The sequence below is a fragment of the Acinonyx jubatus genome, chromosome E1, assembly GCF_027475565.1.
Source record: "Acinonyx jubatus isolate Ajub_Pintada_27869175 chromosome E1, VMU_Ajub_asm_v1.0, whole genome shotgun sequence".
NCBI lineage: Eukaryota > Metazoa > Chordata > Mammalia > Carnivora > Felidae > Acinonyx > Acinonyx jubatus.
This window is the reverse complement of record NC_069397.1, coordinates 10,238,896-10,369,455: the sequence shown is the minus strand read 5'-3', so window position 1 is coordinate 10,369,455 and position 130,560 is coordinate 10,238,896. Positions and strand designations below refer to the sequence as shown.

At 47.2% G+C, this 130,560-nt stretch overlaps 2 protein-coding genes, 1 long non-coding RNA gene and 1 pseudogene across 4 annotated transcripts; 2 read left to right on the top strand and 2 right to left on the bottom strand.

Annotated features, from left to right (window-relative positions):
* Window positions 1–12,197: 12,197 nt before the first annotated feature.
* On the bottom strand, window positions 12,198–23,231 carry LOC106981404 (regucalcin-like; annotated as a pseudogene).
* LOC106981405 (multidrug and toxin extrusion protein 1) lies at window positions 23,185–60,927 on the top strand. The gene is made up of 17 exons (XM_053211795.1): window positions 23,185–23,358; window positions 30,259–30,360; window positions 32,122–32,190; window positions 34,346–34,494; window positions 35,341–35,383; window positions 37,128–37,172; window positions 40,358–40,455; window positions 40,706–40,803; window positions 40,909–41,022; window positions 41,106–41,173; window positions 42,453–42,561; window positions 42,676–42,751; window positions 45,993–46,062; window positions 46,572–46,704; window positions 57,442–57,536; window positions 58,249–58,333; window positions 60,145–60,927. Exons 1-17 carry the CDS (start codon window positions 23,230–23,232, stop codon window positions 60,345–60,347), a joined length of 1,686 nt encoding a protein of 561 aa, XP_053067770.1. The 5' UTR covers window positions 23,185–23,229; the 3' UTR covers window positions 60,348–60,927.
* Window positions 43,036–62,350, bottom strand: LOC128313392 (uncharacterized). 2 transcript variants are annotated; one of them, XR_008294047.1, is made up of 3 exons: window positions 62,193–62,350; window positions 56,885–57,001; window positions 43,036–43,799 (listed from the first exon to the last, which is right to left on the bottom strand). It is a non-coding gene; the product is annotated as an uncharacterized LOC128313392 (long non-coding RNA). The 2 variants fall into 2 exon arrangements; XR_008294048.1 differs by having other exon boundaries at window positions 43,037–43,722.
* A 214-nt stretch (window positions 62,351–62,564) lies between these two features.
* Window positions 62,565–120,592, top strand: LOC106981406 (multidrug and toxin extrusion protein 2-like). Its single transcript, XM_053211794.1, is given in 18 exon segments — window positions 62,565–62,723; window positions 62,867–62,968; window positions 69,030–69,098; window positions 72,069–72,217; window positions 73,010–73,052; window positions 73,614–73,658; window positions 75,842–75,939; window positions 77,530–77,627; window positions 94,271–94,384; window positions 95,289–95,371; window positions 104,250–104,358; window positions 104,920–104,995; window positions 109,531–109,600; window positions 111,204–111,336; window positions 117,855–117,964; window positions 117,967–118,049; window positions 118,211–118,305; window positions 119,694–120,592. Coding segments are annotated over 18 exon segments (1,866 nt in total). The 3' UTR covers window positions 119,924–120,592.
* Window positions 120,593–130,560: the final 9,968 nt, after the last annotated feature.

Below are 130,560 nucleotides of genomic sequence, written 5' to 3'. Positions count from 1 at the left end.
GCCTCTCGTCCAGAAAGGGGGCCCTTGTCCCAAGGTCTGGTGCCTTCTGCAGGTGTCTCCTTGCGTGTCCTGACCGGCTCTTTCCGCCGCAAATGTTCCCCACGCTCAGAAGCTCGGTGGATCTGGCTATAGCCGTAAGGCCTGGGTATTCACCTCGATACGGTTTGTTAATAGTTACAAAGAAAACAAAAACAAAAGAGTGCTACCTGTCCACCAGTAAAGGGATGCATAGAGGAAAAAAAAAAGCAGTTGCCTAAATATTTCAACACATACTGTATATGTTAATGATACTATGTATCCTTATTAGAATGTGGATGGGAATTATTCACACCGACTGGAGGAGAGTGGTTACTTCTGGGGAATGAGGAGGTAGAAGGGATGGAGGACAGTCTTACTTTTCTTTCTTCTTTTTTCTTTTTTAACAAGCATACCCAAACGTTAACATTAATTAAATCTGGTTAGAGAGTACATGGAGTCTAATAGCAAACCTGGGTTTCGGTCGGAATTCACTCTGCCTGCAGAGACCCAAACGTGCAAGTCAAAACATTAGTTTATAATTTCCTGGGTTATTAGGACCCACAGCAAGCTGGCAGGGGTATATTCTCTCTGAAACAAATACATTCTCAAACCAGGCCTTCTACTTTTCGCACACGTAAAGTGCCAGTCCAAATACACTCGCATTTTATTTTAAATAAATCAAAAGAGAAGTCCTTCTGCATAAGAACCAGCAAAATCAGATCCACAGACTTCGGACATGGGGATTCTCAGATACAGAATGCACGATGGGTGGGTTTAATCTTTTGAAAACGAAAGGACTAGGGCGCCTGGGTGGCTCGGTTGGTTGAGTGTCCAACTCTTGATTTCAGTTCAGGTTATGATCCCAGGGTCGAGGGATTGAGACCCATGTTGGGCTCTGTGCTGAATGTGGAGCGTGCTTGAGGTTCAGTCTCTCTCGCTCTGCCCCTCTCCCGCACTAACATGCTCTCTCTCTAACATATAAATAAATAAACAAATAAGTAAAGTAAAAAAGTGGCCTAAAAAAATTAACAAGAGACAATAAAAACGACTTGGTATGTTTCAAATACCAAAAAAGAAAATTCCAGAAATGAAAGAGTGAATATTCGATTTTAGAAATACATGGGTGTGTTATCTAGCAGATTAGACAGAGCTAAAAAAATAAGAATGAAATAAAATATTTTGGCGGTTCAAAATACGTTTGTAAATCTTGACATTCCCTTCAAAAGGTGATGCCTAATTCTCTTCCCCTTGAGTATGGGCTGAACTTAATGCCCTTCATCTAACAAGTAGGAAAAAAGTAGACGTTACGGTGTGTGAGTTTGGGCACTTGGTCATAAAAGAACTGTGGTTTCTTGCCTCTCTCTGGATCCCTTGCTCTGGGAAAGCCAGTTGGCCAGTTGCCAGGTTGCAAGAACCCTCATGATGTGCTACAGAGAGGTTCACTTGATGAAGAGTTGAAGTCTCCAGCCAATAGCCTCATGAGTAATCCCCAGTCAAGTTCTCGATGAGTGCGCCCCAGCCAGCATTTCAAGTCTACTTTTACGCGAGAACCTGAATCAGAACCAAGCAGCTAAGCCACACTCGAATTTCTGACCCTCAGAAACTATGTGAGATAGGGGCGCCTGGGTGGCTCAGTCGATTGAGGGCCCGACTTCAGCTCAGGTCATGATCTCACAGCTTGTGGGTTCGGGCCCCGCATCAGGCTCTGTGCTGATGGCTCAGAGCCTGGAGCCTGCTTCAGATTCTGTGTCTCCCTCTCTCTCTGCCCCTCCCCTGCTCATGCTCTGTCTCTCTCTGTCTCAGAAATAAATTAAAACATTTAAAAAAATTAAAAAAAAAAAACTATGTGAGATAATAAATGTTAAGATGCCAAGTCTTGGGGTTAATTTCCCATATAGCAATGGATAACGACTACAAAGGCAGAATTAAAGAAATAACACCGAAGGCAAACAGAAAAAGATACAAAATATGGGGGGGGGGGAATAAAGTGATATTGAGGATAGAATGAAAATGTCTAATCTCAGCCTAAATGGAGTTCCCTGAGGGACATAAAGAGACAGTAGGGGAACGGTAGTATTTGGAGAGATGGTAGGTACTAACTTTTCAGAATTGATACGAGACATGAGTCCTCACTCTCAAGAAGCACTATGCCTCCTAAGCATGATAAGGAAAAAAATCCATGCCTGCAGACAAAATAAGGAAACTGCCCAATATCGAGAGGAAAGATTTTTTTAAAAACAACCAGGGGATTAAAAAAAACCAATTACTACAAGAAAAAAGCAAGAGCTGGACTGAAGCTGAATTCTTAGCAGCGACCATGAAAGCAGAAGTGCACTATTAATTCCAAAGCACTAACATAAAAACAATTGCCAGCCTAGAATTATGTGATTGGGAAGTTATCTTTCAAGAATAGAGACATTTTCGGGCACCTGGCTGGCCCTGTGGGTGAAGCCAACTCTTCATCTTGGGGTTGTAACCTCAAGCCCCACGTGGGGTAGAGAGATTACTTAGGGGCGCCTGGGTGGCTCAGTCGGTTAAGCATCATCGGCTCAGGTCATGATCTCTCAGTCCGTGAGTTCGAGCCCCGCATCGGGCTCTGCGCTGACAGCTCAGAGCCTGGCCTGTTTCCGATTCTGTGTCTCCCTCTCTCTGACCCTCCCCCATTCATGCTCTGTCTCTCTCTGTCTCAAAAATAAATAAACGTTTAAAAAAAATTAAAAATAAAATCTTACAAAAAAAAAAAAAAGAAGAAGAGAGACATTGTCAAGCAAATGAAAGCACCAGCATCCCTCCCCAAAGGACTCTCTGAAGGGGGTACTTCAGGGAGAAGGAAAGCAATCCCAGACACAAGGTCTGAGATGCAACAAGGACCCAGTGAGCAAAGGAAATGGTAAACACGTGGGTATAGCCAGCAAACCTTGACCGTGTGGAAACAATAAAAATAGCACAAGGAATAGAGTGCCTGGGTGGCTCAGTTGGTCAAGCAGCTGGGTTCAGCTCAGGTCATGATCTCGCTGGTTGTGAGTTCGAGCCCCACCTCGGGCTCACTGCTGTCAGCCTATCAGTGCACAGCCTGCTTCAGATCCTCTGTCCCTCTCTCTGCCCCTCCTTTGCTTGCACTCTCCTAAAAATAAATATTTTTTTAAAAATCAAAAATGTGTGGACTTGCAAAATAGAAGTACAATACTGGGCAAGAATAACATGCAAGCCAGAGTAAATTTAGTCTGGGAGTAAAGCCGTTAAAGTTTCTATTTTTTGAAAGGAAGGATGCTCATTAACCGGAAACCACGTTACATTAAAGTGTAGGGTAATCACTAAGAGAGTAGACGTAATTGATTATGCAGTCCAAAAAAATCAGCTAAAGATATCGAGATCTGAATAATAAGCAAGTTTGGTCAAAGGGATAGAGAGAGAACTCTGCATACAACAAATGGAGAACAATGTTCTTGAGTTCACATGAAACATTTCATATAAACGTGATCGCTTTCTCGACCATGAAGTCAATCTCAACAAACTCCAAAGCATAGGTATCATTCAAGTCACTTTCTCTGACCAAATTACAATGAATTTAGAAATCAACAAGGAAAAGCACACTAAAATGAGGATATTTAAAAACACTTGTGGGGTGTCTGGGTGGATCAGTCAGTTAACACCTGACTCTTGATTTTGGCTCAGGTCACGATTTCACGGTCCGTGAGTTCGAGCCCCGCATCGGGCTCTGTGCTGACAGCTTGGAGCCTGGAGCCTGCTTCAGATTCTGTGTCTCCCTCTCTCTCTTCCCCTTCCCTGCTTGAGCTCTGTCTCTCTCTCAACATAAATAAACTTAAAAGAAAACCACTTGTAAATTACGTCATAGAGCAAAGACAAAAACCAGACACTTAGGCAATCGGAAAAAAATTGGAGTTATGGACACTGCAAAGAAGGAGATAAAATGACCACTGTTTGCAGATGATATGATTGCATGACAGAAAACCTAAAGGCCTCAGCTGGGAAATTACGAAAGACAAAAAGAGAAGTCAGTAAGATAGTGAGGTGCAAAATTAATGTACGGAAACCAACAAAATCAACCAACGACCAGTTAGAAGGAATAAGGTGGAAAGGGTAGACATAGGAACCAAAACATTTCACATTCACTTTTATGTTGTTTAGATTTTTTTGGCCACAATATGAGTATATTATCTAGTCAAAAAAAAGTTCTTAGTATCGATGAATGGTATACTCCTTGAGGATACAGAAAGCGTGTGGACAGAAAGTTGATAAGGGCCTGGTGTTGGGCAGGCAGGACTCAATAAATAGCCTCACAGACTGAAGGACCCGGGTCAAGCAAAGAGCAGGTTTCTAGAACAAAATCTCTGACATCAATATCCAAGAGCTCTGGGATGGGATGCCCCTGGCGGTGGCTTGTATGGGGATGGTTGGAGCACACAGGGGTCCCCTGGAGGCCCCCCATGTGATTCCACGCGTGACTTCTGTATGTCGTGTGTATGACCCACTGTCCCGGACCTTGTCCTAACATGACTTCTCCCATGGCTGTCCCATTTACTATGTGCCCATTTATAGCCCACCTGTGAGTCTGACCCGGCATAGGACCCTCCAGGTGACTCCTCTGTGGACCCCATCAATGTGACCCTCGCCCTCTGGCTTCCAGCTGAGTTTGGCTGATGTGGAAGACCGACTGGAGGAAGACAGGAAGGAGTATGGACATAAGCAAAGACCAGCCAAACGAGAAAAGCCAAGGCCATTTATTCTGAACTTGCCATAGAAGGGAGTCAGCCACCAGCACCGTGCGTTGGCAGAGACCCAGAGGCGGGCGGGTGGTGGCCGGGAGAGCTTTGGCTGGGGAAGCTACCTAGAACTGGGGCATCCCGTGTGATTGGTCAGGGGTGAACATTTGCTTTTCCCTGGCTGGTCCTAAGTTGGAGGCAGGGACACAAATCAGGGAGGCTGTCTGTTGTTAATCAAGTCCTGGGCATTTGGGGCTATTTGCCATAGAGGTTATTGTTTGACTTACTGGATCGTTACCGGAGATAGCAGCCTGACTTTCTACAAGTCCCACTTACAGCAGGCTGTCTTCCCGGGCTGGTTACCGTCACGAGGGGTTGGTTTCCTGGGCGGGCTGCTGCAGATTGGGAGTTACAGTTCTACTGGGGTTTTTTGTTTTCGCTTTCTTAAGTAATCCCTGTGCCCGACATGGGGCTCGAACTCAGGACCCGGAGGTCAAGAGTTGCATGCTCTACCAACTGAGCCAGCCAGGTGCCCCTAGAGTTCTACTTTTATATATGGCCTGGCCTTGGTCCATTTGTATATTCAGTCTCTCAAAGGCCGTTTATCCCCCAGCTGCCTCCCTGCAGGGCCACTCCCACCTGTGGCCTCAGTGGAAGTTCACAGCCCCCACCAGGTGACCCTCTCTGTCCCAAATGCTGTTAAGCATTGCACCCCCCCCCCCCCCCCAGGTCTGCAGGCCCCAGGCTCAGACACCCTGGCAGGACTCTCCAGAGGACTCACGACTGCATCCCATCGTCCTTGGCTCCAGAGAGATGGAATATTCCTGGGGCAACAGAGTCTGCTCCTTCGGGAGACAGAGCACGAGTGGCCAAAGCTTTGAGAATTCAGCAGGGAGCCTGCATTCTGTTTCCTCCCCAAGCATCTGAACTTGATGCTTCCTCAAGAGGTGACCTCAGCCCAGGGACACGCTGCAAGGTGTGAAGAGGTCCCTACACCCTCATTCCCCTGAGCTGCCCTTAGTGGGGAGAACTCTAGAAGCTGAATGTCAGAAAGCAACAGAGCGACGTGTGCTTACTTCATCTCCACGGGGATACACAAAACTGACAGTGGCGAAGAACAGGGACAAAAGTGACGGCGACAAACCCGGCTATATTTTTGAGTGTCCTAAGCACATCACAGAACTAGAAGGTCTCACCTGTACCAAACAGAGTGGCAGACCCACGCACACTCACGCACAGGACTGGAAAGGAACGCGCTAAAACATTCGCAGTGATTGTCTCTGGGCGGCAAGATGACAGGTTTTTGTTTGGTCTTTGTGCCTGTGTTTCTCATTTTCCCACCATGCACTGTGGCAAGTGTACCAAATGGTGCTGGGGGGCGGGGCGGGGGGGGGGGGAAGCTTGGGTCTAAATCCTGGCTCGGTCTCTGATCAGTTGTATGACTTGAACAGTCTATTTCCCCGCTAATTGCCCAACACCCTCATCTGGAAAATGGGACCCATAACGGTTCCTACCTCGTAGGGGAAATGACAAGTTTCAGTGAGTGAATTTATGGAGAGTGCTTCAAACGGCGACTGGCACATAGTAAACACTATAGACAGTGGTGTTGGGTATTTATTTATATGAATATTATTATTACAACGTTATTACTATACCCAAGGCCAGAAATTCCTCATTAGATCGATTAGTAAAAGGAAAGGTCCCATAAGTTCAGCACTTGGACGCGAGAGCGTTCTGCTGCCTATCGGACCCTGTGATTTCGTGTTCTGTGTGCTGTGACCAGATCGTGCAAATCCTCACCCCTTGGGCCGCGGTGGCAACCGCAGGCAGCCTGGCTCTTGTCAGGGCCCCCAGGGCGGGAGATTTTCACCATCGCTGGGAACGCAGAGACCACAGAGACCGGCCGCCTTCTTAGGACATAGCTCACCAGCAGAGGGCGCAAGTGGCAAGCCCAAGGAAAAACCGGGCGGTGAACTTGGAACTTCTTTTTTCCCTCTAACGTGGGGAGTACTAAGCTTTTTTTGTTTGAGCACCCTTACATTTTTTTTTCTGGAAAGCGAGGTACCCCTTGCACATTTTCAGCTGGGCATCTAACGCTTTTATTATCATGTAAAGTCGTTGCAAGAGCGGGCATGTTATAAATAGTGCCGTGTTAAATTAAGCAGGTACATCATTTTTAAATATAGCCCGTGAAGTGTAAACACCGCTATGATTCGGTACTATGGTGCATTTTAAAAATGCAAGAACAGATTCTTGCTCACCAGTTAGAAATTTTGCACGTTTCCCCTCTTCTCTTTGCATTTCCATTCTTCTCCCTGCAGATGTAGGATAATGTGATATACTCTCGTGCTGAAAGTCTTTTATTTACGACCCTGTCATACTTCTCTCCACGAAAACGCAAATGTACGTTGAAAATGAAAACGGCTTAATTCCTGAGACCTTAGGGGTCTGGTTAATTTTTCTTGGGGATTAATTTATCACTATGATTCATATTAATGCGCAGCGCTGATGCAAACAACACAGATGTATTACAAGTTGTGTGTGTGTTTTAATGTTTATTTATTTTGAGATAGAGGACACCCAGGCGTGCTTGTGCACATGCGAGGTGGCGGGGGAGGGGGGGGGGTAGAGGAGAGGGCGCCCGCGTGGCTCCGTGGGTTAAGCAGCGTACTTGGGCTCAGGTCATGATCTCACAGTTCACAAGTTCGAGCCCCACATCGGGCTCTGTGCTGACAGCTCAGAGCCTGGAGCCTGCTTCAGATTCAGATTCTGTGTCTCCCTCTCTCTCTGCCCTTCCTCCGCTTGCACTCTGTCTCACCTCTCTCAAAGAAGTAAACAAATGTTTAAAAAAAAAAATTTTTTTTTTTTAAAGAAAGAGAGAGGGAGAGAGGATCCCAAGCAGGTTCCACACTGTCGGCGCAGAGCCAGATGTGGGGCTCGATCCCACAAACTGTGAGCTGAAATCAGGAGTCCACAGGCACCCCTGCATTACAAGTTCTGATAACAGAGCTTGCAATGGTCAGATTGCTTCTTTATCCGGCACTTCAGAAGCTGTTACACCCAACTGGTTGGCTCAGTCGGTTAAGCTGCTGACTTCAGCTCAGGTCATGATCTCACGGTTTGTGGGTTCAAGTCCCACATCGGGCTCTGCGCTGATGGCTCAGAGCCTGGAGCCTGCTTCGGGTTCTGTGTCTCCCTCTCTCTCTCTCCCCTCCCTGGGAGAGCTGGGCCAGAAATCACTGATCCAAGCCAACCCAGTGGAAGCCTCCAGACCAACTCACAGATGGCATCCAAGCAAAGGGGTGAAAAGAAATTTTCCCAAATGACTTCATTACTACACAGCTAGGATAGCAGCACAGAGAGCAGGTAGTATTTCTGTTTTATATGCTTTGTATTATTTTTAGTTGTTTATATTACATATTATAAGCATCACATGCCTCCATAGTCTATTTAATTGTCTCCCTTTTCTCACTGAGATACTTTGTAACTCTTCAAATTCCATGTTTAGCAAGTCCTATAAATAGAATTTGAAGGTGAGAAAAATGAAAATATTTGAAACACACCTAATTGTTTTTTTAATTTTGAAAAACAGGGATAGTTTTTGGTTGATTGAGGTTTGAGTCCTTTGCGTTTGGAAGGTCATGCATGATGTCTGGTCTCAGATGCTTTGAAATAGACAAAATGTGTGTGTCTTAGTGGAAAGAATAAGCTTTGAAGTTAGATGTATTATACTCAAATCCTAGTTTGGCCAATTGCTTTTACATTGGCCTCAGTTTTCTTACCTGTGAATGATAATAAGGAATAATAAGGTCTATATTGCGTTTTTGTGTGGTTGGGTTTTTTGGCGGGGGTTCTTTGTGGGTTTTTTTGTTTCTGTTTGTGTTTTTTTGTTGTTTTGGTTTTGTTTTTTTGGTTTGGTCTGGTTTGGGTGATATTGGACAATGCTCTTTTTATATTCTGATTAGTCTAAGGATCCTGACTTTCCAGCTCTCGCGCTAAATTCCCTAGGATCTTGGGCTAGTTCGTCACCCTCTGAGACCTAGTTATCCGGGGTGTTGAACGCAAGGATTTCAGTGGCTACTCATCACAACCCACCCGGCATTAGCACTCTCGGCACTTAGGTCTCTCCGACCTTGTTACCCCCTCGTGGTCCTCTGCAGCCCAGTCTTTTCGACAAGTCCAAATGCGGCCTCAGACCGGCCCCGGTCTGCACTTCGGGAAGATCCCCAGGTGACTGGCAGGCCCGTCGGCCCTAGCATCCTAGATTAAATAGATTTGAGGCATCTTAGAAAACAAAAGTACCGGAATCACTATAAATGTAGAAATTTCACAAACTCTTGGATCGAGGCTGCTCCTGACAACTTAGAGATGATAGCCGCCCTTTCTGAGCCCCCACGTCTGAAAGGTACGGAACTTGTGCGTTTATCGTGTTTTGTTCCTGGGGTCAAACAATGCGTTTGCTGGGTACTCCTGTCTCTTAATGATCTGGTATTAAATTATGACCTTTTATTTTCCCCGCTGTCCCTGGAGTCAGGCAGAAATCATTTGTAGTCCCCTTTCTGCCCCCTTAGTGGCCGCTTACCCTTGGACAAGTTACTTAGCCATCGAACCTAGATTACCCCGTCTAAGGAAACTCATAACCCCTCTAGGATTGCTGTGAGGATGACGAGGCTATGGATGAAAGCACTTAGCCGCGCTCTGGAATACGGCAGTGGCTAATGCTATTACAAAACAGAAAATGCCATCCTATCAACTTATGGGTAATGATGTGCCATTTTTACGGTGGTTGTATTAGTCAGCTCGGGCTACCATAACAAAATACCATAGACTGGGAGTCTTAAAACCAGAAATTTATTTTCTCTCAGTTCTGGATGCTGGAATCCCCAGATCTGGTGTCGGCTGACTCATCTCCTGGTAAGGACCCTCTTCGTGGCTTTTAGATGGTGGCCATCTTGCTATGTCCTCACACGGCCTTTCCTCTGATGCATGTGACCTTCTTATAAGGGCCCCAGTCAGATTAGGACCCCACCTTTAGGGGCGCCTGGGTGGCTCAGTTGGTTAAGCGTCCGGCTTCAGTCAGGTCACGATCTCACAGTCTGTGAGTTCGAGCCCCGCGTCGGGCTCTGTGCTGACGGCTCAGAGCCTGGAGCCTGCTTCAGGTTCTGTGCCTCCCTCTCTCTCTGCCCCTTCCCCGCTCATGCTCTGTCTCTCTCTGTCTCAAAAATAAATAAAAACATTAAAAAAAATAAAATAAAATAAAAAAAGGACCCTACCTTTATGAACTCATTTAACTTTAATTACTTCCTTTTCTTTAAAGAAAAAAATATTTATTTATTTTGAGAGAGAGAGAGTGGGGGAGGGGAAGAGAGAGAGGAAGAGAGAGAATCTCAAGCAGGCTCCATGCTGTCAGCACAGAACCCAACACAGGGCTAGATCTCACGAACCTGACTTGAGCCGAAATCCAGACTTGGACGCTTGAACGACTGAGCCACTGGGGCACCCCACTTTAACGACTTCCTAAGGGCCCTACCTCCAAATACAGTCACTAGAGCTTCAACCTGTGAATTTTGGTGGGGACAGAAAAGATATGCTTACCTCAGATTATTCCAGAGCTATCACGTGGCAAACAGAGAAGTCAGCAGAATTAGGACTGTGGTGTGTGATTTTATATCATGTCTCAGTATAGTGAAGAACCTCCCTCTTCTTCTTCTTCTTTTTCTAATGTCTACTTTTATTTTTGAGAGAGAGAAAATCAGTGTGTGAGCAGTGCAGGGGCAGAGAGAGAGGGAGATACAGAATCCGAAGCAGGCTGCAGGCTCTGAGCTGTCAGCACAGAGCCCAACTGTGGGGCTCGAACCCACGAACCACGAGATCATGACCTGAGCCCAGATGCTCAACCGACTGAGCCACCCAGGCGCCCCAGTACATTTGTGTTGTTTATAATTTTTTAACGTTTATTTATTTTTGAGAGAGAGAGAGAGAGAGAGCGAGTGAGCATGAGCAGAAGAGGATCAGACAGAGGGAGACACAGAATCCAAAGCAGACTCAGGCTCTGGGCTATCAGCAAAAGAGCCAGATGCAGGGCTCAAACCCGTGGACTGGGAGATCATGACCTGAGCCAAAGCCTGATGCTTAACCGACTGAGCCACCCAGGCACCTGAACACTTGTGTTGTTTAAACCACTAAGATTTGGCAACTGGTTACAGCAGCCCGGGAAACCGATACAAATCATGAGGTCCCCATCACTGAAGATGTTCAAGAAAGAAAAGAGAGGACCGTTTACCTTGATAGTCATAAAGGGTGCGCAGAGCATTCTAGATAATCTCTAAGGAGGAGAATGGCTCACAGTGGCCTCCTTCAATAGAGTTCACGCCGTGCTTTTACACACATTTTTCCCTTTGACCCTCTCAATAAGTTTATGGAAATAGACCCGCTCAGAATTAATTCTCATCGTTTAGTGCAAGAACATTAAAATTCAAGGTGAGGTGGCTGGTCTGTGGTCACACAGCCAGGAAATGGCAATGGCAAGGCTAGAACCCAGGTCTTCTGATTTACAGACTGGTGGCCCCTTCCCCTCGGCGATGTTGCCTCTTTCAGAGTCCAAAGGTCTCCTTTCGCGGGGAACTGAGTTAGCTTGGCTTAGGCTGTCCCAAACCAGAACCTAGGGTGTCTCCTTTTAGCCTCCAAATCCAGCCCCAGACCAGCTGTGCCCTGCACCCCCGGGGAGCCCTGAGTCGGAGCTCCTGGCCAGGTTGGGGGGCTTGAGCTCCTTTGTGGCTGAGCAAGGCGCGGCTCTATGAGTGACCAACGCCCTGAGCTCATGTGGCAGCAGCCGGCCCAGGTGTCAGCCTCTGGCCTTGCCTGGAGTTTGCTGGTCGTGGTCATAAGGGATTGTGGCCACACGTTTGTGCGATGGCCACCTGGGCCTAAAATCTCAGGGTGCTGCGTCAGGCCACGGTGAGCAGGGCAGGGAGGAATTACCCATCGAGGTATGTGTGGTTGCACCTGAGGGGGCAGTGCTCCCAGCCCAAGGTGGCAACAAGTAGTCCCCTGCTCTCTTGGACAGGAACACGGGCTTCCGCTGAGCACACGTGTCAAAGGTTTGCTGCGCGAACTCACAAATGGTGAGGTCAGACCCGAGCCGAAGTCAGACCCTCAACGGACTGAGCCACCCAGGCGCCCTCGGCTGTAGCCTTTTCTACATATCTTCAAAAGTTCCTCTAGTTCAGGGTGCCTGCGTGGCTCAGTTGGTTAAGCCTCCGACTTTGTTTCAGGTCACGATCTCATGGTTTGTGGGTTCGAGCCCCGTACCCTGCTCGCTGCTGTTAGCACAGAGCCTGCTTCAGATCTTCTGTCCCCCCCTTTTCTCTCTGCCTCTCCCCTGCTCTCTCAAAAAGAAACATTAAAAAAAAAAAAGAGAGAGAAAAATTTCCTCCAGTAAGAAAGAAAGCCTGCCTAGGGATAGGGAGGAGTTCCTCTGACCCCCCCAGGCCAGTTATCTTGAAAATCCCACCAGCTTCCGGCTGCTGCAATAGACCCTCGGGGTCCATTCCATCCCGGCACGGGTCGCCTACATTTCAGACTAGTCCCTCCTTCCGGAGCAGCAAGTTGTTTTATCAACAGGCCAACTTCAGGATTTGGAGTCTTTCCCCTGTCTCAGGATCTATGCGGATCACTCTTCCTCCAATGTTAACAGGCCACTCAGAGCTCCCTCTCAGCATCCATACACATCCCATCTGGAATTTGCTCTTCTTCTTCCAGCTTGTAAACGCTTCTGCGGTTGGAGATCTTTCCTGTCTGCAGGTCACAGTCAAAGGCATCCACGGAGGACAGGCTGCCAATGTGATAGAAGATTTTATGGTCCAGGGATCCATCCGATCCGTTGGAGATGTCCATGTGGCCAAGGACTTTCCCACGGTCAGGAAGGAGGGGCTACAGGGGCCCCTGGTGCCATCCAGAACTTCTGGGGCTGTTTCCTCAGCCACGGTGCCAGCTAAATCTCTCCCATCAGGATCCACCTTGCTCTTCTTGTCTTTACTGTGGTCAGGACAACTGCTGAGTGATCTTCCCAGTTCAAAGCACAGAACTTTGTTCCGACTGTGGCCATATAGCCCCCCGACTGGCGAAGGGCCACAGAGCTGACAGGACATCCACGATCACTTGCTGTGCTTGCTTGCTGAGCGAGTCCCACCAGCAAAACTCTTTTGCAGAAATCTCTACAAAGACCAGAGCGTTGGACGCCTCCTCCCACCCTGGAGATTGGTCGTACCGGCCGTACCCGGGCAAAACACACTTAATCTTTTTTTTTTTTTTTTTAATTTTTTTTACATTTATTTATTTTTGAGAAACAGAGTGAGATGAAGCGTGAGCGGGGGGAGGGGCAGAGAGAGAAGGAGACACAGAATCTGAAGCAGGTTCCAGGCTCCCAGCAAGCGGTCAGCACAGAGCCTGAGGCGGGGCTCGAACTCACGAACTGTGAGATCGTGACCTGATCCATCGATCAGGCTCCATCGACCGAGCCACCCAGGTGCCCCCAAAACGCACTTAATCTTAATGGAAGACATCGTCACGGGGGAGATCTTGGTGCTGGTGGCCCTCGGAGAGCTGGCTCAACCACAGTGCTTTTTAATGGATCGTTGCCCACACCTCTTTCTCCGCCACAGCCTGTACTCCATCCTGTTTCAAGGGGTGGCCCCCGGTTAGCCTGAATCAATCACCAACCCTGGTTCTCCAACCTACTGTGAAGGCCTTTTTGAAGATAGTATCGGGAAGGATGCTGGCTTTCCCACTGTAGGTGAGATGAGGTTCTACCATTTAAATTTTACTTTTAAGATGATAGGGTGGGGGCGCCTGGATGGCTCAGCTGGTCGAGAGTCTGACTCTTGATTTAAGATCAAAATCCACTTTCCCTTCTTCTGTAAGTGCTGAGACACAGGACCACCACCATGGCATAAAATACACTCAAAGCCTCTCGAAGCATCATAGATGCTTAAAACACAGTTTACCTACGTTCCAAAAACAGCACCCCAGTTAGCTAAAGAGCCTGTTCACCTTCACAAACCCCACAAGAAGACATTAAGGGGATATGGTGAAAAACACAAGGAACCTTGGAGTCAGGGGCATCAGAGTTTGTGAGAACTGGGGGCCAGTGACTCTGTGGGTGGTGGTTTCCTCATCAAGTGAAGCCAGTTTTGCTGAGCTGAGGACGCATGTGAATAAAGGGCCCAGCAGGGTCAGGAGAACTTGAAGGAAGATCTGCTCTCAGACAGATTCTCCTGAAACATCTAACTTCCAAGGACGAAGGCAAGATCGGCCATATAAGCAAGAAGAAGAAGAAAGCTGTCTGTATCAGATCCGTTAGACTGTTTTCCTCAGTGTGAGAGGCAGGGTCATCCAAACTGGACCAGGGATGGCTAGGGAGGAGCCCGCGGGAGGGAGGGCTCAGGCATATCCATCAGGGCTCCCAGATTCACGTTCCTGAGGGAAGCAAGGCTGGTACTTTGCTAACATGGCAAGTGCATCCGGGACATCTTGTAGGCAGGAGCAAATCAGAAACCAAACACTTGGATTCCCCAGATCAGGGAGACCTGAGTCCTCTAAGTTGTATACTTCCTGACCTAAAATCCTGCCCCTCGACTTTTGTCATGCCGACGTCTGAAGACGTGTCACCAACTTTATGGGTATGATTTTCATGTGAAATTTATTTATTCATTGACTTAGCGTCACGGACAGACTTGGTAACCTTGGAGATCTTGACTTCATTTGTTTCCTCTTTAAATACCTGTAGTGTTTCCTTATTTGACAATCCATCTCTGAAGTCTGACGCGGGAACAGTTCTGCAGTTTAATCTCCTTCTCTTGTCTGAAATGCATCAGTTTCCGGGCCACCTGGGTGGCTCCGCCGGTGAAGCGGCAGACTTTCGCCTCGGGACCGGGTATCGCAGTTTGTGAGTTTGAGCCCCGCCTCCGGCTTGGGATTCTCTCTCTCTCTCTCTCTCTCTCTCTGCCCCTCCCCCGCTTGTGTTTTTTTCTCTCTCGGTAAATAAATAGATAAACTTGAAAATGCGTCTGTTTCTGGGTCTTCTGGTCACCACTGAAACCCTGGGAGTGCTTACCACCAGACCCAAGAAAACTGCCCTTTGGAGCGTGGGGCGTCCCGATTGGGTGGGGGCCTGTGGTGCCCGCAGTGGAAGAATTCACCCAAAGCAGAACAAGAGAGATGGGAGTTTACTGAATACACTGCAAGAGAGCAGCAGCAGGACAGCAAAGGAGAGACCACCTGCCACAACGCGGTAGTGAGGGGCTATAGTTACAGGGTGGGGTGAGGGAGCATGGAAACATGGAATTTTCCCTTTTCGGTTAATCTTACCCACTGCCCAGTTGTGATTGGTCAGTGAGGGCCTGTGGCTGTTTCGAAGTGGGTCACTTAATGAGCCTGTTTGCGTTCAGCTCGGGGAGTCCCTACGGGCCCTTCTGCCTTGTTCAAGGTTCCGTTGCTCTAGCCTGTTGCTTCTACACGAAGAATGGCTGGTGCCAGCCCAGCCCAGCCCAGCAAGAATCTCATGAAGCAATAAAGCTTGGCTCTCACTGACCCTGTGTCTTATTTATTTAAAAAAATTTTTTTAGTGTTTATTTTTGAGACAGAGGGCGAGTGGGGGAGGGGCAGAGAGAGAGGGAGACACAGAATCCGAAGCAGGCTCCAGGCTCTGAGCTGTCAGCCCAGAACCTGACGCAGGGCTTGAACTCACGAACCACGAGATCATGACCTGAGCTGAAGTCAGAAGCTTAACCGACTGAGCTACCCAGGTGCCCCTGACCCCGTGTCTTCTATGTGTCTTCTGGCTCTGTTTCTGTCCCGGGTTATGTCTGATTCTTGGCCAAGTCTGGTTTGGGTCTGGTTCTGACCTGCATACAGCTACTTACGCCTCCATGGCAGGGAGTGGGGGAGATACACGGTCGGACCATTCGGAGAGCCTCGTCAGATGGGAGCCGACAGGAATTCGGATCTTTAGGTTATTTCTTCATTTATCTTGGGGATTCCGATACCTCCCGGGAAGCCCCGTTATGTTTTTGTGGGCACACACCAGCACGAGCTCAAATCACTTAAGAGAAAAAGTGGTTATTTTCCCTCCCTGGAATGGAGAGGAGCCCTATAGCAGCTGCAGCTCAACCAGCCGGTTAGTGTTGAGGTTCTGTGTTTTACTTCTTGACCTGTGAGTGAAGTGACTAAAACAGGTGGTTTGTTCTCTTTCTCTGTGTGTACGTTTATAAGAAGCATTCTGGGGGCGCCTGGGTGGCTCAGTCGGTTAAGCGGCCGACTTCGGTTCAGGTCATGATCTCGTGGTCCGTGAGTTCGAGCCCCGCGTCGGGCTCTGTGCTGACCGCTCAGAGCCTGGAGCCTGTTTCAGAGTCTGTGTCTCCCTCTCTCTCTGCCCCTCCCCCGTTCATGCTCTGTCTCTCTCTGTCTCAAAAATAAATAAATGTTAAAAAAAAAAAAAAAAGAAGCATTCTGCACCCAATTCCAATGTGTGTGTGTGTGTGTGTGTGTGTGTGTGTGTGTGTGTGTGTTGGGGGTGGTTCCCCACCCACCAAACAATTCTCGGACACTGGCAGGGTGTCCCTAATCCTCCAGTTCAAGTCAATTCCAATTCCAATTCCAATTCCAATTCCAATTCCAATACCATCCAATTCCCGTGACCCCTACCCTAAAAAATTAATTTGCTAGAGCAGCTCACAGAACTCAGAGAAACAGTTTACTTACTTAGATTACCGGTTTATTAGGGTGAAGGGATATAACTCAGGAACAGCCAGATGGAGGAGACACACAGGGCAAGGGGTGTGGGAAAGAGCGGGGAGCTTCCATGTTCTCCAAGAGCCACTGTCTCCGAATAGCCACCTGGTCACCGACCCAGCAGCTCTCTGAACCCCATCCCCTCTGGGGTCTTGATGGAGGCTTCATTAAATAGGCACGATTGATTAAATCATTAGCCATTGGCAGTCGAACTCGACCTCCAACCCCCTCTCCCCTCCTTGTAGGTTGGGGGTAAAACCAAAAGCCTCTAATCACATAGTTGGCTCAAGTGGCAAACAGCTCTCACCCTTAGGTGACGTCCAAAAGTCACCAAAAAAAGACTCCTCGATTTCTCCTATCACTTAGGGAATTCCAATGGTTTTAGGGGCTCTGGGCCAGAAACGGGATGAACACCAAACACAGTATACATTTCTTATTATAAAGCACAACATCGCAATTTAAAATTTTTTTTGAACATTTATTTATTTTTGAGACAGAGAGAGACAGAGCATGGGTGGGGGAGGGCAGAGAGAGAGGGAGACGCAGAATCCAAAGCAGGCTCCGAGCTGTCAGCACAGAGCCCGAAGCGGGGCTTGAACTCTCGGACCGCAAGATCACAACCTGAGCCGAAGTCGGATGCTTAACCGACTGAGCCACCCAGATGCCCCACAACATTGCAATTTTAAAAAAGCTTTTCCCTATCTTGTGAATGATGGTAACTTACCTTTCACAATGGTCTATTTATAATCTCTCTGTAGCTCATTCTCTCTCTCTCTCTCTCTCTCTCTCTCTCTCTCTCTCGGAGTCTTTCACATCTGCGACTCTTTTGGCTCTACTCTTTTCCAGTATTGGCTTCATCCCTGGGCCGGTGGCTGGACTTCTAGGCATCACGCGTAGATATAGCAACACTTGAAGGGGAAAACAAGGGCCTCTTCCTTCTATGACTCTTTCTTAGAGATAAGGAGATCTTTCCCGGAATTTCCATCAGGTTCTGTCATGTGTCACGGGTAGAACTGGGGTATGTGTCTCCATTCCGACACAGAGCCCTGACAAGGGAAATGACATTAGCAGGACTGGCTAAGATGAATCATTTGGAGTGAAAAGAATATTGGAAAATTAGCCACAACGACCACCGCAGTGTTCCCCATAATAAGAAGAACCAGAGTGGCTTTGGACTTTTCGTCTGTAACACACTATGCTAGAAGCAATGGGGTATCTCTAATGTGTGAACAGAAGACAAATAAGGTGGCATGCAAGGCTCCATAAAATATATATTGCATAGGGGCGCCTGGGTGGTGCAGTCGGTTAAGCGTCTGACTTCAGCCAGGTCACGATCTCGCGGTCCGTGGGTTCGAGCCCCGCGTCAGGCTCTGGGCTGATGGCTCAGAGCCTGGAGCCTGTTTCCGATTCTGTGTCTCCCTCTCTCTCTGCCCCTCCCCCGTTCATGCTCTGACTCATATTGCATAGCTTTTCTAAAAAGCGGCTACTTGAGAAATCACCCACTCTATAATGAAGAGTTCTTCAGAATAAAGAATACCGGAAAGCCAGGCACGTGCTGAGAACCCAGCGAGTATGAGTATGGTATGCAGAATAATGGCCCCCCAACGACGTCTATACTCTAACCCCCAGAACCTCTGAGCGTTCCCTTTTGCGTGGCAAAGGGACTTTGCAGATGTGATTCATTTAAGGATCGTGCATGCAAATATTATCAAGTAGGCCCAGTATAACCTCCAAGGTCCCTACAAGAGGAGAGCAAGCGGGTCAAGGTCAGAACAAGGAGATACGATGAAGCAGAGGTTAGAGCCATGGACTTCGAAGATGGAGGAAAGAGCCACGAGCCAAGGCAGCCTTTAGATGCTGGAAAAGGCGAGAAAATGGATTCCCCCCTCCCCCCAGAACCCCCAGCAGGATCGCAGCCCTGCTCACATCGTGATCTTATCCCCACAAAACCCATCGCAGACTTGTGACCTCGGTAAAATACTAACGTTTTTGAAAGACTCCAACTACCTCCATTTTGAGCTCAAACTTTCTGACTGATTTAAGTTCTTCTCTTCCGGCTTATCTCTTAGCTCGGGCAAAAGACCCTTCGGGCAAAGCATCCGGTGATGAAAACCGAAACTACCCCCTCGAGCGAGTGCTAAGTGACAGCCCTGAGCCAGTGAGACCCTGGGGGGAGGGTGGGGGCTGGCTCCAAGACACTGATGGACCCGATCATTACTGCCCACCCACCAGTACCCGCCAACCTTTGCCCCACACTTTCCTTGTGTAGCCCTGGAAGCTTTTTTCTGGCACTTTGGTGACGTCTTTGAGAAGCTACTTTGCTGTCTTCCTGGTGTTGGCTTCACGGAAGTAAATCCCTTTCTCGTGTCACCTCCACTCGTCTCTGCCTTTGGATTTTGTCAGTGGTGCGTGGCCGAACGGGGTCCGATTGTGACCCCCCTGGAGTCAGGTGCCCATCGCCCTTGGGCCCTGGCTACATTTTCTTGTTTCAAGCCAAGTAAATCTGTGGTCATGTGTTACAACCACAACCTATAAACGTTTATCATTGGCCAAAATCGATTCAAGAAGAGGTAGAAAATCTGAATAGACCAGCAGCCTCAGAAGAAACAGAAACTTTTCCCTTTTTTTCTTCTTATTTTCAAACTAAATATAGCTCCTAAAAAAAAAAAAAAATGGCATCAGCCAGTCTTCTAGATGAATGCCGTCAAACCTTCAAAGAACGGATAATTCTTTCTTCTTTTTTTAAGTTTATTTACACGTGTGGCGGAGGAGAGGGGAAGAGAGAGAGGGAGGCAGAGAATCCTGAGCAGGCTCCATGCTGTCAGCGCAGAGCCCGATGCGGGGCTTGAACTCGCAAACCGTGAAATCATGACCTGAGCCCAAACCAAGAGTCGGATGCTTAACTGACTGAGCCACTCAGGCGCCCCCAAAGAACAGGTAATTCTGATGATATTCTAATAATTACAAAGTGTAAAAACAGAAAGCTTCACAATTGATTCTACGAGGTTATAAATGGTGTGATAACTAACTTGGACAAAGGCAGGGAAAACATATACAAAAGAGTGCACAGATATAAAAATCCTGAATGAAACACTAGTAATAAATTCACCACCATAGACTACTGATACTATACCATAATCAAGGGGAATTTATTCCAGGAATCAGTGATGGTTACACATCAGGGAAGCTATGATGAACTTCACATTGAAATCCTCAAAGAAAAGAAAATGTGATTACTTCAGTGAACACTGGGGGGAAAAAAGCAGACAAAAGTAACTTCAATATGTGCCTTCTAAAAATCTCTTAGCGGGAGCCACAGAGGAACATAGTAATGACAATTTTCCAAACATCATCAGCAAAGTCAATACATTACTCATCTAGGGGGAATCAGACATGAATTGAAGTAGGGATATGATTGACCGGGAAGTCCCAGTATCTTAACGAGACACAATCTTTCTGAATAAATCTGCGGATATCATGGCATGTCAGTCAAGATCCTAGCACTGTCCAAGTCAAGCATGCTTTCCCACAACCATTCTTGAAGTAATCCTTTGCTTATGTATTGACTCCAACGGCCAAATAGGACTTTCTAGTGTAAGAGAAGGCCTATGGATGAGGTCCATGTCTTGGCTGACCACCGTTTCCTTGATCAAGTTATCTAGTCTTAACGTAACTGTGTGTTGTTTTAAACTATCAATTGGGGCGCCTGGGTGGCGCAGTCGGTTAAGCGTCCGACTTCAGCCAGGTCAAGATCTCGCCGTCCAGGAGTTCGAGCTGATGGCTCAGAGCCTGGAGCCTGTTTCCGATTCTGTGTCTCCCTCTCTCTCTGCCCCTCCCCCCGTTCATGCTGTCTCTCTCTGTCCCAAAAAAATAAACGTTGAAAAAAAAAATTTTAAACTAATTATCAATTGACAAGATCTACTTTTCTTCCCCATTACTTTCCTTTTTCAGAAAGGTATTCGTTTTGGGGGCCAGCTGGTTGGCTCAGTCGGTTAAGCATCTGACTCTTGATTTTGGCTCAGGTCACAATCTCACGGTTTGTGAGACAGAGCCCCACGTAGGGCTCTGGGCTGACAGTACTGAGCCTACTTGGGATTCTCTCTCTCTCCCTCTCTCTTCCCCTCCCCCCACCTCTCTCACACACAAAATAAATGAACATTAAAAAAGAAATAAAATAGGGGTGCCTGGGTGGCTCAGTTGGGTAGGCATCTGACTTCGGCTCTGGTCATGATCTCACGGTTCGTGGGTTCGAGCCCCGCGTCGGGCTCTGTGCTGACCGCTCAGAGCCTGGAGCCTGCTTCGGATTCTGTGTCTCCCTCTCTCTCTCTCTGCCCCTCCCCCACTCACGCTCTATCTGTCTGTCTGTCTCTCTCAAAAATAAACAATAAAAAAAATTAAAATTAAACAGTTAAAAAAAAGAATGAGTGGTGTCCTTATATAAACAGGGACACAGAGGTAGACGCCCAGGGAGAATGCCAAGTGGTGGTGGAGACAGAGATTGGGATTATGTGGCCACAAAAGAAGGAATATCACGGACTGCAGGCAGCCACCAGGAGCTAGGAGAGAAGCATGGAACAGATTCCCCCTCTGAGCCCCCAAGAGGGAACCAATCCTGCTAAGTCCTTGATTGGAGACATCCTGCCTCCAGAACTATGAAAGAATGACCTTCTGTGGTTTCAAGCCATCAAGGTTGTGGTAACTTGTCGCAGCAGCCATAGGGAACTCAGACAGGTGCATGCTATCCGTAAGATTTTGATAGTGACCTTGATCATCTGGTTGAGGGAGCGTTGCCAGTTTTCTCCACTTTAAAGTGACAAATCCCCCACCCCGCCCCCACTGTTGCAGACTGTGCCCTTTGGAAGGAAGTCACTGGGCACAGCCCCCTTAGGGAGTGAGAAATGATGCTTCCCATCACAAGGAGGCTTTGTTGCTGTTGTGAAAGCGATTTCTGCCTCCAGTATATTCATATATGGTATTACCAATGTAAAGGACTGGAATTATCTGTTGAAGAACTTGTCCGTAGCAACTTTGTTAAATCCCCTTATGAATTCTATTGGCTTTCTTTCCCGTTTGCTTAATTTGGATCGTGTGTAATTGTAACTGCAATTGTAATGCTTTGGCCTCTCTCTCTCTCTCTCTCTCTCTATATATATATATAAATCTATACACACACACATATATATCACACTTCCGTTCCACGTCTGGTTATATTGGCCAAGGCTCCGGAATACTAGTAAAGAACGACCGTGATTGGAGAGTCAGCGTATATCCTAGGGTTTTTGTCTATTGGGACCCTCACCTCCTCCTCCACTTTCCTGCATGTAAATTCTGGTGAGACTATTACCAATCACAGAGCCCAACCCTTTGGAGACAGGCCTGAGTGCATGGTCCAGGTCTAGGCAAACATTAGACCCTCTTTTCCTTCCCCGGGATGATTTTCCCAAAAGTGGGCAAGAAACCTCCATCTGACCACTCAAGTTTTCTCTCTGGTTTTTGTCTGTTTATTTGTTTGGAGCTAGAAGAGAGAGGACCTTATTATCTGGTTTACGGGGTGGGAAAGAAAGGGGTGAGGGTTCCCAGAGGCAGCTCTGCCCAGCACAGGAAAAGAGAGGCTGCCTATGTAGAAAAAAATGAAACCAAGGAGAGAATCAAAACCGGTGGGAAGACGAGGGAAGGGGAGGAGAGATGGGGGACAGGGAGAACACTAAAGACCTTGATTTAAAATCCCTGCATCCAAACTGCCTGGCTTGGGGAGCCCCAAACTTTATGCTTTCCATTTTCTTTGCTTAAGTTGGATCGTTTCTGCAAGAGAAGGAATTTCCACTATTACAGAAATCACCCTATCCTGGTAACTAACGTCTGCGGGGCAAGGATCGTGTACCAGACTGAAGGCACGTCGTTCACCGACACAACCTCATTTCATCCTCACCAGAACCAGCGGTGCAGAAACTATTCCGAGTTTACAGAGGAGGCAACGGAGGGTCTAGGAGGCAAGCAAGTTGCTCTGCTCTCCCGGGGACCACCCGGCAGGTGTCCCTCAAATCCTCCTTTGTGGACGAAAAGGTCCTGGTTCTCCCACTTCAGGCTGATTCAGGATAAATACCCAAGAAGCCCGGCCGAACGGGAATCGTTCTGTTTGGGAAATGTGGGCTTGTCGCTCTATTCTGGTAGATTCTAAGTTCTGTAACACAGTTGGTGGGGGGAAAGGGAGTACGTCAATTCCAAACTCAGCCTCAAAAGCGGGTGCTGGGCGCACTCCGCAGAGCGGGGGCCACCAAAGCCCAGGTGTGTGCCCAGCCCGCGCCCCTGGCTGGCCGCCAGCCCCGTCCCGGAGCGAGGACTCGAGGTCCTTCCTGGCCGCACGTTTCAGAACCTGAAACCCCCGGGGCAGGCGGAGGGCCGGGGCGAGCCCTGGCGTCCGCGGCTCCGAGGGCCCAGCCCCCGGAACGCTTTCTGGGTGTTTCCAGAGCTTTTGCAAACGCTGCCTTCCCGGTAGGAGTCGCGTCCGCAGCGGTGCAGGGGTGCAAGAGAGGCGCCCAAGGTCGCGTCCGGGCAGGGGGCGCGCACGGCGGGGCCCCGGGCTGCGGGCGGGCTCCCGGCGCGCGGCGGGAGGTCTGGGGCGGGGACTGGAGTGGGGGCGGCACTGCGCGCTCCAGGAGGCCGTCTCCACGCTCTCCGGCCGCAGAACTCCGGGCGCATGGAGGCTATAGAGGTGTCCGAGCCGAGCGGCCAGGGGGCCACCCCCGAGCGTCGTGGGCCTCGCTGCCAGCTTCTGCCCGGCTTCCGAGAGGAGCTGCGGGCGCTCCTGATTCTGGCGGGCCCCGCGGTGAGTAAGGTAGCCTCCGTCGGAGGCTGGGCCCGGCGGGTCGGGGGCCCGGCACGCGTGTCGCCCCGGGTGATCTAGGGGGAGGGAGGGGGTCAGAGCGAGCTGGCGGCAGACGCGCGGGCGCCCGGGGACTCGGTGCCCAGAGCCGCGCGGGCGCGCGTCCCGGTGCCTCCGCGTGCGTCCCGGGTCGCGCTCTGCACCGTCCCGGGGGCCGACCCGCCGGGCACAGGTGGCGCAGCTGGCCCTCGCCCGGGCATGGGGAGCCCCGAAGGAACCGGGACCTGCTGGCCTGAAGGCGCTCCACGGGTGCCTTCCCTGGGGGAGGATTCCAGCGAAGCAAGCCGGTTCCCGAACCGCAGAACATTCGGGGAATCTGGTTGGCTTGAAAACTAGCTGTCGAGTCGGGATTTCAGGTCGCTAAATGGTCTCGAGGCAGGGAGGAGGAAGGTGAATTGCCCGTCTCTCTTGGATTTAGATCTCCGGACCCTTCGGGATTATTGTCACCCTCTGCACGAGGAAACCAGAGGCATCGTGTCTCACTCTCCTCCCCCGTTATTGTGTGTGTTAAAGACGTAGAAAGTTTTTAATGTGGTTCTCTGTGGGGCTGAGGTTTTTTTCTTATTCTACGGTTAGGGCTTTCTCTGCGTTGTCTATTTAAAAGTAATGTGGGTTTTGAAAGCCACAGGAACCACAGAAAAATAGAATCCCAGCCCTGCTCTCCTGACAGTTTGGGTGGTTTCCAAAGTGAACCGAGGAAGAGTCATTTCACTGGACAAGAAGAACCAGTCGGGGTTTCAAGGCGGGAATAAGCTTTTGGCCACTTGGTAGGAGTTCTGCACCGGCTAAGGCGGTCACGTGGCACTTCCTGGCGTGGTGACATCACTGGTTGAGGGATCTCATGATACCTGCTGTGGCGTGCCTGGGGGCAAGAGTAATGCCAGGGATAAAGCCGTGGAATGAAATTCTATCTAGCAGGAAGGTGTTTGTGAACCTCTTCTTGGAGAATGGAGAGAATGCGTGGTTTGGAATCTCTGTATCTGGGGGGCTATTCCCTGCTTTGATCTCAGAAGGCAGGTTGGGAAACGACTATGTGAATTTGAGGAGTTCCCGAACCTCTTCTAGCTTTTGTTTATTCATCCCTAAAATAAGGATAGAAATCTGGGCTTTGGCTCAATGTGCTGTCAGACTTGCTGTGAGAAAAGGCTTCTATAAGGCTGTTACTGCTCTAATAATACAACACCACAAGGCGGCTTGCTGAGACCTAGCCTCTCCCAGGACAAGTCCTTCGTTTCTCTGGTCCCCATTGAAACCTGGTCTCCCTTGATGTAGGGGAAAATCTTCTGGGTCTCTAGGGATCAGCACTAGCCTGCGTTGTTGACCTGTTGGGCCCTTTGTGTTTGTTGGAACCCCTGTGTTTGTATGTATATGACTGTGTTAATTACTGATACAATGTATATTCCTTACAGACAAAAATAGAAAACCAGGACAAAGAAGGTAACAAAAACACTCTGAAACTTACCCACTCAGGCAATTTGGGAATTTCCTTCCAGCCCTTTGGGTGGGGGTTTGTACTGACTGCTTTACCCAATGTATATTACTTACAGACAAAAGTAGAAAACCAGGACAAAGAAGGTAACAAAAACACTCTGAAACTTACCCACCCAGGCAATTTGGGAATTTCCTTCCAGCCCTTTGGGTGGGGGTTTGTATGTGACTGCTTTACCCAAAGAGGTCATACAGTGCTGTCACTCATTATTTAGTCTCTTTCCACACTCAGTGTCCCATACTAAGGCTCCACCATCAATTAGGTAGGATGCCTGGTCTGAATCTCCTCTTTGTGATTTTGTCTCTCCCATTGACTGCCTCCCTTCCAGCCTCTCATATTAACATGGATCCAAGATAGTATCGAGGCCCAGGTATTAGGACTGACTTCTCTTCCACTCCGAATGAACTTCAGATGAGGCCTGTAAGGAGAGAATATGCCTAAGGCAAGGGAACAAGGTGCATATCAGAAAACATGTTGGTGCATGTTCCATTTATTCTGCAGAAAACGTATTTGTGAGGGAGGGAGGCGTATTTGTGAGGGAGGGAGGCGGCGGTTGAAACTACCTAGCCTTGGGCTTTTCTACTTTGTCTTTGTCATTAGCATTTTATCTTCACTGCCAGGCTGAGTCTGAGTCCTGAAAAATAATCCCAAGGAGGGATTGCCTGCTCTCTAGGAGCATGGGCTGTGCGCAGCATTGCCGAGGGTGGAAAAGAAGGGGGGAATCGCCTGGACCCAAACTGAGGGAGCTTGTTCCCATCTGTGTGGAGAAAGGAATACTTGAGAGGGAGCTGGAGAACGTTCTAGGGCTGCAGGGCAGAACGACAGAGCGAGCCCCGCACAGTGAGTGGCGTCTGGACAGACAGGCTGGATGGCAGTCGGGAGAGACACCAGACCTGCAGGCTGATGGTTTGATTTTTATCCTGTAGGCAGTGGGGAAATAATCAGCGGGCAGTACTTAGTGACGCATGTAGGATTCGGCAGGAGCAAGCGTCCAGAAGGCAGAAGACCATCTAGGCTAGGCTGATGAAGGTCTAAAAGAGTGGCAGGCATCTCAAAGGGTGATGGGCATGAGGGGAAGGGAGTGGTCCAGGGCCCTCCTCCATTGTCCCCTCCCTCACCCAGGCCTAGCTGTCTCTCCGCCAGATGCACCTGCTCACCTCCCCTCCTCCGCACTCCAGGTCTGGGCCACTACCGCCTCCAGCTTGTGTCTCCCTCTTAGGTTGGCCCCACTGCTCCACTTGGAGCCACCAAACTCCTCTTCAGATGTGCTGTGTGAGCTTGTCCCCTTCCTTCGTTGGTCTCCGTGAGGCCCTCACGGTCTGGTCTCTTGTTTCAGTCTCCCACTGGTCCTTCCCCCAGCCTCCTTTCAGTGCCCCAGCCTTGCCTCAGACCCCCCACCCTCCTGCCACTCGGGTGTTTCCTCTGCCTGGAACGTTCTCCCCAGACAGACCGCCCACCTTCACCTTTCAGGTTTCAGCTGAACTTCATTTCTCCCAGAACCTTCTCGGACTCCCAGGCTGTGCTCTCGGAGCTCCTGCCTCCTTTGTAGCACCCATCACGTGTGTCACTGGCGGTGTTATTCCACGATGAACATCTTTCTGTGCTATGCGGCGGGTTCCATTGGTGTAGGAACGGAGCGGATGGTGTTCATGTTACTTCCGTCCGTCTCCCTAGTGCTTGGCGCGTACTTGGTGCTCCAAAGATGTTGACCCCAGTTGACCATCTGGGAGTCCGGTGACTTGCGTCCTACCTGTGTTACTAACCAGCTGTGTGACTTGGGGCTGGTGGCTCAGCCTGCCTGCCTGGATTTCCTCGGGTGTCAAAGAAGAGGCCGTAGCCAACGACCTCGCAGGCTCCTTCCAGTGCTGGCCTCTCGCTACAGGAGTAAGCTTTCAGGCATCCATGGAGGGGGGGGGGGTAAGACCAGGGCCTTCTAGAACTGTCTCGTATGGCACACTGGACAGGCTCACACCCATTGCCTCCCTGGCATCTGGCCCTGGAGAGCACCCTTCCAAAGCGGCCACATAGCAAGAGTTCTGTTTGTCTGGCCGAAAAATGAGCAGGGCCTCCGTGGCAGGAAGAAACAGATGCCGCTTGTTTTTTTTTTTTTTTTTTTAATTAACTAAATTAAATCAATTTTTATTTAAACCCAAGTTAACATATAGCGGGATAATGGCTTCAGGAATAAAATTTAGTGATTCATCGCTTCCACATAACACCCGGCGTTCATCCCAACAAGTGCCCTCCTTAGTACCCATCACTGTTTAGCCACCCCCGCCCACTAGTTTGGGCATTTCCTTTTGTTTTTCTTTTTTAATGTTTATTTAGTTTTGAGAGAGAGAGACCATGTGAGCAGGGGAGGGGCAGAGAGAGAGGGAGACACAGAATCCGAAGCGGGCTTCCAGGCTCTGAGCTGTCAGAGCAGAGCCTGACGTGGGGCTCGAACTCATGAACTCCTGAACCGTGAGATCATGACCTGAGTTGAAGTCGGACGTGTAACCGACTGAGCCACCCAGGTGCCCCCAGTTTGGCCATTTCTATTGTGCATTTGACTACATGTAGCCATTGCCAGTCATGCTGTCGTGGAGACAGCGGCCCCTGAGGCACCCGGGGGAACAAACCTGTGTCCGGAATTGGTTAATTCCCCAGGCACAGCAACATGCCGTGTGATGGGACAATTTGGGAGGATCTTGTCCTTGACCAACACGTCTTGACTGGGTGTGCATGGGGTGGGCGTTGGGGTGTCGAAACGCAGATCTCACAGCCCTGCTGATGTCCAGAATCAGTCTCTTAAGCTAGGGGCCAGGTGTTAGCTTTCTGATAAATATCCCCAGGTGATCCTTTAATTTTTTAAAAATTTTTGTTGAATTTATTTATTTTGAGGGAGAGAGAGTGAGCACAGGGAAGGGGCCAAGAGAGACAGAGAGGATCCCAAGCAGGCTCTACTCTGTCAGCACAGAGCCCAATGCGGGGCTTGAACTAACAACCATGAGGTCATGACCTGAGCCGAAATCAAGAGTTGGACCCTTAACCCACTGAGCCACCCAGGCACCCCCCTCAGGTGATACTTTGTGTAGGGACCACAGCCATGGTCAAGAGCTCACCCAAAGGGCTTAAAACCAGGATATAAACATTATGCGGTTAACAAACATCAACCCTGGAGCCAGGATCCTCCTGGGACTGAAGGTCACAAATGGCTGCTGTGTTGGGCGACCTGAACCCCATGTTACTGCCATGACCCCAGCAAGTGTTCAGTGGGCTCAACACTGCATCTCACGTGGGTTAGCTGAACTCAGCTAGACTTCCTGGCCTTTTCATCTAAGAAACATAACTATTCCTGCTGGTGGACGGGACACTTGCCCTACAAAAATGCCCATTCCCTGCCCAACTACAAAAGGCATTCTGTGTAGCATGATCAGTTAGAGCAGAATTGGGAAAGTGGCCCAGAGGCCTGATGATAGATGAGACTGAGCACGTTTTTACGTGAAGCCACGGAAAACAGCTCACATGTGGCCTGTGGGGGGACTGGGCACTGTGTCGTAGAAATAATGTTCCGTGGAAAAGAGGAAAACAGATTCTGTGATACAGCCATTTGCCACTGTTTACATGCACGGAGGCTGAGAAGTTAGTGACCGTGATACTGAGTTCACTAAAAAAAAAAAACAGGACCCCATGATCTTTAAAGTTCTATAAATTCACAGTTGAAGAGACAGCAAGGTCCCCTGGACGGAACCACAGAGAACATCTGTAAGGATGGTGACGAGGCCCAGATCCTGGCCCGTCCCACTGGCACAGGCCTACGGGGGGTACCTTGGCTCTAGGCTTGGGTTCTATAGGATTGGGTTTCTATGCCAACCTTTTTTATTTTCACCCCTGCCCCCAGCTTCTCGTTGTCCCCTGCCTGCTCTTTGGTTTTTGGCTTACTTCTGCAATACGTTTTGAAAGCATCCCTTCTGCTCCGTAGCAGAAGGTCCTGTCAGATGAGAAGCTGTGTCACTTGGGGGCCCAAGAAAGATGGAACCTTGTCTGAGGTCTGAGCAGGAGGAGTCCCTTTCCCTTTGCCGATGGGACCAGCACAAGCTCCTCTGTGTCCCATCAGCTTGGAAAGGGGCCCATGGGGCAGACCCCAGCAGCAGCTGTCAATCCTTAGGCCTCTGTTCTGTCTCCCAGAGAGTGGGGGTGAGAGCACATAAGCCTCCTGGGAAAGAAGGGCTTTCCCGAGAGGTACTCCACGGTGTTTTTTAATTTTATTTTTACTTTATTTTTGAGAGAGAGAGAGAGAGAGAGTGGGGGAGCGGGAGAGACCGGGGGAGACACAGAATCCAAAGCAGGCTCCAGGCTCTGAGCTGTCAGCACAGAGCTCGACATAGGGCTCGAGCTCGTGAACCGCGAGATCACGACCTGAGTGGAAATCAGAGGTTTAACCAACTGAGCCACCCAGGTGCCCTGGGAGGTGGCTTTAAATTAACCTAAGGAGAAAAAAGAAAGAAAAAAAAAATTAACCTAAGGAGATAAGGTAAGTGTCCAAACATCCAGCTGCAACCTTGGGGAGCAAGTCATGGTAGTTCCTGGAATGATGGCTCATTGTTCCAGAAGCTGAATTTGCCCTCCTTTCTGAGCCTTCATAGGATATAAGAATTAAACATGCTTGGCAGATTGGGGATGTCTCTCCCCAAGATTCCAGAGCCCGCTGACCTTCCAGCAGGATAACCTCGTGTCTGCCTTAGGTGTTCCTGCCTGTGGAACTGATTGAAGGCGGCATTCTCTCCAGTCCTCACTAGGAATCTGGGAGAACGGGGGGGTTATCCCAGAAGGCAGCCTCTGACAACTTCAGAGAATGTACACATGTGACATGCGGCCTGAGACTCTGCAGTGAAAAATCAATTTAAAAAGCTAGAAAGTTCTCAGAAATGTGATTCTGGGGGCGCTTGGCTGGCTCCAAGGGTTGGACTTCCGCTCAGGTCACGATCTCATGGTTTGTGAGTTCGAGCCCGCATGGGACTCTGTGCTGACAGCTCAGAACCTGGAGCCTGCTTCGGATTCTGTCTCTCTCTCTCTCTCTTTGCCCTTCCCCTGCTCTCACTCTGTCTCTCTCTCAAAAATAAACAATTAAAAAACGTTTTAAAAATGTGATTCTGGTAGCGGTCGCAGATGAACTTTTTACCATCCTTCTGGAAGCCTACCTGAAGTTGCGTGTTGGCCTGTGAAAGTTGGCAGAGGCCGATACCAGCCAGATTCCGTTACTGGCGTTGATTTGCAGAGGGTGGGGGCGCCCCGCCCCCCGGCCCTCACACCCTCCTTTGGCTGTGACAGTTGGGACACTCACCCTCAACTCCTTTTCTGTCTCTTCTCAGTTCTTGGCCCAGTTGATGGTGTTTCTGATCAGTTTCGTGAGCTCCGTGTTCTGTGGCCACCTGGGGAAGCTGGAACTGGACGCCGTCACCCTTGCGATTGCGGTACGTAGGGGACTTGCCAACACACGTTTCTGAAAGCTGTCTGTCTGAGTTCCCTCTTGGTGCTGTTACGAGGTGTCGCTATTTAATGGCCTAAAACAACCCAGCATATCATATTATGCTGCTGGAGGTCAGAAGTCGCCAAGGGGTTTCACTGGGCTGAAAACACGGTGTTGGTTGAGGGCGGTAACCATTTTTCCGTCTGCAGCTATAATTCTCCTTTGCCACGTAACCTCATGTTTTCTCGGGGTTCCGGGGGTTGGGATGGGACATCTTTGGAGGGCCCTTAACTCCGCCTCCCACATCAGTAAATTTGTAATCTGTGGCGCTCTGGCCTTCTGTTCTTGGTCCCACATCTGGGAGAAGGGAATCCTAAAGGGGGGGGGGTGAAGTCTGACTTCATCAGGAGAAACTGTGACACCCCCCACCTCTGCCTTGACTTTCATCTCCCTGACACAGAAGTGGAAGATGGAATCCTGGATCCTAGTGTCCAAACCTAAAATTGAGAGGAACCCCAAATCCTCCCTGTATCCTGGATATGAGTCCCCGAAACCAAAGAGAGATGTCATTGACCTCTGCCAGGGGCTAAGTGGCTATGTCTGGCCAAACGACCCTGCCAACTTGTTTGGTTTGGCCAGCGAGGTGTCTCTAGGAAGGTGGATTTGGTGGCTTGTGTGCCCCTGTTCAGCCTCCCCAATTTCCCCTTGGTGCTCTCTGCTAAGGCACACGTCCACCTTACTTAGCCGTTGGTGTTTGCTACCTCGGAACTGGGCAAGACTACTCTGAACCGGGTCTTGGGTCTTGGGTATATACGGGTTGTCTTGCTTTCGGGGAACAATGTGAGAAACCCCCAGGCTTAATTATCCCTTTGTGGTTTTAATGTTTGGAAATCTGGCAGGAACAAATGCACCTGGCAAGCCTCTGGCAAAATCTCTTTAGCCAAGCAAGCACAAGAAAGCCTTCCTTCGGGGTACCTGAGGGGCTTGGTTGGTTGATTGACCTAGGCTCAGGTCATGATCTCATAGTTTGTGAGTTCGAGCCCTGCCTCAGGCTTGCTTCCATCAGTACAGCTTTGGATCCTATGTTTCTCTGTCTCTCTGTCCCTCCCCTGCTCATGCTTGCGCTCACTCTCTCTCTGTCTCTCAAAAATAAACACTTCAGAAAGAGAAGGAAAGCAAGCTGGTGCTTCTAGGCTGAGTCCAGTTTGGGGCTGTTGTCTCTGTAACCTCCCCGCAGACTCAGGTGGAGGTAACAGGTTCCAGACATCCTGTGACGCCACTCCCTGGTGTTGGGGGTGCTGCCCTGGGCTCCCCAAAGCTCCAGGGACCCTGGGATTTAGTTGCTGACCCTGGTCAAGACAAGTACACCTGGAAACCCTCTGGTCTTGGCTTCGGGGGCTTGATTCTGAGCCCTCAGAACCCTTTGGGATATTGTAACAGGCCGTACTTGGCCTTGAGCAGGGGGACTCACCCAGAACTGCCACCCCACCACGTTACGTTGCTGTTAAGAAGGATTCACGTCCCTCTGAAGTCAGGAAGCCAAACGCCTGGGATTTAAGAAAGCAGAAGGCTTTGTTGTGATCTCTGGCTGAGACGTTCCCTCTCAACGCGTGCACGTCCTTTAATTAAAGTGGGGCCAGTGGAGGGGCTCCGGGCGGAGAATGGGGCTGAGTAGGCCGACTGGTGAGGGTTGTCGGAGGCTCGAGGCTGCCTCTGATCAGAGCAGACAGAACATGCCTTCCCGTCTCCTTGCGTTCCTTGGCAGATGATCAACGTCACTGGAATCTCGGTGGGCTTTGGCTTATCTTCTGCTTGTGACACCCTCATCTCCCAGGTAAACGGAAGCCCCAGGTGACTCTCACGGTGACCCTGAACATCTTCTCTGGAGCACAGCCGGAAGGTCCCCAGCGGCAGGAAGGGAGGGCCGTGCGCGCGGCGGGGAGGGACTTGCTGACGGCCAGCCCTGTGACGTCTGGCCAGCCGTCAGTTCCACTTTGCGGTGCCTGCTTTCTTTGAAGCGTGGCTGGGTGCCTCGCAGGCTTGTGCACGGCCACCTTACGTTGCCTTTTGACCACATGGGACGTTTTGTACGAGTCCCTTTTATGACTTCCCGCATCATTGAGTCTGGCACGGTCCCCGTGGGTCTCAGACTTGAGCGTCCCTCTGCGCTACCACCGGGGCTTGCCAGAGTAGGCTGGTGGCATCCTGGTAACTGCTGAATGAGCGGGTCTGGGGTGGGGGAGGGGCAGAGGGCCACGTCTGACCTGCTCTCTGCCAAGTCCCATGGTGGTAACTATTCTCTCTACAGCTAGCTTCAGGCTCCCGTACAGATGTCACTGAACACGTCCCAGGGAGAGATGGCACAGAGTTTTTGGCTTCTGTAGGCCCGTAGGAGCTGGCTTCTGTGCGCACTGACCCTGTTTCGGCAGGTGGGGGGCAGGGCCCGAGAAACTGCACGTCTAGTAGGTTGGTTTCCAGCTGATGCAACCCTGACTGGCCTTCAGAATCACACGGAGAGGGGCGCCCGGGTGGCTCAGTCGGTTAAGCATCTTTGGCTCAAGCCATGATCTTGCGGTCCCTGAGTTCAAGTCTCCCCGCGTCGGGCTCTGTGCTGACAGCTCAGGGCCTGGGGCTTCCTTCAGATTCTGTGTCTCCGTCTCTGTCCCTCCCCCGCTCATACTCTGTTCTCTCAAAAATAAATAAACATTAAAAACAGGAAAAAAAAGAATCACATGGAGAGCTTTTAAAAGTGATTGATGTGGGGCACTTGGGTGGCTCAGTCAGTTGAGCACCCGACGTCAGCTCAGGTCATGATCTCGCGGTTCGTGAGTTCAAACCCCACATTCGGCCCGCCACTGTCCGTGCACCACCCACTTCAGATCCTCTGTCCCCTCTCCTTGCCCCTCTCCACTGTGCTCTCTCAAAAATAAATAAAACAGCAATGACTGATAACTGGGTCCCACCCTGGACCTGTTAAATCCAGACTCTTTTTTTCTTTAAAGTTGGTTTCTTTATTTGAGATAGAGCAGGAGGGGCAGAGAGAGAGAGAGAGAGAGAGAGAATGCCAAACAGTCCCTGCACAGTCAGCACAGAGCCCCAGCTGGGGCTCAAACTCACGAACCATGAGCCCACAACCTAAGCGGAAACGAAGAGTCAGACACTCAACCGACTGAGCCACCCAGACGCCCCTAAATGTAGACTATCTTTAGTGGGACCCTGGTGTCAGTGTTTTAAAAATGTTCTCCAGGTGGGGTGCCTGGCTGGCCCCATGGAGTGTGCTACTTTCTTTTTAATAATGTTTATTTATTTTTGAGAGAGACAGAGTGTGAACGAGGGAGGGGCAGAGAGAGAGGGAGACACAGAATCTAAAGCAGGCTCCAGGCTCTGAGTTGTCAGCAGAGAGCCTGACGCAGGGCTCGAACCCATAAACCGCGAGATCATGATCTGGGCCAAAGTAGGACACTTAACTGACTGAGTCGCCCAGGTGCTCCTCTTTTTTTTTTTTTTTTTTTTTTTTTATTAAGTAAACACTATACCCAATGTGGGGCTTGAACTCCCCACCCTGGGATTAAAAGTCGCATACTCTGGGCACCTAGATGGCTGAGTTGGTTAAGCGTCCGACTTCGGCTCAGGTCATGATCTCATGGTTCGTGGGTTCGAGCTCCGCGTCAGGCTCTGTGCTGACAGCTCAGAGCCTGGAGCCTGCTTCAGATTCTGTGTCTCCCTCTCTTTCTGCCCCTCCCTTGCTCGTGCTCTGTCTCTGTCTCTCTCTCTGTCTCTCTCTGTCTCTCTCTCAAAAAATGAGCATTAAAAAAATTTTTTTTAAGGGAATCGAAAAAAACAAGTTCTCCAGGTGATGCTAATGGGTAGTCAAGTCTGAGAACCACTAACGTAAAGAGCGTGGCAAAGTCATGATTGAAGGCCTTTGGGGGGGGTACAAGGGGTGCCGTTTCTGTACTCATGCGTTTGTTTGGACCGTGTGCACCTAGACGTATGGGAGCCAGAACTTGAAGCACGTGGGAGTCATCCTGCAGAGGGGCACCTTGGTGCTGCTTCTCTCCTGCTTCCCCTGCTGGGCACTCTTCGTCAACACCCAGAACATTCTGCATCTCTTCAGGCAGGACCCAGCCGTGTCCAGGTAAGATGGGCCCATGCCATGGGGTGGGGGTGGGGATTGGGTCCATCTTGGCAGAAAAACGGCCCTATCCAGGTTCAGCCTCTGGGAATTACAAAGGCCGGCATTATGTAGTGCTTTTCATATGTGGCAAGCAAGGTCTAGACCCTTCCTTATTTGGGTGACTTCAGGGCACATCGTTTATACTGAAATAAGGTTTGCAAACATCCTCCGCTTGAGATAGGAGTTTAGGGCATTTGTTCACGGTTTTGTGATTCTTGACCCTGGTTGATACTAAAATCACCTGGGTGCCTTTAAAACCCGCCCATGCCCGGTCCCCCTCCCCCGTCGGCGTTCCGTTTGAATTGGCCTGCGGTGTGGCAAGGGCATCAGTGTCTTTCAGAGTTCCCCTCGAGGATTCTCATGGGCTGATGTGTTTGCCACCTGCTGGTCGAGTTAATCAAGACCTTTAAAACAAGTCCTTGTGCTAGACCCGCGGCGGTGAACCTAGGGGGCGTTTAGCCATGTTGGGAGGCATTTCCGGGGATCAGAACTGGTTACTGGGGCTCTGCAGAGACATCGCGAAACATCTTTCGATGCACAGGTTCCTTCCACGGCAGGGAATTATCTATCTGGCCGTAGTGCCGAGTTCAAAAACCCTTTCCTAGATCTGAAGATTTGGAAGGACCAAGAGAGGCAGTTTTAGGAGGACAAGGTCTAGGTGTCTCTCATTTTGGCATTTGCTCCAGCAGTCGAAACCCATTAATTTAGAAAGAGCCAAGAATGGGAAAGATGGTTTTTGTCAGCTTTTCCTACCCACCCTTCCCTCACAGAGACCTCTGTGGCCTTTTTTTGCTTTTCATCGTACAGGCTTACCCAGGACTATGTCATGATCTTCATTCCTGCCCTGCCTGTAAGTTTGCAAGTGTTACAAGGTCCCCTTCTTTTTTTTTTTTTTTAAGTTTATTTTGAGAGAGAGCGAGTGAGCCACAACGAGTGGGGAAGGGGCAGAGAGGAGAGACAGGATCCCAAGCAGGTTCCGTGCTGTCCGCGCGGAGCCCGACTCAGGGCTCAGTCCCACGAACCGTGAGATCACAACCTGAGCCGAAATGAGGAGTCGGATGCTTAACTGACTGAGCCACCCAAGCACCCCATGAGGTCCCCTTCTTGGGGTTTACTGGTGGAAGGCACCTGAGCTACCTGTGGGCCCAATGCATTGGGTCAGTCTTCTGTGATTCACACGTGTGACGCTGGCTCCTTTAAGAAGTGGGGTTTTAATTATGCCTGTAAAAGACACAAACGTGTGTCCCTTGAGAGACCCCGGGACCGAGGCGAGTTCAGTGAACCACCGTCTTGAACTTCTGCCGCTGGAGGGGTCTCCAGGATATCCTCCGCGGAAAGGAGTTCAGCCTTTTTTCTTTTTTCTTTTCTTTTTTCTTCTTTTAGATAAGGGTAAATTCTCTCCCATGTCAGAACTTCTTAGGGCCTCACTCTGAACCTTTAGATTTTTTTTTCTTCCTTGATGAGTGTGATCACACACAACCCTAAGTGTATGTTCACGTCTGACACAGAAGCTCGCGGTCAGTGAACAATTTAAACTATTTTACTCCGTTGGGACTGCGTGGGTTTGCTTGCACTGCCCTGACAACACGCCGCAGACTGGATGGCTTAAACGTTTTCTCACACTACTGGAAGCTGCAAAGTCCGAGATCAAGGTGGTCGCGGGGTTGATACCCTTGGAGGCCTCTCCTTGGCTTGCAGACCACCTCCTTCTTGGCTGCCTCTTCTCGCGGCCATCCCCCTGTGTGGGTGCAGCCGTGGTGTCTCTTGTCTTCTTATAAGGACCTCAGTCCTGTCGGGTTAGAGCTTACGCTAACGGCCTCACGTTCACGTAATCACCTCTTTAAAGACTCCCCAAATACAGCCACGTTGGGGGTTACGTCTTCAACATACGAATTTGGATGGCTGTAATTCAGCCCTTAAAAGTAGCCGTCTGCCGTCACAGTTGGCATTGTGGCTTTTAATTTACCCCGAAGCCTTTCAAGTTTAATGTTCTCGGGGTGTCTGGGTGGCTCGGTTGGTTAGCACCCAACCCTTGGTTTCTGCTCGGCTCATGAGCTCATGGTTTGTGGGATTGAGCCCCGAGTCAGGTTTGTGCTGACAGTGCAGGGCCTGCTGGGGGGGGGGGGGGGTCTCTCTTTCCCGTTCTTTCTCTGCCCCTCCCCCAACCCTAACCCCACGTGTGCACGCTCTCTCAAAATAAATTTCTGAAAACATTAAAAAAAGATAAAGTTCCGTATTCTTTAGTTACGCCACCAAATAGGACTGTTACTTGGTCTATAAAAGGGGTGCCCCCCCAGAGTTTGCCCAGGGGCCTCCTTTACAGCCCCACTGTCCCCCAGAAGGCTCCTTGTCATACTCCCAAGGAAACTGCTCTCCCAGGCCCTGGGGTCCCTTGGATGCTGTTCATCCATAAGAGATGTTTGGAACGCCCTGGCCCTAGACACCTCGGCTCCTGCCCCCTGTCCCTGTCCCCTTCTGAGACGGCATGCCTCTGCGGGTCCACGGGGGAGCAGAGGGCAGCCAAGCCACGGCTCCCAGCTCCTTGCTACATGGCAAGGCCAAGATGTTAACATTCGTTTCTTCTTCTCTTGTAGGCAATCTTTATTTACACGTTACAAGTTAAATTTTTGCTCAATCAGGTAATGTAGACTCTGCTTTTTTCTTTGGGGGGGGGGCGGTTCATGGGAGTTTATGGCTTTCGGGGATCGGGGCCCTGAAAACACTCATGGATAACGGGGTGGGGAACCTCACCTGCTGGGGGCCACCGAAATACGTTTCCCCGTGTGGTGCGCTCAGGACTTTGGTGTGGAGAAGTTTACGAAGTGAAATCAAGGGAAGGGTATGTACTTGTTGGCTCTGGAACATTCTTATCTGATTCCCCCTTGGAAATATTGTCATTGGCAGGATCAGGGGTAGCACTAGCGTTCTTTGGCTCCATGCTGTTACGTGGCTCTCTGGAAGTGAAGGGTGTGTGCCTGTGTCCCCCAGAGGGCTCCGGGGGCAGGCTCCAGGGAGCCAACCTCTCCGCTCCTCTCAGCCTGTCTGAAAGGCCCGGCTCTCCTCAGTGGGGCGTGAAGGCCCACGTCGTAATATGTCAGGGAGAATTGTGACCAGCAGCAGGGGCCAAAGCTGTGTGACGGCTGCCCTGGTTCGGTAGGCGTGGATTTACGATGCCAGCGTATGTGGGACCCTTGACTTCCTTCCAGAGGAATCCAGGGAAATGAGGGTCCCGGGCAATGGGTCGTGGCCACGCAGGCAGGCTCTCCAGGGCACGTGCGACTTGAGGGCACAAGGGAGGGGAGAGAGAAGGGAGGAGGTTTTCCGTTTATTTAACGTTCTTAAATTTAAGGTATTACCCTGTGGACAAAAACAGCTTCCGAGTCTCCCGTCAGCGTAAGGATGATACACTTGAAGGGTCTGGAAAGGGGCAGAGGTCTGCACGACTGAGCGCTGGCCTGTCTGTCCACTGCCAGCCCGTGGCCTCGTCTGAAGCCACGCGGAGGCGTTAGATGCTCGGGGCTTTCTCCCTGACTGCCAGGCTTCCAGCCAGCATGGGGGCTCCTAGCCACAGGCTCCAGCTTGGCCCAGTGAGGACACTGGGAATGAAAACCCCTCTCTCAGATACTCTGAGGGACCCGCAGAGACCTACAAAGAGGAGCCTGAAGCTGAGAGGGGCCGAGAGGCTTGAACTGGGTTTGGAGACTACGCGGGGTTCCTAAGGGGTGTTCTGGTCACCGGGACGTGGGAGCACAGAGGCCACGGCATGGGTGGAGGGGCACAGTGGATGACAGAATCAGAGAGGTGGGCTGGCCCAGGCTCAGCCTTGGTTCTCTGCTGTGGATTTCAGCTGGTGGGGAACCGATTGCTAGGGGGAGAGAGGAGAGTTATGGACGTGGTCCCAACAAAAGATGCTGCAGGTCTGTGATGAGAAAGGATGCCCTACAGAAGCAACGGGAATCGTAACACTGGGGCAGATCCTGTAGAACGAAATGACTCCTTGCCTGCAGGGATCTCTGGAGAGGGAGGGAGTTGCATTTAACCCAGTTTCCGTCTTGGGGCCCAGCCCTTTTGTGAGCGTACGATACGTGAGTGTGCAGCTCGTCTGGGGGCAAAGTTAATACAGGTGGGGAGGGTGGAAGGAGCCCCAGAGAAAACCGGGGGTTGCTTAGACTTCTAGGTGGGAGAGAGGTAGACAAGGCGACCCCACTGGCTTCTGCTGACCTTCCTCTGAGGGAAGCTGTCTCTTGCGTGTTTTTTCTTTCCATCTGTGTGCCCAGGGCTCCCCCATTTATAGCTCTAGTCGCCAGTCTGGAATGCTGCCTCTAGGAGGCACATGCATGTTGCGCACTTGACCTTCTCATCCCCCAGGCCTGCCTCTCCACTGGCCTGCCTTCCTTCCCAGTTAGGGGCCTCGAACACCTTATCTCTGGGGAACCTGCCCTCATCTGGCTCTCCATCTTTTCCTTCACTCTTATGTCCGGTCACTGATGGTCCTGTGGTCCTGCCTCTCTCCGACCTCCAGCCTCAGTTCCTCTCTTCTTCTTCCCTTATCCTTCGGCGGATACTTCCGTAGCATCTTAGCAAATTTCCCTGCTGCCAGTCCTTCCCAAGGCCAACCTCACCCCATGCTACTTCTACTCTCTCTACCCGAAAGACTTGTGTGCTCCCCTGCCTCCTTTGCTAAAAACTAATAAGCAGGGTTGCCTGCTAAATAAGTGACCCGCATAAGTGGTTGGCCACGATCCTTGTCCTGGTCCCTGACCAGGAGACCACTTGAGACAAATACGCAGCATGGTGTGGACCATAGCGTGGCTGGATCAGAGGAGTGTGGTTCTCCCCCAGCAAGGGCGGGGGAGAGTTATCCTATGATTCTGATGGATGGAGTTTAGGTGCAGTGCAGGGGAAGCCACGTTTTGGTAGGCTCAGAGCGAAGCAGAAGAGGGGTCAACGCCAGGTCCGCCCTGCAAAGTGGACCCACGTCCTCTCTCCTTGGGGACCGGAGAGAGCTCAGATAGATGCGGATTGCTGTGTCCAGAAATCCGTGAGAAGCTCTGCCCCTGAGCTGGAACATCGAGGCTGCTGCTTTGGGGTGTGAGAGTGACTTCAATCCCCCAGGCAGGAGAGGGATCTTTTATTTTCACCGGTAACGACTTCACACGGCGCAATGTCACAGGGTCTGTGATTTCAGAGAAGCAGGTTTGTCCGAGGGTGAGGAAGCAGTAGGCGTTCAGACGAGGGGCCGGGGTGACACCTTGCAGGTGGGAGAAGCAGCCGGCCTCATCGCGTCTGCGATTCTGATCCCCTGATGCCTTGTACGTCTCCAGCCCGTGTCGTTTTCCTCTCCCTCCTGAAGTCTTAGATTAAGATGCCAAACAGCCCGGACTTCTCTGCCCTGTACTTGTAAGCAGAGCCGGGTGGGATGGAGTCCTTCCCACGCCCCAGCTTTGTGAGGTCATCTTAGATCAGTGTTCCGAACTTCCATTTGGTTGAAAAAGTGCTGAGTTGGTCACCCCCTGTCCAGTGTGGAAGGTGATTTGTTTATACTCCGTCTCGGCCAGTCCTTGTGCTCTGGTAGGCGAACCACTTGGCGGTCCTGCCTGTCTGTTGCCGGGCCCTCTCCTGCCCATGTCCCTGTGTTTCACGCCTCCAGGCGGGGGAGGAGGGGAGGAGGAGGAGGGAGGGGGGAGGCAGGAGGCCAGGAGCAGCAAGAACAGGCATCCGGTTGGGTCCTCGTGCTATGCCTGTGGCGCGTGTGCATTTGGGGAGGAAGTGACCACCCTGCTCCCTGGTCTCCAGCACGTGGTGCGGTCTCTCCTCGTTTCAGGGAATCATACTGCCCCAGATCCTCACCGGAGTTGTCGCCAATCTTGTCAACGCCCTCATCAACTATCTGTTTCTCTATCAACTGGATCTCGGGGTGATGTGAGTCCAGCTGATTCTGGGGATGGGAGGCAGGGGGGGACCTGCCTGAGGCTTTTCCAGGGCAGGATGGCAGGGGGGGACCTCTGCTTGGTAGTGTGTCCCGGTGGGGGTCCCCTCCCTGGGCCGCTCTGGAAAGCACGGTCAGGGACGGACCGCGAGGCTGCTCCGGAAAGAAGATGCATTTAGGGCTGCCACGGGAGTCCCCGCACGATGGACAGGCACCTGCCCTCACTGGGACCGTTCCTTCCAGGGGGTCGGCACTGGCAAATACCATTTCCCAGTTCACCCTCGTGCTGCTCCTCTTCCTGTACATCCTCTGGAGGAAACTGCACCAAGATATCTGGGGAGGTAAAGTCTGCTGTTCGTTTTCCAGCTCGGACGTGGGTCTTGTCTCGGGTTGAGCTCCAGCCCAGTGGCCCGTGTGTTGGTGATGTGTCTCTGTCCCTGCTGCAGGGTGGTCCCTTGAGTGTCTGCATGACTGGGCCGGCTTCTTCGACCTGGCCTTCCCCGGCATGCTCATGCTGTGCATTGAGTGGTGGGCCTACGAGATCGGGAGCCTACTGAGCGGTCAGTGCGGGGACAGGTGGCGATGGCTGGCGTGGGCACGGGCCCCATCCGGAAGCACGGTGTCAGCTGCCTCTCTCCACCAGGTATCCTCGGCATGGTGGAGCTGGGAGCCCAGTCCGTGGTGTATGAAGTGACCGTCATTTTGTACATGGTGAGTGTCCGGGAGCCGGTCGTGTGGGGGTGCTAGATGGTGCTCTTGAAAAGAGCCCAAAGGGGCACCTGGGTGGCTCAGTCGGTTAAGCGGCTGACTTCAGCTCAGGTCACGGTCCGTGAGTTCGAGCCCTGCGTTGGGCTCTGGGCTGATGGCTCGGAGCCTGGAGCCTGCTTCCGAGTCTGTGTCTCCCTCTCTCTCTGCCCCTCCCCCCGTTCATGCTCTGTCTCTCTCTCTCTCTCAAAAATAAATAAACGTTAAAAAAAAATTTTTTTTTTAAATGAAAAGAATCCAAAGAACGAGCGTAGGCATTCATCCCGTTAGTAACCTGTGAAACGATACATGAGAGTAAAATTTCATCGTAGAGCCAGGCAGGGCCCATCTGGAATGGTGGCGTCTTTCCGGTGAGCTCTGGGGAGTTTGCACGTCCTAGCACTGTTCGGATCTGAAAGATTTTTGCTTAAGCTTCTTTATTTGTGTAGAGAGAGAGGGCATGCAAATAAGGGAGGGACAGAGAAAAAGAGGGAGAGAGAGAATTCCAAGCGGAATTCTTGCTGTCAGTGCAGAGCCTGACGTGGGGCTCGGTCCCATGAACCGTGAGAACGTGACCCGAGCCGAAATCAAGAGTCAGACACCAGCCAGGCACCCCCCGGATCTGAAAGATTTGATATGATTTGCACACTTGCCAGACATGAAGAATCTTTTCCGGTTGTCACAACACAGATAGATGCCTGGGGACAGGTCGGGGGCGCAAAGGGTGATGGCGCTAGGTTCATGGCGTGAGGAGCCGCATTGCCTGGGATGAGCTTGGGTGTGCATCTTTGCGTTTCCTTAAAGTTCCTTTTTACCCGACGCTCCGGGGAAGGGGAAAGGTCGCCGTTTTGGGATTCTGTTTTCTAAACTTGATCCCTTGATGGTCTTTCAGAACAGACTTCCGCTGGGCTCCTGGCAGTCCGTCCTCTGCACACAGAGGAGGAAACACGATTGTGCGGGACCCTCCCTTGCACACCTTAGAAGCCTTGCCCAAAAGCCCAGTATGCGATGGAGATTCACATCAGCCTGGGGGCACTCGGCTAGACAAATGGGGAGGTTGCAAATTTGTTTTCTCAGAACTTTTAGGCCCAGGTTTTACCACTGAGGTGTATGCCATGATCTCCCGGGTCCCTGTTCCCTGGGGAAGGTGCACGGTTGGGCTGAGAACCAAGCCAAGAGGCAGGGACTTCTCTGCTCCCTGCTCACTCTTCTCTTTTCGTTACGGTATGTCTGCTTTTCATTTTAGATACCTTCAGGCTTCAGTGTGGCCACCAGTATCCGGGTAGGGAATGCGCTGGGCGCTGGAGACATCGAGCAGGCCAAGAAGTCCTCAACTGTCGCCTTGCTGGTCACAGGTGCTTAGACTCTACAGTCATTGACTCACCCAAGTGGTCTGTGCCCGGGAAGCCTCCTGGTGCCCTGCAGATCTCCTTTCTCACTGGTTGTTTCTCTGCTGTTTTTACCTCCAGGAGTCTTTGCTATAACCTTCTGCGTCCTGTTGTTAATTTTTAAGGATCTGGTGGGGTACATTTTCACTAGCGACCGGTGAGTGTGGACATTTTCTTGAAACGCAAAATTTGCGGTAAAGAAATGGTTGGGTAGATGGATGCCTTCACACTGGGAGGCATCCTGGGGGTGTTGCATCTTGGAGGGTCCCTGAGCCATTTGTAAGATCAGAAACTCACCAGGGGCACCTGGGTGGCTCGGTCGGTTAAGTGGCCAACTTTGGTTCAGGTCGTGATCTCACGGTCCATGGGTTCGAGCTCCACATTGCTGACAGCTCAGAGCCTAAAAAGGACACTTCAGATTCTGTGTCTCCCGTTCTCTCTGCCTCTCTCCCACTCGTGCTCTGTCTCTCTCACTCTCAAAAATAAATAAGCATAAAAAAAGGAAAAAAAAAACCTCATTGATGTTTCCTGGGAAGAACTGATCAGATGTAGGAACTGATTTATCATCCACAATGCCAATTTATTGGGCAATTTATTGGTGATACGTGCTGCAGGTGGTCAGGATAGGTGTGTATTTTAGAGAAGGAGACCCCTTTTTGGTACCATTGATTACGTTTTCAGTTATTTTGCTCCCAGTGATAAGAATCCTCTTGGTAGCTCAGAATCTGGCCCCCAAATTCCTGGTAGATACAAGTCGTGGAATATATTGGTCAGTTCGAACCGAAGTTAAAATCTCCCTGAAGCAGCTGTCTCAAAAAATCACATGATCAGACCGATCACTGAGACGAATTCGTGTAAGGGATGGGTCTCCTGTGTGGTTTGCGGGTCCTGTTTGGGTTGGTTGCTTTCATCAGTGAGGCTGGCTGGTGTGGGCATGTCGCAAGGATACTTCTGACTTGGGTTTCTTCTATCAGCAGTTACAAAAGGCAACGTTGACTTTTCCTTCACGGGTTTAACAAGCAGGTGGTGGACAGGACTGCCCTCCGCCGTTCATTCCTTGGGTATCTTTTTGGGGTTGCCTTTTGACTTCTGATGTCGGGTTGTCCCCTTGAAGCCTCCGCCATGTTGCTGTGGGGAAATAGGATGTTTAAGTGTCCCTCGCTTCCAAGGAAGCAGAAGGGCAGCCGGAAATCATGCTCGTTTTCCTGCAAGGGAATCAGAATGGTCGTTATCGGATGTGTATCCTGCGCTGATGGTTTCAGTAGGCGCGTGGCAGACGTTTGCTTCTGAGTCTGTCCACTTCCGGAAACCGTGCGGGGCAGGAAGAAAACACGAAGAACAAAAGGGCCCAGGAACCATATCTTTGGTGGTATCGGGAGACCCGAGAAAACTCACGACGTCAAATTATTTATGAGCTGACCAGGATCAGCTGAAACTGGCAGGATTGGTGACACAGATTCTAACAAGGACTTGGAACCTAACGTTAGCAGAGAGGGAGAAGAGAGAGAGCCCCTTGGCGCAAAGTAATAAAGGAGGAAGTTACTAAAAAACAGTAATTTTTTTGAACCGTGAGAGACGAGTTTTGCATGACTTTTGAAAGTAAATTTAAAAAACCTGGAAGGAATATAGGGGCGTCTGAGTGGCGTCAGTTCAGTATCTGACGTCAGCTTAGGTCATGATCTCACGGTTCATGAGTTCGAGCCCTGTATTGGGCTCAGTGCTGACAGCTCGGGGCCTGGAGCCTGCTTCCGATTCTGTGTCTCCCTCTCTCCCTGCCCCTCCTTCACTTGCACTCTGTCTCTTTCTCTCAGAAAATGAATAAACGTTAAGAAAAAAAATTTTTTTAATCTGAAAGGAATAAATAACTTTCTAGGAAAATAATTTACCAAAACTTACCTTGGAAAACATAAAAGGTCTAACTGGACCGATTCCCTTTGAAGAAATAAGAGAAATTTATTTTAAAATTTGAAAAAGCACTAATCCCTGAGGATTCCCGTGGAGAATTTTATAAGACCTCGAAAATGTCATTCCAGTGCTGTCGAACTGTACCAGAGACCACAAAAAGGGAAATGTCCGCATTCTGTTTTGGAAGCAAAAATAACATTGGTACCGAAATCTGACGAAGTTTGTACAGTAAAAAAGAAAGTTGCAGGCCAATCCCACTTATTAATATCGGTTCTAAAATCAAAACTAAAATATTAGTGGACAGAATTCAGCAGCACATAAAAGACAATATATTTTGATGGGATATAAAAGTGAGTATGTTGGAAAAGCCAAGTTGTAGAAGGTCACGTAGAGAATGCTAGAACATGGACTAACAGTTTCTAGAAGGGGAACAGAAGACTGTATTTGTACTGGAAAAGTACAGACAGTATTCAAGATTGTTGCCCAGTCAGCAGGGAGGTGGCAATGGGTGGGCTGGGAACAGAGTGGAAGTAAGATTTTTCTCGATATTCTTTTTGCATGGCTTGATTTCTTTTAACCATTGGCAGATGTTACCTATTCAAGAAATGAAATCCAATTTGAATAGTGAACTGTATTTCTGTCCTGTTTTTAGAGGGGGAGGAGGGTGACCACCTTGTTCAGTGCTGGGTTTCCTGATTTTTTTAATTCATTCAGCAAATATTTATTGCCAGACAATGATCTAGGCCTGTTTGTTCATCACTCAAGAGTATGATGGAATTTTTTGCCTTCCTGGGTCAGTGGCAGCATTTTCTAAAAGTGTAGGTGTTAAAATCAAAGTCTCTAGCTGTAGAGGTTAGGGACTACCTCTAGGAACCAAGGATAATTCTGTAAACTGTCTCTATGGCCTTTGTAACATGCCAACCTGGGTTCCACAGAGAGAACTGTACCCACTCTGTTCTACTCCATCCAGACACACTGAGATACATGTGGAATCATGTTCAAAGAAGGATGGCATTGGGGCGCCTGGGTGGCTCAGTCGGTTAAGCATCTGACTTCGGCTCATGATCTCACGGTTCGTGGTTTCGAGCCCCACATCAAGCTCTCGAGACGCTGTCCGTGCAGGGCCCGCTTTGGATCCTCTCTCCCTGCCCCTCAACTGCTCACATATGCTTGCACACTCTCTCTCAAAAATAAACATGAAAAGAGGGTGGCATTATAATCCAAATTTTATTTTTTTGTGGGCAGTGGAGCACCACATCATCTCATGCAATTGTTTCCATCAACCAGTTGGACTATATATTCCTTCTGGAAGTGATTCGATGCAATGTAGGGTTGGTTTCCTCTACGGGCCAAGAAACCGTAGGAATGTCCACGAATCGGGTGTTGGCTGGAACGTATGAGCCCCCTCCGGTTTTACACAAGAGGCCAAGTGCCATCTCCTGAGCCACACATCTGTCTCCTCCTGATCACGACGTGCTTTCTTTTCCTAACAGAGAAATCGTGGCTCTGGTCGCTGAGGTGATTCCGATCTGTGCGGTTTCCCATGTGTTCGAAGGTCTTGCTGTAAGTGTTATGCAATATTCCTTTCAAGCCCTTTTATGATCTCCACGTTTCTTCTGATGGTGGTACATTTAAACCGAAAAGAGCAGTTGGGGGTGCCTGGGCGGCTCAGTGGGTCAAGCGTCCGACTTCGGCTCAGGTCATGATCTCACCGCTCGTGGGTTCGAGTCCCATGTCGGGCTCTGTGCTGACAGTTCAGAGCCTGGAGTCTGCTTCGCATTCTGTGTCTCCCTCTCTCTGCCCCTCCCCTGCCCTCTCCCTGTCTCTCAAAAATGAATAAACGTTAAAAACAAAAAATTAAAAAGGCAAAAAGAGAAGGAAAGAGCAACTGGGATGGGGCAGGTAGGTAATACCGAACGTTTGTACCATACTCGCTTGATAAGAACACTGGCACGTGATCACGGATTTTAAGTCCGAGCCCCGCCCCCGCCCCGGGATGGGAGGTGCCTGGGGACAGGAGTCTTTCAGAAGCCTCAGCAGTGTTCTCACTGATGGATGTTTTCTGCCTACAGTGCACAAGTGGTGGCATCCTGCGGGGAAGTGGCAACCAGAAGGCTGGGGCCATGGTCAATGCCGTCGGGTATTATGTGGTTGGTCTCCCTGTCGGGATCTCGCTGATGTTCCTGGCCAGACTGAAAGTGCTTGGTAAGCATTAACCACACGGGCAGGCAGATCTGTTACTCATGGGGCCTGGAAATGACTGTTGGAGCATGGAAGCTTTTTTCTTTTCTTTTTTTTTTTTTTTTTTTTTTGAGACTTGGCCCTGGAACTTTGAAACTTTTGCATGCTCGTTCTGTGCCCTGTCAGAGAGAAGCACGGAGTGGATAGCAGGTAGCCAGGGGCCCGGGACTGCAAGTTCATGCCCCTCTTGCCCAGCCGGGCCCGCTTTTCACACTGACATGCTTGACTAGAGCACGGTGACCTTTCTACTCCTCTCCCTGCCCTATGCCATCAAGTTCTCACGTCCTCAGAGTTGGTGAGAGCAGGAGTGCTGAGGAAGCTTTGAGAAACGTGCCTTTTGTGGCCCCGGTTCTGTCCTTTGGTAGAAGCGCTTGTATGGTGAGACCTGGAGAGTGAGTCTGCAGGACTGGTTGTGGCCATCATAAACTGGCCATACTGGAGTGTTTGGGCTGAGGCAGGGGAAGCCATGGGTCAGCCTTGGCGTGATTCTTACAGAACTTCCGGCAGCAGCCATGGTAGCCGTATACATCCTAGAGCATGGCTCCTGTGTCAGCCCATGCAGCCCTTAGAGCTGTGTTCTCAACGTCCCCTTCATTGCCATTCTGTTGGCTCCACCTCCCGCCTGGTACGACCTTGTAAGCCTTGTGCCTTGCAGGTCTCCCCAGAAGGCCATGGGTGTGATGTGTGTGAACAGCACAGAAGGAAGGCACAGGGGTGTGAGGGGACTCTTTATCCCCTTGCCACACTTGGAGGAAAGGACTTAATCCATGCTAACCTTTAAAAACATAGAGAGGGGCGCCTGGGTGGCTCAGTGGGCTAAGCATCCAACTTCTGCTCAGGTCATGATCTCGCGGTTCATGAGTTTGAGCCCCACGTCGGGCTCTGTGCTGACAGCTTAGAGCCTGGAGCCTGCTTCGGATTCTGTGTCTCTCTCTTCCTCTGCCTCTCCCTTGGTCGTGCTCTGTCTCTCTCTCAAAACATTTAAAAAATTTTTTGAAGTACAGAAACAAATGACTGCCCAGCTTTGATTTCTAAAATAATAATTTGGAATACACTGGTGGTTAACGCATGATGATGTTAAAACCTGAACACTTTATCTTTGGGTGAAGTGGTGACAGATTTAAGCATGGCTCATTTTTACCCATCAGTACTTGGCTGGCGGGGGACCAGTGAGAAGTCATCTGATACCTGGCGTGAACTTCCCATCCCGTTATGCTGCACATTGTTCTCCAGTTGAATAATATTTTAATGAAAAATACGGGAGATGTTCAAAGAATGGAGTTGCCAATGCAAAGTTCACTGGGCTTTCATCATGGTGCAGAAAATTATTTAGCTGAGTTTCTGACATTATTCATATTTTGGATTTGCCAGTGGCATAGCTAAGGGAAACATGAGAGGGATCCACTTAAAAATACAGATCTGTGTTCCCAGTGCTGTTCATTTGACAAAAGCATCTCTAGGATGTGCAAAGCAGAGGAAGTTAAGAATCACTTAAAAGAGAGGCACCTGGGTAGCTCAGTCGGTTGAGCGTCCGACTTCGGCTCAGGTCATGATCTCACAGTTTGTGGGTTCAAGCCCCGCATCAGGCTCTATGCTGACAGCTTGCCCAGAGCCTGCAGCCTGCTTCGGATTCTGTGTCTCTTTCTCTCTCTCTGCCCCTCCCCCGCTCATGCCCTGTCTCTCTCTGTCTCTCAAAAATAAATAAAATGTTAAAAAAAAAAAAAAAGAATCACTTAAAAGAAATGCTGTGGTGGGGCACCTGGGTCGCTCAGTCGGTTAAGTGTCCCAACTTCGGCTCAGGTCTTGATCTCACAGTTCGTGAGTTTGAGCTCCACGTCGGGCTCTGTGCTGACATCTTGGAAACCGGAGCCTGCTTTGGATTCTGGGTCTCCCTCTCTCTCTGCCTCTCCCCTGCTCATGCTCTGTCTGTTTGTCTGTCTCTCTCTCTCTCTCAAAGATAAATTAAAACAGGGGGCGCCTGGGTGGCGCAGTCGGTTAAGCGTCCGACTTCAGCTCAGGTCACGATCTCACGGTCCGTGAGTTCGAGCCCCGCGTCAGGCTCTGGGCTGATGGCTCAGAGCCTGGAGCCTGTTTCCGATTCTGTGTCTCCCTCTCTCTCTGCCCCTCCCCCGTTCATGCTCTGTCTCTCTCTGTCCCAAAAATAAATAAACGTTGAAAAAAAAAAAGTAAAAAAGAAAATAAATTAAAACATTAAACATTAAAAAAAAATGCTGTGGTGCAAACTTCCAGTTATAAAGTAAGTCCTGGGGATTGGGAATGCACAATATGGCAGCTACAGCTGTTAATACTGTTATTACTTGCTTGAAGGTTGGCAAGGGAGTAGATCTTAAAAGTTCTCATTGTAAGAAAAAGAATTTTGCAGCTGCGTGTGGCGACATATAATTAGATTTATCGCGGTGATCATTTCACAGTATATACACACACGTTGAATCATTGTGTTGCACGCTTGAAACTAACAGGTCAGTTATATCTCAATTGAAAACATGCTGGGAACTCTGGGGAGCTGAGGGTTCCGCGAGAAGACTGTAGCCAATCTCTGCCACCCACCTCTTCGAGAAAAAAAAGTGTAACACTAACTGGCTTGAATGTTGTGTCCCGCTTTGTAGGGTGTGCAGTATACCTACACAGGGTGCTCAGAGGCGCATCAGAATGTGACAAGTTCGCCTGGGCAGCTCCAGCAAAACATAAAGTCCATCATAATTCCCTGTGAGGCTTTTCGAATACACCTATTCCTGGGTCTTGCCCAGGGGATTCTGATCATCATCGTGTTTCGGGGTTCCGGGGTTGAGTCAAACAGAAGTCTTTTAAATGGTGTCAGGTGAAATTCCTGGAACTCTAACTCGTAACTTTCCAATTACAGCTGGAGATAGCTGGTTATTTCCTGTTTAGGATGGTTAGGGTAAGCTTGTAGTTTTTGTGGCTTGGGAACAACTGGATTTGGAAGAGAAAGCCATCCTGTATGTATTTGGTTTTATTAGTCCATTATAGGAATGGCAGGTGGTCATCCACTTTACTCTTCTAGATATTGGGCTGGGAGCGCCTGGGTAGCTCAGTCAGTTGAGTGTCCAACTTTGGCTCGGGTCATGATCTCATGGTTTGTGAGTCTGAGCCCTGCATCGGGCTCGCTGCTATCAGCGTGGAGCCTGCTTCAGATCCTCTGTCTCCCTCTCTCTCTGCTCCTCCCGTGAGTGCTCTCTCTCTTTCTCTCTCTCAAAAATAAACATGAAAATAAATAAGTAAATAAATAAAATTGAACATTGGGCTGATCGCACCTGAAACGTGATACGAGGGTGACTGGTGTCGACGGGAGCAGAACTATAAACTCTGCACCAAGTGTGGCTATCTGCACCTGTCAATCACGAGCCCAATCTGGCCACCTTGCCCTTACCCAGATCTAGATGGCTGTGGACCAACCAAATAGGAAAAGCAAAGGCCGTTAATTCTGAGCTTGCTGTAGCAAGGCCGGGGCCAGCATCACTGGAGTTCTGGCAGAGATCCAAAGGCAGGCAGAGGAGTTGGGAAGGTTTTGTGGCGGGGGGGGGGGGGGGGGGGGGGAAGGGGAAGGGGCACGCTTCGGGTGTCCCCTGATGGACGCCGGTGGCCTGGGGGAGCTGGAAGCAGGCCAAGTAGACGTGGAGCATCCTGTGCAATTGGTCAGGGGTGCGTGTTTGCTTTTCTCTGCTTGGTTCTGAGTGGGAAGCAGGGACAAAAATTAGGGAAGCTGTCAGTTCTTAAGTCAAATCCTGGCCATTTTGGGTCAGCTGTTGCAGAAGTTACTATTTAGCGTCCTGGAGTGTCCCTAGGGATAGCTATCTGGCCTTCTGCAAGTCTGATGTGGAACAGGCTGGCTTTTCGGTTGTTTATTGTGGATAAGGGGTTTTCCTGGCTCTGTTGCTGCAGGTTGTGGGTCAGAGTTCTACTTTGATCTATGGTGTGGCCATCGTATATTCAGTGTCTCAGTCTCCTCTTTTTCAGGGAAAATTAGAGACAAGGGGAATTCAGGGAAAGCTAGGGAGCCAGGTCTTACCACTTGGGGATTGTACAGTCCTCTTCATAGTCAACTGTATTGCAAGATCTTCTTTAGCTCCTTGATGTTGTACCGTCATGATGACCATCATGGTGAGCGATTGTGCAGAACCATTCAAGACTTGGGAAAAAATGCAACCATCCAGCGTCACAACCATTGAAAAGGTCCCTTCCAACAAAGTTCAGGAGCACTTTTCCCTGCTCTCTCTTCCGGTAGATGAAATCTTCTGGCTAAAGATGGTGGAGAAGCTGTTTAGGAAGATGTTGTGGGAAGGCAGCCTTAAGCTGTTGGCGGTAGGACCCTGGTGATATTTTGCACGTAGCCCATCCGTGTGGTCAGGCTGGTATTGGTGGCGAAATCCCTAGACACAGGCCTTCCAGTGTCCTAATTCTTCCAGAATTTAAGGATGTTTAAGGATGACATTGGTCCTTTCTACTTTTCCAGGAGATTGTGGGTGATGAGGACAGCATAGTGTTTTGAGTAAGGAGTAATATTTTACAGAGTTCTTTTATGTTTTTTTATTTTTTTAAATGAAAAAAAAAAGTTTTTTTTTTTAACGTTTGTTTATTTTTTGAGACAGAGAGAGACAGAGCATGAACAGGGGAGGGGCAGAGAGAGAGGGAGACACAGAATCCGAAACAGGCTCCAGGCTCTGAGCTGTCCGCACAGAGCCTGACGCGGGGCTTGAACTGACGGACCGTGAGATCATGACCTGAGCCGAAGTTGGACGCTTAACCGACCAAGCCACCCAGGCGCCCCTACAGAGTTCTTTTATATGGCTCCCATAAAGCACGTGCCTCAGTCACTTGGTATAAAACTTGCCATCTGAGACTTCTAAAACCTGAGACATCAGGCTGGAAATACAAAGTCAGGCAGCTTTTTAGTGATGGTAAGGGCTGTAGCTTTTTAGCAAGGAAATGCGTCATCTATCCTGAAAATAGACAACCGGTAACTAAAACGTATTTAAATCCTATGGAGGATACAAGCTGGACAAAATCCATCTGTAGGTGTTCAAAGGTCCCTTGAGGCCTGGTTCCCGGCCACGTCGACCTTCACGGTTTCTCCAGGATTATGTTGGTGACGAGCGACACATGACCTGAAAAAAACCTCAGCTATTTTTTTAAAGTTTCCCCACCAATGTTGGTTTCAGATGCCAAGCAGCCCGTCTACTCTGTGATGATGAATAGTTTCGTGGAGAAACTTCGCTAACATCCATTTGAAATCATCTTGTGCTGTTGAGTGGCCATCTTGATGGTGCCAGAGATTCCCGGAGTGATGGGTGTGCAACCAGATGTATTTTCCATTCGTCTTTTCAAAACCGGAGGCTAAACACTGGTCTTTTACAAGGGCCTCTTTGAACCCTCCAGAGATCTTTCTTTTGAGGGCTCGGACAGGATCAGAACCTGGTTAAAGTGGCTTGCTTGGCTCCATGACCTGCGAGGGTCTCCTTTTGGCTTCTGCATTCTCTTGTTCTCTGTGGGTCTCCATCTTTACGATGGCTGCCTCTCTGGAAGACGGAAGTGAGTTTAAAGGTTTCTTCACTTGCTTTCTATCTGTGATAGGGGCTCCGGCAGAGGTGAGAAACCCTCTCTGTTTCCAGAACAGCCCCACATCAGGCAAGGGCTTCTCCCACAGCATCAGTCTGCCGTCCGCATATATGTCTAGTCTCTGGTCTTTGCTGGTGACGTAATTTGGGAATCACAGTAGGGTCTGCCATCTGGGCTAATGTTTTACCTCGGGTAGAGGACTGCAGTCTAATATTTTATTGTTTTATTATTTTTCTTTAAAGTTTGTTTATTTTTGAGAGACACAGCATGAGCAGGGGAGGGGCAGAGAGAGAGAGAGAGAGAGAGAGGGAGACGCGGAATCCAGAGCAGGCTCCAGGCTCCGAGCTGAGCTGTCGGCACAGACCCCAACACAGGGCTCGAACTCATGAACTTTGAGATTATGGGCACAGAGAGACAAAGTAGTTTTTTGTAGTTGGGGATGCCTGGGTGGGAAGGAGGCCTGCTGAGGAGCCTTCTAGGTTTCAGAAGCCTGTTCGTGTTGGGGCCTCCTGAGCACAGGGTCTGTCTCTATGGACAAGTCTATTCATAGAGAGGTGTTGCAAGCTCAGAAAAATTTGGCTCCCGGGGTTTGCAATATCCAGTTAAACCCAGAAATCCTGGATAGGTCATACCCTAAATGAACTGTGTTGTGGCAAAATTGTGATTGTGCTTTTGAAACGATGTCTCTTTTCTGCCAAGGCTGAGAACAAGAAAACAGAATGTTTTACGTGCACTTCCTCATTCTCTGCACAAAGTAGGAGTGCTGATGCATCATGTATCAGAAATGAATCATAAGAGGGCGCCTGGGTGGCTCAGTTGGTTAAGCATCTGACTTCGGCTCAGGTCACGATCTCACGGTTTGTGAGTTCGAGTCCCTCAGAGGGCGAGCTTGAACCCCACTTTGGGTGAGTTTGAGCCCTGCTTCAGGCGAGTCCCACTTCTCTCTCTTCTCTCCCTCTCTGCCTGTCATGGGATCTCTCTCTCTCCCTATCTCTCTGCCTCTTGCTTACTTGTGCCCTCTCTCTCAAGAGGAAAAAAAAAAAGATGATCTTTCTCTCTCTCTGCCCCTCTCCCTCGCTCACGTGCTTTCTTCCTCTGTCTCATGAATGAATGAATGAATGAATGAATCCTGCTGTGATTTAAAAAAAGGAAAAAAAAAGAATCACAAGGGAAATGTACATTTTGAAAATTCTTTTTTAAATTAGAAAAAAAAATTTTTTTAAATTTTAGAGCGAGGGAGTGCAAATGGGGAGAGGGACAGAGGGAGAGCGAGAGAATCCCCAGCAAGGACGGAGCCTGATGCAGGGCTCCAGACCACGACCCTGGGATCCTAACGTGAGCCAAAATCGAGTCAGGTAGTCAACGGACTGAGCCACCCAGGTGCCCCGATTTTTAAAATTCTCGATTAAGGAACTGAGAAAAATTGAGGGGGGTGGGGGGGATTCAGTGGCCCTCCTAGCCCGTGACTGTGCAGACACACTGTTTTCCTCGGCTGGTGAAGGAAAGGGGTATCGGCTGTCCCCATGTAGAGGCTCGCTGAACAGAGCAGAACAAAGACTCCTCACTACAGTAAAGCGAGTGGCTTCAGGAGGGGTCGATGTCAGGATGGTTACTGGGTCAGGTATTTGTGGTGAGCGAGGGATAACAATTTTGTTGATGGCCCTGAAGTCTTGAGTAAAGATATCCTCATGCATTTGACTTTTTTTTTTTTTTTTTTTTTTTTTAGTGACAGTTCTAAGGGCCAGTCCAGGGTATGGAAAGACCTCTGGGTGTGACTTTTCAGCGCTAGGTTTGAATCCCTTCATTTGCCTTCAAGGGATGCTGGGGAAGTTTAGGTAACACTTGGTAGGAGCAGTCTGAACTTTTAGGGGTCCTGCTCCAATCCTTTGGCTGTGTCAGTACAATAACCAAGGCCATGGAATGTCAGGCATAGTGTCAAGGTCCTTGTCTGGGGTCTGTGTCAAATACAGGAAGCTCGGTGTGCACCCTGAGCAGACCGAATTTGACCATAAATAGAGGAGTCCGCTCAGATCTCTGGTATGCATTTGATATCACGGTTCCGCCTGCAGAGGAAGGCTCCCCCTGTGAAATTTGCAGGGGCGGTAGCATCGAGCAGGAAGCTGCGCTTCTCAGTCAAGGGCTCCAGGGTTACGGTTAAAGACTGGGATAATTGGCGGGGGTGCCTGGGTGGCTCAGTCGGATTAGTGCCTCTTTTTTTTAAAGTTTTTAAATGCTTATTTATTTTTGACCGACAGAGCGAGAGTGAGGGTGGGGTGGGCAGAGAGAGAGAGAGAGAGAGAGAGAGAGAGAGGGAGACACAGAATCCGAAGCAGGCTCCAGGCTGAGCTCTCAGCACGGAACCCGAAGCGTCTGACTCTTGCTTTCGGCTGAGGTCATGATCTTGCGGTTCGTGAGTTTTGAGCCCCGCGTCGGGCTCTGCACTGACAGTGCAGAGCCTGCTTGGGATTTTTTCTCTCTCCCTCTCCCCGGCTTGTGCTCGCTCTCTCAAAATAAATAAATAAACTTGGGGGCGGGGGGGGGGGGGGGGAAGACCGGGAGATTGGGAAAACCTGTGGGTCACTTGAAATACCAACCACCTGTGCAGTATGTGTACCCTGAGACAGAGATTGGGTAAGGTGCCGGGGCTGCTTGTAGAAAGCGGGGCATCTGCCAGGCATTGATGAGGATGGCTGTCTCTATTTACAGTGAATTCACCTGGAGTGTTGAAGGGCCTGGCGAGATAGTGGGTGATTTTGCCTTCCGCAAGCACTCCCTGACCTGAAACGAGAGAGTTTTCTTGGTCTTGGGTTTTCCCTTCCTGGCATCCCTTCTGTTTACAGTATCTGCAAGTGTCCTTGTAGTTGGAGGTTGGCTGGGGTGGGGGTGGGGGGGGCGACCATCCAGCTGTCTCTCTTGCAGGTCCCAAAGAGACTTGGGGTCTTGGCTCATTTTTGTCCCAAAGTCCTTTTTCAAAATGGTTCTCCCATGTGTTGTAGGTCAGCGAAAGGGTTATGTTTCCTACCAAGTTCCGTGTTCATCTTCGCTTTCCAATTTCAGTGTTAGTTTTCTCATTGACAAAAGGAGACGAAAGGGTTGTGACATCGAGCACCTTCTCTGACGCCCACACGGCGGTTAGAAGGGGCTTAGAACGGGCGGGCGGAAACCCAAAAAGAAAGCTCCCTGGATCAAAGCCAAGGCCTCCGGACACAAAACTGTGACAGGAGAGCCTCATCTGGTCTTAGTGGTGACCTGCAGAAAAGTCTGTCCCAGTGGATGCCAGTTGGGTTGAGAACCACAAACTCCTCGTGGGTCCGTGAGATCAGCACACGCGGCGGGCTTCTAGGGCCTGTGCCTGTGTTCTGGCCTCTAACTGTCCCTCTGTGACAGACAACACTTTACACAGCACCACAAAACACAGCAAAAGGGATGAAAAGGAATGGCCTGATTCCACCCAAGATGCCAAACGAATGGGAACCAGGGACAAAACCTGGGTACTGAGCCGAGGAGCTCATTGTAAAGAGATTGGGGCGCAGGCCTGGCCCGAACTCACGTCGTCAAGGACTGCACACGCCACAGGCCGACAGGCACAAGGGGCCTCTGTGGGTACCACATCGGGTTGGAGGCTGGGGTCCGTGGTGTTAGGCAGTGTAGGCCAGGTCTTGTGGGGCCTCCATGATGAGCTGTGGACGTGGAGAACAACCAAATGCGAAAAACAAAGGCCATTATTCTGAGTTTGCTCTAGCAAGGGAGTCAGCCACCACCACCGGAGTTTGGGCAGAGACCCAGAGACGGGCAGAGGGGTGGGAGAACTCTACAGGGAAACTAAGAGAGGTCTCAGGTGTGCGCTCATGTCCCGGGGAAGCCGGAGGCGGGCTAACAAGAGAATCGGGGCATCCTGTGGGATTGGTGGGGGCAGGGGGGAGGGCGTGTTTGCTTTACTCTGGTTGGCCCTAAGTTGGAAGCAGGGACAGAACTTAGGGAACGTGTCAATTATCGATCAAGTCCTGGCCATTTTGGGTCAGTTGTTGCAGAAGTTCTTATGTAGCACCCTGGATTATTCCCAGAGTTTGACATGTAACCAACTGGCTTTTCGGGTTTATGGTAGGTAAGGGCTTGGTTTCTGGACAGATTGCTGTAGGCTGTGGATCAGAGCTCTATTTTTTTTTTTTTTTTTAATATTTATTTTTGAGAGAGAGAGAGAGAGACAGTGTGTGAATCGGGGAGGGCCAGAGAGGGAGGGAGACAGAGAATTGGAAGCAGGTAGCTCCATGCTGTCAATGCAAAGCCTGACGTGGGGCTTGAACCCATGAACCATGAGATCATGACCTGAGCCGGAGTCAGCCTCTCAACCGACTGAGCCGCCCAGGCGCCCCTAGAGTTTTGTTTTTACATATGGTCTGCTCATTGGCTGTTTGCATATTCAGTTCCTCACAGCCCTCGTTGGCTTTTCTGATTCTGCCATTACTTCACTGTTGACCAAAGAAACCCTTCTCACTTGGGGTCTCCCTCTGTGTCCCGTGTGGGTTTACTAGGTAGAGTGCGATGGTACCTTGAGATCCATGAGACTTTTCCTGTGTTCTGTTCTCCCTCAGCCTCTCTGTGATCATCTCTCTGCGGACAACCTTGTCCCAGGAGCTCTGGAAGTCTGTGCCCAAAGCCAGTAAGCCTGTAGGAAGTGCCCAGGGAGGGAACTTAACATGGCTGGTGACTTGTGCATTTTGAAAACATTAGTCCCTTTTGAGGAAAATAGGCCATAGCTGTTCAGAAGCATAGCACTCTTAGAGACAGGAAGTAGTCTGTCTTGGGAATTTCATTTCCTTATAACCTGAATGTCTCTTACTAGCAAAGTATTAGGATCACAAAGGCCAAAAAGAGCGTCTAAACATCAGTTCTGAGACCCAGAGCACTGGGCAGTGTCCACAGGGAGCCCTGGGCCTCTCAGAACCTTCTGGAAACCAAAGGAGAGCAGGAAGGGGATGTCTGGATCACTGTGGGCTCCACTGCAGCCGTGAAAGCAGATTCTCAAAGTGAGACAGGAGGCACATACTGCCCAGGGGTGCCCTGTTTTCCATGGAATTAACCTCTGTTAAATATTTCCACTTCTAGGTCTGTGGTCAGGGATCATTATCTGTGCGATCACGCAGTGTCTGTGCTTTTTCATCTTTATTTCTCAGCTAAACTGGAAGAAAGCCTGTGAAGAGGTAACTATGTTCATTGCTGGCCCATAAAAGTTCCTCTCCTAGAAAACAATCTGTTTAGGCTCTCTCCCTCTCATTTGTAAGGTTCTTTCCCCTTTTATCACCAACGCTTTGTTGTTGTTTCAACTGCCTTTATTTCACATGCTAAGGGCCAGATACCCCTGCAGTTATCCATTTCCCTTTTGTTTATTTATCAAACAGAAAAATAGGGGTTCCTTTCCTCCTCGTATCCCAAGCCAGGCTACCACCTATGCGCCTGAAAAATGAGTTTGAGGACAAGATTTGAAACTGGAAAGAAAGGAGGGATGCCAGCCAATTTATCCTGATACTGTTTTTTATGATCCCAAAATATTTCATTAAGATACCTGCACACATGAGTGTCTCCAGCTTGCTAGGGTCAATGTGGGGTCTGAAAATAGATGGTAGACAAAACAAAAATGAAGGAAAAAGGGGAGAATCCTCTGAACTTGGGCCCAGCCTTCCCCCTAGTGCTTTTCCATCGATCCCTCCCGCCCCCCCCCCCACCATTGACCTTACTTACGTCAATCATCCTGAAAGACGATTCCATACTTGGGAACCAGAGAAGGTCCCCTTACATGTCAGTTACAGAGAATGGCTTGGTTTTTCCTAAACTGGGTAGTAGTCAAGTCAAATGTCTTATTTATAACGGTGGTAAATAATGCTTTGTGGATTGACTTTGAGTTTCATTTTCCAGGCTCGGGTACATGCCAATGTGAGACTAAATGTGGTCCGGACTAGGACCCAGTCTGTGGCCCAGCCTGCAGTCTATCAGAACATAGGTATGGAATAAACTCTCACCTCTGGGAAACAGGCCTGTCCAGGTGGTCCAGGAGGGGCCATTTGTGGGACACCACTGGATTTGCTGCCATGAGCGCCCCCCCGAACCCGGGAAATAAAGTTTCAGGGACAAATGATAAAGTCACGCAACACTCAATTTTAGGTACACTGCAGGTTGCCAGTTCCTTGGCTGACCTAATGGTACTCACGTAAGCTTTCCAAAGGGATCTCTAATACTCGGTGATCCTGTGCGTTGACCTTACCTTGGAAACTGACATTAGTAGGTCTGTGTCTATAGGGTTCCCCCATTCACCAGGCAAAGATGGGCCTTAAACAGATCGTTGTTTTAACTGTTGCTTCCGGTGACCATCACGCAAGTGTGTATATCACTTTCTCTCTGTCAAACCTGTAATCTCCCCAGACTTCCAGATCCTTCGGCAGTTAGTCATGTACTCACACTAGTTCCTCGCTTCTTTATAACCGAGTTCACAGACTGGCTGAATTACAGCCAGCTGCCAATTCCATTGTTCCTGCCAGTTTTCGTTCATGTTGTCTGGTCCCCTGTGTGCCTGGTTATCTTTGATTGTGTTCCAGATCTTGTATTTGAAAATTGCCGGTGGAAGTAATTTGAGGCCTGTGATGTCTGTCTGTCTTCAGGGAGGATTTTCCTTTGCTTTTGTTGAACACTTAGGGTTACCAGCAGTCTAGGGCAATTTCAGAAACAGCTTCCTGGAGCCCCCAGCTGACTTGAAGGCAACCAGGGTGAGGCTTGGTTTACTTCTGGTTCGTCCTGAATTCTTGGATACAGCCCCTGAGATCCGGCCTAGAGTCCAGAGGGGTTTACCTTGGTGAGGACTAAACTCCCCCCAAAAGCATTGCTCAGGTCCAGATGGAGAACTCTCAGGTCAAAAGTGGCCCCCAAAGCTGGCTGGCTTTGCTGGGTTTCCAGCTTCCCGTCGATCTTGCCCTGGTGACTTTTTGTTACTTCGGTAGTACTCTGATACCTTCAAGATGATATTTTTCATTCGTTTTATCCAGCTTTCATAATTGTCTTCAGCGGATGGTTGGTCCAAGTTTCCTATCATCTCCCATTTGTAAAAGGGTAATAATACTAGTTACATCATACCACTGACGTGAGAGTTAGGTGAGTTTCATACGAATTACTCTATTCGAAATGCTTTTCTCTCACAACTCCCAAGGGCCATCAGCACATCCCAGTATCCACTATGCTTGTTTAAGAAGTCGGATGCCCATCTTATTCTTGGTTCTTTCTGTCAACTGCCTTTGCGTTTCTCTCGGGAAGCTTTTAGGATATTTTCCTGAATTCTGACTACTCTGAAGCACTGGAAGACGGAATCTACATCTGAGTCACACCCTTGCTGGATGCCTAGTAGGCCCCCTGATGTGAAGAGTCACATCTCTCTTCAGTTCTGTGAATGGCCTTGAATGATCTCTTAGGTGATTTTTCTCCTCCGTTGGCCTTGTTCTCCTTCTGAACTGTTAATTAGAGGAGTGTTGGCCCCTTGAAAACTTGCCCTATGAATCTTAACTAGAGGGTCACTGTATTTATTCCTCTAGTTCTTGTGGTGAGGCAGAGCTCCCTGGTAGACCTAAGCTCACAATAGCAGGCTCTGGAGTTTGTGATCGGTGAATGGAGAGGCACTCTGAGATAGTATTCTTTTGCGTATCCAAGGCAGCAACTGCTTCCTCAATAAACTTTCCCCCGGCTAGTAACATACACATAGGACATCTTTTATACTAATAAAAAAAATACCCTTTTACTCTGCTCACTAAGTTCCTTTTTTCCCTTCAGCGGTGGTCCCAAGGAACCAGCGAAGAGTGTTAAGGAGAGCTGTTGTACAAAGAGACGAGACTCCATTGGATCTGCAAATGAGCCAAGACGCTAGGATGACCGGGAGACAGTTGGTGCTGTGGCGTGGGCTCCTGCTCCTGGGGGTCATTTCAATCTTGCTCCTAGGGATTTTACTGAGAGTGTATATCAGAGTTGAGGGATAGGCAAGAGAGTCAGGTCGAGCGATACTTTTTGAGTTTACAGGTAACGCACCGGCCAAGCGGTGGAAATTTGTTTTCAGTTAAGTAGTTCTACTTTGTGAGTTTACAAGTAACGCACAGACCAAGCGTTGGAAATTTTTCAGTTAAGTAGTTCTACTTTTTGAGTTTACAAGTAACGCACAGGCCAAGCGGTGGAAATTTGTTTTTAGTGAAGTAGTCCTACCTTTTGAGTTTGCAAGTAATGCACAGGCCAAGTGGTGGAAATTTGTTTTCAGTTAAGTAGCTCATCTGTGCCCATGGCTTTCAAGGATTGAGAGTTCAAAATTATGTTTTCTAATGAAAAAAGGAACTAAGGTAAAAAAAAAAAAAAAAAACCTATGTTCTAGTCTAAGACAATGTCTGAATGATGAGATTGATAATACCTCATCCATCATTGTCTCAACCCAGGACCACTGTGTACTGATGGTATTCATCTATGACTTTGATATTTCTTCTGCTTTTGTTTCTTTAGATACAAACGTATGTACTGAGTGCTTAAGGACTGTTAGCATCTAATTATTTAAAATATATTTTACAGCATGTGTTTCCTCGTGTCTTCTATGGTTATTCAATGGGAAAATGGCATTTGTTAAGATTCATTTGGGGTCCAGCTCTCAGGCACTGGTGGGCAACGGACGTGCTTGAGAAACCAAAAGAGGAGAAGACAGGTTTAAGAAGAGAGGAGTCCGATGGCATTGATGAACATGCTTCCTGTTAAGGAATGGTCTAAAAATCTGTCCGGACTGAGAAAGATTGGCAGAGACCAGGAGAGAGGAAGCTGTAGGCCAAGACCCCACTGAGAAGCAGCACCTCATTTTTCTAGAGGGGTGGACATCCCAGAGAGAGAAATAAAGGGCTTGAAGAGCTATTCTGGGCAAACTGGAAGAAGTCAGACCTTCTCCTATGTTGATGGAGGGGATTAAAGATTGGAAGGCAGCAGAAATGGAAAGAGGGGGCTAGGAAAGGGGTCCTGGGTGGGCCCCATTCATCTTCTGCTTGGGTCTTTGTCTTTATGAAGGCACCAGCTTTAGGTGGTGAACATGGCGTATCCAAGGAAGGGGTGTGTGTGTGTGTGCGCGCGTGTGCGCTTTTGTCTCAAAAGGATGAGGTTTTGGTGAATGCTCCCTTCTGCCCCAGCATTGGAGAATAATTGGGGAAGTCTTTGGAGCTGTGCAAATCCAAACAACCCTAGCTAATTCCTCTGGGGTGGAGGGAGTGGTCAGGATTTCAGTAGCGGCCTTGGATTAAGTAGTAACCAAGTTGTACTTGGACTCAACCTTCCTGGGGAGAGGGGGGACACTGTTTAACTCAGAATTAAGAACGCTGTGTACTTGGGATGGATACAAAGAGCTATGCACGGCCTTTGCCCTCAAAGAACAGATAATGGACAAGATCACAAATGTTGGCTACTATGAGTAAAAAAACACCCAGGGCCGCCTTAAGGTATCTCCACCTCGGTGTTTTACTCTTCTAGGAGAGTCACTTTACTGGGACCAAGATTAAAGGCCTGCCCTGAAGGATGCTTCCCCCCCCCCCCCTTCGCCGGCAACCTCCCCTCTCCCAGCTCTTTCGTTAGGAAGCCCACACACGCACCCTCTTCATTCCCTCCCCTGTGGATACCCCTCCTGGATACCCTCGCCTTCTAAAGAGTTCTCGCCCTGCCTGGCCTTCCCTTCACCAGGTAGGAGCCCCTGGGAAGGGATGCGGAGGCTTATCTCATCAGCCCAAGTTGCAGGCGAGGAGCGCATCCCCAGGGGAGTAAATACTTTAACACACCCGTAACCCGAGGCAGAGGGAGAGGGACTTCACCTGCAAAACCGGCGCAGTGCTCTCGGGGTGCGGTGGGTGGAATTAGAAATTCGCCCTCTCCGCCCCCGCCGCAGCACATTTCGCTCTTCCAAGCTACAGTCTCCTTTGTCAGCGCACAGCGCCCCCGACCCCGTCCTGCCTCCCCAGCACCACCCCCCACACCCCACCCGGGGATGTGCGGGCGGTGACGGTTGGCCCGTAGGTCCGGCGTCCCGGGGTGAGGCCCTCCCCCTCTCCCCCCTCCCCTTCCCCCACCCCTTCCCCCACCCCGGCCGCGTGCGCAGGTGGGGGCGGTCCGCGGGCGCGCGGGGCGGGGCCGTGCGGGGGCCGCCCCCAGCCCGCCGCCTCCCGCGCGCCAGTCCCCGCGCCGGCATGGAGCCCCCCGCAGCCGCCGTCGCCGCCGCGTCCCGGGAAAGCGCCGAGCCGCCCGACGCCCCTCGCTGGCGCGTCTGCCTGCGGAGCCTGCGGGGCGCGCTGCCGCCCGACGCGCGGCGGGAGGCGGCCGCGCTGGCGGCGCTCGCGGGCTCCGTGGTGAGTGCGCGCCCCGACGGCGGCCCCGGCTCGGGGCGCCCCCCAGCGCCTTCGCCCCGCGCTGCCCGAGCGGGGCCCGAGCGGGGCCCGGGCGGGGCGGGCGGGCCCGGTGTCAGCGCGTGCTCTCCCTCCTTTTTTCGCAGTTCCTGGCCCAGTTGATGATCTTCCTGATTAGCGTCGTCAGTTCCATCTTCTGTGGGCATCTGGGCAAAGTCGAGCTGGATGCCGTTACGCTCGCGGTATCGGTAGGTTTTCTTTTCTTTTTTAAATACTTACATTGGGGTCGGCCCCGCGGCAAAGCCTCGGAATTTGCATTGTATTATGTCTGATATCTTCCCTTAACACTATCGGAGCTTGGCCCGTGGGTACCTTTCGCCTTATCTCTAGATTTGAAAGGAGATCGCGTAAACTGCTCGGGGAAGCGTGTTTCAACCATCCCACGGTGGTCGGGCTTGCGAGGAATTTGTAGCAATGATACACTTCCAGGGCGGCCAGGGATTGCTAGGAATTTGTAGCGATAATACGGTCACAGGAACAGAACGGCATTTTTTTTTCCTGTTGTAAAATTAAACCGGAGAACTTAGAGATCATGTAGATTGTCTGCCATCGGTCTGAATTGCACAATTCATTATGGGCGCAGTATTTCCCGCTTGTACTAAAGTGTCTCCCTTGGGCCTCGGATTGAAATTACACCTCCTTTGAAGGCTTTCGTCCCTGAGTTTTTGTTAGTGATGTAGCGGAAAGTTGCCTCCCTCCATACAGGCTTTCAGAGAAGGTGGAAAATAGTTCCGGTGGTGCTGGCAGGTGGTCTCTCCCAGCCTTAGAAAATTCCCCCTCCGTCCCCACCAGAGGTCGGTATCTGCTCTAAGATCGTGGCGGAACTGCCAGAGTTTCTCTTTTCAGCTTTGTGGGTGAAGTGACCTTAGTATGTGGACTCAGATATTTTATTTACAGGTCTGTTACTGAGTGAACTAATTCAGGCTAAGGGATATTTCTACTTCCTTTGAGATTTTAGATTGGGTCTCTAGAAAGAGTGAAGAAAGCAGAGAAGCTTTACGTACAGGCTGTTAACTGTGTCCCCTCCAGAAAGGATGAACTTGATTCCTCCCCCACATAGGGCACGGTGGCCCTGGCATATGTTGTACTCCTGATCATTCTGTCTGCTGTGAACGACATTAACAGTGGGTTATTATTGGAAACCTGAAGGGACACTTTTCTGTTTATCCACCGGGCCGCAGTTGGGATCTCCCTTTTCCTATCGCTGCTTCCAAACCTTTATTCTGCAGTGCTCTTTAAATTTTTTTTAAATTTTTATTTATTTACGTGTTTATGTATGTATCTTAAATGTTTGAGAGAGAGAGGGGGACAGAGGATCCGAAGCAGGCTCCGTGCTGACAGCAGCGAGCCTGTGTGGGACTTGAACTCACCAACCGTAAGATGGTCATGACCCGAGCCAAAGGCAGATGCTCAACTGCCTGAGCCACCCAGGCGCCCCCTTAAAAAATTTTTTTATTATAATTTTTTTTTTTACTGAGCTATAATTGACACACAACATTTAATTGGTTTGGGGTGTCTAACGTAACGGTTCAGTATTTGCGTATATTGTGAAGTGATCACATTAAATCTGGTTAAAATCTTATCACTATACACAGATTTTTTTTTCCATGTGATGAAATCTTCTAAGATTTACTCTCTTAGCAAGTTTCAAGTGTGAAATACGGTATTATTAACTATATTCACCATGTGGTACATTGCATTTTCACACGTTATGTACTTTGTAACCGGGACTTTGTATCTTTAGATGGCCTTTACCACCAAGCCCCTCGGGCATCCCCCCCCCCCCCCCCGCCCCCCATCCTTGGCAATCACCAATCTGCTATGAGTTCAGTTTTTCTTTGTTTGGATTCCACGTGTAAGTGAGATTATACGGGCATCTGTCTCTGTTTGACTTCTTTGACTTAGTATAATGCCCTCAGTGTCCATCCGCATTGTTACCAATGGCAAGATTTTCTTCTGTTTTAGGACCAACTAAGATTCAGTGCATAAGCCGCATTTTATTTACATTTTATCTACCTGTTTCATTTTCTTTGGTTAAATACACAGAAGTGGGATTGTTGGATCATATGGTAGTTCTATTTTTAATTTTTTGAGACTTCATATCGTTTTCCCGAGGGGCTGGACCAGTTTGCATTCCCTCCAGGAGTGCACAGGGGCTCCCTTTTCTCCACGTCTCCTCCAACACTTGTTATTTCCTGTCACATACTCTCGCAGGGGTTAGTTCATGGTGGTTTTAATTTGCATTTCCCTGACGATTAGTGATGTCAAGCACCTTTTCCAGTATCCTTTGGCCATTTGTGTGTCTTCTTTGGAAAAATGCCTATTCAGATCCTCGGCCCAGTTTTTAATTAGATTGTTTGGGGTTCTTTTGCTAGTGAGTTGTAGGAGTTCTTTACATATTGTGGAGGTGAACCCCTTATCAGGTGTACGATTTGCAAATATCTTCTCCCATTCTGTAGGTTGGCTTTCCACTTTGTCGGTGGTTTCCTTCAGGGTGCGGGCGCTTTTTAGTTTGGTGTGGTCCCACTCATTTATTTTTGGTTTTGTTGCCTTTGTTGTTGGTGTCAAAACCAGAGTCCTTGCCAAGACCAAGAGAGCTCGCTGCCTGTGTTTTCTTCTAGGGGTTTTATGGCTTCGGGTCTTGCGTTCAGGTCTCGAATCCATTTTGAGTTATTTTTTTGTGTGTGTGGTGTAAGATAGTGGTCCAGTGTCACGCTTTGGCCTGTGGCCAAAATTAAACCTGGCCCAGTTGATGATCTTCCTGATTAGCGTCGTCAGTTCCATCTTCTGTGGGTGTCCAGTGCTCCCGACACCCCTGGATTGAATAGCCTGTCTTTTCGCAGTGCCCATTTCCGGACTGTCCCTTCGGGTTTACCATCCTGTACGGTTCATGTCCATGGTATCTGATGGCCGGTGCATGGCTTCTTCTGTGTTCATCAAACGCCCCAGGGCCTGAGTGCTCAGCTTCTTGGGTGTGGGGACCCCACCTCCCTCCATCTCTCTGGCTTTCAGGAACCCCCTAAATTCACTTCAGGACTCACACTCTGCACATTGCCATCTCTCAGCTTGGGCCCACGGTAGCAGTTTTGTTAGTTTTGTTTTGTTTTTTCACTGTAACAGTTTTAAACTTTACTTTCCTGCTGGTAACCTTTTATCCCTGGAGCCCTCTCAAGTCCCCACCTGCCCTTTGACCTCATGGGTCTTCCTTGCTGTGGTCCCTCCCTCTTCTCTCACTCTGCAGCCCTGAGTGCATTCTCCATCGTTCTCGATCCTGCATTCTGTGACTTGCATGTGAGGCTCGGGAGGATCCTTCTAGATGCAGCTTAGGGGCATGCATTTGCAGAACACTTTCCCAGACCACCCCCCACCCCATCCCAGCCCCACCCTTCCGTGCTGTGCCACAGTCTCTGTCTCTGAATGCTCTCGCCTTGGCCGGCCAGCTCATATTAATTTTCGCCACGCCTGGTTCCTGGCACAGATCTGCCCCGAGTGGATATTTCCAGGAAATGCAGAGCTCAGGGGAGCTGTGAGCGGGTCCTCATCTAGGCGCTCCTGAATTTGTCTCCTATGCGGCCCTGCTGTAACATGGTGAGGGTTGAAGGCTCTGTGATGATACACGTGCAGGCCCCATGTCTCCTTTCACTATTTCGGCAAAACTGTCTTAACCAGGGGCGGCTGCGTGGCTCAGTCTGTTGAGCGTGCGACTTCCGCTCAGGTCATAATCTCCCGAGTCATGAGTTTGAGCCCCACATCAGGCTCTCTGCTGTCAGCACAGAGCCTGCTTCAGATCCTCTGTCCCCTCAAAAATAAATAAACATTAGGAAAAAAAAAAGAAGGAATTAGGGGCTCCTGGGTGGCTCAGTTGGTTGAACGTCCCACTTCGGCTCAGGTCATGATCTCACGGTTCGGGAGTTCGAGCCCCAGGTCTGCCTCTGTGCTGACGGCTCACAGCCTGGAGCCTGTTTTGGATTCTGTGTGTGTGTCTCTCTCTCTCTCTTTGCCCCTCCCCTGCTGTGCTTGCTCGCTCTAAAAAATCAATAAATATTAAAAAAAAAAAAAAAAGAATTAAATAAAACTATCTTAACTGTATCCTGGGGGGAGAAAACAAAATTAAGATTTTATGGAAGGTTTGTAGTAATTTCTTTCCTTCTTTCTCTCTGTTTTTCCCGCAAGTCACACACCGATGAGAGCATAAAAAAGAGTTCCTACTTTTTGAAGTAAAAATAGGTACAGAGCAAATACAAGCCCCAAATTCCGTAGATAGGCCTGAAAAGGGTATGCGGGAAGGTTGGTATGTTGCAAAGAGAGGAATTTCTGTAGCTAAGGTTTTAGGTAAGGGAGTCTATGTCTGTCTTTCCTTGGGCAGTGCGAGGTAAGACGGTGCTTTTAACCAGCCGTTAAATTGTAACTAATTGGTAGGAGGAGAAAACAATTTCAAGAAAACTATTTATGAAAGCCAGATACAGTTAAAAATGTTTTACTTTATGAAAAATTCTGTATGCGGAATGAGAGAATTTACAAAAGTGTTTGTTTTTTAAGTAAAAGAACGTTTTTTAAGGTTTATTTTATTATTTTTTTAACGTTTATTTTTTAGAGAGAGCGTGTGCACCCATGTGAGTGGGAGAAGGGCAGAGGGGGCCGTGGGGGGGACAGAGGATCCGAAGCAGGCTCCACATTGGCCGCAGAGAACCCGTTCGGGGCTCGAACTCACGGAACTGTGAGATCATGACCTGAGCCGAAGTTGGATGCTTAACCGACTGAGCCACCCAGGCGCCCCTAGGTTTTATTTTATTTTATTTTTTTGAAGGAATCTCTTACTCCCAATATGGGGCTTGAACATATGACCCTGAGACCAAGAGTCGCGTGCTCCACCAACTGAGCCAGCCAGCTGCCCCCTGCCCTCTCCCCCTGCCCCCCCCCCCCCCCCCCGGCCACAAACATTTATTCATACCCCACCTTGTTTTGTTTCATGAAGAATTTGAGTTGGTTTGTAAAAATACTTTCAGTACAGAAGGATAAATAATTAGCTGGTAGAATTACCAGCATCCTGAGGTCGTGTAGTTTCCAGAAATTCACAGTGTGCCCAAGATGTCCCTGAGCCATCTGTTCGGGGGAAGGACGGCCTTTCCTGATACTGAGTCAGAGGAGTGGCGTGGACACCCTGAGGTGGAAGATGGTGTCCCGGACAACTTGCTACGAGAGATACGTCAGCAAGTCTCGAACCGTCTCCGTATACAGGTGGTCATTGTGTGGGGAAAGCACAGCGCCCTTGACTTTCATCCAAGCAGTCTCAGACAGCGGACTTGGCCTGGAGATAGACTTGAGGCCACAGAAGAAGAGTGACGGCTGGGCTTCCTTTTCTTTCCCTGGAAGGCTGAGGGGTTTTGGAGCTTTGGCCCTGACACTGTCCCGGGCTGGAATTGAGAACACAAGGTGCCAGCCTCCCGTTGCTCCCTCTGTGTGTGGCCTGTCACTGACCCCTGGCGGCTAGAGTTTATGATCTTGGTCAGCCAAGAAGTGAACCCACCTTGGGATTGACATCACTGCTAAACGTGAGACCCAGGATGAAAAATGAGGGTCTCCAGCTCTCCCCAGCCCCCGCAATTGCAAAATGGCTCCTTGGGCCCTGACCTTAACCTGCAGGTTCATTGTCAGGGTCCCTGGGTAAGGTGCAGACATGAGGGCGACACAAAACCAGTCCTGTTTCTCATCACAGGGTTCAAGCCTGTGGCCAGACTTCCCAGCTTCAGGTCGCCATCTGAGTGGCCTAAGCTTTCTGTGACTTGCTCCCGAGACCCATAAAACGGGCACAGTGCCCACGACAACCCTGTATGGGAGGGTTTGGGGACAGGGCCTGCACGTGGCGTATGCTCAGTACACGTTTGCTGTCCTCGTTCTTAAAGGCACATCGCAGACCAGGGGCGTTGCCTTTAGATATCAACCGCACTTAACTTTTTGATGTGGAAATTGTAACACACGCCGTGTTGTTCAAGAACTACGTTGTCAGCCACCCCGGTTGACAGTGATTGTGGAAGTGATTGTGATCCTCTGGTCGGAGGCTGTGTTTCTGTTTACAGTCGCCAGGGATGGTCGTGGACGCCCATCTGCTGTGAGATGCAAAGTCTTAAGTGTACAATTGCAGGTTGCTCCTTCCAGATAAACCGTCACGGCTCCTTGGCTTAGCGGGAGCTGTTAGGCAGCGACTGCCCGGCCGGTCCTCCAGCTGCAGCTGCCTGTCATTCCTTGCAGGTGGTGAACGTTATTGGGATTTCAGTTGGAACTGGCTTGGCCTCGGCTTGTGACACGCTGATGTCTCAGGTGAGGACCACCCTCCCCCACGCACGATTTTTTTTTTTTAATTTATGTTTGTATTTAGTCAGTTACCTTTCCTGTTGGAGGCCAGGTAGGCGACTCTCCCCTCTTTGGCTTTTGTTGCCTTTTATTTGTCAAGCACTGTGCTGCTGATGGCTGTAGATGTAAGCCAAGTGGGCTTTATAATTGGGCTCAGGGGCTGTGCTTTCCTTTCTGTCTCCGGTCTGATCTCTCCCACCCTGACACTGTACTCCCTCACCTGCTGTTGGAGACGCTCAGCTCCGTCTCCTGCCCACGTCTCTGTCCTGAGGGCCACACTTGAATGTCGGTCACGTCCCGGACATCACACTCAGCTCAACCAGAGCTAAGCCCATCCGGCTTTCTTCCCTGAACTGTTTCTCCTCTTGGGTTGTCTCTCTCAAGAACACACGACCCTCCACTGAAGCCAGAATCCTTCTTTATCTTCTGTCTCCTTACGTTAGCGGAGAGTCCGCTCACACCCCTCTGTCCTCGTTGCCCGTCACAGGACTGGGAACTCTGGGTTGGTGTGCTAACGCAGTCAGAGGAGAGTCCGATTCTGGTCCCGGCCTTTCTCTCCTGGCTCTGTCTTCCATCTCACCCACCGGGTTTACAACCATAGTGGTTTCCCTGGTAGAATTGGAGCTGCTTGGGGAGAAAGGCTATAATCCCATTCAGTCTTTGAATCCCTGTGGCTCAGCATTGTGCTTGCTATGTAGTGGGTACCCTGGAAATCTGTCGAATGAGTGAGAGGAAAGCAGAGAAGCAAGCAGGGATGGGTAGATGACGACGGATGGATGGATAGACGGTTGGGTGGTGGGTGGATGGGTTTATAGATGGATGCGGGATAGACGGGTGGCTGGGTGGAGGGGGGATGGATGGATGGATAGATGGTTGGGTTGGATGGTAGAATGATGGTTGGACAGATGGATGGATGGGTAGACAGCTAGAGGGATGGATGGTAGATAGATGAGGTGGACAGATGAATGATGGCTAGATGGGTAGGTGGATGTGTCATAGATGAGTCCTGCCTTCAAACCCACTGCCTGGGAGAGTGGGGACAGGGTTATATCCCAAGGAAGGAGTGGCCCTGAGCATATGTGTTATATCCTGAGCTGTTGGACTCAGCTCCTCAGCTATTGGTGCGTGGGGGTGTCCTGGGATAGTTTTTATAGGCTAAGCTAAATGTGGCTCTAAGGACTAAATGTAGCTCTGGATTGGCATGGTAGAGAATGTGAAATTTTATTTATTTTTTTAATCATTAGAAAATTTTTTAAATGCTTATTTATTTTTGAGAGAGGGGAGAGAGACAGCATGAGCGGGGGAGGGGCAGAGAGCGAGGGAGACACAGAATCTGAAGCGGGCTCCAGGCTCTGAGCTGTCAGCACAGAGTCTGATGCGGGGCTTGAATTCACGAACTGCGAGATCATGACCTGAGTTGAAGTCAGATGCTTAAGTGACTGAGCCACCCAGGAGCCCCTGAAATTTTATTTTAAAATAGTTATTTTGTCCCTTTTTTGTTACCATTTCAGTTATTTTTATTCATATAGTTGAAAAAAGAAAAAGACTAGATCTTTGTTTCCCCATCCACCCATATACAGTGGACGTCTTTCCGTATTAGTAAACGTATTTCTCTAATAGCACATTGTTTCTTGGATTTTAAATAGCCTTTTAAGAAGATTGTAAAGGTCAAGCACCATCTAGAAACTTTAGGTTATCTAGAAACGTATTTGAAAAAGATGGAGGAAAAATCACTAAAGGTTAACTGTTTGGTGAATATCCTCCAAATATTTCCAAATACGGACACTTACACCATTCTAACATCTACATGGTCTTATTACTTTTTCCTGCCATTAAACCATGTGTTTTGGAGAACACATTGAATGAAGTAGGTGGACACATTCCCTTTTAATGTCTGCACAATATTCTATGTCCTTTGTACGGCCATTGTTTTTAATTTGTTTCCATTGACTCTTTCAATGCACTTTAGGTTAGACTCCTTTTTGCTTTTGAGAAAGAGACAGTCATTCAGGGTACTTGAAGGAAAGGGAGCGTGAGAAAAGCTCTGAGAAGCCTTGACTCGGCCAAGGCCACTGGGGGGACCGGGCCTGCCCTGCCCTCCCGTGGCCTGCTCTCTGCTCTGTGCTCTGGCCACCTGGCTGCCCCTCATTTCTGCCTTTTGTGCTCTCGTCACACTTAAACATCAGGTGATGTCGTTTCTCTGCTCGCAACTCTCCTGTGACCCCGTCTGACTGTGGAGGCCTCTGAGCCCTCTGCTGTCCCCACCGGGCTTCCAGCCCCACAGGCTACCCTGCTGGGCCTCTCCCAGACGTCTGCCTGGCTCATTCTCTCAGTCCCGCATATGTTTGCCAGAAATCCCCTTCTCCGGGAGGCCTGCCATCGCCATGTAAACATCGTGCTCCTCCCCCAAGGGTCTGTCCCCCTTCCCTGATGTCTTTTTCTCCAAGCATTACTGCCATTCTGGAGAATGCACTCTAGATCTTAGTTATTTCTGTTTATCGTCTGTCTCCCTTTCCTTCTAGAAAGTCAGCTCCACGATGGCAGGGACTTCTGCCTGCTTTGTTCACTGCTGAGTTAGTTCCCGGGTCCCAGATGCATGTGGCACATAGTAAGAGTTCAAGAAATACTTGCTGAGCGAATCCGGCAGGCTCTAACCCGCGCCTGCTTCTTGCACCTTTGAAGCCCTGCTCTCTGCCGTCAGTGCCCTCCATGTCTAACTGTCCCTGTTCCCAGAGACAGGAGACTCCTCGTCCCGGGGCATGTTTAAAATGCCCTTGTGCCCTTGGCTCAGATGTTGGGGGCGGGAAACAACAGCCGTCCGGCTGCATGGGTGGCCAGCAGGGTGCTCTCCCTTGGGGAGCCGTTTGCGATGCCGGCGGTCCAGGCCTCGGCCCGGTACACGGTGGCCCTCTTTATCACTGCGTTTGTTTTCTCCAGTCCTTCGGAGGCAAGAACCTAAAACGCGTGGGGATCATACTCCAAAGAGGAATCCTCATCTTGATGCTGTGTTGCTTTCCTTGCTGGGCCGTCTTCATCAATACGGAGCGTATCCTCCTGCTCTTAAAACAAGACCCCGAAGTCTCCAGGTCAGCATCGTCTCTAATGTCAGAACCCCAGGTTCAGCGTAAGTGACCGTCTGGTCGTCTTAACCTTCGTTGACGTTTTGGTCAATTACCTGGACTTGAACCCCCGTGGAGAATGGAAGCTGTGACTTGTGGATCACAGGGTATTAACGCTGGCAGGGACCAGCTGGCACAGAGTGACACAGAGTGACACAGCGTGACGCAGTAACCTGACGTCCTGCCCAGAGTGAAGATACAGGATGAGAATGTTAATACCCTTGGCCCCAGTCTACTTTCCCGGTGTTTTGTAAATACGCAGAGGGTTTTTTCCCTCCCAGAAGCAAAGGAGCAATATAGTTGCTTAGAGTTCTTAGAGTTGGGGTTTTTTTTTTTTAACCTACAATTCCAGCAAACTCTGGAATTTGTCTTCAGGATACACGGGATCACGGGATGCAAGGAGGCATCTCTCTTTTCTAGAACACCGTTCGTCTTGCTTCAGTGTGAGATACAGCTACAGTCCTGACCCAAAACGTTTCTGAACTTTGCCCGACTTTTAGTTCATTTTGCTCTGTTCATTCCATCTTTTCTGCTAAGAATGAGCTGAAAGATGTAAAGTCAGACTTCCCTGTAAAAGCAGACACGTAGCAAGCCTAACATAGTGTTAATCTGGGTTGTGGAAAAAGCCTTTTCAGAGTGGTATTAAATTTCTCCCGTGTAAATTACGTTTAATTTTTAGGAACCATGTGGATTGAGTTTGAAGAAGTACGGCAGCAATTGTTTGAATATTAACTGAAGGCTGTTTGTTGTTTATTTCAGGATAGCCCAGATTTATGTGATGGTTTTCATTCCTGCTCTTCCTGTAAGTGTCGAGGATATTTTGTGTCCTGGGACGCCCCAAGCAGCTCATGAATAGTGTCATGCCTGTGCCTCCCCTCTTTCTGTTTATTTTATCATAGTCCTGTTCCCGTGTAAGTTCAGTGTGTATTTCTTGGACCTGTCATCCCATCCTTACTGCTTCTCAGAGCTTGTGCCACTTTGATATCCAACAGCTTGAACGTAATACACACACCGATGAGGGGGAAGAGCTTTCTGTCCTTATTCTGTGGGTGCTTTTGACTGCAGATTAATTAGGATGTTTCTGGGGCCCCTCTGGGATTGGGGAAAGTACTGCCAGCTGGTACTCTCAGAGCCATTCAGACGTCAAGGTAGTGAGCCGTTCGCAGATTCGGCCAGTTCGAGGTCTGAGGGTCCTCCCCGGAAAATTCCAAACAGCATCCTGGCATTTGATCCGCGTGGGTCTGGGTCTCTGATTTTGAGGTCGCATTAGGAGGAAATACCTTCTTGAGAAACAGAACTGTCAGAAACTGTCAGAATTATGCCTTCATGTTAACAAGAGGTGTTTTTCTGTTTTATCTCCTAGGCAGCGTTCCTGTTCCAGCTGCAGACAAGATATTTGCAAAGTCAGGTATAGAGCCTTTGGATCTTTTTACTCCGTGGTCCCTGAAATGTGTAGTAGATATTCTTAGGGAGTTCTCCGTGAAAGTCATTCACAGTTTTTTTCCCTGGAATTTTACCCAGAGCTCCTTGTTTGGGAGACCTGAGTCTTGTAAATGGATTTTGTCCAGCTCAGGAGAGATGCCTGTCTCAATCTGTCAGATTCCTGTGCCCACCTCTTGTTTTACTCTGCAGCCCCTGCCTCCCACAACACCCACAACACTGCACCCCTTCCCTCCTCTGTGGGCTGCGTGCTTGCTTTGGGTCTGACCTCAGGCCCGGCTCTGATACCTGTGCTTTAGAGGAAGAGGCTGCAGAGTTCTGTGGGGTTTACAGCGCCCCCAGGAACCAGAGGGACAAGGGGCATGGAGGGGAAGGCTAAGGGCAGAGCTGAGGGGGAGCTCTGCCTCTCTCTGTCCCCAGGTCCCTCTTAACGTGAGCCGCCCGCTTGCCTTCATGTAACTTTTATCCACAGAAGCCGCTCTACTTTGATGGTGGCCAAACTGTTTTTTAAAAAAAAATGTAGACTTTTTTTTTTTTTTTTTGTAAGTTTATCTGTCTTAAGAGAGAGTGTGAGCAGGAGAGGGGCAGAGGGAGAGGGAGAGAGAGAATCCCAAGTAGGCTCCACGCTGTCAGTGCCCAGAACCCAACATGGGGCTCAATCTCATGACCCCGGGATCATGCCCTGAGCCAAAACCGAGAGTCAGACGCTCAACAGTCTGAACCACCCGGGCGCCCCAAATGTAGAGTCTTCAAGAAAACGTTTACCTGAGGACTAGCGTAGAGTAGGCAAGAGACACACGAGAAGTGAGGAATGCGGCCCCGTAAATAATGGGGGTGAATGTGCACCGCATACCTGCTGGGGACCAGGCCCTGCTGGGTGCTTCGTGTGAGGTGACCTCATGATCCTTCACCTTGGCCCTGGACGGAAGTTAGGTAACTCGGCCTGAGTGTCTCCCATGGGGTCTTCCTGGGACACCTCGTGCCATGCACCGATTTGCTGTCCATGCAGTCATCCCTTCTCTTCTATCTCTGTGTTACTGTGATAGAAACGATGGCCCAGCGGGTCATTCAAAAGCTTTTAGAAACTTCTAGTTGGCCGGGCTCGCAGCTGCACCAGTGGGGGAGACGTGGCCAGTGGCTCTGACCCTGGCCGTCGACGTCCTCTGTGACGGTGTTGTCATTCAGAACCCTTGCCTGTGTACCTCTGAGTGTTCGGCTGACCATCTCTTTAGAAAAACTCACTCTTTCTGCTGCAAGAGTCTTAACTGTTCTCACGAGACCACATTCTCCGCTCACCAGAGGAGTGGAAACATCCCCACGCAGCCCGGCTAAAGCAGTTGTATGTCCTGCCTTTTAACTCTACCCTAACGCGCTCTGCCCAGAGTTTCAGGGACCTCCCACGGGTTAAAGGGCTCGGTCCCTCGAGACTCCCCTCCCCCCCACCTTCCGGTGCCCACGTTGCCCCCTGTGCTTCTGACCGATCGGCTGCAGGTTGGAGGTTTCCACAACCGCCAGCCTGGTTCCGTTAATTTTTTAGAGCGACTCCCAGGACTCACGAAGAGTTTGCTTACGATTTGCCGGTTTATTACAAAAGGGTGTGGCAAAGAACGCAGGCCAAACACCCAGATGGCAAGGTGTGTGGGACAGGGTCCGGAATTTTCACAGCACGTCCTCGTGTTCACAGCCTGGAGGCTGTCTGAACCCCGTGCTTCTGCAGTTTCAGGGGAGGCTCCCTCACGTAGGCGGGATTGATCACTTCCTCTATTCCCAGCCCCTCTCCCCTCCCCCGAAAATGAGCGAAGGGCTGAATATGTCAAGCTCCTAACAACCATGGCTTGGTTGTTCTGGTGAGCAGCTCCCATCCAGGAGCCCGCCCAGAGTCATTAGGACAAGAGGCGCCCTTGTCACCCAAGAAATTCCAAAGGATTTAGGAACTCTGTGTCAAGAACCCGGGTTGAAGACCAAGTATTAGAACAAAGGATCCGCCTCGTGCCCCTGCCACTGAGAAGTTCTAGGGGAGTTAGGAGCTCCGTGCCGGGAAGCGGGGGCGGGGTGGGGGCAGAGACCAGTATATATGCTTCCCATTACGTCACACCCCATAACTGATCAGCTTTTGAAAATGCTGTTTGTTTTCCTGTTTGGGGATTTTAGGGCATCATCATGCCTCAGGTGATCACTGGGATTGCAGCAAACGTGATCAATGTGGGCATGAACGCCCTCCTGCTCTATGCCCTGGACCTCGGAGTGGTGTAAGTTGTGACCCGTTCGTTCCCCAAGTGCCCAGTGTCTGCTGGCCGCGGCCCTGGGGGCTGGGATATGGGGTGGGGGGGGTGGTGAAGCAGCCTGGGAGGGAATCTCCATGGGGTGGGGGCTGGTGTCCTGGAGCACCTGGGGGGGGCAGTCAGCCCAGGCTGTGGGGAGGAGTGCAGACGTTAGCTGGGGGAGAATGTTGTGGAAGAGGTGACGTTGTGAGCTGACACCTGCCTGTCCGGTGGAGTTAGTGTGAGAGGGTGTCGCTGCAGCCCGTGAAGACTGAGATGCCAGACCTGAGCAAAGGCAGGAGGGGGCAGAGGACTGTCGGGATCTCCCACTAGCTCTCAGTTGAAATCAAGCCAGTTCCGTCTCTGTGAAGCTGGAGAGTTGGAGGGTCCCACGAGGAAGGCAGTGTCAGTTTGGACCTCCCGCCAGTAGGCACCATGCTGTCGATCCGTCCCTGACTTGAACCGTCTGGTGCGCTGGCCCAGGTCCGGCCCCCTTCACGTGGGCCGACGTGGTCACACGAGCACTCGAGATACATTATGAATGAAATGTAGTAAAATGAGATAGAATAGAAAATAGTGTATGGAGGTCTTTTCATGAGACTTCGTGTGTATACATATTAATGTGGGTACCAGGTAGTGATGGAAATTTAGTTCTGTTAGTTGCAGTAATACACGTGTGTGTGTATATACACACACACACATATTTGTACATTTGTACGTTTGTATATAAGTCACTAAGTGATGGGTAGTAGAGAGGTGGGCTATAAGAATAATCAATGAAAAAAGGTTTGTAACATCTTCTGCCAGAAAAGCCTTTGACCATGGGGGGCGGGAGCACGAGTCGGCAGGCAGGTCTGAGAGCTGGTGACATCAACCCACGTAAACACCTGATTGGCACCCGGTTTGTCCGGCTTTCCTCTGCAGGTGCACCTCACAGACCATCTCGTAGAAGTTTCTTGAACAGGTGTACGGAGGACAGTTTGGATAGTTGGAAAAGAGGAGAAGAACACATAGGAATGGGTTAATAAGTGATAGAGTGTGAGGATTGGTCGGAAGATTAAAATGAAAAAATAGGAAGCAAGCAGGGTTGTGGGCTCTCTGTGCCAGGACGGGGCATCATTTAATTTGTGGTGATAAAATGTCATCTAAGATGCTCTAAGGTTGTCTTGTAATTGAAAACAAATTTATTATAATCCTGGGAAATAACTGTGAACCTTAGACCAGTATTTTGAGCACAGTAGTTGTTTTTGGTACCGTACTCAGCTGACTACATTTAAGAATTTATCTGATAGGTTATTTCAGGCTGTTAGGACAAAGGACAGTGACAAGTGTGTATGTCCTTTTATTTTTCTGGTGATGAACAGTAACATTTGGCTCTTCCACAAAATTGTTGGTGGAAAGAAAACAGGTCAGTTATAAGTGGACAGTGTATTTAAATCATTAAAAGATAGTCCGCAAGTTCTAGGCTTTTCTAATAACTGTAATTCTTAAACAGAGCAAAAGCTTGTCAGGGGTAGTCTGTTTATTTACATTTGGACAGAATATACTCCCAGGTAATGATCACTTTCTCTCCTTCAGAGGATCTGCCTGGGCAAACACCACTTCCCAGTTCCTCCTGTCTGTCCTCCTTCTCCTGTACATGTGGTGGAAAAAAATCCACGTCGATACCTGGGGAGGTATGAGAACTTTGATTTACATTATGATATTTGTTATTCAGAAGGATGTAATTCGGGTGTTTGGATATTTTTCCCCCAGAGAGTTTTTTTTTAATCTCTTTGGAAAATTAAAAAGATTAAGGAAAATATTTGTACACTGAAAATATAAAAATTATAGGTCACTATGAGTTTTTTTTTTTTTTTAAATGGCCATAAAGGCAGCTTTTGGTCATAGAAAACGATTGGCAGCTATTGGGTTTAAGAATTGATATTTAAGGAATTAAAATTGCAGATACAAAATCTAAATCTTTCTTTGCAAATCATCCTGCTGTATTAAAACACAGTTTGATTGATATCTTGTCGACTCAGGTGTCTGTTAGACTGAGTTCTTAAATAATAGTACCACTTAACAGTTTCGCCAAATTCCCTTAAATAGTGTAACATGCATTTTGTAAGTTTAGTAAAATAGATTTGTTTTCTAATTTTTTAAATTGTGGTACAATGTATGTAACATAAAACTTGCTATTTTAGCCATTTTAAGTGCCCTTAAATACATTCACAGTGTTTGGTAACCATCACCACAATCCAGTTCTAAAACATTTTTATCACCCCAAACAGAAATTCTGTACCAGTTAAGCAGTCACTGCCCATTTTTTCTCCCTCTAGACTCCCAGTAACCTCCAGTCTACTTTCCGTTGATCTTGTACCTTGAAACTTTCCTGAAGTCATTCATTAGCTCCGAAGGCTTTCTGGTTGACTCTTTGGGTGATTCTTTATATAAGATCATACCATGTGCGAGTAGAGATAATTTTACTTCTTCCCTCCCGGTTTTGATGCCTCTTAATTTCTTTTCTTGATTAATCGCTCTGACTACAACCTCTAGTGCAGTGTTGAATAGAAGTAGCAAAAGTGAACATCTTTGTCTTGTTTCTGATTTTAGGGGTAAAGTTTTCAGACTTTAGCCATTGATATGACATATGTGAGTTTTTCATAGAAGCCCTTCGTCAGGTTGAGAAAGTTTCCCCTATTCCTAGTTTGTTGAGTGTTTTTGTTCATAAAAGTGTGTTGGATTTTTTTTTTTCCCTGCGTTAACTGAGATGACCACTCTTTGTTTTTTCTTCCATTTTATTAATGTGGTGTATTGCATTGATTGATGTTAATCATCTCGTGTGTTCTTGGGATAAATCCCATTTGGTCACTGTGTGCGATCGTTAAATATGTTGCTGGGTGTGGTTTGCCAGTATTTTGTCGAGGATTTTTACATCTATATTCATAAGGGATGTTGTTCTGTGATTTTCTTTTCTTGTGTTGTCTTAATCTGGCTTTGGTGTCGAGGTGATGCTGGCCTCAGAACGAGGCTGTGGGTTTGGTACCATTATTTCTCTTCTGTGTTTTGGAAGTTTGAGGACAATTGGTGTCAGTTCTTCAAATATTTGCTTTAATTCACCGGTGAAGCCGTAAGGTCTTGGACTTTGTTGGGAAATTCTGATTGCCTGTTCAGTCTCTTATTAAAGGTTTGTTGAGATTTTCTCTTTGTGTTCGGTCACTTGAGGTAATTTGTGTGTTTCTAGGAATTTGTCATTTCGTCTAGTTATTTGATTTGTTGCCATACAGTTCCTAGAACTCTCTTATATTTTTTATTAAAGTGAGGTTGGTAGTAACATCCCCACTGTTATTTTTGATTTTAGTTATTTGAGCCTTTGTTCTTTTTCTCTTGGTCAGTTTAGCTAAAGTTTTTTCAACTTCGTTGATCTCTTTTCGTCTGTTTGTTTTTGTTTTATTTTTTCAAAGAATCGGTTTTTGGTTTTCTGGTTCTCTCTTGTTATTTTTCCATTCTCTACTTCATTTATTTCTGCTTTAATCTTCATTATTTATGTTGTTCTAGCTTTGGGTTTAATTTGCTCTTTTTCCGTCTCCTCAATGTGTAAAATTAATTTTCTCCATTTGAGAGCTTTTTTCTTTTGCAGTGTAGGCATTTACAGTTATAAATGTCCCTTTGAGTACTCCTTCACTTCATCTAGTGTGGTGGGTTGTGTATTTGTTTTCTTTTGTTTCAGTGTGGTGTTTTTTTTTTTTTTCCGTTGAACTTTTGCTACACTTTTTAATAAAGTTTATTTATTTAGGGTGAGAGCAGGAGGAAGGGCAGAGAGAGCAGGGGAGAGAGAGAATTCAAAGGCGGCTCCGCACTGTCACTGGAGAGCCTGACGCCTGATGTGGGACTCAAACTCATGAACTGTGTGTGACATCATGATCTGAGCCGAAACCAAGAATGTGACACTTAACAAACTAAGCCACGCAGGTGCCCCTTCAGAGTTGTTTTTCAAATTATCCCTTGTGTTTTGTTTAAGAGTGTGTTTAATTTGGGGCACCTGGGTGGCTCAGTCGGTTGAGCATCCAACTTCAGCTCAGGTCATGATCTCACGGTTTGTGGGTTCGAGCCCGGCGTCGGGCTCTGTGCTGACAGCTCGGAGCCTGGAGCCTGCTTCGGATTCTGTGTCTCCCCCTCTCTCTGCCCCTCCCCTGCTTGCATTCTTCTCTCTCTCTCTCTCTCTCTCTCTCTCTCTCTCTCTCAAAAATAAATAAAATACTTAAAAAAAAGTTTAATTTTTCATGTATATGAATTTTTTGGATTTCCTTATATTACTGGTTTTATCTTTATTCTGTTGTGGTTGGAGAAGATACTTCGTATGAGATCAGTCTTCCCAAGTGACTCTAAACTTGTTTTGTGACCTAACACATGGGCTGACCTGGAGAATGTCCCGTGTGCACTTGAGAAGAGTATTGCTGATGTTGGGTGGAGAGCTCTGTACAAGTCTGGTGCATAGTGTTGTTTTAAGTCCTCTCTTTCCTTAGTGATCTCTGTCTACGTGTTCCATTCATTACCGAAAATAGTACTGGAGTCTCCAACTATTTTATGGAACTGTCTAATTCTCTAGTTGTGTAAATGTTTGCTTTGTATTTTATGGGGCTGTGTTGTTTGGCCCCTGCCTGTTTATCATTGTTGTGTCTTCTTGATAAACTGACTGTCTCATCAATGTATAATGTCCTTCAGGGGCACCTGGCTGGCTCAGTAGGTTAAGCGTCCCAAGTTCGGCTCAGGTCATGCATGATCTTGCGGTTCCTGAGTTTGAGCCCGGCATAGGGCTCTGCAGATCCTGCTTCAGATCCTGCTCCCTCCCTCTCTGCCTCTCCCCCACTCATGCTTTCTCCCTCTCTCTCTCTGTGTCTCAAAAATAAATATTAAACACACACACGTATATAATGTCCTTTTGTCTTTTGTAATAGATTTTGACTTAAAGTTATTTTGTCTAATCTTAGTCTAGCCACCCCAGCTCTCTTTGGGCTCCTACCCCAGTTCTCTTTGGGTTACTACTGATATAGAATCTATATATATATATTTTTTTAATTTTTTTTTAATGTTTATTTATTTTTTTTTGTGACAGAGAGAGACAGAGCATGAACGGGGGAGGGGCAGAGAGAGAGGGAGACACAGAATCGGAAACAGGCTCCAGGCTCTGAGCCATCAGCCCAGAACCCGACGCGGGGCTCGAACTCACGGACCACGAGATCATGACCTGAGCTGAAGTTGGCCGCTTAACCGACTGAGCCACCCAGGCGCCCCTAGAATATATTTTTTAATCTTCTTTCTTTCAGCCTATTTGTTGCTTTCTGAGTCACTTTTCTGTCACCGAAGTGAGGCTCCTATAGACAGCATATAGTTAGATCGTGTTTTTTAGTCCATTTGGTCAGTATCTGCCTTTTTATTGGAGAATTTAATGTGTTTACTTTTAAAATAATTACTGCTAAGGGCAGACTTTCTTTGCCATTTTATTATTTGCTGTCTGTTTGTCTTAGACCTTTTTTGTGTTTCATTTCCTTCTGTACTGCCTTCTTTGGGGTTTAGTTGATTTTTTTTTTTTTTTTTTTTTGTTAGGGAACTCTTTTGATTCCATTCTCATTTCCTTTGTGTAGGTAATTTAGATTTTTTCCTTCATTGTTACCATGGAGATTATATTTAATATCTTAAATTTATAACAACCCTGTTTGAATGGATACCACCTTAACTTAAAGTAGCATCCCAAAATGCTACTCCTATCCGGCTCTCTCCACCACCCCTTTATGTTGTTGTTTCACTGACGACCTCTTTATTCACATGTGCTCAGTAACAGAGGTTCGTAATTCTTTTCTATGCATTTGTCCTTTGAATTATGGAGGCGATAAATCACGGAGTTACAGAGCAAACCTACAGTAATCATACTGGTCTTTATATTTGTGCACATAGTTACCTTTACTGGAGACCTCTATTTGTTCACACAACTTTTGAGTTACTCTCTGGCTTCCTTTCATTTCAACCGGAAGGACTCCCTTTAACATGTCTTTTAGGGTAGGTCTGGTAGTAACAAAATTCCTCCAGCTTTTGTTTAACTGGGTGTATTTTAATTTCTGCTTCATTTTTTAAGGACATTTTCATCAGATACAGAAGTCTCGGTTGACAGTTATTTTCTTTTGGCGATTGATTGATTGATTGATTGATTGAGAGCACATGCACACTCTCATGTGAGTAGGGGAGGGGCAGAGAGAGCGGGAAAGCGAGAAACTTAAGCAGGCTCCAATGCAGGGCTCGATCCCACAACCCTGGGGTCATGATCTGAGCCAAAACGATGAGTCAGATGCTTAAGCAAACTGAGCCACCAAGGCACCCCTCTTTCAGCAGTTTAAATATGTCATTCCGCTGCCTTATGGCCTCCATGGTTTCTGATGAGAAGCTGTAAGTTAATCGTCTTGAGGATTCCTTGTACGTGATGAGTCACTTCTCTCCTGCTGCCTTAAAAAATTCTTTGACAATATGATTATAATGTGTCTTGCTGTGGATCTCATTGAGTTGATCTCACTCGCAGTTTGTTGAGTTCTTAGATGTGTATATTATCTTTCTGGCAGCCTTTAATCTACTTCCTGTGAATGGATTTGCCTGTTCTGAACATTTCACAGAACTTAAACCGCACAATAGGTGGTCCTCTGTGACTGGTTTATTTCACTTAGCCTGATATTTTCAAGGCTCATCCATGTTGTAGCTTGTATCAGTATTTCCATTTCTTTTCACAGGTGAATCCTATTCAGTCGGTCATACATGGTATCATGGAGATACCATGTTTTACTTACCCATTGAACAGTTAATGGGTATTTGGGTTCCACTTTTTGGCTATTTTCAGTGATGTTACTGTCCACATTCATGTACAAGTTTTTGTGCGGCTATATCTTTCAGTTCTTTTCGGTCAATAAGTAGGAGTGGGATTACTAGGTCATATGGTAATCTGCGATTAACCACCTGCAGAATTGCCCGACTGTTTTCCAAACTGGCTACATGAGTTTACATTCCCACCACATCCTCACCAGCACTTACTTTATTCTCCTTTTTATTTTATTATTATTTTTTAATTCTAGCTATCCTATTAGGTAGGAAGAGGTGGCTTGGGATTTTGACTTTCGTTTCCCTGATGGCAGATGGTGTTGAGTACCTCGGGTTTCTTGGCTTGCTCAGCTCTTGTATTTCCTTTTTTCTTTACATTTCCTCTGTCTGTAAGAACACTTCCCGTCGTGCCATTCGATTAGATTAAATGCTTCGCCTTATTACGTAGTTCTGTTATCAGATCCTCCACCTTTATCACCTGATTAGATTCCGTAGCCCTTTGATGTCCTTCCCGGTAACTGGAACACAAATTTAAATGGCTTCTGATTGGATTCTGTATCTTGTGATTTTGGCCCTGTGGCTATAGCACTAAGTCACAAATTACTGAATACATATTTTTGAATGTTTATTTATTTTTGAGACAGAGAGAGACAGATCGCGAGTGGGGGAGGGGCAGAGAGAGAGGGAGACCCAGAATCCAAAGCAGGCTCCAGGCCCTGAGCTGTCGGCACAGAGCCCGACATGGGGCTCGAAACTCACAAACCATGAGATCAGGACCGGAGCCAAAGTCAGATGCTTAACCGACTGAGCCACCCAGGCACCCCCAGCATTCTTTTCTTTTCTTTTTTTTAAAAGAAGATTTTTTTTTTCATTTATTTATTTCTGAGAGACAGAGTGAGACAAAGTGAGAGTGGGGGAGGGGCAGAGAGAGAGGGAGACACAGGATCGGAAGCAGGCTCCAGGCTCTGAGCTGTCAGCACAGAGCCCGACACGGGGCTTGAACCCACAGACTGTGAGATCATGACCTGAGCCAAAGTCGGACGCTCAACCGACTGAGCCACCCAGGCGCCCCCCCCAGCATTCTTTTCTTAGCACAAAGGTGGATCTGCTGGCTAAGCTCTATGCCATGGTGTTCTATCTACCCATAAGGGGTACTATATAGGTTAATAGAAGCCCTGGTTCCAGGCTCTTTTTATCTTACTTCTCCACGGTATATAGTTTCCACTCCCAAGGTCACTTCATGGACCAAGACGCTACTATGTTCCATTTAGTAGGAAGGAGGAGGGAGGAAAACAGGACATTCACACACCCCCTTTAAGTGTGTTAAAAGTTCCTGACAGGTGCCCACACCGATTCTGATTTGCCCTGTTGGCCAGTACATAGCCCCATGGTCATATTAAGCTGCAAGAAATGGATACATGGCCCCTAAACTTCTTGTAAGTTTATTTCTGTGAAAGATTGTGAAGGATAAGGATGTCACTTTTGCTAGGCAAATAGTGGTCCCTGCTGCAGTTGGAAACCATGAAGTGCTCAGGAAACGCCAACAGCTCTGACTCTTCTCCTGCATTCACCCTGGATGCTCATTTATCTTGCGAGATTTTGTGCATGCTCCTTCTTGACAGAGTTCCCCCAAAAGTCGATCATTTTACTGATCGATATAAACGCTTCTTAATTAAGTGAATTGAAACTGTGGCATGCTAATTTTCAGTCAAATGCTGCAGATCGAAATCAGAGTTTGCTTACAGTCAGAAAAACTTCATGTGCGCCTTTTAAAACAAAACGAATCTGTTAACAGCGATCAAAGAGAAGCGAGTTTAGGTCCTTATACTTTAAGTCTTAGAATCAGCCTCCTTTCATTTGTTTCTTTTCAATTAAAATTTTTTTTTTTTAGTGTTTATTTTTGAGAGAGAGGGGCATAGTGCAAGTGGGGGAGGGGAAGAGAGAGAGAGAGAGAGAGGGAGACACAGTCCGAAGCAGGCTCCAGGCTTTGAACTGTCAGCACACAGCCTGGTGCGGTGCTCGAACTTACGGACTGTGAGATCATGCCCTGAGCCGAAGTCAGACGCTCAGCTGACTGAGCCACGCAGGTGCCCCTCTTTTCACTTTTAAAAGCAGAAACGGGGGCACCTGGGTCGCTCAGTCAGTTGAGCGTCTGACTCTTAATTTTGGCTTGGCTCAGGTCGTGATCCCAGGGTCATGGGATTGAGCCCCACATCGGGCTCTGCACTGGGCGTGGAGCCTGTTTAAGGTTCTCTCCGGTCCTTTGTCCCTCTCCTTTGCTCTCTTGTCCTCTCTCTCAAAAATGAAATGGAATGGAATCTTAGAAAACGTGTTAGCCTCATTCTGCCCAGCGTCCACATCTACACGTAGACAACATTCAATCATTTTCTCTTGTCAGATCACAGTTCTTAATCATTTCTGATTCTTCTTGTTTTAAAGTCAAAATGAGGAAAACTCACGTATCTTGTAACAGCTTCGTTGAGGCATATGATACAGACGCTGTAAAGTCCAGTTTGAGGACGTTTTTTCTTGTGACTGCAGTGCCTCCCTGTCCTTACCCTGTCTTCATCCTGAGCCTCAGGCAGTCACTAACGTGCTCTCAGCCTCCGTGGAGTCCCCTTTTCTGGACCATCATAAATATTTTACATTGTACCTAAACCATCGGTTATGAGGCAGGCTAATGGCCTCTGCAGAGGTGGCTAATAAGGAAGGTGATCTTATACATATACCATGTAAAGTAATTCTTAGCTCTTTGCTCAATTTTTGTCTTTGTTTTTATCTCCCTTCACCCCTTAGTTTTAACGGTGGAGGAAAAAGGGCCACATCCAAACACTTTTTTATAGACACAAATGCCTGTTTGGGACCCTCTGCAAATCTAGGTCATTATCCCAGGTTGGTAGATCCTTTAATGTTAGGAGGTGGGTAGGATTTGGGTGTGGATTGGTTTATCTGCTGTGAAATTATTAACTGTTTAGCGTTCTTTAAATATTGACCAACATTTTTCTAAATATTCTCTCAGTACTTACGTAACTAAGACCCCCAAACTCAAGGGTTAACAATTGAGGGGCGCCTGGGTGGCTCAGTAGGTTAAGCGTCCGACTCTCAGGGTTACATCAGGTATTTCCAAAGTACTGTTTGTGCCCGTTCAGATGCCCTTTTCTCAGCCCGGTGTCCCTCCTGTCCCGTAAATACTTGTCCTAATTGTTTTCTCTTCACAATCCAGCCTGTTGTTTACTTAGCTTTGAAGACCTTGTTCTGTGTGTGTGGTCCCCATAGTCCAGCCCAAAGCTTCTATTGCAACTGCTCGCTGTCCGTGGGGCCTGTGTGGGTCTGGTTTCATAAGGTCCGGGGCCTTTGGTCTGTCTGGCCCCCTGAAACTGATTGCCGTGAACCAGCACCCCGGCAACTTGCATCAGTAATATATGACAGTACGATTCGTCCCACACACTTCGCTGCCATTATCTATGCTCCCAAGGAGTCACTCTGTTTTAGGTGTGTCTTTTCTAAATAGCATATGGCATTATTCCTTCTAAGAATCTACAGTTTCTAATCAGTGCCTTTACCCATTTGCATTTATTGTCATTAAAACGTATTAGGACCTACTTACTAGGAATTACTCTGTGTTTTCTGTTATTTCATGGTTTTACCTTGCTTTTTTTTCCTCCCTTATTTCTTTACTTGTAATCGCTTTTCTTTCTGTCTTTACTGTACTCTTACTGTAACTTTTTTTTTTTTTACTGTAACTCTTGATTTAGGAGGTGGGGGCACGTTGTTCCGCATGTTGTTCAGCGTGGTGACTCTGGATCCAGATCGCCGCCGTTAGGTGCCATCTTGAAGTGGGATCTGGGGAACACTACCTAACTTCCGTGTCTCCATTTCCCTATTTGTGAAATGATGATAATGAAAAATAGGGCCTACGGGGGCACCTGGGTAGCTCAGTTGGTTGGGCGTCTGACTTTGACTCAGGTCGTGATCTCATGGTTTGTGAGTTTGAGCCCCGCATCGGACCCTGCGCTGACCATACGATCCTGCTTGGGATTCTCTCTCTCTCCCTCTCTTTCTGCCCCTCCCTTACTCGTGTTCATTCTCTCGAAATAAATAAGCTTTACAAAAATCATAGGGCCTACATCCTTTAATTATTGTGAGGATTTAACTGAGTTATCCCTGTGAAGGGTTTAGAACAAAGACTGGGACAAAGTGCACTCAACAAATGTTAGCTGCCATTTTTTTTTTTTTAGTATGCTAAACTGTTTTTAATTGTTTTACAGTCCCAAGCGCTTTCTCATGTTTCCCTTCAACTTTTTATTTTCAAGATGTTCAAGCCCACTGGAAAGTAGAATGGTTTAAGGGTCATTCGACTCTTCTTTCCCTTAATTTCCTGATTGTTAACATGTTGCCTTATTTGTTTTTGTTTTTCCCTTTATGTGTGTGTGTCTTGCCATGTACTGAATCGCAGACATGACACTTCGCCACCAGCTAGTTCAGCATGTGTCTCTCCTAAATGGCATTCTCCCAAATAACCACCATATGGTCGTGGAGGAAAACAAAAAAGAACACGTTATTGAATGTGATATTCATCAATTGTCCTAAGATGTGCCTTCTGTATTCAAATTTCCATACCTGTTTTTTTTGTAAATTTTTTTAATGTTTATTTATTTTTGAGAGAGAGAGAGAGAGAGAGAGAGAGAATGAGTGGGGGAAGGGCAGAGAGAGAGGGAGATACAGAATCCGAAGCAGGCTCCGAGCTCTGTGCTGACAGCTCAGAGCCCGATGTGGGGCTCGAACCCACAGGCCGCGAGATCATGACCTGAGCTGAAGTCGGATGCTCAACCAACCGAGCCACTCAGGCGCCCCTCCATACCTGTTTTTATGATCCAGGGTCCAGTGAGGGTCCATGCATCACCTTTGGTTGTTGTTGCTTTAGCCCCTTTTTATCTAAAACAATCTTCCCAGAGCGCCTGGGGGGCTCAGTCCATTAAGCATCCAACTTCGGCTAAGGTCGTGATCTCGCAGTTCATGAGTTCAAGCCCTGTGTCGGGCTCTGTGCTGACAGCTCAGAGCCTGCAGCCTGCTTCGGAGTCTGTGTCTCCCTCTCTCTCTGCCCCTCATCCGCTCACACTCTGTCTCTCAAAAAATAAGTAAACATTAAAAAAAAAAAAATAGAACAATCTCCCCATCTTTTTTTGTTTTCCTGGCGCTGATTTTTCAAAGAGCCTATGCCATTTTTTTCAGTGAATGTCTTAGACTCTGGATTTCTCCCCTCATGTTAGTTTCCTCATGAGCGGATTCCGATTAAAGCGTTTAGGCAGGAATACTATGAAGAGGGTGGTGTGTACTTAATCCGAGACCTATAATCGCAGGTGGCGCTGGCTTTGATCGTTTGGCTTGAGGTAGTGAATGCCAGATTCCTTCGTGGGAAATATACATTTTCTCCTTTGTAATTAGAGAGTAATCTGTAACACGACAGAGAGGATTTGACTGTCTGGGACTCCAGTAAATTTTCATCCGGTGGTTTAGCATCCGCTGCTGATTCGCACTTGAATAATGACTACAGTGGCGGTTTCAAATATTCTTACGTTTTCAGTATGCGTACTTGCCTCCGTTAGGATACATTCAGCTGTAAATTACAAAAACCAAACAACTCGTTCAATCAGCTTAACCGTTAAAAGTTCAAGTAACTGACTCCTGTAACTGGAAGTCCCAGGGTAGGTGTTTCGGAATTTGAATGCAAAGGAGCCGTGGATGCCTGAATGAAAGTTAAGAGTTTCCAAGAGAAGTCAGGATGCTGGTTGTACAGGCAACTTTTAAGGCTCATTTGTGATATTTTAAGATACGTGCTTTTTTCTGATCTCTGTTCTGTTCCCAGATAACGCACCTTATCTTTTGTATCATCATTAATCATAAATTTAGTTCTGGATTTTTAAAAATTCTTTTTTTTCCAGATTTTTAAGAATGCTAATAAAACATTATTTTGTTGTGTTTCAATTTATCAATGTTTTTAGACATTAATTTTTTTCACTGTTGCTTCTTGAATCTCATTCCTCCTTTCTGGATTATTTTTATTCTTGCTGATACGTGTCTTTCAGAAGTTCTTTCAGGAAGGGCCTGGAAAGAGTAAACCCTCAGTCTGTTGATGTCTTAAAAAATGCCTTTATAGGGGCCCCTGGGTGGCTTGGTCGGTTGAGCATCCAACTTTGGCTCGGGTCATGATCTCATGGGTTCATGGCTTTGAGCCCTGCGTTGGGCTCTGTGCTGACAGCTCAGACCCTGGAGCCTGTTTCAGATTTTGTCTCCCTCTCTCACTGCCCCTCTGCCTCTTGCACTCTGTCTCTCTCAAAAATAAACATTAAAAAAACGCCTTTATCTTTTTCTCATTCTTGAATATTACTGGGTGTGAAAATCCAAGTTGGTAGCAACTCTGCCTGCTCGGCTGATGTTACACTCTTTCCTTCTTGTTCTTGGTGACGAGTCTGGCATCAACCTGTCTTGGCTTTGTAGACAAGTATTTTCTTTTGTAGTTTTTTTTTTATATATGTATATAATTTTTTTAATTTTACATCCAAATGAGCATATAGTGCAACAATGATTTCAGGAGTAGATTCCTTAGTGCCCCTTCCCCATTGAGCCCATCCCCCCTCCTGTAACCCTCAGTTTGTTCTCCATATTTAAGAGTCTCTTCTGTTTTGTCCCCTTCCCTGAGTTTATATTCGTTTTGTTTCCCTTCCCTTATGTTCATCTGTTTTGTCTCTTAAAGTCCTCATGGGTGAAGTCATATGCTTTTTGTCTTTCTCTTGACTAATTTCACTTGGCATAATACCCTCCAGTTCCATCCACGTAGTAACAAATGGCAAGATTTCATTCTTTTTGATTGCCAAGTGATACTCCGTTGTGTATATATACCACATCTTCTTCATCCACTCATCCATCGATGGACGTTTGGGCTCTTTCCATACTTTGCCTGTTGTCGATAGTGCTGCTAGAAACATGGGGGTGCATGTGTCGCTTCAAAACAGCACACCTGTATCCCGTGGAGAAATGCCTAGAAGTGCAATTGCTGGGTCGTAGGGTAGTTCTATTTTTAGTTTTTTGAGGAACCTCCATACTGTCTTCCAGAGTGGCTGCACCAGCTTGCATTCCCATCTTTTGTAGTTTTAAAGATTTTCTTTTCCTTTTTGTACCATGACATAGCCGCACGAGGATTTAAAGAAAATTATCTTGGGGCGCCTGGGTGGCTCAGTTGGTTAAGCGTCCGACTTCAGCTCAGGTCACGATCTCGCAGTCCGCGAGTTCGAGCCCTGCGTCGGGCTCTGGGCTGATGGCTCAGAGCCTGGAGCCTGCTTCTGATTCTGTGTCTCCCTCTCTCTCTGCCCCTCCCCCATTCATGCTGTGTCTCTCTCTGTCTCAAAAATAAATAAACGTTAAAAAAAAAAAAAAGAAAATTATCTTAGACATTCAGTAACCTTTCTTAATCTGAGGGCCTCAGTTAAACTCTGGAAAAGTTTTAGCCTTTTCCTCTACTGTTTATTCTCCATTGCTGACTGTTCTGTCCTCTGCACTCAGACACCTTCCAGATGGCTTTATTTCTCTTCCGTATGTTCTCTCTCAACTTTGTCCTGCGCCTCGAGACATCTTCTCTTTCCTGTCTCTGTTTGCTAATCACCTTTTAAGCTGTGACTTGTCTACTTTCTGATTCATTTTTTGTTTTCAATTTGCAACAGTTATGTCTTTTATTCCTAAGATGTTACTTGGTTCTTTTTCTGTCCATCCTTATTTCAAAACCTCCTGCCCTAAACATTTTAAGAACGCTTACTTAAAAAAATTTTTTTTGGATGGTCCTATTATTTCTACTTTATCCGGTGTGAAATCTTTCATGTGTTGGTTTCGTGGAGTTTCTTTCCTGGCATTAGATTTCTTATCTGTTTATATCCTGGGTCATGGAACATACCTGTATCCATACTTTGTTAATTTTAAGACTCTTTTTTTTTTTTTTTTTTTTGCATATTAACGTCTATAATTGGAATTCCTCTTGCGGTTGATGTACTAAAATATAAAATACCATGTCATAATTTAATTGGCCGATTCTTTGTGGCACATAATGATACCTTAGACGCGTTGAAAGCCACACTTAATTTCACCAAGCATCGTCTGACCGATGCCTGCTACCTCAGACTGTGGTTTTGATCTGTTTCTTTATGATTTTTGTCTGTGAGCTTATTTCCCAAGGGGGTTGTCTTCCTTGTGAGTCACATATTTGCCCTATTTTTTTTTAATGTTATTTACTTATTTTGAGAGAGAGATGGAGAGTGAGTAGGAGAGGGGCGCAGAGAGAGGGAGAGAGAATCCCAAGCAGGCTTCGCACGGTCAGCACAGAGCCCGATGCGGGGCTTGAACTTACAAACTGTGAGATCATGACCTGAGTTGAAACTAAGAGTCAGATGCTTAACCGACTGAGCCACCCAGGCACCCCATGGCCTGTCCATTTTTTAAAGGTTTTATGTCTGATCAGATCAAATGAAATCTACCCGCTCTAGTCCCAGGCTTTCCTTACCATGACTGCATCAGGTTCATACCCTCTCCGGTACACGGCGGCCCTTTCTGCTCCTGGCTCATTTGTACCCATGGGTCCAGGCTGGCAGGTAGATTTTCTGTTCTCCTGATGGGGGACAAAGTGGGGGACGGGCAGTGCTTTCCTAACTCCTAACACTTCCTGCTCAGTGGAACTTGTGCCTTGACCTCTGACCCTTCTCACCAGCCATAGCCACCTCATAATTCATGTGGATCTTTTTCTATTGGTTCTTGATGTTGTTCTCCCCTCCAGCCTTCACCTCCAAATTTGGGGGTAGAGGGTGGGGTCCCAGCCCCTCTCTTTTCCTGCTGGGACCCAGGAAGGTGAATGGCAAGATGACTGTTGGGGCCTTTCTTGGTTCTTACGTTATAGAAATTCCTGTGTTGGAGCGCCTGGGTGGCTCAGTCAGTAAGCGTCTGACTTCAGCTCAGGTCATGATCTCACGGTCCGTGAGTTCGAGCCCCGCATCGGGCTCTGTGCTGACAGCTCGGAGCCTGGAGCCTGCTTCAGATTCTGTGTCTCCCTCTCTCTCTGCTCCTCCCCCACTCACACTCTGTCTCTCTCTCAAAAATAAATAAACATGAAAAAAAAAAAAAAGAAATTCCTCAGTGTTTTTCAGTGCCTTCTTCCCCTCCCCTTCTCTCCCTCTCTTGTCCTGGAATTTCTCATACTCAAATTCATGACACACTGATATCCTCATTTCTTACGGGGCCCCCCCTCCCGTTTTGGAGTGTTTCTCCCTCCCATGTCACAGTTCCCATTGTCCTCCTTTGAGGCACCTTCTCTGTGTTTAATGTATGTCTTTTGATGTGTATCTTTGAAAACTGCAAAGTGGTTTTACTGTTTTTGGCTGTATATATGTTTATATTCACCTAAGAGTATAAGAGTTCAGATTTCCTGTTTTTTTTTTCATAATTTTTTTTTTTTTTCACTTCACAGAGGTAGGCAAACAGCCCCACAAACTAAATCCAGCCACAGCTTGCTTTGGTAAATAAAGTTTCGAACACAGCCACACCTAATCGTCACACGTTGCCGCTGGCCGTTCTCGTGCTGCTGCAGCAGACTTGAGTAGTGGCCTCAGGGACCATTTGGTCTGCAAAGTTGAAAATGCTTACTGTTTGGCCCTTTATGGAAAAAAAGTTCATTGACCTCTCTGATGTATAGCGTAGACGGTGGTTTTGCTTTAAGTTGTAGTGAAATGTACATAACATGAAATTTACCACCATAACCATTTTTCGATGTATAGGTAAGTAGCATTAAACACACTCACGTTGCCGTGAAACCATCTCCGTCGTTCATCTCCAGAACTTTTTCATCCTGCAGAACTGGAACTCTGTCCTCGGTAAAGAGTAACAACTCCATTTCTCCCTTTTGTCCGTCCCCTGGCAACTACTGTTCCATCACTGGTTTTCTGTCTCTAAGTTCGGCTTCCCTAGATACCTCCTCTAGGTGGAATCATACAGTGTTGGTCTTTCTGGGTGTTCGCTTAGTGTCTTCGGGTTTGATTCATGTTGTAGCACGTGTCGGAATCTCCTTCCTTTTTGAGAGTGACGAATACTCCGTTGTGGGTGTGGACCACATACCGCTTATCCATTCATCCCTTAATGAGCATGTGGACTCTCCTTCCACCTCTTGGGTGTTGGGAATGATGGTGCTCTGAACATGGGTGTGCAGGTAGCTCTTGGAGAATGTGCTTTCATTTCTTTTTCTGTATGCTCAACAGTGATATTGCTGGACCCTGTGATACTTCTTAATTTTTTGAGGAACCACTATACTTTATTTCCATAGCGGCCATACCATTTTACGTGCCCAGCAGCACGGCACGCGGGTTGCAGTCTATCCACATTCTCACCAGCATGTGTTACTTTCCTTTTCTTTTTTAAAGCAGCCATTCTAATGGGTGTGAGATACCATCTAACTGTGATTTTGATTTGCATTTCCTTATTGATTAGTGAGGTTGAGCATTTTTTTTCATGTGCTGGTGGCTGTTTGTAGATCTTTGGAGAAATGTCTATTCAAGGCCTTTGCTCATTTGTTTAAGGCATTAAAAAATTTTAACGTTTACCCGTTTATCTTGAGAGAGAGTGCCTGCATGCACATGTGTGCAAGTGGGGGAGGAGCAGAGAGAGAGAGGGAGAGAGGGAATCATAAGCAGGCTCCGTACCGTCAGCACAGAGCCCAACGTGGGGCTGCGAGATCGTGACCTGAGCCGACATCAAGCATCATCCAGATGTTCAACCGACAGAGCCACCCAGACGTCCGGGTTGTTTTATTGTAGTTCTTTAGATATTCTGGTTATGATATCCAGATATCCTTATCCGATACATGATTTGGAAGTATTTTCTCCCATCCCGTGGGTTGCCAGACTCTGCTCTGTTGATGGTGTCCTTTGGTGCACAGAAGTTTTCAATTTTGATGTAGCTGAAAAGATCTGGTTTTATGTTAGTTACCTGTGAGCAGTATAATGTCAGATCTCGCCGTGTTGCTTTATATACACCTGGTGTTCTGCTTTTAACTGTAATACGCGTCGATCATAATTTACTTCTCTAGTTTCCCAGCGACGATCTCTGTGATGCCCCACCATCCCACAACCACAGCCTGCCTCAGTGAATATCCTCCGTGTGTTCTTCTGGAGCTCTATGGGAGGGTCTCTGCCATTGGTACCCAGGAGTGAAATGTGTGGGTGGCAGGGCATATGCGTGCCTCAGTCTCACTAAGTGTTGCCAGCTCTGTCCCCACCATCTCAGACTCCGGTCTTGTTTGACATCTTTAAAATACATTCTTTTTCTGGAGACCTCTGCTTCCTCCCAGTCTCTGGCCCTTTGCAGGAGGCAGCCATGGGAAGTAGAATTGTTGACGTCGGAGACTGTTGAAAAGTAAAAGCTGTTTTCTCTCTCCCCTGTTCTCTAGGGTGGACTTGGGACTGTTTCCAAGAATGGGGCTCCTACATCCAGCTGGCTGTCCCCAGTATGTTCATGGTGTGCATTGAGTGGTGGACCTTTGAGATCGGAACCTTCCTTGCAGGTTGGTCAGTGGTTCAGCGGAAATCTGAGAACAACCTGGTGGATCTTGTCTCCACAGCTCAAGGGACATAAGTCTTACTGCTCCTCCCTTTCCATTCCGCCGAGCTCTCGTGGGAGTTTTCAGCGTAGCATTAAATCCTTGCCCAACCGTAAGCATATTCGAGTTCAGTGGGCCTTTAGCTCTGCCTCACTGCCCTTCACTTTATAGATTGAGCGCGGGAGGTCATGGTTAAGAAGTGTGCCAAGGTCACGGAGAGGGAGAACTGAAAGCTGAATCTGGGTCTCGTGACTCTCTCAGACCTTCTGCTTCAGCTGACTTTTGCTGGGCAGCATGCAGATTTTTAATCCATTTACAGAGTGACTGATTCGGCTCTGGTTTAGACGTGATCTTTGTTTCTATCAGAGCTGTGATAATTTTGGTCCTAGGTGTTCACCGTAGCCATCTTGCTGCCAGGAAAGTAATAGAGAACATAATAGAGACAGGATGACACTGATTGGTGTTAAAGGCTCTGGAGACACTTGAATACTCCAGCTCCCACCACATCAGAGTTCCTCTGTCTGCCCTCCCACCCCCCACATTGCGACCCCGCGTCTGCCCGAGGAATGACCTGCAACTCTGGGAGCCTCGTTTTCTACTTTAAACCTGATGTTTTGTTCTTTGGTGGATACAGACTTGTAGAGTGAACCTGTCCCATGTCGTAGCTGCCTTAGTTCTTGGAAGCTTCCTGGGAGTGGACACCTGGGGTTCTCCTCCACACAGATCATGAATTCTGCCATTGGCTTTTGCTCCTGGGGGCGGTCCTGGCTTCTTTTAAGTTAAGACACGTTCTGTTTTCACAAGGAGAATGTTTGCTTTGATCCACTTTCTGAGATGTGTTTTGTGTGTGTCTGTCCCAACATTTCAGGACTGATTAGCGTGACAGAGCTCGGGGCCCAGGCCATCATTTACGAACTGGCCTCTGTAGCCTACATGGTAAGAACCTTTGAGGTGAGACCCAGCACCTTCTCTGCACAAACTCTGCTAGGCTGTTGGCATTGCATTCACTCGACACCCCCCGCCCCCCCCCACAGGCCGTGCACTGGGGAGAGAGGAGAGCCAGACAGCAGGAGAGAGAGCACATGGGAGGGAGTGTGGATTTTGGATCCAGACACTGGGTTTGAGTCTTGCCATGCTGCTCCCAGCTGTGCGACTGTGAGCTCATTACTTAACCTTTCTGAGCTTCCGTTTTCTCATGTACAAAATGGGGAAGAAATGCTTCCACCGAGTGAAGGTAGAATATGATAATGTGTTAAAGCACTTGGCGCAACGCCTGGCACGTTTATGCAACAAATACGGAATCGGTGGTGCTGGGATACGATGGAGAGTGAGATGGGGATGTCCCCTGCCCTCTCGTGGCCTGTGGTCTGGTGGGGAGACAGAGACAAACAAGTCAACCGGTAAACGAGAGCATCACCGACATAGACGACGCGTAACCATAGAAGCAGCAATAAAAGTCTGAGGTGCGTAAAACCAGAGCTGTGTGCTTTCAGGCGGGTTCGTCAGAAACAGTCCTCTTGAGTTGCTGGTTAAGCTGAGACTTGAAAGGGGAGAGGAGCCAGCTCAGGGAGCCCGAGCGTGAGAGCTGACTGCGGAGCCTGAGCAGAGGCTCCGGGATGGAAAAGAGCATGTGGCGTGTTCAGGGGCCCCAGACAGGAACCTGGCTGACGGGGTTGGTGAGGAAAGAAGGGTGACGTGTAGAAGCCGGCTTAGGGGAGGACAGGTGTCTGGGGGTCTGGAAGGAGGCTGTTCGAATCATCTGGGTGAGCACCTAGGAGCCTGCTGGTGGGCGAGGAGAAAAGTGGGTGAGTTAGTTGTGTGGGAGGGCAGAGGTGACAGGACCTGGCCGGGGTTTGGGTGCGGGACGCAAGGCAACGAATAGGGAGAATCACAAACGACCCCAGAGTCTCCAGCTTGAAGAACCACTTGAAGAGGATGCCTCTACCTCTTGATACTTGAATATTCCAAACCCGTACAAATCATCCCTTTGTTTTGTTTCTTATTTTTGTTATTATTTTTTATTTTGAAATGTTCATTTTGAGAGAGAAAGAGCATGAGCTGGGAGGGGCAAAAAGAGAGAGAGAGAGAGAGAGAGAAAGACACTCCCAACCAAGCTCCGTGCTGTCGGCACAGAGCCCAACACGGGGCTCGACTCCACAAACCATGAGATCATGACTTGAGCCTAAATCAAGAGTCAGACGCTTAATCAACTGAGCCACCCAGGCGCCCCTGATTCTTATTTTTTTAGAGACCAAGGGAGGCTATCTGGGCAGTGGGATTGTGGGTTTTTTGTTTCCTTTTTTTTTTTTTTTAATCTTAGAAATGAAAACAAAAAGGTTTTTAGTGGGGATCGATGAAGTGGTTTAGGAATAAAACGCCTGTCCAGGAGCAAACCCCAAGATGTACAAGTCAGGAGGAGGACAACTCAGCCAAGAGGGAGGACAAGGCGGTGTGAAATGAAGAAAATCAAGCGAACACGTTGTAGAGGAAACGAGCTATGAAGGGTGCACAGAAGGAATGACAGTTGTACGGAGGGCTGCTAGGAGGTGGCGTAAGGCGAGGGTGGAAAGTGTCCCTTGGGTTTTGGGTCATTAGAGAGCTTGGGTGGGGACCAAGAGCCGTATTCCAACACGTTGGCTTTCAAGGTTGGTGAAGGAGCAGAGGCTGCTGACGGAGACAGTCCCGCCTGGAGGTTTGGTAGTTGGTGGTGGGAAATAATACCATCAAGGGAGGGTTTGGGTTTAGCTTCTGTTTTGAAATGGGGGCACTAGAGTTTATTTATAGATATGTGGTCAGCACTACCTGTCTTCTAAATCTCTCGTCTTCCAAGTCTTCTCTGTTTCTACCTGCTCTGTCACAGGCTTCCTTTTGTTTTTATTTTCAGTTGAGGAAAAAACCACAAAAAGTAAAATGTACCATCTTAACCAATTTTAACTGTGCAGTTTAGTAGCGTTGACATGGTTGTGCGGACGGCGCCCTGGGTGGCTCTGTTGGTTAAGCGCCGACTTTGCCTCAGGTCGTGATCTCGCGGTTCGTGAGTTTGAGCCCTGCATCGGGGTCTGTGCTGATGGTGCAGAGCCTGCGTGGGATCCTCATCCTCTCCTCTCTCTCTCTCTCTCTCTCTCTCTCTCTCTGCCCTTCCCCCACTCATGCTTTCTCCCTCAAAATAAATAAACTTAAAAAAACATTGTGCAGCTGATCTCCAGAAACTTTTCACCCTGTAAGATGGGAACACTACCTATTAAACAGTTGCCTGTTTAATTGATTAACTCCTATAATTTAGCACTCCTCCCTCAGCTGTTGGGAACCACTATTCCACTTTCTGTTTCTTGTCACAGGCGTCCCTCTGTTAGAGACAGTAAGGCAATGATTCTTCATTATTCCTGTGGAAAAAACAAGTCCCCACAGGGGTGGGCTTACCGTAAAAATTATAAAATACAAAGAAATAATCTAGCGTGGGCAAGAGCTTGAACAGATACAACAAACAGGAAAGTTAGAGTTCAGAACTTGAGATGATGGTGTAATAATGGAGGAGTAGAAAAGTATCATGGTTAAAGTCATGAAACCTAAAAGAAGGAGCTAAAACCAAAAGAACGTTATTTGGAGAAGAACCGAGTAAGATTTTTTAATTGACGAATTGTAGCCATTCAAATGTAGTACTTGATAGGATCAGCAGATTAGTTAAAGCTGGAAAATAATGAACTTGAAGACGTATCTGGAAATTCCCAGAATAAAACAAAGACATGTAAATAGATGGAATTAGATACATAGACCAATCTGTGCATATATGATCAAATGATTTTTAAGAAAGAGACCATTCAGCGGGGACAGGACAGTTTGTTCAGGAACAGATGCTGGGGAAACTGAACATCCACATGCAAAAGAATGAAGTTGCCCTCTTACCTCACACCATACACAAAAATTAATTCAAAGTGGATCAAAGACCTAATGTAAGCCCTAAGCAATAAAACTTCTAGAAGGCCAAAGCTTCACGACATTGGATTTGGCAATGATTTCTTGCATGTGACACCAAAGGCACAGGCAATGAAAGAAAAAATAGACAAGCCGGACTCGATGAATGAAAAATTCTGTGCATCCAAAGGCCATATTCACCGAATAAAAAGGCAGCCCACAGTGGGAGAAAATACTTGAGAATACTGTGGGATAAGGGATTAATATCCAAAATCTAGAGAGAACTAAAACTCAGTAGCAAAAAACCAAACTGGATTAAAAAATGGGCAGAGGACTTGAATAGGTTTTTTCCCAAGAAAGATCTACAGATGGACAATAAGCACGTGAAAAGATACTCAGCATCACTAATCATTAGGAAATAATTGACAAAACAACTACATTGAGATACCACCTTATACACGTTAGAATGGCTACTATTCCAAAAACCCAAACACAGAAGATAACAAGTGTTCGTGGGAATGTAAAATGGTACAGCTACTATGGAAAGAAATGCGGTGGTCCTTCAAAAAATTAAAAATAATGGTGTCATGTGCTGAGGCAGTGTCCCTTTGGGGTAGACCTAAAAAGAACTGAAAACAAGATCTCCAAGATACCTGCACACCTGTGTTCGCGACAGCGTTACGCACAATGGCTAAAAGGTGGAAGCTGCCCACGTGCCCATCGATGAATGAATGAATAAGCAGAACGTGATATACACATTCAGTGGAATATTACTCAGCCTTAAAAAGGAAGGAGATTCTGATATAGGCTACCCAAGGGATGAGCCTTGGGACAATATGCTAAGTGAAATAAGCCAGTCCCCAAAAGACGTACAGGCATATACCTCAGACGCATTGCAGGTTTGGTTCCAGACCACAACCACGAAGTGAATATTGCAATAAAGTCAACAAGATAAAGTTTTTTGGTTCCACGGTGCGTATAAAAGTTCTGTTTACGTTACACTATAGTCTACTAAGCGTGCAATAGCATCTGTCTAAAAGATGTCCATGTCCTAGTTAAAAATACTTCATTGCTCAAGAAAACTAACCATCCTCTGAGCTTTCAGCCAGTGGCAATCTTGGGACAAGGGTCTTGCCTCAGTGTTGACGACTGCTGACCAGGGTGGTGGTTGCTGAAGGTTGGGGTGGCTCTGGCAATTGTTAAAAATAAGACAACCATGAAGTATCCTGCGTTGACCGGCTCTTCCTTTCGTGAACGGTTTCTCTGTAGCCTGTGATGCTGATTGATAGCATTTGACCCACAGCAGAACTTCTTTTAAAATTGGGAGTCAGTCCTCTCAAACCCTGCTGCTGCTTTTGTCAACTACGTTCATGTAATATTCTAAATGCTTTGTTGTCATTTCGACAGTCTTCATGACATCTTCACCAGGAGTAGATTTCCATCACAAGAAACCACCTCCTTGGGGCGCCTGGGTGGCTCAGTCAGTTAAGCGTCTGACTTTGGCTCAGGTCATGATCTCACTGCTCACGGGTTCAAGCCCCGTGTCGGGCTGTGTGCTGATAACTCAGAGCCTGGAGCCTGCTTCGGCTTCTGTGTCTCTCTGTCTCTCTTCTTTCTCTCTCTCAAATATAAAATAAAACATAAAAAAAACTAAAAAAAAAAAACAAACCATTTCCTTTGTTCATTCATAAGAAGCAACGCTTATCCATTCAAGGTTTGTCATGAGGTTGCAACCATTCAGTCACGTGTTCAGGCTCCACTCCACCTCTAATTCCAGTTCTCTCGCTGTTTCCACCACATCTGTGGTTACTTCCTTCACTGAGGTCTTGAACCCCTCAGAGTCATCCATGAAGGTTGGAATCAACTTCTTCCAGACTCCTGCTCGTGTTGATATTTTGATCTCTTCTCCTGAATGATGGATGTTCTCGATAGCATCTAGAATGTTGAATCCTTTCCAGGTTTTCAGTTCACTTTACCCACATCACTGTCTCTGGCAAATACAGTCTTAACGACACGTAGCTCTTAAATAGTTAAGACTTGAAAGTTAAAGTTTGGTCCACGGACTGCAAAATGGATGTTGTGTGGGCAGGCCCGAAAACAGCATTAATCTCATTGTACATCTCCGTAAGAGCTCTTGGGTGACCAGGTGCATTGTCAATGAGCAGTGGTGTTTTTGAAAAGAATCTTTTTCTGAGCAACAGGTCTCAACAGTGGGGTTTAAATATTCAGTAAACCATGTTAACAATAATTGTGCTGTCATCTAGGCTTTCTTGTTCCATTGATAGGTAAAGCACAGGCCGAGTAGATTTAGCACAATTCTTCAGGGTCCCAGGATTTTCAGAATGCTAAGTGAGCATTGGCTTTGACTTAAAGCCACCAGCTTCATTAGCCCCTAACGAGAGTCAGCCAGTCCTTTGAAGCTTTGAAGGCAGACATTGATTGCTCTCCAGCTATGAAGGTCCTGGGTGGCATCTTCCAACATAAGGCTGTTTTGTGTGCGTTGAAAAGCTGCTGTTGAGTGCGGCCACCTTCATGAGTTATCTTAGCTCGATCTTCTGGATAACCTGCCGCAGCTTCTGCATCAACACTTGACATTTCACCTCTCACATTTACGTTACGGAGATGACTTCTTTCCTTAAACCTCCCAAACCAACCCCTGCTAGCTTCAGACTTTCCTTCCGCACTTCCTCACCTCTCTCAACCTTTACAGAATTGAAAAGAATCAGCCTTGCTCTGGATTAGGCTTTGACTTCAGGGAACGTTGGGGCCGGTTTGACCTTCTGTCCAGACCACTGATCGTTTCTCCACATCAGCAATAAGGCTTCACTGGACTAGCACTTTTCCTTTCCTTCGAGAACTTTTCCTTTGCATTCACAACTTGGCCAACTGGTGCAAGAGGCCGAGCTTTCAGCCTGTCTCCATTTCTGAGATGCCTTCCTCGCTAAGCTCAGTCGTTTCTAGCTTTTGGTGTCAAGTGAGACACGTAAGACGTCCTTTCCCTTGAACACGTAGAGGCCATCGTAGGGTTATTTCTTGGCCTAATTTTAATATTGTTGTGTCTCAGGGAAGGGGGAGGCCTGAGGAGAGGGAGAAAGGTGGGGGAACAGCTGGTTGGTGGAACAGTCAGAACGCGCATAGCATTTATCAGTTAAGTTTGCTGTCTTAAACGGGCTTCGTGAACGAAGTCTACAGTTTGTTTGATCTCATTTTTTTTTTTTTTTCACTTTATTACATTTCCTTTAAAAACTATTTGGGTTAAATAGTCGAAGACCTTTTTCCTAAGACTATATGGAAGGTAAGCTGTGAGCCATGCACATACGAAAGAGCCTTTATTTTTCCCGTACACCTGTTCAGTAATTTGAGTGTAGAGTTCTAGCTTCAAAACAATCTTTCCTCAGAATTTTTAAAGCCTTACTCTATGTTCATCTGGCATTGAGTTACTAATGTGAAATTTGATCTTAACCTGGTTCTTGTTCCTTTGTGACAACGTGGGTTTTCTCTTCGAAAGTTTTAGCATTTATTTCTTTGTCCATGTAGTTGTGAAATTTTTCAAGTGTGGATTGCTCTGAAGGTACTTCTTTACTTACTCTGCTCATGAGTACTTGGTTATACCCTTTCAGTACAAAGGCTTTTGCTTTCCTCATCTCTGAGAAGTTTTAAAACTATTATTCTTTCTCCCTTTCTGTACCTTTTTTCTGTTCTCTCTTTTTAATTGCCTATTGGGTGGAGGTTGATCTCCAGTATTGAACTTGGTTTTTCTTCATCCACTAAGAAACGTGGCGCCAGAGGGGCTCAGACGGTTGAGCATCCAACCCTTGATTTCGGCTCAGGTCATATCCCAGGGTTGTGGGATTGAGCCCCCCCACCCCCACCCCCGTCTTGGGCTCCATGCTGAGCATGGAATCTGCTTAAGATTCTCTCTCTGCCCCTCTCCCCTGCTTGCACGCTCTCCAAAATAAAAAGAAAATCTCTTTGTCTTTTTGTAATTAAATTTTTTTGTTTGGTTTTTAGTTTCCAAGAACCCCTTCTTTTTCTCTTACAGTCCCTTCTTCATGGGAACCTGTTCTTTTTTTTTTTTTTTTTTCTTTTCTGCTGTGCTATCTTTTAAATATCTTTGGATACGAAGTGGAACCTTCAAACATTCTCTTCTGTTCTCTGAGTCACCTCATTTGTTTCCTCTGAAGTCATTTGGTCTTTTATTTATCTTGGTCTCTTTTGCAGATATGTTCTTTGGTTTTCCTCAAAGATCTGGTGATCTTTATTAGTCCCTTTGTACTTACGAAAGAGTGACTACATTTAAGAAAGAGCGAGTACGTTGATTGGTAAAATAAATGGCTGGCGTGGCTTTTCTGATCTTGTTATTTGCGGATGTTTCTCTAACAGACCTCTCCCCTGAATGGGAAGGACCAGTAGGGAGTCGAGTCCAAAGGTGTCTCTGTCATGTGGCATCTTCATTTTAGGGTTTGTGGGCAAGGAGCAGGGAGCAGGCAGTCTGACCTCCCCTCCCATGTCCCACCTGTCCCCAGGACACTACAAGAAGGGCTTGGTTCTGAGGTGCTCACACCATGCAAGGAGCTCTCCCATTTTGCTTTTCTACCTTTAGCCTAGTCTTTCTGTGTGCGGTGGGGCTGGGAGGGAAGACCACGTAGGCGATGGGGTCTGGCTGTGCTGTTCTTAGTGGATCTGATCTCCCTGAGTACCACTCACCACCGCCTCGCTGATGGACCTGAAGCCTCAAGCCTCCTGACGCTGCACTGAGAACAGCTAGCAGGATGTGGCCTCCGCCTGTCTGTATTTTGGACTGTGGTTTCCTGTGGTTCTTCCCTGCGGTGATGACATCACTTCCCCTCTTCCAGAAGCCAGTCTGCTCTCCTCTTCTCAGTGATGTGTGAATGAACTTCTTTTCTGTGCAGCATCTTGACTGATATTTTAATGGTGTTTGGGAGGGAAGAGAGTTAAGCCTGTGAGCTAGTTGTCCATCTTGAACCAGAAGGCAATTAGGTATATACTCTGGGCATGCAAGTCTTGTAATGTTTTACAGAGTCAGTCCGTGGTTTCTCAAGTTCTTAACCAAATATGTATTTTTACCAACTCAGGCTAGTTCTCAAAACAGTAATTAAGTTAGAGGTGGTCGGGAGGATGCTGTTTCTAGTAGGAATGAGAAGTTAAAGCTGGTGTATAAATTGTCGGCAGACATGACAGCGAAAACCAGAGTTTTCTATACAACCCATGTTATCTGAACAGCTCCTGAGAGCAGCACTGTATTTATTACAGGATAATGACAGGAGGTCGAGAGCACGGCTTCGGAGATTGACTAATGGTCTGTGTAAGAGCAAGGAAGCTTATAGCTTCGGATTTCCATAATGAATGATGAAAAATGAGATTTTGGAGACACATTTCAGTGTCCTGGATAATTAGAAGTATGGAATGTTGGACACAGTGGAGTTAATGGAGTCAGATTTCCTCAGCGTTCATCAGGTTCTTACACTATGCCAGGCTTTGAGCTAAGTGCTTTTCCGTGTGGTTCATTTAATTTTTACAAATTATCTCTGTATTTATAATGCATTAAATCTTACCTCGTGGAATGCAGCTAGATTGAATTAAGTCTCGATGGTACGAGTCTGGCCAGTGAAGGAGGTGCTTTGCCCTGAAATCCCACTGCATTACGAGGTTCTGCCCTGATGGATGGGATACAGGTAGCAGTCAGGGCAGCCACTACCCTTGTTCAGGAACGAAGAGGTTGGGTGTGAGCGGGACTGAGCGATTGGATCGTGGTCACACAGCTCAGCTGTAATAGAACCAGTTCGAGAACACGGATGATTGTCTCTGAGTAGGGTTCTCACGTGGTTGGACCCTAGGGCACTAGCATTCTTGCAGGCCCTCTGACTTCTTACGATCTGTGATTGTTGGTTCTCAGGTGCCCCTTGGCTTTGGTGTGGCGGCCAGTGTCCGAGTGGGCAATGCTCTGGGGGCAGGGAATGCCGAGCAGGCTCGGGACTCCAGCATCACCGTTCTCCTGTGTGCGGGTGAGTTGAAGCAGGTCTGCTCTCTGGCGTCCATACTGATTTTTGTCTGATAGGTTACGGTACACGTTTCGGAGTTTCTCTGGGGAATGGATTTATATATATGGCCTCTGCTACAATATTCTTTAAGCCCTTTTCAGGTCACTCAGCAAAATGAAACTTCTCATGGTGATTTTCTGTTACCGGGTACCAATGAAATGGCACACTTGGTAAGACTGAAAAGTCTTCAGATTGTTATCACACGCGGGCTTGTTCTCTGACCAAAGCCTGTGTGAGTGAGTCTCCATATCCCTGGACCACTGCCTCTTCGAGCAGTTTTAATGGTTTGGAATCTGAGCAGTTAGAGAAGATTCTGACTGTATAGACATCTCACCGAGCATCTTTTTCTAGGAATGTGCCTTAGACAAAGGAGTCAGAATCAGGACTTCCTTGCTGGTTTCAAGAGACAGTAATAAACACTTGTAGTTGGGACATTTCTGAAATCATTGACGCCAGTCTCTCCTGAGACTGGATTTATTACTTGGGAGAGCTGTCACTTCCCGCTGCTGTTTCTGTATTTTCCAGGTGTCTGTGCTCTCGTAGTGGGCATTGTACTCTCAGCGATGAAGGATGTGATTGCCTATGTATTTACCAGTGACAAGTATGTACCCATCTTCTAGAAGGATGTTTTCCGTTTTATGCTTTCTTTTTTCACTGTACTTTTCTGGTTCTAAGAGGTGAGTAGTATTTTGCTTCACGGGAAGTAGGGCAGCCAGCAATGAGAACCCCGGTACTACATTTGAATGAAATTGGACGAAGGAAGCCCATGGGCACTGTCCCCGTTCCTCCAGTACCCAGTTCGTTCATTTATCGAACCCCAGTGGCATTTCTCTTGTGCTCAATGCTGGTTCTGCTCAGAAATACCGAGAAAAAGCACATGGCATGTCCTCGTCCCCAGAAAGGCACGTCCCAGTCCAGAGCACGCTGACAGCATGATGCCTGAATCAAAAGGGCAGAATTTATATAAACCACTGACTCAGTCTTAGGTTGAATTTTATTGCATTTTCTGTAACTCTGTGTTTGCGTAGTTATTTAGATATAATGAAGTGTTTTTGAATAAACCAGATCCTTTTTATGAAAAGGTTTCAGTGATTTGCACTGTTTGCCTCAGATTACTTTCATAAAGAAATTCAGTTGAGGGGCACCGGGGTGGCTCAGTCGGTTGAGCGTCCGACTCTTGATTTCAGCTCAGGTCACGATCTCACGGTTCATGGGTTCGAGCCCCGTGTCGGGCTCTGTGCTGATAGCTCAGAGCCTGGAGCCTGCTTCCAATTCTGTGTCTCCCTCGCTCTCTGCCCCTCCCCCACTTGCACGCACGCTCTCTTTCTCTCTCTCTCTCTCTCTCTCTCTCTCTCTCAAAAATAAACATTAAAAAAATTTTTTTAAGTAGCTGATTTAAGGATTTTTCTTGCTCCAAAGTCTGGGCACCCTCAGAGATTAGTCTTATTAATTGCTTTGCTCCCTCCGTACAGGTGCCATACATTCTTGTTTCTTTACATGACTCCTATTTTTGGTTGAAAACTGGACATTTTTTACATCGTAATGTGGCAATTCTGGAAATCAGAACCACCCCCACCCCCCAGGGTTTTTTGTTGCCGCTTGCTGGCTTAGTGGCTTTTATGAACTAATTTGGTGAAATCTGTATTTTTTGTCCAGTGTGGCCACGAAAGTCTCTGTTGCATTAGCTTGGTGATCGGCTAATTACTGGACCAAATTTCCTTAGCTACATGCATCCCACTTTACCTCCCACTCTGCGGAGGGGCTCTCTGTGCATATATCAGGGCAGCCTTCAGCACTCGGCCAGGCAGTTTACAGCTTGGCCTTCGCCCTCATTTCCTGCCTGTGCGGAGCCTCAAGTTCAGCCAGAGGTGAGAGCTTAGGCCCTCTCCGGTCTTTCTTGAGCACATACCCAGTCATATGCCTGTGTGTGGCCTTTTAGATTCCCAGGGACGTGTCAGAGCTTTGAAGCCCCTGTGGATGTCTCATTGCCCAGCCTTTCCTGCCGAGCTTGTCGGTTAGTCTTGTTTGTGCCAACTCTTATCCAGTGCTTCAGGGAGAAGCACCTAAAACATTTGCCTGCAGACATCTCTCAGAGACCAGCTGGAGCACTGGCCAGGTTTGAGTCCGGAGAAATAAAGACAGCGTTTCAAGGGGAGTCTTTTGAGGAACAACCTGACAGGTGGTCTCTGTGCAGAAGAATGGCTATTCCTGGGGAATGAAGCTTTGAAAAGGTTCCGCTCCTTCTCCCTCCTCCAGTCCTGGAAATAGGGACTGTTTCTTATCAAGGTTACTGCTGAGCTGGGAGCTGGGGTTGGTACTCAGGTCAATGGCAACACCACAGACGTCGCTGTTATTACCAAGACTCGGCAGCTTCTCTTGAGGAAGCACTCCCCAGGTCACTGCAAGCTGTTGGTTAATGTCTAGAATTCCGAAAAAAATGGACTCTGACCATATTTGCCGGTTTCTGACAATTTTCTCTTTTTCCCGTGAATGGGCCATGCCTTCTTTGTATGCTTTGTAATTTTATGTTGAAATGACATTCTGAATATTGTAACACAATAGCTCTGGAGATTAGGTTCTCCTCCCTCCTCAGGCATTGCTGTTCTGCAGTTGTCCTGTTTGCTTAGTGATTTTTCCAAACCACTTTTTTTTGTTTTGTTTTTGTTTTACAAAGACTATGTTGCTTGTCATGTGTGGTGTCTGTTGTCTCCTCAGTGAGCCAGTGGCCTGGCAGATTTCCTCAAATGCCTTGATCCAATAAGAAAAGAACATTTTTAAAAAGTTCTGTCTCTCTCAGTTATCTGACAGGCACTGCGTGGGAAGCGGCCTCTGTGCTGGGCCCGTAGTGAACCGCCAAGGAGATCAAAACCCACAACTCTGACTTTTGGAGCACGAGATCCTTATTGTCCAACATGCCACCAACTAGCCACACCAGGAATGCAGGCAGCCATCCCTACACCTGCCTGCCATGGGACCAGGGGACAGGAAACGGTAGCTAGTCTGTGAAACCCCAAAATTCATGGATACTTACTAGGCTCATTCTTCATGAAGCACTGCGTGCTTCAAGTTTTCCACTCGACTCCAGAGTTGTGAAAATGGTTGATTTTGACATTTCTGGCCAGTTCAATCATTGTTTTGGTAAAAGAATTGATTCTTGGAGCTTCCTCCTCCATCAGCTTCCGTCACGTCACCTGGATATAGACTTTGCATACTAATCTGACTTTTTTTTTTTTTTTAATAATTTTTTAGATGTTTTTATTTTTGAAAGAGAGAGAGAGAGAGAGACAGAGCATGAGCTGGGAAGGGTCAGAGAGAGAGGGAGACACAGAATCCGAAGCAGGCTCCGGGCTCCGAGCTGTCAGCACAGAGCCCGACATGGGGCTCAAACCCCCAGATCGCGAGATCACAAGCTGAGCCGAAGTCGGACACTTAACTGACTGAGCCACCCAGACGCCCCCTAATCGGACTTTTAATCCATATCGTAGGGTAGTTTTTTTTTTTTCCTGGAAATCTTCCAGATGTTATTTGTGTCTTTGCACATGCTTAGGCATAGGTGAATATTTTTTCTTTTATTTGGTGTGGCACTTTGTAGACTCTCAGTCCGAAGCACTGGATTTTTCTTTAGTTCTGGGATATTTATATAAATGGTAGAACTTCTGGATGAATCTGACTTGTCTCTTCTCTCCTCCTCTGTGCTTGGGGTCATTTCTTAACCTTATCTTTCAAATTGAAATTTAGTATGTTACCATGTCTATCTCATTATTCAGTCTTCAAACAATGTTTTCCTGTAGTGTTCATATTTTTTCGTTTCATTTTTTTCCCCCATTTACTCCTTGTTCCATGGATTCGGTGGTGGCTTTTGTGTCACCTGTTCTGCATGCTCATTTGGGTCTGTCCTTTTTGTGTGCGGGCTGTTGATTTTCTTCCGAGTCCGGTGAACACTGGGTTAATGTCTGTATTTGAATGAAAGACCATTTTGGTTAGTAGGGATAGTGTACCATGAGGCAACTTCACAGTCCTATGGATCTATTCCAGAGAGGTCTCTCCTCTGGTGAGAGGGCTGACTGCAGGCTTTGTCTCTATTGGTGGTACCTGTTGACCAGCAACCTTCCCCTTTAAGGCGAATGGTAGGGAAGCAGAAAACTTCCTTTGGGGAGAGGACGATAGCCTGTTTCATGTATTCCAACCACATTGGCTCTCTCTTTTTTGTTTTTGTTTTTTAAATGTGTATTTACTTTTGAGAGACAGAGCATGAGCAGGGAAGGGGCAGAGAGAGAGAGAGAGACGAAATCAGGAGCTCCAGGCTCAGAACTGTCAGCACAGAGCCTGACGCAGGGCTGGAACTCAAGCTCTGAGACCCTGACCTGAGCCAAAATCGGATGCTTAACCAACTGAGCCCCCCAGGCGCCCCCGTCGTGCGGGTCTTCAGACCCCTCCAGCTCTGCTGTGTCTTCTCTCCAGAGTCCCAGTATCCCCACTGTCATCCCTCCCCAGACGGACCTTCTACCATATTCAGAGTTCAGAGGATCCATGAGGGGGCAAGTGTTTCCTGTGTGAACACTGGCCTTCACCTCCATCTTTGAGGAAGTGTCCCGTTCACAGAGGAAGATTACCAGCCATAGGCTGAAACATTTTTTTTCCAACCTGCATGTTTTTATACTCCTAAGCAAAACTTTAAGAATTATCCTCTAGGGGAGCCTGGGTGGCTCAGTCAGTTAAGCGACCGACTTGGGTTCAGGTCACGATCTCGCGGTTCATGGGGTTCGAGCCCCACGTCGGGCTGTGTGCTGACGGCTCGGAGGCTGGAGCCTGATTCGGATTCTGTGCCTCCCTCTTTCTCTGCCCCTCCCCTGCTCACGCCCTGTCTCTCTTTCCTTGAAAAATAAATAAACATTAAAAAAAAAAAAAAAAAGAATTATCCTCTATAGTGGCAGCCTAGACCATGCCCCTTTTACCCTCGATTCTAACTAAGAAAATTTAGTGAGGTTTTATTGGGTACTCGTTTTGTCAAATAGAAAAGTTGTGTTTTCACTGAATTACTGATCCGTTAGTTAGGTTTGTCAGATCAGTAGTAATTAATATACTCTACTTAAATGTAATTTTGGGGTCACTGACCACTTTCTTTTCCTCCCACAGAGATATTATTTACCTTGTGAGCCAAGTGATGCCTATTTTTGCTCCCTTTCATCTATTTGATGCCCTTGCAGTGAGTATCTGGAGTGATTTTACCCCCACCTAATATGCATAGCAAGATTTGTTTTGCGTTTCTAGTTTTGAATTAAATATGCGATTTCATCCTTGAGAAGAGAGAGTTCTTGCCACAAGCGTTCTTTTTTTTTTTTTTAACATTTATTATTATTATTATTTTTTTCAACTTTTTTATTTATTTTTGGGACAGAGAGAGACAGAGCATGAACGGGGGAGGGGCAGAGAGAGAGGGAGACACAGAATCGGAAACAGGCTCCAGGCTCTGAGCCATCAGCCCAGAGCCCGACGCGGGGCTCGAACTCACGGACCGCAAGATCGTGACCTGGCCGAAGTCGGACGCTTAACCGACGGCGCCACCCAGGCGCCCCTAACATTTATTATTTTTGAGAGACAGAGACAGAGCACTAGTCAGGGAGGGATAGAGAGAGAGGAAGACACAGAATCCGAAGCCGGCTCCGAGCCGTCAGCACAGAGCCCGGCGCGGGGCTCGAACTCACGGACCGCAAGATCGTGACCTGGCCGAAGTCGGATGCTTAACTGACTGCGCCACCCAGGCGCCCCTAACATTTATTATTTTTGAGAGACAGAGACAGAGCACTAGTCAGGGAGGGATAGAGAGAGAGGAAGACACAGAATCCGAAGCCGGCTCTGAGCCGTCAGCACAGAGCCCGGCGCGGGGCTTGAACTCACGAACCGTGAGATCATGACCTGAACCAAGTCAGATGCTTAACCGACTGAGCCACCCAGGCGCCCCTTGCCGCAAGCATTCTTCACCGCTTGTGGGAAAGATGGGTGACGCTAGAGTATAACATCTCAAGGTAGAAGAGACCAGAGCTATCCAGCGTCCTCTTTATCTGGGGCCTGAATGCCCTGTGTGGCTCTTAGCCACGTGATCAGGCCCGTATCTACTGTATTGTCCATGGCAGGCCAGGCCACCTTCGAGTTGACCCTGACCACGAGAAAGTCTTTCTCTAGGCTGATCTTCTGTGGGTTTGTAGGAGTTTGAAGACCCTTCTGCTGTACCCTGGGATCATGCTTTGAGTCGTCTTCCCAATTTCAGCAGCTAGCCCTCATGACTTGATTTCTAGGTCCGTTTGCCATCTTTCTTTTTCCCCCAAGGAGTTTCTTCCGTTTTATCGTTACCAGTCTGAAGGTGTGATACCCAATTGAATACCAGCTGTGGTAAGAACAGTGTGGAAGAGAGCAAGATGGTTGCCACCGCTCTGACTCTGGGCATTTTTGAAGCCCATGGTCCCATTCCTGCTTTTCAGCCATGATATCAGACTAGTTTCTGCTGAGATTTCCATCAGTGAACCTTAAACTTTTTTTTTTTTTAATCATACACTTACAAAATATTTTTAAGCAAAGATCTGAATAACATTACCTGGGGGTTTCTGATGAAAGCCGCTATAGCTTATTGTCGTTAACGTAACTTTAGAAGCAAAACGTTTTTATCTCTTACGTAATGTGCAGTTCTTGTTTTGAGGTAGAACTGTGTGATCACATCCAAACCTGGGATGTATTAATGTAATATTTCTCACGAACCTGACACGAGGGTAGGTAAACGGCTATAATGGTGGTTTTGGTATTCCTCTCTTTAGGGCACCTGTGGTGGAATCCTGCGAGGTACAGGAAAACAAAAGATCGGTGCTATCATGAACGCCATCGGTTATTATGTGTTTGGTTTTCCCATTGGAGTATCTCTGATGTTTGCCGCAAAACTTGGGATAATAGGTATGTTTTTGATTCCTCAGTGATTAACCTCAAATCTCATTTGTCATATTAAGATAAGCTGCTTGAGATATAAATTAGCTGACTTAAGGGGCCCCTGGGTGGCTCAGGCAGTTCAACATCCCACTCTTGATTTTGGCTCAGGTCGTGATCTCACGGTTCATGAGTTCAAGCCCCACGTCGGGCTCCACGTTGGTGGTGTGGAACCTGCCTGAGATTCTCTCTCTCTGCCCTTCATGCTCTCTAGCGCTCTCTCTCTCTCGAAAATAAATAAACTTAAAAAAAAAATAGTTGACTGGTAAGTAGCCCCTGTGGAATTGTTTTCTCTCAAAATAGTTACTCCTCTGCCTTCTCTGTACCAAAAGCCTGGAAAGGTAGTCTTGAAAAAAGTAGACATGATCTGTGTCCTCAGGATGAGACCAAGATTAAGTAATTACACGGGAATTCCATTTGGATTCAGTACCGCAGGCGAGAAGAACTGGGTCCTGTGAGCACCCGTGAGTTCCCTCACTGGTTGGAGGGGACATCTGAGCCTTGACGGACTCGCCAGACCTGGCTTGCCCGAAGGTAGTAATGTGTTAGCTTCAGACCCGGGGCCTGATGAATTACCTAGATGAAGTGAACACCATTTACTGAAAAACTGTTCTTTCCCCACTGAATGATCTTGGCACACTTGTCGAAAATTAGTTGGCCACGGACGTAGGAGTTTATTTCTGGACTCTCTGTTCTCCTCCACTGGTCTCTCTGTCTAAACCAGTACGACTCTCTTCTGGATTACTGTAGCTGTGTTTACTACAAAACTTAACTGTTTTGAAATCAGGAGGTGTAAGCCTTGCAACCTTGTTCTTTTTTTAATTTTGTTTTGGCTGTTTGGGGACCCTTGGAATATTCCATATGAATTTGAGGGTCAGGTTTTCCATTTTTTGCAAAAAGGCCGTTAGACTTTTTATCAGGATTGCATTGAATCTACAGACTGCTTTGGAAAGAATATTGCAATCTTAAGTCCTCCAGTCCATGAGCACAGGATTTCCATTTATTTAGGTCTTTAATTTCTTACAGCAACGTTTTGCAGTTTTCAATGTTTTCTGCTTCCTTGGTTGAATTTATTCCTAGATATTTTATTCTTTTGGATGCTATTGTGAATATAATTTTTTTATTGATATTTTAGAGAGAGCACAAGTGGGGGATAGAGGCAGAGGGAGAGAGAGAGAGAATGAGAATCTTAAGCAGGCACTGTGTGGAGCACGGAAGCAGGGCTCGATCCCCTGACCCTTGGGATCATGACCTGAGCTGAAATGAAGAGTCAGACGCTCAGCTGACTGAGCAACCCAGGCGCCCCTAGAACTATTTTCTTAATTTCCTTTTCAGATTGTTCATTGATGGTATTTTAAACCACAACTAATTTTGTGTGTTGACTGTGTAAGTTTACTGAATTTATTAGCTGTAGTATTTTTGTGTGTGAATTAAAAAAAATGTTTCTAAGTTATTTATTTTTGAGAAAGAGAGAGAGCGCACAAGCCAGGGAGGGGCAGAGAGAGAGAGATAGAGAGGGAGACACAGAATCTGAAGCAGGCTCCAGGCTCTGAGCTGTCAGCACAGAGCTGGATGCGGGGCTCAAACCCACAAACTGTGAGATCATGACCCGAGCCAAAGTCACAACTGACTGAGCCACCCAGGTGCCCCTATATGTGGATTTTTAAAGATTTTCTATGTATTGAATCAAGTCATAATTAAATAATTTTACTCCTTTTCTAATTTTTAAATTTTATCTTTTTCATTGTGGTAAGTGTACTCTTTAATCACCATCACCTATTTGCCCCATCCCTCTAACTCACGCCCCTTGGTAACCATCAACTTGTTCTCTATAGTTAAGAATCTATTTCTTAGTTTCTTTCTTTTTCTTTTTTCTTTGCTCACTTGTTTCATATCTTAAGTTCCACATGTGAGTGAGATCCTGTATTTGTCTTAATCTGACTTATTTTTCTTAGCATTGTGCTCTCTAGCTCTATCTATGCTGTTGCAAATGGCAAGATTTCATTCTTTTTAATGGTTGAATAATATTGCATTGTGTGTATATATATCACATGTTCTTCGTCCATCCATCTATTGATGGACACTGGGTTGCCTCCATTATCTTCGCTGTTACAAATAATGCTGCAATAAACATAGGGGTGCATATATCTTTTTAAATTAGTGTTTTCGTTTTCTTTGGGTAAATACCCGGAAGTGAGATTGTTGGATCATAGGATAATTCTGTGTTTACTTTTTGGAGGAACCTTCGTACTGTTTCCCTGAGTGGCTGCACAGATTTGCATTCCCACCAGCAGTGCATGACGTTCCCTTTTCTCTACAGGCTCACCAACACTTTATTTCTTGCCTTTTTTTTTTTTTTTTTTTTTACTGTTTTTTTCCAGCCGTTTTGACTGGTGATGTCTCATGGTTTTGGTTTGCATTTTCCTGGTGATTAGTGACCTTTTCATGTGTCTGTTGGCCATCTGTATGCCTTCTTTAGAAAAATGTCTATTCAGGTTCTCTGATCATTTTTTAACCAGGTTTTTTTTTTCCTGGTGTTGAGTTACAGAAGTTCTTTATATTTTTTTGGTATTACCCCTTTACCAGATACATCATTTGCAAATATTTTTTCCCGTTTGGTCGATTGCCTTTGTGGTTTTTGATGGGCTCTTTTGCTGTGCTAATAAAGCTTTTTCTTTTGGTCGAGTCCCAATGGTTTTTGCTTTTGTTTTCCTTGCCTGAGGAGAGATATCCATAAATATGTCTAAGAGATTACTGCTTATGTTTTCTATAGGGAGATTTATGGTTTGGGTCTCACATTTAGGCCTTTAAGCCATTTTAAGTTTATTTTTGTGAACGGTATAAGAAAGTGGTCTGGGGGCGCCTGGGTGGCGCAGTCGGTTGAGCGTCCGACTTCAGCCAGGTCACGATCTCGCGGTCCGTGAGTTCGAGCCCCGCGTCAGGCTCTGGGCTGATGGCTCGGAGCCTGGAGCCTGTTTCCGATTCTGTGTCTCCCTCTCTCTCTGCCCCTCCCCCGTTCATGCTCTGTCTCTCTCTGTCCCAAAAATAAATAAACGTTGAAAAAAAAAAAATTAAAAAAAAAAAAAAGTGGTCTAGTTTCATTCATTTTCATGTAGCTGTCTAGTTTTCCCAACACCATTTATTAAAAGTGTGTTTTCTGTTTAAGATTTTATTTTTAAGTAATGTCTGCAGCAAATGTGGGGCTCAGACTCACAGCCCTGACGTAAAGAGTTGCATGCTCTACTGACTAAGCCAGCCAGGTGCTCCCCAAAAGAGACTTTTCTTTTCCCCGTTGTATATTCTTGCCCGCCTTTCTAATTTCAATGGATTTTATTTCCTTTTTCCTGCCTTATTATTGTGGCAAGAACTTATACAATTTTAACATTTTTCTATATTCTTCTACAGTACTTTTATTTTCAAGTTTAAAAACTGTAAAAAACTGAAATTCATATGGTGTGAGACAATATTCATAAAGAGCTTTTATGCTAACCTTTTGTATATATAATGTCACTTAAGTTTAGATGATGACCACATAAGATATTTCCCACAAGTTCCATTCTAAACACGAAGCAGCTAAAACTTGAAGAGTTTAAGTAATTTGTCCCACAGATAGTAAGTGATGAGAAAGGATTTGAACCCAGATAATTTGCCTCCTTGGTGGTGCATGTTGTCTCTCTCTCTTTTAGCAAATTATTATTATTTTGTTTTTTTTTGGAAATTATATCCTTTATCAAGATTCTAAATGTATAGGATTGTACAAAATAATCTATCATGTGCTTTTGGGGTAAGTTGTTATACGTGTTTTATACATATATATTCACATCTGTATCTTCTGTAGCTTTCAGTAACAGTGAATTTTATTTTTGAGTGTGTATTTTTTTTTTAATTTTTTTTTCAACGTTTTTTATTTATTTTTGGGACAGAGAGAGACAGAGCATGAACGGGGGAGGGGCAGAGAGAGAGGGAGACACAGAATCGGAAACAGGCTCCAGGCTCTGAGCCATCAGCCCAGAGCCTGACGCGGGGCTCGAACTCACGGACCGCGAGATCGTGACCTGGCTGAAGTCGGACGCTCAACCGACTGCGCCACCCAGGCGCCCCTGAATGTGTATTTTTTAAGAGTGAACGAGCGAGCATGAGCAGGGAGGGGCAGAGAGAGAGGGAGAGAGAATCCCAACCAGATCGAGAATTGGACGCTTATGCGACTGAGCCACCAGGCCTGAATTTTATTTTCCTTAAGAAAAAAAATAGTCTAATTAGAGGATTGACTGAATGCTTTAGTATGTATCAGATAGCTCCTTTTTTTCTGTAGTCAACCAGTACATTTTTACTATGTAAAAATTTTGAGTCTGCTCTTTATTCTCTGCGAGATTTTCATCTTCTAGCTATCATAAGAGCCTCCCTGTGTCCACACAAACAGGTGCTTAGTTTATCTTACTTGTTGGAAATGTTACTTGGTGGCTTAATGAGGAACTGTCTTCAATGTCGTCTGTGTTTTTAATGACAGGTACAGGCTGGGGGCCTGTGGGGCACTTGATTAACGATAGGCTGGGCTTCATTCTCTATTTGGGACACACGACTGCCAAATATTTATTACTCTCTCCTAGTGCTACCAAGCACTGTCCTAATCACCAGAGAAAATACTGTTCAACCAAATCGTAAGAGCCGCTGCCCTTAGTAAGCTGCTGGGGCTTTACGATTCAGCTTTACTTAAAAAAACAAAACACATAAAAGCACTCGTATTAGACTCTAAGCTCCTTTAGAGTAAGCAACATGTCAGATTTCCCTCATTTTTTTTGTTCACTAATATGCTTTTGATAATTGTACATAGTGGGTTCTCAGGTTTGTTAAATAACTTTTGAAGATTTTGTTTATTTATTTTAGAGTGCACAAGGGGGAGGTGCAGAGGGAAAAGGAGAGAGAGAGGAGAAAGAGAGAGAGAAGAGAGAATCCCAGGCAGGCTCTGCACTCAGCACAGAGCCCAACGTGGGGCTCAGTCTCACAACCATGAGATCATGACCTGAGCTGAAGTCAAGTCAGATGCCTAACTGACTGAGCCACCCAGTGTCCCCAAGATACTTTTAAATTATTAAAATTATACTTTAACGGCATGGAAATTTTGGGAAAATACATTAAGTGTAAACAATTAAATTACCTTTTATTACACTGCCTTGATATAATGGCAGAGGCATTCAGTGTATTTTATTTCACTATTTTAGAATTGTTTTTTATTCCGGTATTTTTTCTATTTTTCACAAAGGCAGGGTTTTGTTGAATGTGTAATTTTCCCCTATTCTGTGTTAAAGACGTGGTTTTTAGGACCTCTACTATTTCCTTGCATCATTTCCTTAATGCTCCCGATAGTGGACACTTAAACTGCTTCTCTATATAAATAAGATTGTGATGAGCATCGTAGGTGTATGAGTTACTAACGTTTCTGAATCTGTCCTTAGGACGGGTTCCTAGAAATGTAATCACTTGATCAAAGTGTGTAAACTGTCCGTCCACCTAATTCTCAACTGAAGGGAAGTTTTAATCAGCATGAGTCTACAGAGGACCAGCCTCACTGTGCTTTTCCCTAGTGTGGGGCCACAGACACGGAATGAATGAATTAGTATTCCAACTCCCAGTTTATACCATGTTCCAACTCATCCCTCCGCAGCTTGCGTCATAGTGAAATTATTGATATGAAATATCTACTTTGGTACACAATGCTATTTAAGTGGCTTAAATAGTTTCTTCTCATAAATAGTTGTCATTATCATTTTTTTTCATGGATCCCTTTATATCCTCAATAAGCTTTTCCACACAGCAGTTGGAGAGATCTTTTTCAAAATGGGCTTCTGCAAGCTGCCTGGGTGGCTCAGTCAGTAAAGCATCCAACTCTGGATATCAGCTCCATCATGATCTCACCGTCGTGGGATTGAGCCCCGCATCTGGCTTTGTGCTGAGCAGGGAACTTATGTGGGGTTCTCTGTCTCCCTCCCTCTCCCTCTCTCCCCCTCCCCCACTGGTTCTCTCTCTCTTTAAATAAATAAACATTAAAAAACAGAAAAACCCAAAGTGGGCTTCTGAAAACCTCAGGTCTCACATCCACAGATGCACACACCAGTCTTAAGCCCTTCAGTGGTTCCCATTAGGGTTGGAATCAAACCCCGATCTTTCTGGGCCCAGACGCCCATCATCATGTCCTGCTTCCCTGACCGTCTCCCCTCCACTCCCTCGCTCCCCTGCTCCTTCCCAACTGGCCTTCCTGCTCCTGGGACTTGCGGGCCGGTTTCCCCTGGGCCAGGCCTGCTCTTCCCTCCGCCTGCAGGGCCTGTCCTGTCACTGTCACAGCGGGCCCCTCGCCCTCGCGGCCACCTGCCCGTCTCCCTGCCTCTGGGCCGCAGGCCACCCCTCCAGCGCTCTGCCCAGCGTCTCCCACGGCCCTCACCACCCTGCCAGCCGTCACGTTTGCTCCCTTGTTTGCCCTGTGTCTCCCCCAGCAGCACAGAAGCTCCACGAGGGCACTGATCCCGTCAGCCTGTTCGGTTCTGTGTTAGACACAGCACTTCAGGCAGCGCCCGGCACAGACAAAGCCAGTGCATGTCTGTTACAAACAGTCAACGTATGAAGCGGCGAACAGGCTCGTGCCGTTTTCACTCTTCGTGGGTCCGTTGCTTGCCACCGATCCACCCACGGTGAGCTTGGGTCTAATGCTGGCCCGTAATTATCTCAGTTTCAGGGGAGTTAGTTTAACGGCAGCTTATCGTGTAGATCCAGAAGTTTGGGAAGCACGTTAATGACGACGGGAGCGTAACTGGAGGACCTCTGAGCCGTGACTCTCACCCTCCATCCCTAGGTCTCTGGTCTGGGTTGATAGTCTGTGTCTTCTTTCAAGCCCTTTTCTACCTGGTGCTCGTCTGGAGGACAGACTGGAAGAGAGTTGCAGAGCAGGTAAGAGCGTGTCCTTGGAGAAGCGTGGCTCTTGCCTGGTCGCAACGGCACCGGAAGGACTCCTCGCGGGTCAGAATGCCGAGAATGCCACGGGCGGCGTGACTCCCTTTGACCCGTGAAAAGGGTCTAAGGTGACAGTTAGGGGCCAAGAACATCCCATCTCAGCGCATTTTCCTCTGAGTGTAGGGCCAGTGCAGGATCCGCTAACTAGGGCTCAACAACAACAGCAAGGAGTTAGCTTAGGAAGTATTTTGCTGTTTTCGTAGAACAGTCCTTAGAAGAGTAGTCGTCTTTTCCCCCTACTTACACTGAGTTGTTACGCGTTTTTAGGCCTCTTTTTACCGACGTTTTTGGTCCGTGTTTTCCATATGCTTGAGAGCATCTGTGATCGGTGGGAAGTAGGTGGGGCAGAGCCATACCCTGCATGGAGAGGACAGGCTCTTGACTCAGTGGGCATCGCCGTGTTGAACTGTGAGCCCCGTTTATTCTGTCGAGGCTTGAGATGGGATGGATGGGGGGCCGGCTTAGGGGCGGTGTCACCGATGAGGAGACGGGAGGATGAGCTCAGGTGCGCCAAGCGTCACTGCTTACCTCTTGTCCCCCCTCCAGGTTTCTCACGGCTTTGGCTCTCCTCATCGTGATGTATGATGTCTTCTGTAGCGTAGTGATTTGTGGAGGAAGTAAAGTGTACAGGGTATTAAGTTGGGCCATAAACTCTCCTCTATGTGATAGCACCGTTTGCCTTTAGACTTTATTCCTCATATCAGTGCTTAGGAACACTGACGTGCACAGTGCAAAAAATGTTATATTTGCAACTAGAGCAGCGGGTAGCTTTTCACATTATTGTGAGCAGAGCACTGGGGAGAAGAGTGGTTGTTGAGTGTTACATCATATCGTCACCGGCATTTCAGGTTCAAAAAGGACCGTGCTGGATGGTGGAAACCTTTAGCGATAGCTTGCATGAAGTTTTAACACGAGTACTAGCCTAACCTGACTTGCGCTTTGTCCACTTACGTGCCACTTGTTCTCAGGCACAGGTTCGAGCTGGTGTGAAAGGGATCAAAGAGGCCACGCCTGCACCAACAGGTAACAGAGGACATGGTCTAGTGCACTCGCTCTGCCTCGAGAGCCTGAAACGGGTTAGTGTGGCCAGAGTTGCTTAGTTTATGAGAGCCTGCTCTCTTGCATAATAAACCTTGTCTCTGCCTTTATTAGAATGGGGAGATCCACTCTGGGTTCTCCTGTGAAACGCTCTTCATGTAACTTCACACGTACCAGCCGGTAACTGACGGCATCGTTTACGATGCATTCTTGTGCAACTTCCCATAATATCCCTTTATTTCTGAACCCCCTACGTAAGTGTATACTCCACTGTTCTCTGCAATCAGATCTGCCCGTGTTGGAAAAAGAAGTCACCGATGAAGTGATTTTACCTGCTATCATCAGATCCGAGAGCCAGACCCTGCAGCTAATGGTGATAGAAGAAAACAATCAGTATGCGGTGGCCACCGTTGGGGATGTTTTGACAGTGAAGCAGCTGATTTTCTATCGTGGAATGGCTCTAGCTGTTGCTGTTGCTGCCCTTCTAGCAGGAATTTTAATAAGAGTTTTTCAGTGAGCCTGGCTAAAATAGAAGAATTAGCAGCAGCCCACACACTAGACATGATAATTATTGTGATATATGAAGCCTGGGAGGTGACCTCCCGGTTGTGGATGGAAAGGATATCAGTGATGTTTTCTTAGTTATCCCGAGAATCTGCACTATCCTGTTGGAGATCACGAAAGGAGTTCTAAGTTTCTCCTGAATATTTAACTCTATCATGGGTGATGAGTCTGTGGATTTGATATTCCCTTGCCCTAAGTGTTCTGTACTCTTACATTGAATATCTTTCTTTTGGGAAATTCGTTGCCCTCTAAACTTGATTGCTGATCCAGTTTTGTTTGTATTTCTAGGTTATCGTATTTAATCTTGTTAGTGAGTATTAAGTGCCTGTTCAAGTGCTGTCTCAGGTATTGCCGTATAGACTTTTATAAAATAAACACCTTAAAATTGAAAATGTGTGCCGACGTGGGGGTGCCTGGGTGGCTCAGTCGGTTAAGCGTCCAACTTTGGCCTAGATGACGATCTCATGGTTCGTGAGTTCGAGCCCCGCATCGGGCTCCGTGCTGACAGCTTGGAGCCTGGAGCCTGCTTCAGATTCTGTGTTTCCCCCTCTCTCTGTCCCTCCCCAACTTATGATCTGTCTCTCTCTCTCTCTCAAGATAAATAAAAAAAAAATTTTTTTTTTCCGTGTGTGCTAATGATATTATAAAATGTATCTAAATGATAACTTTTAGTTTTCGGCTTTTGAACACATTTTTTGTGGCAACTTTCCTATTAAAGAATCAACATCTGTTCTCTTCTGCTGCTCAGCTCCCCAAATGCTGGCAGTTACAGCTGCTCCCATCCAAGCAGATTTTTAGGGTCTCTATGGGGAGTTTGAGCAGCCCAAATAGAAAATCCTAAAAAACATTACTAATATTGGGGATTCCCTCCATGAAACCCACCAGATGAGCCAGAGTGCAAGACTTTTATAGGGAAAGAAAACTTACATCCTCAAAGGGCCAATACCAAATATTGCAACCGTGATCTAGGACAGGATGCTATAGAATAAGACAGGAAAACTTTTGAGCTAAAATTCACATAACATGAAACGAACCAGTTCAGGTGTATAATTCAGTGGCATTTTGTACATTTCATACTCTTGTGATTTTGTGTTGTTTTTTTTTTTTTTAGCTATGATACCATCTGAGTGGCTGTGTACTGTCTCATTATGGTTTTAGTTTCCATTTCAAATGCAGATGACAAATGGTGTTGAGTGTCTTTTCATTGGGTTGTCTAGCTGTCTATCTTCTTTGGAGAAATGTTTGTTCAAGTCCTTTGCCCATTATTTTTTTAAGTTTGTTTATTCTGAGCGAGTGTGTGTGCGCAAGCAGGGGAGGGGCAGAAAGAGAGGGAGAGAGAGAGGATCCCGAGCAGGCCTGGTGCTGTCGGTGAGGAGCCCAATGCAGGGCTCGATCCCACCAACTGTGAGATCATGACGTGAGCCCGGAATCAAAAGTCAGATGCTTAACCAACTGAGCCACCCAGGCAACGCCCCCGCCCCCACCTCCACCTTTGCCCGTTTTTAAATTGAGTGGTCTTTCTAGTGTTGAGTTGTTAAGAGTTTCACATATGTGCATTCTGGATACTACACCCTTGTCAGATGTAAGATCCGTGGTATTTTCTCCCATTCAGTAGGTTGTATTTTCACTTCCTTGACGGTGTCCTCTGTTTCACAGAAAAGTTTTCATTTTGATGAAGCCCAGTGTGTCCATTTTTTTTTTTTTTTGGTTGCTTTTATCATATCTAAGAGTCCATTGCCACATGATAGGAAAAAAATGTAAGTGTTCTTGGAATCTAAAAATACTCTAGCAGAAATCAAAACCTAAATAGAAGACTGTTTCCAGTGTGACATGTAAGGAGTTTGGAGGTCATCACCCCTGTCCTCGACGAAGAACACTAGAATTTATTTCTGCTTTGTCACCTCTGACACCAAATGTGTGGGTTTTTCTATACCAACAACCCATTCTCCAAACCACCCAGCACCAACTGAGATGTCCGGTGATTCCATTTAATTCTGACACAAAGTACCCAGAGTCAGTGTCAGACCCCCTGGTTAAGGGCTCAGACCCACAAGACTGACCCAGACTTCAGAAGCCAACTGCAAGGCCAGGCCGACCAGACTCCTCCCGACTGACCAACCGTCAGTTGGAGGTTTTTATGACCCACTTCTTGGATTTGGCAATTTGCTAGAACAGCTCACAGGACTCAGGAGAATGCTTTACGTAGGACTCCTGGTTTGTTACAAAGGATACAACTCAGGAACAGATAAATGGCAGAGATGCATAGGGGAAGGTGCAGGGGTCATCGGTGGTGCTCAGAGGTTTCATGCCCTCTTGGCATGTCCCCTTCTCGGCACCTCGATGTGTTCAGCAGTCCCGAAGTTCTACAAATCCTGTTCAGGGGTTCGGTTCCGTTACACAGGTGTGATTGATTAAATCACTGGCCATTGGTGATTGGACTCCTCCCCAGCCCCACTCCCCTTTCTGTCATATTGTAGATCTTTCTATTGTCCATTGCTCTGAAGCGATCAAGGCCCCCCCCCCCACTTCCCCAGCAGTAACTTTATTAGCATAAGCTCAGGTGGGGTTGAAAGAGGCTTATCATGAATAACAAAAGATGCTCCTCTCACCCCCGCCCCCATCACTTAGCAAATTCCAAGGAATTTAGAAGCTGTTGTATCAGAAACTGCGGACGGACAGACGTGGCTATCCCAATATCAAAGAGAACGCCTGAACAGACTGAATGTCCACCATTCTTGTTGGATCTTTCAAAGGATTGAGGTCACAAGGATAACTGCTGCCCCCCAAATTGAAAAGACAGGGAGATACAGCTTCCCACAGCGGAGGCAGCTGGAGCCAGGAATGGGAAAACTTCAGCTATGATTGACAAATTGCTGGAGACTTAGTGTGGACAAGCTTAAGAGTTAAAAATCTCCAGGGGATCTTGTCATCGGTGGGTCCCGCACTTCTGTGAATTTTATCTTCGGGGCCCCATTCAGTTCTCAGGGTGTAGATCAGAGAAGAATTCTTTATTAATGTTTCTACAGGAGGTAAGGGAAATGGAACCATTTAAAAATATGCCCAGAGCATTCTGTGCTGTTTAACCAAAGCCCACCCTCAAGGGAAACTTTTACCAGAGGCCAGCTACCTAAGGGTTTTATCAGAACCTAACGTGGTCGAAGGAAATCCCAGACTCCAGTTCCACCAGCCTTCCACAAGGAGGCAGTGAAATACCCAACTCCACTCCCTCTACCATCCCAGGGGAAGGGGTGACCCTGAGAAGCATTCAGTAAAGGTATGAAGGGAATAGTCCAGAGACAGGCTCTTTAAAAGACTGAGACCATGGGGCTCCTGGGTGGCTCAGTTGGTTAAGCGTCCGACTTCGGCTCAGGTCATGATCTCATGGTTCATGGGTTCAAGTCTTGCATTGGGCTCTGTGCTGACAGCTCAGAGCCTGGAAACTACTCCGATTCTGTGTCTCCATCTCTTTCTGCCCTTCCCCCACTTGTGCGCACGCGCGTGCTCTCTCTCTCTCTCTCTCAAAAATATTAAAAAATTTTTTTTTAAAGAGGAATTAGATTAGTTGTAAATGTATATTGCAAACTCCAGGGTAACCACTAAAAACGTTTAAAGAAAGAATATAATCGATATGCTGGGAGAGGAGAGAAAATAGAATCATCTAAAATGATCAATTAAAACTGTGGAAGGCAGAAAGAAAGTGAAAGAGAAAAAAAGAACAAGAACAGCAAGTAGAAAAAGTAACGCAATAAATAATCCCACTATATCAGTATTTCCACCCTCCTTTAAAAAACAAACTGGGTGCCTGGGTGACTCAGTCTGTTAAACATCCAACTCTTTCCATTTCGGCTCAGGTCATGATCTCATAGTTTGTAAGACTGAGCCTCGCGTGGGGCTCTGCGCTCACAGTACAGAGCCTGTTTGGGATTCTCTGTCTCCCTCTCTCTGCCCCTCCCTGGCTTTGCATGTGTGCTCTCTCTCTCTCTCTCAAAAACAAAACAAAACAAAACAAAACTAGGAGTAGAAAGGAACGCCCTCAATGTGATAAAAGCCATATACGAAAAATGTGCAACCAAACTCAAGAGTGAAAGAGAAAGGTTTTCCCTTAAAATCAAGGATGGGACAAGGATGCATACTTGCACTAATTCTACTCAGCATAGTACTGCGATTACCCAGAGTGTTAGGCAAAGGAAAGAGAGAGAGGAAAGGGAAGGAAAGGAGGAAGGAAGGGAGGGAGGGAGGGAGGGAGGGAGGGAGGGAGGGAAGAGGAAGGAGGAAAGAAAAAAAAGAGGGAAGGAAGGAAGGAAGGAAAGGAATTAAAAGGCACCCGAACTGCAGAAGAAGTAAAATTACCTATATTCAGGGCGCCTGGGTGGCTCAGTCGGTTAAGCGTCCGACTTCGGCTCAGGTCACAATCTCGCGGTCCGTGAGTTCGAGCCCCGCGTCGGGCTCTGGGCTGATGGCTCAGAACCTGGAGCCTGCTTCGGATTCTGTGTCTCCCTCTCTCTCTGCCCCTCCCCCGTTGATGCTCTGTCTCTCTCTGTCTCAAAAATAAATAAAAAACATTAAAAAAAATTAAAAAAAAAATTAAAATTACCTATATTCATAAATGGCATGATATTATATGTAGTAAACCTTAGAGATTCCGTGAAACCGTTAGGCCTAATAAACACGTTCAGCAAAGTTGCAGGATATAAATAAACACACAAAATGAGTTGTATCTCTGTCTAGACACTAGCAATGAGCAATCCAAAAAGGAAAGTTGGAAAACAATCCCATTTTATGGTCGCATGAAAAGAATAAAATATTTAGGAGTAAATTGACCAAGGAGACAAAAAAATAAACAAAAATTCTATGCTGAAAACTATAAAACATGGCTGAAAGATTATTAAAGACAAATAGAAGAGACATCCTGTGTTCATGGATTAGAAAACCTAATATTGTTAAAATAATAATATCACCCAAAGTGATCTACAGATACAAGGCAGTCCCTATCAAAATCCCAAAGACATGTTGCAGAAATAGAAAAACCCATCCTAAAATTCACATGGAATCACGGGGGACCCAAACAGCCAAAACTTCTTGAAAAAGAACACAGTTGGAGGTCTCATACTTCCTGATTTCAAAACATATTACAAAGCTACAGTAACCAAACCATGTGGTACTGGCATAAGATGGACAGATAGACCAATGGACAGAATTGAGACCCCAAATAAACCTTTGCATATAGGGTCAAATGATTTTCAGCAAGACTGCCAAGACCAGTCAATGGGGAAAGGACAGTCTTTTCACTAAATGGTGCTGGAAAAATTGGTAATCTGCATGAAAAAGAATGAAGTTGGACTTTTACCTAACACCATACAGAAAATTAATTCAAAATGTGTAAAAGTAAAATCCTAATTACAAGAGCTAAAACTGTAGAACACACACACACACAGGGGGAAATCTTTAAGACACTGGATTTGGCAGTGATTTCTTGGATATGATACCAAATGAATAAGCAACAAAAGAAAAGATAGATCGTTTGGGTTTCATCAAAATTAAAAACTCCTGTGCATCAGAAGATACTTTTCAAGAGTGTGAAAAGGCAACACAATGAATGGATGGAAATACTTGCAAATCCTTTATATGAAGGGGATTAATGTCTAGTGTCTAGAATATATAAAGAACTTCTACAGATCAATAACAAAAAAACAAACAGCCCAATTCAAAAATGGTCAAAGGACCTGAATAGACATTTCTCCATGAAAAATGAACAAATGGCCAGTCGACACAAGAAAACATTCTTTACGTACGTCACTCACTAGTCATTAGGAAGAGGCCAATTCATAACACCACGAGACTTCCCTTCACACCAATTACAATGGCCATTATAACAAGATAATGGAAAATGACAAGTGTTGGCAAGGATGTAGACCGAATGGAAATTGTGCGTTGCTGATAGGAATGTAAAATGGTGTAGCCGCTGTGACAGTATGTGTGATGTTTATCAATTAAATGTAAACTACCATATGATGCAACAATTCCACTTCTAGTTATATGCCCAAAGGAATTGAAAGCCGGGGAATCAAATACTCGTACAGCACTGTTCACAGCAGCATTTTTCACAATAGCCAAGGTGGAAGCAACCCAAAGGTCGAGCAACAGGTAAATGGATGAACAAAATATTGTATATACATACAGTGGAATATTATTCAGCCAATAAGGAATGAAATTTGGATACATGCTATAACTTGGGTGAATCTGGATAACATGATTCTAAGGGAAATAAGTCATATGTAAAAAGGACCATTTTTGGGGCGCCTGGGTGGCTCGGTCGGTTAAGCGGCCGACTTCGGCTCAGGTCATGATCTCATGGTCCGTGAGTTCGAGCCCCGCGTCGGGCTCTGTGCTGACAGCTCAGAGCCTGGAGCCTGCTTCCGATTCTGTGTCTCCCTCTCTGCCCCTCCCCTGTTCATGCTCTCTCTCTGTCTCAAAAATAAATAAACGTTAAAAAAATTAAAAAAAAAAAAAGACCATTTTCTTATACCATAGACAAAAATAAAGCCAAAGTGTATTAAAGACCAAATGTGAGACCTGAAACCATAAAAATCCTAGAAGAAAACATAGGCAGTAATCTCCTTGACACTTAGCAATGTGTTTATGGATGTGTCTCTGCGCAATGGAAACAAAAGCGAAAATAAACTGTTGGGACTGCATCAAAATAAAAAGCTTTTGCACAGCAAAGGAAATGATCAACAACAGAAAAAGCCTACTGAATGGGAGAAGATATTTGCAAATGACATATCCAATAAGGGGTTAAAATATGTGAAGAACTTAATATAACACCACCAAAGCACCAAAAATGGGCAGAAGACCTGAATAGGCATTTTTCCAAAGAAGACCTATAGATGGCCGACAGACACATGAAAAGATGCTCAACATCACTCATCATCAAGGAAATGCAAATCAAAACCACAATGAGGGGCGCCCGGGTAGCTCATTTGGTTAAGCGTCTGACTTCAGCTCAGGTCATGATCTCCCAGTTCAGAGTTCGAGCCCTGACTCAGGCTCTGTGCTGACAGCTCAGATCCTGGAGCCTGCTTCAGGTTCTGGCTCCCTGTCTCTCTGCCCCTCCCCTGCCTTCTCTTTCTCTCTCTCTTAAAAATAAATAAACATTAAAAAAAATTTTTTTTATTTGACCCCTTCCTTGCACTAAGAGAACATAGTAGAAGGCCATGAAATATTGAAGAACTTTTCAAGGCAGAAATTGTAATAGACAAAAAAAGAAAAGAAATTGTAACAGAAACACGAATTTAGGCAAACAAAGATTATACCAAGGACCTCTATCTTCTGTTGATGCCCCAATAAAGGTTTCATTCACAGCTTGATGAAGATTCCCTGACCCTTTGAAAGCTAGTGTGTCACAGTGTGCTCCTAGGTCTTTCTCTTTAAGCGTATGTGACCGGGGTTCCCAAGCCTTTTTTTGGCTCCTGGTACCCTTAGTATTTCAATCCTTTTTTTCATGGCACTGCTAGTCCAAAAGAAATACCTAGTAGTTCTTACCAATTAGGTCTAAGCAGCTTCATAATCACTTACCTCCTAACAAGTTCATAGCTATTTAAAGAAAATAATACACACAAATTGAAAAAAATTAGGATTTTTTTTTGTTTCATTATTTAAAAAGGCACTGTTCCTTACTAATGGGATATTTGTACCTGCTGGGCACTGCACAACTTCCCAAACATTGAAGTCAGGCTAGATACTGTCACCCTCGTTATCTATTTCACACTGATTTTCAGCCAGGAACATTGCAACTGCTGAAAACCCAGTTTTGCAAGAATGTGACATTGTCGAGAAAGTATACAATGCAATCTAATGCTGGAATTGTGAAGTGCCTTCGACTAATAGCTTGCTTGGAGTCTGACAGATGTCAAACATCATTGTTTCCCTTGAAAATTGAAAGTCTCTTACCACACCTATGAATTCACTGCCGCTTCCCCAGGCACCTTGGGGAATTTAAGAACCACGAGTACATACGGAGAAAAAAGTCTGGAAGAAGATACCACGTTAACAGCGGATGCTTCCAAGTGCTGGTATTACAGACAGTTTTTACTTCTCTATACTTTTCTGTATTTGCTGAAAAAAAATTACAGTGAATTTGCATTACTTTTATAGTCAGGAGAAGCGAACGATGAGGCAGATTTCCAAAAATTAAGAATTAAAGGAAAAGCAAGTGTTGTCAAGGATTTGAAATAACAGGAACTCATACACTACTGGTGAGAACGTTAACTTGTACAACCATTTCGGAAAACAGTTTGTGTTATCTAGTAAAGTTGAAAGTAAAGAAATAAAAGTCTAGGGTGCCTGGGTGGCTCAGTCGGTTGAGCATCCAACTCCTGATCTCAACTCACGTTTTGATCTCAGGGTCATGTATTCAAGGCCTGCATTGGGCTCCATGCTGAGCATGAAGCCTACTTAAAAATTTTAATAATTATAAATAAAACCTATGATTCACTATTTCCATTATTAGTTACAAACTCTAAGTACTCCCCATATGTGCCATGGTACCTGCACAAGAGTATTCTTGCAGCATTGCAAGAATTCATTGCAGCATTGTTTGTAATAGCCCCAAATAGAAATAACCCAGATGCTTGCCTATGGAATAGATAATTGTGCATATTATGCATTCAATGAGCTACTCCGCGGATGAGAAAATAATTGGAATACGCATTCATTACTAATGTAAAGCTAAGCTAAAGAAGGGAACAAAAGAACGTGTAAGAATGCCTCCATTTAGAAGAGACTAGAGAACATGAGAAACCAAAATACAGAATAGTTTATGGAAACTAAATAAAGCATGAGGTGGGTTGATTCAGGGAAGGAGAGGAAGTAAAGGAACGTGGGATCCATTCATCTTCAACTTTGCAAGGGAATGTGGTTGTGGGAATCTGGAAACTGCCAGCTTTCTCAGGGAAGTAGGAAGCGAGGTCCTAACTGAGGGTAAGATGATGAAGGGGGGTTGGAGGAAGTTTGAGGTCAGAGGAGAAGGCGTGAAACTGTGGAGAAGAGGAGTAGGGGTGTAAATGGATTGGAAAATATAGTGTGATTACCAGGTGGCATTAAGGGCCATTTGAGGTTCGAAGTCATGAACTTTAAATGAAAACAGAGTTCGGGGTTTTTCTCCTGGATGCAGACTGACTCATATAAACAGTCGCCACACACAAAAAATAAGGTTTTAGGGCAATTCCACTACTAAGTGTTCACCCAAAGAATACATAAATCCTAATTTGAAGGGATACATGCACCCTGATGTTAATAGCAGCATTATCAACACTAGCCAAATTATGGAAACAGCCCAAGTGTCCATTGACTGATGAATGGATAAAGAAGATGTGGTATATACATACCACGGAATATCATTGAGCCGTCAAAAAGCATGAAATCGTGCCATTGGCAACGACGTGGAGGGAGCTAGTGTGTATTATGCCAACCAGAATAAGGCAGAGAAAAACACCATATGATTTCACCCGAGTGGAATTTCAGAAACAAAAACGGTCATATGGGTAAAAAGAGGAAAACCAAGAAACAGACTCTTAACTCTAGAGAACAGACTGATGATTACCAGAGGGGAGGTGGGCGAGAGGACGGGTGAAAGAGGTGATGGGGATTAAGGAGGGCCCTTGGGGTGATGAGCACTGGGTGATGTGCAGAAGTGTTGAATCACTATATTGTACACCTGCAACCTGTATTACACTGTATGTCAACTAACTGCAATTTAAATAAAAACTTTAAAAAAATGTTTTATATTTTGTTTTGAGAAAAGCAAGCCTATATGAAGAGCTGAACATCGCTAAATCAGGCTTCCGCTCAGTCGCCACACGGCATCCTTACCCCCGACCACACTTGCCCATAGGAAACTTTCACTAGTTTTCTCTGCGGCCTTCCAGTTTTTTCTTCATGCAACAATAAGGAAATACGAATATATTTTTATCCCCACCATTTCTTACACAAATGGTAGCATACACCATGTATCATCTTGCTTTTTTTTTTTTTCCACTTAATGGTATATTCTAGAGGTATTTCCATTTCTACTCTGAAAGCTTTCTTCTTTTCTTCTTTCCTTTTTTTTTTAAATTTTAGAGTCACATGATATTCCACTGTGTGGCTGTTCTGTAGGGTTTATTTAACCAGCACCCTAGAGGTAAACCCTTAGATTATTTCTAGTCTTTTGCTGTTGTAGCATTAAAATTACCCTTCAGGGTGAGATCCTGGTCTTAGTCACTGTTAACAACTCTAAAGCCTAGAACAGCCTGACATACAGTAAGTGCCTAATAACTATTTGCTGTGTGCATGCATAAGGGAATGAGCGGCACCCTCTTGTAGTCTACAGCCGGTATCCCTATGTTACCTACTTTTCTGGTTTTCTCCACTGCTTGTGATTTGAGTCACATTAGAAGTATTTATGGCACTACCCTTGATGAAGCAAAGAATAGGCAAGTCTAACAAATGTCTCTGTTTCTTATGTATAAACAGTGTCACCCATTTCATTTCCTGTGTGGTATTTCTCATGTGGGCACCCCTATATTCAGCGATATAATTCCCATAACAAGA

Bases quoted from the DNA above. Each gene is read 5' to 3' on its own strand.
- LOC106981405 (XM_053211795.1), top strand. From the start codon at position 23,230: ATGGAGGCTATAGAGGTGTCCGAGCCGAGCGGCCAGGGGGCCACCCCC. The intron at 46,063-46,571 runs GTAAGTGTTATG...TTCTGCCTACAG, and splicing joins ATGTGTTCGAAGGTCTTGCT to TGCACAAGTGGTGGCATCCT. The intron at 57,537-58,248 runs GTAACTATGTTC...TTCATTTTCCAG, and splicing joins GGAAGAAAGCCTGTGAAGAG to GCTCGGGTACATGCCAATGT.